This window comes from Hypomesus nipponensis, chromosome 27 (genome assembly GCF_054491055.1).
Source record: "Hypomesus nipponensis isolate SF chromosome 27, ASM5449105v1, whole genome shotgun sequence".
Lineage (NCBI taxonomy): Eukaryota > Metazoa > Chordata > Actinopteri > Osmeriformes > Osmeridae > Hypomesus > Hypomesus nipponensis.
The window spans coordinates 12,629,189-12,756,262 of record NC_140387.1 but is presented as its reverse complement, the minus strand read 5'-3'; the positions used below and the strand labels follow the sequence as shown (position 1 = coordinate 12,756,262).

The following is a 127,074-nucleotide window of genomic DNA, read 5'->3' as shown; positions in this document are numbered from 1 at the left end:
TTTATTGATGAAATGGTTCATTTGTTCATCTGCTCCGACCTTTCGATAACCTAGCTAGCATCGCAGTGCAGCGTCATCTACTGTTCTAGCGGTGAATTGTTTTCAACAGGCAGAGCCAACGGAGTAGTATAAATTCAACCAGTCCGTCCGACTCCGTGCGTGCGTCTGTCCGTTAACGGAGACGCAGAAGTATAAATCGGCCTTTAAAGTATACGGACACGCACACAGCGAACGCCCTCTCCGTCAAGGAACTCCCTGTAGTTCCAAACCCCCCCCCACTGCTGTCAACTTTTTTGAATGGTTTTCAATGGAACTGGCCAACGGAAGTCGCTTTCTCAGGCAAATGACGAATGAAACAGGCTCGGATGAAGAAATCCGATATTCTGGCTATCTTCAGCTGACTCGTATCTACTTAAGGCAGTCCTCCCTGACGTTTTTGGTGTAAAATGGAGTGAACTACAACATTGTGAACACTCACTGCCAGTGAAACGCAGGAAAAAAATCTAGAGCTTTTTTGTCAAGTGGTTCTGGTAGCTCGCTGTAGTTAAAAAAAACCCCCACTGCTGTCAACCTGTTTGAATGGTTTTCGGCGGGACAGACAGTAGCACCATCTAATTTCACGGATATTTTCGGGATATTAACACAATGTCAATTGGTTACTGGTGTGTTGTGTCATATATGTCTGCTACTTTATTAACATGTATGTATAACATTAATTTATAATACATAACGCAATATTGTCAAACAGAGCTAGAAATGGCTATGCTAGCTACCATACTGTACATACCAAACAGTAGCCTAACGAGGACTATATTGTTCCACATAACGTTTAACCTTCGACTGTTAAAGTAAATGGGACTTTTTTTTTTTTCATCGGCCCACTTACAATTTACCACAAACACTTATATTTGTAGTACTTGATGCAAGTTGAATCAAACCATGATCACCAGCAATAGATAAAAATAGAAAATAGAAAAAAATAGAACAGAATATACAAGGCAACCAACTGCAATTCGATAAAACATTTTATTGTTTACTGTACAATATGTCCAGTGTTCTTCCGCTCCTTTTGTTTGTAGTGATCCGGTGATCTAAATGTCTGTTGTTCACAAACCTCAGCCTAGGCACACACACAAACACACACAATCATTATAGTGGTTGAAATGCAGTATAAAATGTCAAATTAATGAGCTCCTGCACTTCATTTGATCCTAGAAAACAAGGAGATTATGGTTGGCTGTGCAGCATTTGGATGCTCCAATCGGTCTGAGAAATTGATCGGGATGTATGGTCTTCCAAAAGACACAAACAGGAGAAAAAAATGGATGGCCCAAGTTGGCAGAAGGCACCTGACTGTCACAAGGAAATTCAATAATAGAAAACTGTGTGGTGTGAGTTTAAGTTGTCTTTATACATTTCATTTGTGGATCAAGGACCAATGTGTTTACTGTCATATGCATATGACTATAATGAAATTGGGGTTGATTATTATGAGTCTGTAATGCATGTGGAAATTAAATTCACGCCATTGTGCCAATATCATCGCAGGCACATTTTGAGGGAGACCAATTCACAAAAACAAAAAAAGGCCAACTGAAATTGAAGGCTGATGCTGTTCCCAGCATATTTTTGCATCGTCCTGAGCCCAAGAGGAGGAAGGGTACTAGTGAGAGAACAACCAAAAAGCTTCCATTACATGTGTATTCAGTGGCCAGTGACCACACCTACTGTCACATGATGAACTTTGGTATGAACAATGTGAACTTAAAATGAATCTAACATTTATTATTGCACACCCTGCCCACCCCATAACACTAACAATGCCATGCCATCATTTCAGATACTGAGGGAAGTCAGAGAAGGGAAAGTGAGGGAAGAGAGGCTATTGAAGATTTAGACTGTGAGGAAATTGAGAGGGGCATACCAGCAACCAGTGAGCCAGTCCAGTGCCTCAGTGAGCCAGGTTCCAGTGCCCAGTGAGCCAGGATCCTGTGCCCAGTGTCCAAGTGAGCCAGGGTACAGTGATAGTACTCCCTAAGAAGACCTGAGGGAGGAGTTAACAAAACAAATAGATCAGACAAGAAGGTTACAGGCAGCCCTAAATTTTCAAAAAAGAATGAATGAATTATTTTTCATTCATTATTATTGAAAAAATAATAATGGAAAATAAATTTTGAACAATGTTATCGAAAGATCAGATCAAAGCGAGCGGTCTGAAGAGTAAGACAAGCATATCATGGGGAAATGACATCCTTAAAAAGGCTATTCAAATCCGTTTAGCTACTGGCTCAACAGGCTACAAACTTCTACAGGACATGTCGATTCCTCTCCCCAACATCAGAACCCTGCAAAGAAGAATACAGCACATTAAAATGGAACCAGGAGTACTAGGGGAGGTGTTTGACATGCTGAAGCTGAAGGTAGATGGCCTGACAGAGATGGAGAGGGAGTGTGTACTTACTGTGGATGAGATGTCAATCACACCAAGCGTGGAGCTGCACCTTGGAACAGGGAAACTTTACGGGGATGTGACATTACCTGGCCACACAGGAGGACGACAAGGTGGAAACAAGTAGTGGCTTACCACTACAGTGGCAATTCCACCAATTACAAACCTTTTGTCTTGGACATTATTCACAGAGCAGATTCCATTGGGCTACATGTGATTAACGTCACCACTGACATGGGCAGCCCTAATCGGGCAACGTGGAAGGCCTTTGGAGTGGACCACAACAAAATGTCTGTCCCACATCCCACAAGACCAGACAGGAGGCTACACTTCATGCCAGATGTCCCACACCTGGTGAAGAACTTGAAGATTGCCCTGGTCCGCGGACAGAGGTTCACAATCCCACCGGATACGGTAGAGAGGGAGAACCTCTCCTCCAATGAAGCTTCAGTCGGTCCACTGAAAGATTTGGTTCATTTTCAAGAGGGGATGGCTTTGAAAATTGCCCCAAATGTGTCAATGAAAATCCTTCAGCCCAGTCATTTTGACAAGATGAAGGTAGGCCCTGCACTTAATGTTTTCAGCAAGGCAACAAGTGCTGGCCTGAAATATATGGTTGAGAAGGAACAACGACCCACCTCTTACCGGACAACAGCATGGCTCCTGGAGCAGGTAGACCACTGGTTCGACCTTATGTCCTCTCGCCACCCAGTAATGGCACTGAGCAGGCACAAGATGGAGGAGTACCAAAAGGCCATCAAGTTCCTCGAGGACACGATCCAACTGTTCCGTGGGCTGAAGATTGGACAGCCGAGTAGCTGGAAGCCTGTACAAACAGGGATTGTGATGGCAACATCTACAATACTGTCCATCCAGGAAGACATGCTGTCCCAGGGACACTTGTTTGTGTTGACCAGCAGGTTTACCCAAGACTGTCTGGAAAACCTATTTGGCTGCATCCGACAGTGGAATCCAGTCCCAACTGCTGTGGAGTTTCACCAAGCGCTGAAGTCAATTTCTGTTAGGCAGTTTTTAACAACAATTAAATCAGGAAGCTATCAGGAAGATGAGAACAGCATTTTGGCTGACTTTCTGGATGCAAAGGAGATTTACCCAGTCCTGCCCTGCGAGTGGAGGAGCTGATGGAGCGTAGTCCTGCACCTGACCTCACAACAACAGAGACCTGTGCTCTCTACCATCTAACAGGATACATAGTTAATCAAGTGAACAAATACTACAACATTTGTAATGAATGCAAAAAAGCAATTAATCACAATGCTGACAAACCTGAAGGAGAGCACAGTACTTTACTGAAGCTGAAGGAATTCAAACTTGGTGCGCTTTGTCGGCCTTCGCAAGAGGCCTTTGACCTAGTCCGGCAAATTGAGGAGCTGTTCCGAACCAGGACCAGTGCCTCCCTCATGGATCTCCAAAATGCCATGGATGTGCTGGAGAAGGAAGCTATGGTGATCGACGGCAGGCTTCCCTCATGTCATGATGTACAAAAAAAACTTACCAACAGATACATCAGGCTGAGGTTGAGAATCGCAGCAAAGCACATACGGGCTGAAAGGAAAAAGGGGCTCTTAAAAGACGGTCATCTTGGAAGCAAAAGCCAGACAAAAAGAGCAAAGAAGAACCAGCAAAGCCAAGCAACATCTAGGCCTACAACAACCAGGCCACCATCAAACACTTTTATCGTTGCCATGGAGGTGCTCGGTCTGACTTTTGCACCAACAAATGTCCCACAACCTACCTTGACTTCAGCTTCTATAGGTATGTGGATCCCCAGGACCAAGGTCAACATATCTGCTTCATCTACTTCAGAAATGCAAAATTATGTTTGTTTGTGGTAACTGTCAATTTACATACTAATATCAGATATCATTCTTTCCTAATCTTACAGCCTCACCATCATTAGCCCCACTAACCAGCTCCGTCATCACTCCGCCGCTTACAGGAATGGCAAGCACCACCAGCCTCTCCTTTGCTCCACCAGCTGCATCACTCCACTAGCCTCACCATCACTCCTACACAAACAGTCAGTTCATATGATTTGTTTAATGTAAAAATTGTACAAACGTGTGCTACATAACTGAAACTATTTATTTAAAAAATCTGTAATTTGGGAGAATTTATATTCCATACAATTGTTTATTACAGCCTCTCCAACTCTCCACCAGTCCCACTTACCAGCAGTGTCAATGCAACATCAACCTGGTAATCTCTCCACCAGCCTGACAATACCTTGTTGCTGTTTCGATAATAATCATTAAAGTTATCGTCTCCATGCAGTTATACTTTCTTTTTACTCTCATCATCCACACTAGTGCTGATGATCTTATCACAAGGTAATTTATCCTTTTGATTGAAGCAGTAGTAGATGCATCTAGTTGAGCTACCTAGCTAGTGAGTGGACTTGAAATTCCTGCCGAGCGTTAAAAACTAGCTGGACGATAGGGGACCCCTTAATATGCAATTCATTGTTGCTAGCTCTAATCTGATATACTAACGAGGCTAATAAGAGAAGACTAACTTTGTATGCCAACGAACACCGATAGCTAGAACTAATTTGAAAGACTATAAACCAACGCACTTCTGGTTATGATACACGTGTTGTTTGGCTAGCTACAGGAGCAAGTGTTGCTTAGCTCTACGTTAGACACTAGACTTACAGTCTAGTTCTAACTGCATTTAGAATCTAACAAGCTATAATCTTACAATAAATTTGATCTAAAGCTGGCTATAAGAAATACTACTAATAACAATGGATATGTGGTGGTTGAAATATGAAAAAATGCAGGATTTTCATCAATTTACCAGCAAACTTGCTTCGGAGACACTGAAAATGAATGGGGTTCAACGGTGGAAAATACAATGTTTGGAACTATAGGTCGCATGAGACACGCTTTACTTCCGCATTCCTCAATAACAGTGGGAGTCTATGGAAGTGTCGCAACTCTCTTTTTCTATGGCTCTGCCGTGACCAACAAGATGAACAGAATCCTTTGACTGCCATTGGTTTAAGTTTAAAATTCATAAATTCATATTTCAGCTAAACAGTACATGTAAATCAGCATCTGAATTAATATTTGACGAGAAATGGGCAGTGTAGTTGCTGAAAATGTGCTTATTTTATTGATGAAATGGCTAATTTGTAAATTCGCTCCGACTTTTTGATCCCTTATCTAGCATCGCAGTGCAGCGCCATCTACTGTTCTGGCGCAGAGCCGTCGGAGTAGTATAAATTCAACCAATCCGTCCGACTCCGCGTGCGTCTGTTCGTAACGGAGTCGGAGAGGTATAATTCGGCCTTAAAGGAAATATGCTTCTGCGTCTCCGTTTAAGGATGGGCGGGCGCACGGATACGGACGGATAGACTGCGTTTATGGTTCTCCGTAGGCTGTGGGTGCTGAAAACAATTCACCATCAGAAGAGTAATTAAATAAGTAAGTGAGACTTTATTTATATTGCACTTTTCATTAGTGCTGTCAGTTTAACGCGTTTTTAACGGCGTTAACGCAAACCCAAATTAACGGCGTACATTTTTTATCGCACGATTAACGCTCTTTTTGGCCAAGCAAACTTTGTAGTTTTTTTCACATGCTGTTGCAACAACTACCGACGTTAGAAAAACTACAACACCACACCAGATCTAGCTAGACCGGAAACAAAACAACAGGCACGCCACACACACTTGTTTGGCTTGCGAGCCGGCTAAAGAGTAGTAGCAGAGCCCGTTTACGGATGTTAGACATTCTCTGGTAGTAGGCTAACGTTACGTTTTGAGTGGATGGCGAGCGCGAGACGCCGAAATGGATGCCAATAAGATTCTGAATGGTTTACTTTTAAAAAGTTGCCAAATGGTTCCATTGACAAGACCAAAGTGATCTGTGTGTTTTGTCGTTGTAAACTTAGCTATCATCGCAGCACCTCCAGTCTGAAATACAACTTGATGGCCAAGCAAACAGCTGATGCGTATCTCCGCCCCCTCGTCAAAGCCTTGCAATGTTGTTTTCAAAAAAAAAAAATTTGCACGAAGCAATCCGAACCACTTTTCCATGTTGATAAGAGCATTAAAATTTAAAAAAAGAATGGGACCAAAAGAAATTAAGGGACACTTAGAATAAATAAAAATGTGCGATTAATTGTGATTAATTGCGAGTTAACTATGACATTAATGCGATTAAATATTTTAATCGTTTTACAGCACTACTTTTCATACAAGAATTGAAGCTCAAAGTGCTTTACATAAAATCAACAAAAAAAAAATACAAGTGTTGATCTAACTAGCCGCACTCTATCTGCGGTCTCTCGAATCCGTCTTAGATCCGAGCTGCCACTTGCAGTTTCTAATACACAAACATGACAAGGGGGTAGACAGGACGGGAATAGATTTTCAGCATAACATGAGGAGAGAGAGGAGAAAAACAGGCAACCCCCAGACTATGCTCCTAGAGGAGTACAGTGGGGGAACAGGCAAAAAACACCTCAGCACATACATTGTACAACATTACAGAACCACATGACTTGCAACGGGGAGGGGGGGAGGGGTATGGACAAACAGCATCTGGACCTGCAGCCATACTAGGCGCTGGTCACAGACCCGCCTGCCACACCGGGGGAACAAGCAGGCGAAGGCGTTGGATGGGGGAAGGGGTGTGTATGAGTGTGCTTGGGTTGGCGTCTTCGCCAAGGCCACAATCAGTCAGATTCTCAGTTCGCAGATAGTATTGCCATGGAGACATCCTTGGTCATTACCCAAAACTGAGACGCAATCCACAGGTTAGTGTATGAGTAGGCCTGGGTTGTCACCATCGCCTAGGCCACAATTAGACAGTTCTCAGTTTGCAGATTGTATTGCCATGGAGTCAGCCTTAATCAGGTCCCAGACAGAGACAACAATCCTAAGGTGTCTGTTGGAAGGGGGTAGGGAATGCAAGAGAAGTCTCACTGCAGGGCTCTTCAGGGGAGTTGTTATTCCAGCAACGGCCTTGGCCAAGGCCTGTGCTGGTTAGGGTGCCGAAAGCAGATAAGATTGGGGTTGTTTGGTCCAGTAGCCACATTCCAATTTGCACGTCTACTCCTTTTTCCACCGGTCTCCGTCGGTCCAATCATGTCGGCCAGCCTTCTGTTTTTTTTTTACAGCTGTAGCCGTTTCCTTAATTTTGCGATATTCCAGGGCAGCGCCTAATCCAATCAGCAAAAGCCTGTAATCGTGGATCCAAATAGGTAGATGTCTTCAATGTCCTCCACGGAAAGCACCGCTGGACACCTGACGCATCCATCGAGTAGCCAGCTGCGAATGTCCCATCAGGACAGTCAGGTTCCCCCGAACCCAAGATGGTGTCAATTGCATTAACAGACCAGCTGATCAAATCCATGATTTTTAGTTCGGAGAGCGGTGCGGAGAGAGTCTCTCAGTATAAGACACAAGACATGGGACTAGACAATACGATAGAAGCCAAGCAGGGAAGGTCAGGGGAGGAGAGGGAGAAAATGCGACGCCTTTGTCGAGAGCCAAAGAAGAGTAGAGAGTAGATGGCGCAACGGTTTTTGTTTAGACGTTGTCGAGTGTTTATTTACCTAGGTTACCGAGAAGTCGGAGCAAATTTACAAATTAGCCGTTTCATCAATAAAATACGCACATTTACAGCAACTACACTGCCATTTCTCGTCACATTTTAATTCAAATGCTGATTTACATGTACTGTTTACCTGAAATATGAATTGTAAAAACTTAACAAGCAATGGCGGTCAAAGGATTCTGTTCGTCCTGCTATCACGGCAATCCCGCCCCTGCCCCTGACGCAAGTGGTTCTTACAGTGCGTGTCCACTGCAGCGACACAAATCACTTGCCATTGCTCGCCTTCCCACAGTTCACCACGCTCGGGGGCGTTTCAAGCAGATGAATGTAGAATGTAGTTCTCTAAAGTCACTGTTGTAGTTGTCATAGCCAAGTGTGCAGACTTGGGTTTACGTAGTTGCAACATCGATCAAAATGCAACTTGTATACAAAATACAAAACTGTTTAATAGACATACACATTGACATGTGTAAAAAACGTTTTACTATATTCCTCAGTCTCTGCTTATCTGTCGATACCTTAGGGAGTTCCGGCCGGAGTAGCTAGCTAGTTATCATAGAACGAAGTTACGTAATTTGACTGAACTGAATTTGAAAGTACAAGCACCAACTTCGGCAAACCTTGCGCCATGAATTGTTTTTTTGTATTAACATCTCTGTACAAATACAGCTATGTATCGTACAGAACTGGGTAAGCAGCCACACAAACGATTAGTTTATCCTCCACCTTGAAACCAAAAAGCTAGAAATGTTTGCCATGGTTGCTATGTTACGAGAAACAAGAAAACACTCCGATTGGCCATTGCTAGCGAAAATCGCTCCTCATTTGCATAAAGTTGAGAAAATCTCAACTCTGTCGCGTCGCGTCGCTACCCACAATGCACCACGCAAGCGATTCGCCTGGCTCCATAGAAAATGAATGGAAACATGTTGCCACTCGCATCGCGTCGCTGCTGTGGACAGCACTGTTATACTGACCAATCACAGCCAAGGGGTATCCGTAAAATTACGGACTGATGGACGGATAGTCAGGAAAATCAGGAGGTGCACGTAGAGCTCTCTGAGGGGTTCGGAGAGGGAGTTCCTTAACTAAGAGGGTGTTCCCTGTGTGCTTGTCCGTAAAAACGCATTAGTATAAATTGGCCTTAAGCGTTTCAGTGCACTCTAGGCTTTCACGTACACACCCATGTAAATCTCAGAAACGGTTTGAAAAACTCATGAAACACAATCAGTGATATTGAAAAAAGTTGAATAAATATCAAAAGCTGAATTATTTGAAAATAGTTTAGGGTTTTGTCAACATTTTAACGTTTAAATGGTGGCTCTAGCTGAAAGATTAAGGAAGAAGGAGGATTTGGAAGTTGAAGAAGTTTTAAGAAGTTTGAGAGGATTTGAAAGAAAACTCCATTGGAAAACCATGTAAAAAGTATTATGAATATTGATTTATATTAATTCACGCACAAGAGGTACAAAGCTGAAAAGATATAGCAGTCATAGCCTGAAACTGCTGAATGTTTTGATAGCTGAACGGTTTTAATAGCTGAAGATTTGAAGGCCAGAGTTACCCCTCTACTCAAAAAACCCTCCCTTAGCCCTGCGGTCCTCCAGAATGACAGACCGGTATCATTGTTGCCCTTCTAATCAAAAACAATTGAATGTGCTGTATCTAACCAACTGTCAAACTTTCTCTCTCAGAACAACCTGCTTGACCCCAACCAATCGGACTTCAAGACTGGCCACTCCACAGAGGCTGCCCTCCTGTCAGTCACCACTGCCCTCCAGTCTGCCAGAGCGGCTTCCAGGTCATCATTCTGGTGCTTGTGTAAATATAAGGCGCTGAAAGGTGTCACGGAAGAAATAAAAGAAGAGCAAAAATGTACTCTAAAGGCCGATTTATACTTCTGTCATGCCCGGCTCACAGGCACGTGACCTCTTTCTCTCCCTGGATCTTCCATGGAATCCGTGGGCGGTGCTCTTATGGTAGCGGACCCAGGTGTTCCCAATCACCAATGAGCTGGCCACACCTGCGGGACATCCGTAGTACAAAGACCAGTAGCTCACCCAGCCACCAGTAGAGGCGGGGTCGTCACCCCCCTCCCCCCCATAAGAACGGGGACCTAACAGGAACCCCGACCAGCAATAACCCCCCTTCAAACCAACATACCACCTGCACTCCCCCTCCACCAGGATCCTGCCAGTATCCTGCACACAGAAAAGGACAAGTCAATACACCACAGGTCATCACATCACAGGAGCACGGGACAATGCATCCGCCACCACATTGTCAGACCCCTTGATGTGGCGTATGTCCAAACAGTAGGACTGCAGCATCAACGACCACCTAATCAACCGCTGGTTAGGACATTTCAGGGAGTTCAGAAATGTCAGGGGATTGTGGTCAGTGAAGACCACCACATACACAACAAAGTGACCCAAAGCCCAAACCAAAGCCAACAACTCCTTTTCGATCACAGAGTAGTTAAGCTGATGTTTATTAAATTTCTTAGAGAAAAAGCTCACAGGCCTATCAAGCCCCTCATCGTCAGACTGCATCAGTACGGCCCCTGTTCCCACGTGACTGGCGTCCACCTGTAACTTGAACGGCTTCCCCACACAGGGAGCGGCCAGCACTGGGGCGCTACACAACAGAGCCTTCACATTCTGGAAGGCCTGTGACCACACGTAATCGACCTTTCCCCTCAACAAATCAGTGAGGGAAGAGGCAACAGAGGAAAAATTCCTGCAGAAGCTACGGTAGTATCCTACCATCCCCAGAAACCGCATCAGCTCCTTTTTTGTGGTTGGCACTGGAAACTGTTCCACCACCAGCACCTTGGCCTGCACCGGCCGCACATGGCCCTGGCCAACAACATGGCCCAGGTACGTCACGGTAGCACGGGCGAACTCGCACTTTGCCAGGTTCACCGTCAGTCTCGCCAAAGCCAGCCGTTCGAATAGGGCTCGAATGCGTTGTACATGCCTCTCCCAACTGTCACTGTAAACCACCACTACATCATCTAAGTACACTCCACACCCTGCCAAATCACCCACCACCCTATTCATCAGCCGTTGGAACGTGGCTGGCGCATTCCGCAAACCAGAAGGCATCACTTTATAGGAGTACAGGCCAGATGGGGTGATAAAGGCAGGAATCTCCTGCGCTCTCCTAATCAGTGGTATCTGCCAATAACCTTTAAGCAGATCAAACTTGCTTACAAATTTTGCCGACCCAACCTGGTCAATGCAATCATCCATCCGTGGCAGCGGAAATGCATCCGGTTTGGTGACACTGTTAACTTTACTGGAGTCCGAGCAAAACCTAGGAGTGTTATCCGACTAAGGAACCAGTAAACATGGGGATGCCCAGCTAGAGAAGGACGGTTCTGCAACGCCATTTTCCAGCATATACTTGATCTCAGCATCTAAGTGTCGGCGCTTATCCTCAGACACCCGGTAGAAGCGCTATCTAATGGGTTTTGCCTCCCCCACCCCTATGTCATGCTCCACAAGGTGTGTTTGTGAGGGGGTATCCCCGAATAGGCTCGGGAACCTGCAAATTAACTCAGCCAACTCCACCCGTTTCGGCTGTTGCAAATGACCTAACAGGGTATCCAAGTTGGCAAGCGTTTGGTGGCCCCCCCACACGAGAGTAGTATGGCTTCAACAGGTTGACATGGCAAAGCTGCTACTTCTTCCTCCGTTCTGGGGTGGAGATTATATAGTTAACCTCTGAGGTCTGCTTCACCACTGTGTGAGGACCTGTGAACTTAGCCTGGAAGGGGGACCCAACCATTGGCAACAGACTCATCACCTGATCGCCAGGGCTGAATTGAAATTTAGCTGGGGCTAAAATTTGGACCCCCACTCCAAACCCACCACAAGGCACCCACCTTCTCACCAACAGACCGTTATCCAGGCGATAGCCATGTGCCTGATCCTTCACCTCCGCAACAGGGATCACAGTCTCCAAGAGCCCCTTGATGGAGGGATCTGACTGCTGCTCCGCTACCAACTCTGCCCATGAGAGTGACAAGGGAAAATCAGACAAGTGTACAAGCGGTTCTTCCATCACATTCACCCCATCAGGTTCTCTGGCAATCCAAGCCCCAGCCCATGTCACTGCACAGGCCGCAAACACCTCTGGGAAGTCCCGCTCACTCTCATCGGGTACACTATTAACTACAGGAACTGGACCAACAACTGGATGTGGAGGGACAACGGGCCAGACGTGCCCCCCAGCTAAACCATTCCCAAGGATGATCTGGACTCCTTCCACTGGCAATGCCGGGCGCACCGCGATGCACACCTCTCCCATCACCAACTCCGAAAACAGATGCAGTCTGTGCACCGGAGCAGACAAAACGGACAATCCCATACCCCGAACTAAGGTCGCATTGCCAGTATCAGACTCCCCCGAAAAAGGGAGCACCGACGCGAGGACAAACGAGCCTAATGCCCCTGTATCCCTTAACATTTTAACAGGCACCCTCTCCCCGCCCTTTTCCAAGGAAACAAACCCATCTGATATGAAAGGCAAATAAGCCTCATCACAAAGAACTCGACCACCCACTGGCACAGCCAATGCAGCAGGCTTTACATTCAGATGTTGGTCCCGGTTTTTCAGAGCATAACAATCCACCTTCAAATGCCCCTTTCTACGACAGAAGTAACATACCCTCTCTGGGTCCCGCCACTCCGCCAGATTCCCTTCAGGCCTGCCCGAACGATCAGGAAAAAACCCACGCCCGACAGGGCCCTCCCTAGGCCCACTACGGTCGTCCACCCAATCACGGCGGTGTGTCACAACGTACTGGTCTGCTAAAGCGGCTGCATGCCCCACTGTTTTAACCTGTTGCTTGGCTATGTATGTGGCAATACGCGAGGGAACTGAGTCTTTAAACTGCTCCAGCAGAATCAGATCGCACAACTCCGCAAAATCCCCTGCACCAGAAGCTGTACGCCAACAATTAAAAGCAATCACTAGCTCTCGTGCAAACTCCAGGTAGGACTGCTGATCCTCTTTCCTACCCTCCCTGAACCGCAGACGATAGGCCTCCAGCACCATCTCATAGACCTTTAGCACCGTATCCTTCACCGATTCATAACTCAGACTATCCATTACCGACAACGCTGAATATGCCTCCTGCGCCTTCCCGGTCAGAACGCACTGTAACATAACCGTGCGATCCGCACCAGGCCAACCCCTAGCGTCCGCCACTCGTTCAAACAGCGAAAAAAATACCTCAGGGTCCTTCTCATTAAACTGTGGAACAAGCCTCAAGTTCCCCACCAGATCAAAATGCGGCACCCGGCCATGTGCGGAAACCCTCTCTCCACACACGCTTGGACAGCTTCCATGCTCAGCCTACCATCGCGGAACAAACTCAACTTGTCCCGCTCCAAACTGATCCTAGCCTGCTCAGCCTCGCACTTAATTTTGTCGTGCGCCATCTCCAACAATAGCAACTCCTTCTGTTGATCAAAAGAACCACCAGGAACGTCCACCCCAACGCCTCCCGGTTTACCCGGCAACACTTTCCGCTCCTGCAAATTCGCCTTCAATATCGATTTCACCGTATCTTTCAGCCTCTTGTCACTGATGACTATCTCATAATAGTCCGCAATTTTTAATAGCTGGTCTTTAGTGCAATCCTCTAAAAACAACTCAGACGGAGCCTCAAAAAAGTCCTCAAGCCGAGACATTCCTTAACTCCTGAGCCACAGAACGCAGCAGTGGACGCGCTCCACTATAAAACTACTTCTCCGACTCCGTTACGGACAGAAGCACGCACGGAGTCGGACGGATTGGTTGAATTTATACTACTCCGACGGCTCTGCGTGCTGAAAGCAATTCACCGCCAAAACAGTAGATAGCACGGCATGGGATGCTAGCTAGGTTATCGAAAAGTCGGAGCAAATTTACAAATAAGCCGTTTCATCAATAAAATAAGCACATTTTCAGCAACTACACTGCCCATTTCTCGTCACATTTTAATTCAGATGCTGATTAACATGTACTGTTTAGCTGAAATATGAATTGTAAAAACTTACAGCAATGGCGGTCAAAGGATTCTGTTCATCCTGTTTATCACGGTAACCCCGCCCCCGACGCAAGCAGTTCTTAATACTGACCAATCACAGCCAAGGTGGTCTTTTTTTACGACGGATAGTTAGAAAATTCAGGAGGTGCACGTCAAGCTCTCCGAGGCTTTCCGAGGGCTGACGGAGAGCTCGTAGAGGGCGTTCCACGGAGACGAGGGCGTTCCCACGTCTCAGTTTTTTGAAAAACGCAGAAGCATATATCGGCCTTTAAGCGTTTCAGTCAGCACTCTAGGCTTTCACGTACACACCCATGTAAATCTCAGAAACGGTTTGAAAAACTTCTGACGAGCTTCACTCGTGGCGCCCCCCCACACACACACACAAAAAAAGTTTAAAACGACTTTGCACAAAAACGGAATTGCAACTTACAAATGCTATTTTGCCCTGCAAGACTGCATTTCTTTCAAATAAACATAGCAACAATCACTACGATGAACAAACATTAAATAAAAAACACAATCCCTGATTAAATGTCAAGTCTGTGCTGAACTACGCACCGGCCACGCCCCCCGGTGCACACGCGGTGCACGGTCACATTCACTCCCTCATCGCCTGCAAATAATGTTTTTTTAGTATTCTGTTCTGTTGATGGCTGGCAAACAACAATCTTAGAAGGTCTAGGTCACGCACATATTCACTCATTTTAAGCAATCAATCTACCTGAACAAAATTAGACAAAACGGAATTCACCAAAATTTCATGACACATCGAAAATGATGCAAATTGCGGTACAGCTGAACTTGAACTGATGTTTCGACTGAATGGTAATAACAAGGAACGTCAGAAGTCACTGGCTAGCTATCGTTAGCTAACTAGCTAGCAAGATTACATACAATCCATTCGCTAAAGTTGACAATACAAACACTTGGATTTTTACCTGTATTCCTAACTTTTTGACAAATTGCTGTGTTTGTTTTCCTTAATGCCTAATGCAACAACACTACAAATATCTTTCTTATCTGGAATTTATTATAGGCTAAGACCAGAATTTAAGGATTTACCTTTCGCCTTTGCACATTTCTCTTATTCTTCCTTTCTTTTCTTCTTAAATTTCGCCCCGGATAGCTTTTGCCTCTTAATTTTTTGTTCTTCAAAGTTCTTGAACACACACACTTTAACCAAACGCCTGACTGTGCTAGCATATTCTGATAACACCAAGGAGGTACATACCCCTTCCTTTTTTAAGGGGTACGTATACGTGGCTCATTTTACCCTAATGTTAGATTTATTGTTTGAATGTCAAAATATTGATTGGAGATATAGAAGGGGGCTGCCCAATAAAAAATCTTTTTTTTGTTGTTTTTGCTGGGTGCATTTTTTTGCTGAGTGGCGCCCTAGGTGACCGCCTATACCGGCTATACCGCCTGTAGGAAAGACCGCCCCTGATTCTACACCAGAAACGTCTGGGAGGACTGCTTATTGTAGATACGAGCCTGCTAGCCAGCATTTCGGATTTCTTTAACCACACCTGTTTCATTCATCATTTGCCTGAGAAAGCGACCTCCGTTAGCCAGGCTAGTTTTGCCCGAGCCAGCCTAGTTTTGCCCGTTTACTCCATTCTACCCCAAAAACGTCAGGGAGGACTGCCTGCTGAAGATAGCCAGCATCTCGGATTTCTTTAACCGAGCCTGTTTCATTCGTCATTTGCCTGAGAAAGCGACCTCCGTTAGCCAGGCTAGTTTTGCCCGATCACTAGGTCAGGCTATTTAAAGGTATTGGGGTCAAGTGACTTTTCTGCATTGACAAATGAAACGTAAATGTACTTGTCCAAAGGACAACTGTCACGCTCAATGCGTGACACAATGCGTGACACTTGTCCTTGCCTCAAAAAGTTAATGTCAAGCCCTGCAATCCAGTGGCCAGAGAAATATGATGACCTGATCAACACTCCAAGTGTAATAGACCCGGGAGAAGTTTGTCTTTTGCAACCGACATGCGCAGTTGAGCTTGCTTGACAGTTTGTGACGTAGGGTGATAATTGGTCTATAGCTTGTCTTGTGTCTCCAATAATCAGCTTATACCAATCACCTGTGTAAGAAACTGAGTGGTCCTTGTTTGTGCGGTTGCCACGGTGATTGTGCAGCTATGAATGCTAACGCGCTGACGGCAGAGAATAACAGAAATGTAGCTAGAATCTACACCTCAAACAAGTTACCTAAACGCACCTAACTATACGTCCAATCCAAAAAATAATATAAAAATATATATATATTCTAAGACCCAAGACTTTGCCAAAACCAGAGATGTCCTTTATATGTCTGTGCGGTAAGAAATACGACACTACCGGCAGTTTCTAAATCGTGTTATTTTTGGTTTCTCTGACCATTTTGTCACCAGATTTGCATTGGACTCTATGGGGCGAGAGTTGGACTTTGTCTCGCTTTTGTGGGGCTCTGAACAAATGCAAGGCTCTCAAGTGTCACGCATTGAGCGTGACAGTCACTCATTTCGGTCTTTTGTCACACCCTCGCACCACAGGTTGTATTTCTCAGCAGAAAAAAAATATTTATAATATATTTAATATTGCGCAGCAGCCCACCAAAATTCCTCTGGCCCCGCCACTCTAACTATGGAACAGGCAGGAGTCAAGCGCGTCTCCCCTGGAGTTCTTAGTCGAGCTTGCCACTTATCAGCCAATCAAAAAAAAGAAAGGGTCTACACACAATAGCCAATTGGAAAATAGCACCATTGTATCTGGTTAAAATTTAATGCAACAACCAATGGAAAAAAAGCATATCCTGTAATTTCTCACGTGATTCTACTACAGCGTCTTCCGAAAGTTTCGTTCAACTACAGAGCAAACAACTGGAGCTCGAGCATCACTGAGCAGTCATGGTCTCCTGTTTTTATGTTACAACAAATATTCACAACTTGTTTGACACAAACAATGACAACTTGACTGCTGTTAGAAAACGTTTCCCAGATAATAAAAAAAAAAATCATGAGTGTCTGTAACTTAACCAACAGTTTTACAGCCTGTTCACTGACAACACCTGCTCGGAACAAGTAGTTCATAGATGTAGCCGGTGTGTATCGGTGAAACCCACTCCTCAGGTACGTAAAAAGCTACCCGCGTCAACATATTGCTAGCTTTTCGTTGGCGTAGTTGGTAGTGGTGGCGGTTCGGATGTCAGAGGTGGCAGGTTTGTACCCAATGCGGGACGACATACGCCCGATACCTCAGACAGAGCTTGTGTCGCGCCTAGCAGCACGCTCAAGCACAGATCCTCCCAGGTCACAGACAATACCCAGAAACAGAGTATGTTTATACAAGTTTATTTTTACAAAAAGGCAGGACTGTGGCACAGAACAGTTGTATCTGGGACCCCACTAGGTGCTGGACATAGACCCCCCCCTTACTGGCCAACTATGCTATGACCGGCGAGCCCCCCCACAGAACAATATCACCCCACAGCAAGGTACTTAAGGACCCACAACAAAGCCACAGCAGAGCACAGCAAAGTCACCACAAAATCACCGCAAAGTCACTACCAAGAGGGGACTAGTGTTAGGCTGGGCAATAGCCGGCCATGGTGGGCCCTGCTCCCACGCCTAACAGTCCCTCGTCCTCTCCAACAGCCTGCAGTACTGACAAATATAAATTGGTACTGTTCGGTCGGTCGGTCCCTACCGACCAGTATTAAAAACAATTAAACAGGCAGTCTATGCAGTAGCCTTGCGCTGAATACAGTCGGTGAAGCGTGCAGTCCCCGTCCAGTACGGCCGACACACCCCTTCGCCTGCTCCAGCGCTGTCCCTGATCTGCGCACCGCTGTCTGTTCCGAAAGCCTCTGTAATGGTGCTGGTGACGCGCTGCTCCACCTGGAGGACTCCCCTCAAGCTGCAGAGATTGAAAGTGCAGGACAGGACTGCTTAGGCAAACTCACACCCCTGAACCAGACCGAGATAGTGAAACAGAAGCACAGTGAGGTGGAGTAACGGACTTCCCTTCGCAAGGCTAACGTAGAGCAGATTGACCGTCAGCCTCGACCTCAGACCAGGCACCGCGTCCGGAGCCTCCCCAGGGTCCCTTCTCACTCCGTTGTTGCCAGAGATTTCGAATTGCTTGCGCTCCCGTCCGTCGTGTCGATCTCTGCCCCACGTTCATCCAATGTCCTCTCTTATACAGGGAACGGACCTATCCCCACATACCACACCACTCCCTTCCCATCAAGCCAATTGTAGGGTAATTGGCAATTAGCTTTGCAGCAGCCTTTGTAGGCCATAGCAATGCCCCCAATACAGACACATTCAACAGATAAGTCCAGCACATAATACACATGGCATTTACACTAAAACATTACAGTACACTTGACACTTGCAATATCACGTCTGTTACATACAATAGGCCTAATCATATTTTTGTTATCACACGATGACACAATGATGTGACATATTGTCACATTATAAACATCTCTTTCCAAATAGGCTTAATAATTGTATTATCACTAAATACATTTAAGTGTTTTGCATAGTCGATGTTAGAGGTCACTTTTAAAATAATGTCATTATTTTAGGGGGGGAGAATGTCACTCTTGCCTGTCTTCAAAACTTGAGAGCCCTGCAAATGTGTAAGTCTGTTGGATTCCATAGACAACTGTCTACGACCAGCACAAAATTAGCTATCTATTGATCCAAAAACGAAGCATGAAGAGTGAAAATTGTGGCAATGCTGGCAAACTAGAAATATTTTTTCAACGACATCCGAAGCTCCCCTCCGCTCTAAGCGTTTCAGTCTGCACTCTCGGCTTTCATGTACACACCCATGTAAATCTCAGAAACGGTTTGAAAAAGTCCTGGAACATAATCAGTGATACTGAAAAAAGTTGAACAGATATCAAAAAGCTGAATTATTTAAAAAAGTTAAGGGTTTTGTCAACATTTTAAAGTTTAAATGCTGGCTCTAGCTGAAAGATTGAATAGAAGAAGGATTTGGAAGTTGAAGAAGTTTTAAGATGGATTAAACTTTTTAAGAGGATTTGAAAGAAAACTCCATTGGAAACCCATGTTAAAAATATTATGAATATTGACTTATATTAATTCAAACATAAGAGGTACAAAGCTGAAAATTCATAGCACCCATGGCCTGAACTTTTGATAGCTGAACGGTTTTAATAGCTGAAAATTTGAAGGTGCTAAAAGGTGTCACGGAAGAAATAGAATAAGAATATGAAGAAGTTTAATAAAGATTTAAAGAACAATACTTGGAATGCTGAAGCAGCATTCCAACAATAAAGAGAAACAGGAAAACAATGCTTAACAGCATTCTCACAATTAAAAAACAATCCGGGGGCCCCTGCATACGTGGGGCCCCTAGGTTGCAGCCTAGGCAAGCCTGTGCAATAATCCGCGCCTGAATGCAGCACTAGACGACTCCAACCCACCCTCCCCACTGCACTGACTGAGACTGAGGTGAAATCAGTTCAACAGACATTCATATTCGTACCTCCGTTCAGGCTCTGTGTCATATTTAGGGACCAGGGTAAAAGAGTAGACAGCCCGAATGCCGAAAAACCTAGCAGCCATTTGAATAGACATTGATTCCAAATAAACATTGATTAATATGACTGAGGTGAAACTCACTCCTCAAGTATATAGCAGGCCACCCATGTCAATGAAGAGCTAGCTTTTCGTTGGCGAAGCTGGTAATGGTCGCGTTTGGCAGGTCATAGGTGGTGTGTTCGAGCCCAGCGAGTGGCGAACAACGGCCCGTATACCTCTGACGGAGTGTGGCCACGTCTGTTACATTGGGACCAGAGTGAAGGGGCTAGGATGAATTCCCATGATGCCCGTGGTGGCACATGAAAGATGGGGATTGGTTATAAAAGTGATGAAATGCAGATCCGAACAATGTAAATTGCTGCACTACACTCCGCTGGACTATAAACAGACAGCTGCTAAATTTATTGTGCTCTTTCTAATCGGAAAACTCCTGAAAAACTATATTCACTAAACTCTTTCATCACAGTGATTCCCCAATCAAAAGAAATACAGTGAGGTAAAAACTTTATTTGATCCCCTGCTGATTTTGTTTATTTGCCCACTGACAAAGAAATGATCAGTATCATTTTAATGGTAGGTTCATTTGAACAGTGAGAGAAATAATAACAACAAAGTCCAGAGAAACGCATGTCAAAATTGTTATGAATTGATTTGCATTTTAATGAGTTAAATAAGTATTTGACAACCCTCTCAATCAGAAAGATTTCTGACTCCCAGGTGTCTTTTATACAGGTAACAAAATGAGATTAGGAGCACACTCTTGGAATCAATCAGATTCCAAACTCCCACCATGGCCAAGACCAACGAGCTGTCCAAGGATGTATTTGACAAGATTGGAGACCTACACAAGGCTGGAATGGGCTACAACACCATCGCCAAGCAGCTTGGTGAGAAGGTGACAACAATTGGTACGATTATTCGCAAATGGAAGAAAAACAAAAGAATTGTCAATCTCCCTTGGTCTGGGACTCCATGCAAGATCTCACCTCGTGGAGTTAAAACGATCATGAGAATGGTGAGGAATCAGCCCAGAACTACACAGGAGGATCTTGTCAATGATCTCAAGGCCGCTGGGACCATGGTCACCAAGAAAACTGGTAAAAGAAAATTGGTAAAACACTACGCTGTGAAGACCTGAAATCCTGCAGCGCCCGCAAGGTCCCCCTACTCAAGAAACCACATGCACAGGCCCGTCTGAAGTTTGCCATCTGAATGATTCAGAGGACAACTGGGTGAAAGTGTTGTGGTCAGATGAGACCAAAATCTAGCTCTTTGGCATCAACTCAACTCACCGTGTTTGGAGGAGGAGGAATGCTTCCTATGACCCTAAAAACACCATTACCGAAACATTATTCTTTCGGGGTGTATTTCTGCTAAGGGGACAGGACAAGTTCACCACATCAAAGGGACGATGGACGGGGCCATGTACCATCAAATCTCAGGTGAGAACAGTGGCGATTTTAGATCCTTTTTAGGGGTGTTCAAGCACACATAAATGTAATCTTAGCACCCCTAAAAATAATAATAATTTAAAAAATTAAATTATTATTATTTATTATAATTTGATGCTGGCAGTTCATAAAGAAAGGGACATCCTTAGTTTATTCATTCATTCATTCAATATTTTTGCATTATAATACATACATGTATTAATTGTTATTCAGTGAAATTAGGGATTTATATTAGCAAGGGGGTTTAGCACTTTTGCAAACCGCTGTATTCATGTCACATTGTCATTGGGGGCTGAGCACCCCTAAAGGTCTGATCCTAAAATCGCCCCTGGGTGAGAACCTCCTTCCCTCAGCCAGGGCATTGAAAATGGGTCATGGATGGGTATTCCAGCATGACAATGACCCCAAAACACACAGCCAAGGCAACAAAGTAGTGGCTCAATAAGAAGAACATTAAGGTCTCCAGACCTTAAATATCTGCCGGGTATGAGTCTTTGGATCATTTGCATGTGACCTGCATATAGGCTCAGTACTGCCTAGCAAGAGGAAACAGAAATGATCAGTTAATTTTGACTGGGTCTTCGGGTACGAGTCATTGGATAATTTTTCACGTGACTTGCATAGGCTCAGAAGAGGAAACAGAGTATTTGTTTACTTCATTCACTTTTGCGTGACGAGGTTTAATAAGAAGTGAATGATATTCGTTCACAAGTGATAATTATAGGTGTTATTTTAACTTTTTTTTTCTCGGCCACGAGAAAATGAACGAATCGCTCTCTGAGATTACTCGTTACTCCCGAGTCATACTAATGATTCGTTAGAAATTAACGAATCGTTAACGAACAACACATCACTAGCAACCCTATTGAAATAACATATCCCAAGTCAATCATTTTTTGCGTAGTAATTGTGTTTCGAGGACCATGAGAAATTTGGTCCCAAACTCAAGTCCTGCTGTTGTAGCCTACATCACAGCAGCATTGTGCAGTTCATTTTCCATCTCTCTACTACCGTTGGTTTAGTCAATCGACAAAATAAATTAGTATCTGTTACGTTTCCCGTCTGGCCGCACTCAAGCTGCTACTGATCTGAAACATAACTAAAAGTCAATGATGACGCCCCATCTTAACACCATTGGTTCAGACAGCCAAAAGTGCGTGAAGGGATTGGATACTCTGCTTTTCCATCACAAAGGGGGCTCTGTAGGATGGGCATGGCGTGCAGCTGCTGAGCATTTGAGCAAGAAATGGAAATACGTGCAACAGAAGGAACTGGCCCGGGCATCGCAGGGAAAACAGTTTTGCCCATGAAGAAATTATTAAATTAACCTATCGTTAAGATTTTAATACCGAGATGTTGCGTCTCACGCGGAAACGTTGGACTATTTGCACTATTAGCATCCTTCTGATTTTCTACAAGACAAAAGAAATAACTAGAAGTGAAGAACACCAGGAAGCTCCGCTCAATGGGTACGATACGTTCTTTTGCCATTATACGGCCAATAGAACACACACAGGTAGCCTATTATTCCACCATGCGGCAGTGCCTCTCTAGTCTACCATAGACATGTCGAAGACAGCCAATTTACTGTTTTTGTTTTTAAGAATTACTTTGTATTTATGTAATGTCTTGCTTGTAATGTCTTACTTTGACTTTTCTGCTATGGTCCAGCAAGTACATGGCAATTGTATTGAGATGGGTGCTTATTTTCCTTTGTTTGGACTTAACAGGCAATCACTGTCACAATGATATTTTGTCGCAATTGGCGGTATTCATAGTTATTTTTTTACCAGGTGCGTGTTAGCTACATAATCACACATTAAATGTTGGTATGTGCATTTTTGTCGGCGAGTTTCGAAATGATCTCCCTATCTGAATGTGCTTCTATGTCAATGAGACCTTGTCTCCTTCAAGAGCCGCCAGGCAAACAAACTGGGGCTATATCTTAGTCAAAACCACATGGAAAAATTGGTCTCAGCGTACTATTTTCTACATACACAGGCCTACTAGCTATATACACTTTAAGAGACAGTACTTAAAGTTCAATAGTCAAGTAATCACAAATTCTAAATAGCTTATTTGTTAAAATAGTTTGTAGCTACAATTAGAACACGTGAGATCCAAAGACTAGAATTTCTGTCCCGTGCCACACTTTCAAGGAACATCTAAAAGAGATCTTGAACAAGTTGAATGAGATCCTCCAGAACATTCAAACTGATGTTCCAGTTGAGAGGTTCCCATGAATTAAATGCAGTATCAGTGTAAAAAGTTAGATTTTTTGCATTAGGTGCCAGTTGTGATGGTGACAATTGCTCAGACATTTGGTTGTTTTTGCACTAGGGGATGAAAGACAGGAAGGTGTTGAGGCGTGTGTCAATGTATCTGTCTGGTAACAGTCAAAGTAGCATTTTGAGATTTAAGGTGGTTTGGTTGTGGTTTCCCCTTTAGCACTCTAAAGCATTTTAGCAAAGTGGGTAAAACAAACAGGAAGAAATCATTTTTAAGCAGAGTAGTTTTGGCTTGCATTATCTAGACATATGAAATTGTTCCATTACAATAATATAAATATATTTCACTTAAAGTAGTCCGTAAAATGTTAATGTTTTTATCTAGAAGACAGTTTTATTCTGTCAGACGTTTAGCAAGTTTAATAAAGCAGAACAAGACCTCCAGTATTTGTGTTGTTCAGACAATGGGGTATTTCCTCTCATGAACTGTACACATCTGCTGAAGAACTTCACAAGAGATTTTTACCTAAAAATAATTATTGCTCACCAAATGTCTTCTGACATTTGCTATCAAGCTGCAGAAGCTATGGATCACATGTTTAATCTTTGTGATAACATTTAGAACAGACAGGCAAAGGCAGAGGCAAAGCATTGGTTGGCATGTTGGGACAAGGATGAGGAGTTGACGAAAAACACAAAAGTTAGGTTAATGGTGTCCAACTCCAACCACCAGATACATATGTTAAAACGTTTTTGTTATACTGGGTGACTGTAAGGAATTGAATTCCCCTCTCCAGAAAGTTCATGTGAAAATCAAGCACTTGAATTACAACTGAGCATGCCAAGACTCCAAGTGTAGCTCAAACAAGGACAATAGACTGCAAGACACCAGTGTCAGTCTTTTAAAGAATACACAAAAACATTTAAATGATGAAGCAGGATGAAAGATTCCACAGACCCAGTTCTGACATAGAAAGAGGGTACTACTCATTTGATGCTAGTAAATTGTTATAACCAATACCTTAATAACGATCGTCAATCCATAAAAATGAATGGAATTAGTTTGTGTGAGAAGTGCTTATTTTAGCACTGGTTCTTCCCTTTGGCACTTATTTTTTAGTTGTTCACAATGTGTGCTTCTTGTTTTGGCTACCCGCAATGCTTGGTGCTATCCTGTTCTTAGTGACCCATGCACTTTGTAAAGCTCTCTCTTGGAAGTCGCTTTGGATTAAAGCATCTGCTAAATGAATAAATGTAAATGTACTACTGCATGTAAAATTGCATACAAAAAGACTGTTATTGTTGAAAATAAGCTGTGTTGAATTTACCTCAAGTTGTATGGGACTGGACCGTTTATGTAATTTGTATTGAGTACACTTAAAAACTGTTTATATTTCAAAAAGGTCAAAGTGTTTCAGATAAGGTTTTGCTAAATGACACAGACTTGACAACTCTTCTTTTCTCCTCTCACAATTCTCAGGGAGAGTGAATTTAGCACTTTCAGACTGATGGTTAACGGCTCAGAGAAAGGCTTCAACAGGAGAGTGCCTTCCTTTCCCCAGCACTCCGTTGAAGGATGGCGAGTCAATTCATCGCTAGTCGTCATGATAAGGTGAGTATGTCCCTTTGGTGTCATTGATGTTGGATTCGAGTGGGTTGCATGGGCAAAGTTAAATGCCTTTTGTAGCAGGTTGGAGAGCAGTGTGTTGGGACATGGGCCTAAAATAACCCACCTCATTCATTAACCCTGTCTAAAGCAATACTTGTCATAAACTGTACATAGCCGGGATCTCTTGAGGTGAGTGGGGTGACACATTGCCAGGGTCAATTTAATACTTTATTGCATTCATATACACCATATTCTGTAGATTAGGCACTGAATCAAAGTACAAATCTACAACCTTGACTAAATTTAGGCTTATTTGTTACATGTAATAATACATATATCGAGACAAGCCAATGGGCTTGATTTAAAAAATCATGGGGGGTCTCACAAGCCTATAAGCCATATGTTATCAGTGTGGAGAATGAGTACCATTTGGTGTAAATCACAAATGGAAAGTCACACTGGCATACTCCACAATACTTCTATATAAAAGTGCAATTCATCATTTTCACTTCAGCCCAGATAGGTATAGTTTCTCTCAATCTTGTCCAATTACACAGACAAGTGTCTGTCTCTGGTGAGGTCACTCCACTGACCTCTATCAGGGACACACCTAATAGGGTCTTGACATTACAGCTCATACTGGTGTGCCTCATTTTGTGGTGAGGAGACTTCATTTTTTGTTGAGAAAATGTGCTCTGTATGCTAAGAATAGCAACCTGCCCCTTCGTTCCTCTCTTATCTAGGGAATTTTCTAAGTAGGGCTGCATATAATACTCCTTGGAGAAAGATGTCAGAAGGCTCAAACAGCAAAACGTCATTACACAAACCTTTTGCAAATTTTTTTCCAGATTAATGGTGAAGCACTGATACAGCATTTATTCTGTTTCAAATACCATGGCGACAGGTTCTTTTAATAATCAGTGTAATCTATCTTTAGACTTCTGCTTAGCATTGATGCTGCAAATGTTGGTTTTCTCTGCATATTTGAATGTTTTAACAAGAGAGTTTGAATGAAAGTAATTGTAACATGTAAAATGTGACTGGAGATTTAGAATCCAATGTGTTAGGATTTTGAGAAATTATAGTTTTTTTTTCAATCCCGCATCAAAAAGACTTTCAAAGCCTCTTCTTAAATTGAGCACTAGAAACGGTTGCCTCTACTTTCCTTTTAAAAGTTCCCAGGGCTCAAAAATGAACAAATACCAAAGGGATTTTACACTAAACAAGCTACAAAACTTTATGTGCCCCTATATTTTTTATTTTGTTATTGTAAACAAAATGTATTATATCTGTTTGTTTATTTTTTTCTCTAATTAAGACACACCTCATAATGATGACTTAAATATGTTTTAATCTGTAAATATAAAATGTATGTAAGTATTCGAACCCTTTTGTCAGTACTTTGTAAAAGCACAAGCACTATGCCTCTTCCACCTGCACATTTGGTTTGGGGAAGTTTCAGTTCCTGAATCAAGATTGCATAGGGGACCATTGCTTAACTCCGATCTTCAGGTCTTGTCACAGACTTTCTGTGGGCTGTAGTGATGTCATAGTGATGTCATTCATCACTACACCATCCACGCGGAGCGGCTTCTGGGGCTTCAGCCCTGAGGGCCTCATTTATTAACAGGATTGTGCCCATTGTAGGCGTGAAATAGCGATTTGTCCCGTCTTTTAACGGCGCGCTAATTAACACTAAAGGGCGGAGTAAAGCGCTGATTGCCCGACGAGTATCTGGTTTGATAAATACCACTTAAAATGCGGAAATACACCGTGCGCTATTTACGGTTGGGCAAAGGCGCAGATTAAACTGCGGTCGCAATGTTTGTAAATGAGGCCCTGAATGTTTTCTCAAAAGCCCCAGAATCTTTTAGGTGAAAATTAGCATTGTCATTTTCAGAAAATATAAAACTGTGTCCAAAGTAACGCTTGGCTTTCATGCCAGTGAGTGCCACATGTGGACGTTTCCTTTGAAACGTGCACGTTCATCTTTGAAATATCTCTAGGACAAGTAACTGAGCTCAAATGGAGTGTCATAGCAAAGGGTCTGAATACCTAGTATAAATGTTACAAAACAAATAACCTCTGAAGCTTTTTTTTTTACGTGCTGTTATAAGGTATTGTATGTAGATTGATCTAAATATTCAAATATAAATTAGATTTACCACAAACTAAATGTGAAAAACAAGACTTGAATAGCCTACTTTAAGGGTATAATGTTCAGTTTAGCTGTTAAATGTGGAATATGCCTTTTGTTAAGATATGCATTGCAGGGTTTCCCACAGCACTTTGCAGTCAAGGCGGCCGCTTTGACAAAACACATTTCCTTCTCTGCAGAACTTTTTTGACCCAAACTACCCCCCCCCCCCCCCCCTCGGTCCGCCAGCAAACCTCATACTATCACCTTGACTAACACATTTTCTGCGGGAAACCCAGCATTGGTAAAACATAAAGATCAAAAGATCTAGAAGATAACACGGCTCACTAATCTGCTTTTTTTGCAATTTTTACAGGAAGGATATTCTTCGTTTCCTGGATGCAGAAAGGGATGTTTCTGTAGTGAAGAGCAGTTTCAAACCTGGGGACACCATACATTATGTCCTTGACAGACGTCGGACGCTGAACGTCTCACAAACACTGCACAGCTTGCTACCTGAAGTCTCACCGCTCAAAAACAAGCGATTTAATACTTGTGCCGTGGTGGGCAACTCTGGTGTTCTTCTCAACAGCAGTTGCGGGAAGGAAATTGACAGCCATGATTTTGTCATACGGTACTTCTTTTTCAACTACTACTGTATTTACTTGCTGTATTTACGTTTAGTGATTTATCAGACTCTTTTATTCAGACCAACATAAAAATAGAGCAGATAGAAATTACGGCAGAAAATCAAGGTTCAGAAGTGCATAGCTCTCAAAGTATTTTGGTGTTCAGAGTCGAGGATTGATATCCAGGCACAGTTCAAAGTAACTACGTCACAGCTACCAGGCGTTGTGCAACAATAATAATAATATCTTAAATACAATATAACATAGTTCAGTGCAGAATTGGTTTGGTTGTAATCTGAAGTGCAACACTACACAATTTTATGGGTGCTGTCTCTTACAAGGGTGTTACAACAGGATCTCAAACATAAATGTCAAGAAAAGATATATATACAGGTATTACAGAAGTAATGCAGTGCTAAGATGCTTTTGTAATAGTAAGTCTAGGTGGAGCTTGAAGAAATGTGTTGAGACCTTGTTGGAAGAATGGTAGAAATTGGTAGATTTTTCCACCACTGTGGAGCACGGAAGGTGAAGCACCACATGGTAGGTGTGAGGACCCCTCTTTCTCTGCACAGGGGTAATGAGACCACGTCACAGAGCAAAGCCCTGAGTCGGTGTGTACGGCTGGATGAATGCATGTTACAGTAGCCACAACGTAGGTAAGGGTCGGGGTCGGGCCCTTTTTGCTTTAATGGGATAGAATACAGTGAAGAGAGACAAATGTAAGGGAGAGAAAAAAGGGGGGGAGATGCAGGAAATGGCCTGGGCTGAATTCTAACCCAGGCTCTTGCTGCAATGCCTTAACCTCTGCGACTGGCAGTGGAGCTAACTCAGCAGGGGAGTTGTGTAAGTACTTGAGATGCTTGAAAATGAGCCAGGCAGATGCCTTTAGTCTTAGTTAGTTAGTCAAGACTACATTTTACATTTAGTCATTTTAGCAGACGCAAAGTACAGTAGGTAGTAAGTACAAGTATGGGGAAGTGCCTTGTCCAGGGACACAACGTCTCTGGAACGGCCGGCAATCGAACTGGCAACCTTCTGATTTGTCGCCCGATTCCCTAACCGCTCAGCCATCTGACCCCCTTACTGACTAGTACTTCCTGACAACGTCCTTTAGTTTTAGTTTTTTTTACATTCCACAGGAATCGGTTTGGCTCGGATTGAGCAATGGAAGGAATGTAATTTTTCAAGGTGTTGTGTAACACCTGCATTCATTTAAAGGGGTGATTGACTGGGGTTTGGGGGTATTTCACTCTTCCTTAACCTGTTAATTAGTAGCATCACACATGTGATCGTTCGAAAGCGGGCCCCACAGAGTACCTTCACAAGTGTGATTCTGAACATTCCAACCGACTATTTTCCGATAGACAAAAACAATATGACAAACGCTATAGTATGGCTTCTAAATTTACAATTAGGAGGCTGACAAGTAACACTAGCAGGTAGTAGCATTGCTACGAGTATTATGCTAGGTAATGGAAGCTAACTAAAGCTAGCTAGCTTCCGTTTAAAAAAAATAACTCACTCTGGTGGAAGTGTCGGTAATATATAGAACTCAATAAAAGGTCTCCGAATAGGGTATGTAACATTGGTTGGGATGAAAATGGCCAGGGTGCTGTTCTATGCCCCCTGATGCTTCCTGTGAATTTGTTGAAAAAAACGCTAGGTTTTCTCCTTTTATGGTATGATCATGAATATATTGATGGGCTGCACGCTGATTGGTTGGTTTACAACGAGTGAAGCTGCGAAGCAAAGACGCAACAATGCAAACAGCACTCACTGAAACAAGTAGGAGACTTGAAGTAAAAACGTACAAATAAATTATTGTGTCTACACAACACTGTTTTCAACAGATTGACTAGATATCGACTTCTGTTTCCACTTCTGTTGTCGAAGCAAACAGGATCAATTTAGGTGGGTAATGTTAGCACTACAGCTTAGCAAACAAACTATCGTGATTCAACTGAGCTTCAGTTAGCTCTAGATATCTCGCTGAAAAAGAGATCTGGACAAACATGCATCTTGAATTGTAGATTTACATGACAACACAGGTTATTTATTTGAAAGAAACATAGTCAGAAACATTGCCAATAAATTAAATCATCACACATTCTACCGATGCTAGATACAGGCAGGATATGTTAGCATTGCTAATAACTGTTAGCAACAACATCATACTACAGCTTGCGGTTGTGATGAACATACACTACAACACTACATTTACCACCGTAGTCCATTTTCAATATGCTAGAAAAACTTTCTTCTTTGTAATTCTGTGGAAGTACACAGCAGTGCGCAGCAAATTTTGGGGCGTGTCAAAGGTACAAACTAGAGCCAAAAAAGGTGGAGCCACCGAACTGACGTCAGTTCGGTGGCTTTTTCAAAACCTACCATTTTACAGCTATATATATATTTTTTTTTTTGAGATTTGCATAGGAAAGATGTGTCAATGGACTTTGAGGTTCACTGTATGTCCATTGAACTGAACTGTCCACCCACTGAACTGTCATTATAGAACTGTGACAAGGTAAATTCGGTTCTGCAATCAAAGACCCCTTTAAAACAAGCCACAGTAATGGTAAGATTAGCAGTTATTTCCAATGACTGTCTGGCAGATATTGGGTCAGCACTTAAATAAAAATGGATTGTGTCCAGAAGCTGGGTTCAAATGATTCCCCCATATGCCTTAACAAGTTGTCTTGAGTTCTATATGCCGTTTCAGCATGCATTCAATTGTGAAATGCTGTCAAGTGCGCCTATACTGTACATACTCCTGTACATTCAAGATGGCGCCGATGATGGCTGCCTTGATTGCTAGGTGCGCTCTGTTTTGTCTTGTTTTGTCTCTTAATTTAGTGTTTTACCAAGATTTCTGGGGTTCTCTAACAAGAGAAGTACTTCTAAATATCAGAACTACAACTCCTGTTATTTCCCACATTTCTGCTTCCAGTGGCTGATTTAGTGGGAATTCTATCCAGTGCCGCGCTAGGCTTTGCCCATGCAGTGAAACGCCGAAGAAGGGGAAAGCGAGTGGTAGCTCTAGTTTGGCTAAGCAGACGTGGAATCCGAACACTGCTTCCAAGTTTTTTACTCTCCAACGTACGTTCACTGTGCAATAAAATGGATGAACTTCAGCTACTGATGGTGAAAAACAGAGACTTTCTTCCATCTTCGGTTTTCTGCTTCACGGAGACATGGCTATGCAATTTGATCCCGGACACCGCATTACATCTGGCAGGCTTTCAACTCGTGAGGGCTGACAGGGACACTGCACTCTCCGGCAAAACCAAAGGTGGTGGTGTTTGTTTCTACATTAGTGGCTGGTGTGTAGATGTGACAGTGATTCTGCAACATTGTTCTCCGGATCTGGAATCATTTTATAAACTGTAAACCTTTTTACTCGCCACGAGAATTTGCGTCACTCATTTTGGTCAGAGTTTACATGGCACTGGGTCCACAGGTCAAAGAGGCCCAACGCACGCTCGCCGACCAGATTCTGAGTGTGGAGCGAGCAAACCCGGATTCCCTTGTTATCGTACTCTGCGACTTTAACAAAGGTAATCTCAGCCACAAACTCCCTAAATACAGACAATTCATCAAATGCCCAACCAGAGAAGAGAACGCTCTGGATCACTGCTACACTACAGTCAGTAAAGCCTACCACGCCGTCCCTCGTGCAGCACTGGGTCACTCTGACCATACCATGGTCCACCTGATTCCTGCATACAGGCAGAAATTAAAGCTCTGTAAATCTGTTGTGAGGACATCAAAACAGTGGACCAGTGAGGCTATGAAGGATTTGCGACGTGCTTGGACTGTACTGACTGGGATGTGTTCACGACTGCTACCAATAGTCTGGATGAACTCACAGAGGCTGTGACATCATACATCAGCTTCTGTGAGGACTGCTGTATTTCAACACACACCAGGGTGAACTCCAACAATGACAAGCCCTGGTTCTCAGCAGAGCTCAGAAGGTTGAGGTCAGAGAATGAAGAAGCATTTAGGAGTGGGGATGGAGACCAATTCAAGGAGTTGAAGAACAGGTTTAGCAAGGCGGTGAGAATGGCTAAACGACTGTACTCAGAGACTGAAGTGCCAGTTCTCTGCTAACGACTCGGCTTCTGTCTGGAGAGGGCTCAGGCAGATCACCAACTACAAGCCCAGAGCCCCCCACTCCACTTATGACTCCTGCCTGGCCAACGAACTGAACGAGTTCTGCTGTAGATTTGAAAGACAATTGGACTGTCCTGATCTACCCCCTCCCACCCATGTGGCCTCCCCTCCCCCCTCTACAGTGACGACTCTCTCCATTCAGGAGGGTGAAGTTAACAGACCTTTCAAGAGTCCTTTCCCCCCTGCTCTTCTCCATGTACACCAACTGCTGAACCTCCAGTCATCAGTCTGTAAAACTTCTGAAGTTTGCAGATGACACCACCCTCATTGGGCTCATATCTGGTGGGGATTAGTCTGACTATAGGTGGGAAGCTGACAACCTGGTGACCTGGTGCAGCCAGAACAACTTGGAGCTCAATGCGCTTAAGACAGTGGAGATGGTTGTGGAAGAATCCAGCCCCACTCAGACCCATCACCAGGACTCGGCATTAAAGTGGAACTGAACTGCGATTAGACACACTGATATTATAATAGTATATACTTCTAATGACTTAAAAAAATATATAACATAAAAAAATATATAACATACAACTGTATGCCATATTCTATAAATAATCGAAATCTCTAGTGTTTAAATTATGTACTTAAAAAGAACTGGGCGCCGCCATGTTTAAATGACGTACACATTTGACGTCACGAGAATGGTTGCTCTCAATTTCAACCCGTCAAACTGCATTAAAAATTGAAGAAAATCAACCCATCATACCTATCCCTGTTCATTCTATGGCGTATGCTTCCGAACCAATACGTAATTATGTACCCGCAGGACCGCAGTTGTCCCATATGTTGCAGAATATGTGTTTTTGTCGGAAGATTAATATAGTTAGCTAACACTGACAAGTTGAACAACACCGAGTGGTGTATAGCTAGCTACTTGTCGTAACTGCAGACAATGCCAACAGACAGAATAGATCTGATCAAAGCGGCAGACCTGCATAACCTGGGTGTTAGTGGTCCACCAAAATGATCGTTCATCATTGAGCACAGGTTCTTTCCCATGCTGTGTGAGGAGAAAGACCTTTTATGTTAGCTTATCATATGTGTAACCTATGCTGGGTCTGACCCTCTGTTGCTCTGTGCATCTGACAATAAGTTTGAAGCGCCCTACGCATAGCTGGTTGCCTAAGTTTCAGTTACTAGTAGCCCCTTCAAGTTGTGTGAAACATGCTCACTGGTTGAGTTGATAACTTGTTCGCTGCGAGGTTAAACAAACTACAGTGTAGGAAACGTTACGTAACAGAGCTAGCTTTGGCTACAATCAGATGTGAATTTATAGGAGCTAATGTAGAGCTAGCAAGCGTAGCTATGTCAAAAACGCCAGGGTGTGTATTAACGTTAGCGTATTTAACAGGTTTATAAATATAAACCACTTCTGTAAAGTGATCCCTGCAAACGCTGAATCCGGGGGCAACTGGCGGGCTTTGGTGCTGTATAGCCATTTTCGTAAAACTGGTTGCCGCTTGGGTAGGACATGATAGTGAATGCCTTCTGTCTTGTAAAATGTGTTTGTACAACCAGCCAGTAAGATCCTACTTTCCACCTTGTTTTAGCTGGTTCGTTTAAGCCATTTATACCTCTGTTCTACCAGAAAATCTACCAATGTCTATCTTGATGACTGCTAGCAGCCGGCAGTCACAGTACCTAACCATTCTCGTGACGTCACAGACATGACGATTCAAAGATGGCCGCGCCCATTAGTTAAATAGTAAAGTTTAAAACGTTTTTATTAACAAATGGAACATTTTACTGTTTTAGTTGTCAGAAGTTTTGTGATTTTATTTTAATAATTATATGAGCCATACTTCATTAAGCAGTTCAGTTCCACTTTAAGGCTTGTCTGGGACAAGTGGATTTTTTTGTAGGGCAAGTGGAAGACAAATTTACTTGCCCCACTGGACAAGTTAAAACTCAAACAAAATAAAATGCCATGTTACTTCACGTTATGTGCCACTCATTCGGTCTATTTGACCAAATTCTGCATTACCAAAACACAAAGTGGCTTTGTACCAAGATCTCTAAACACCGTGCAGCTAATTTAATGCTCAACACTTGATTTTGCTGAACACTTAATTGAGAAATTATTTACTGTGTCGTCTCAGTTGCACTATCAGGGCTTGGAAATACTGTGACTTGCTAAAGTAGGCAAATAGCTAGTAGAACATAACATTTCAAAATTTCAGTAAATTAAACAGCTGCAAGACCCAGTGAAATGTTTTATACAGCTAGCAAACTAACATTAGCTAGCATCACTAACGACATTGGCTAACTCAACTTCGGTAGGCTATCCTCAGTATTTGCAAGCTGGCTAAACTTATAATATATCAAAAATAATTTTGTAGACATAACAATGGATTTTGCCACTAAATGTTGGTGTTTTTTTCTATAATTTCACTTTGTACCCGGCAGAGGCTAATTTACCAAGGGATCCTTAAAAGGTGTGTACTTAAGTTGAATATTAGCTGATATTTAACTACGTACATTTAACCGATACAAATGCTGCTAATGCTTGCTTGGGACACAGCTGCCGATGCTAGCTAGCTAACGTCAACACCAAAACATTTTTTATAATAGGATAAATCTTTACCCAGACAAGTGACTTTTGTGCATGGACAAGTGAAACATTTATGTACCTCAAAAAGTCAATGTCGAGCCCTGCCATTTACCCAGTCAACACTGTGGAGTCCTTCCGCTTCCTGGGCACTACCCTCTCCCAGGACCTCAAGTGGGAACTGAACATTGGCTCCCTCATCAAGAAAGCACAACAGAGGATGTACTTCCTGCGGCAGCTGAAGAAATTAAACCTGCCAAAGACAATGATGGTGCACTTCTACACAGCCATCACTGAGCCCATATTCACCTCCTCCATCTCCATCTGGTACGCTGCTGCCACTGTTGAAAAGGTAATCGTCTGAAATCTTAATTCCCTCGAGGACCTGTACATTTCTAGGACCCTGAGGCGAGCAAGGAAGATTGTATGTCCGACTCCTCCAACCCTGGACACACTGTTCAAGCCACTCCCCTCCGGCAGGAGGCTGCAGTCCATTAGGACCAAAACTTCACGCCATAAAAACAGTTTCTTCCCATCCGCAACTGGCCTCATCAACAAGGCTAAGGACTCCCCCTGTCATTAACCCTTTAATTTATATTTATCCATCAACAGTCATATTGCACTGTCTTATAACATGACTTATTACATGGCAAATAAAGCTAATTCTGATTCTGTCATGTCTTTTTCAGAGGATTTAAGATGTGAGGGATTCATAAAGAGATCACGTTTTGCTATGCAGCTTGGGACATATTGTTGGAAAACTATCTGGAGAACAACTGTCGGGTACACACTCAGTGTTTCCACCTTATCTCCCCATTATTTAGACAAGTGCCTTTGCGCCTAAAATAGGTATGTGCGAACTTGAAAAATAATTCACGAGCACAGTGTGCGAGTGACAGGCTGTTGTCAATAGACCAATTATTTGTTTGTGCGCGCATCCCGAATGTTTACAATGTGGTTGCAGAAAACCGGGAAAGGATAGCATTTTAAACGGCAAAAGGACCACACGGATCATACAAATAGTTAGATTTAAAAAGGCCAAAAAGGTTGAGGAGGACAGCCTTTAAGAGAGAAAGCGATTCCCCATTGATCAGTCACATTAGAATTTTTATTTGGATCATCAAAGTATTTTTTCTATTTACCAGTCGATCTACGTTCCTACCCTCACCTATGGTCACAAACTATGGGTAGTGACCGAAAGAACGAGATCGCAAATACAAGCAGCCAAAATGAGCTTTCTCCGCAGGGTGTCCTGGCTCTCCCTTAGAGATAGGGTGAGAAGCTCGGTCATCCGGGAGGGGCTCAGAGTAGAACCGCTGCTCCTCCGCGTTGAGAGGAGCCAGCTGAGGTGGCTCCGGCATCTGATCAGGATGCCTCCTGGACGCCTCCCTGGTGAGGTGTTCTGGGCACGTCCCACTGGGAAGAGGCCCCGGGGAAGACCCAGGACACGCTGAAGGGACTATGTCTCTCGGCTGGCCTTGGAACGCCTCGGGGTCCCCCAGGAAGAGGTGGTGGAAGTGGCCGGGGAGAGGGAAGTCTGGGCCTTCCTGCTTAGGTTGCTGACCCCGCGACCCGACCCCCGGACAAGCGGTAGATGATGACATGACATGATGACGAAAGTCTTGAAATTCAAGTGAGAATGTCGCCCGGTAGACCGCATAGTTGGGCGTCAGCAATGTCTTCACGTCATGTCACAAAGTTCATAATTTTACAGTTTTACAGTCAATTCAACATTTAAAATGTCGAGCAGGGCAGCTTTCAAGAGATATGGGAATTCTGCTTTCAGCCAGCTGGTCCTATTTTATTTTTGTGATTTGTTTAAAACTGGCAATCTGAGAGTGATTGTGTCCCCATTTTGACATTAGCCACAGTCAGACTCGGGTCGCTCACTGGCAGTGTGCATAATGTTGTATTTCACTCCATTCTACACCAGAAACGTCTGGGAGGACTGCCTATTCTAGATACGAGCCTGCTAGCCAGCATCTCTGATTTTTTTAACCAAACCTGTTTCATTCATCATTTGCCTGAGAAAGCGACCTCCGTTAGCCAGGCTAGTTTTGCCCGATCACTTGGTCAGGTTATTTAAAGGTATCTGGGGTCAAGTGGCTTTTGAGCATAGACAAGTGAAACGTAAATGTACTTGTCCAAAGGACAAGTGCCTCAAAAAGTTAATGTCAAGCCCCGCAATCCAGTGGTCAGAGATATATGATGACTTGATCGACACTCCAAGTGTAATAGACCCGGGAGAAGTTCATCTTTTGCAACCGACATGCGCAGTTGAGCCTGCTTGACAGTCGTGTGAAGTAAGGTATGATAATCTAGCTATCTATCTATATCAATCTGTACACACGGAACAACAGCGCGATGAAGTGAAGCATACCATTGATTTCACATGGAAAGGAAGTGACGGAGTCGCGGCTGCACAATGTGAACATAGCATAATGACGCGCGAACGACGATTCGCAACCAATGGGCCAGAGCCATATAAAAAGAGGGCTACGACACTTTGATCTCGCCGACACGTGATCACTTGGTTCAAGTAGCTCGCAAAAAAACACTGCTGGCAACCTGTTTGAATGGTTTTCAACGGGACAGACAGCAGCAGCATCTTGATTTACTGACATTTTCGGTATAGCCTACACATAATATCAATTGGTTACTGGTGTGTTGTATTATGTACAGTATATGTCTGATACTTTATTAACATTTATGTATTACATTAACTCATAACACTAGGCAGACATATTGTGAAGCGGAGCTAGAAATGGCTTTGCTAGCTACCATAATGTAGCTCACACCAGCTCAATTGAAGACAAGAAAGGAGTTTGGTAAATAGAACAGAATATACAAGGCAACCAATTGCAATCAATAAAACATTTTATTATGCAATATGCAGGGCTCTCAAGTTTTGAAGACAGGCAAGAGTGACATTCTCCCCCCTGTCAGTGGGTCCAAATTAATTACATTATTTTAAAAGTGACCTTTAACATCGACTATGCAAAACACTTATGTATTTAGTGCTAATACAATTATTAAGCCTATTTGGAGAAGAGATGTTTATAATGTGACAATATGTCAGTCATCGAGTGATAACGAAAATATGATTAGGACTATGTAACAGACGTGATATTGCAAGCTCCGTCTGAGGTATCGGGCCTAAGTTGGTCCTGCACTGGAACTACAAACCTGCACTACAAACCTGCCACCTCTGACATACGAACCGCCACCACTACCAACTGCGCCAACAAAACGCTAGCAATATGTTGACGCGGGTAGTTTTTTACGTACCTGAGGAGTGGGTTTCACCGATACACACCGGCTACATCTATGAACTACTTGTTCCGAGCAAACTGTTTAAGAAAACTGTTTAAGTTACAGACACGCATGAAAAAATGATGTTATTTATCTGGGAAACGTTTTTCTAACAGCAGTCAAGTTGTCATTGTTTGTGTCCGTTCGATCATATTTCCCGGTCAACTATAACTCAATGACCTTTCGATCATATTTCCCGGTCAATTATAATTCAATGACTTTTTAATCATTGTTCCCGGTCAACTAGCTCTATAATCAGTTTTCAGTTACCAGTCAACTATAATTCAATGACTTTAACAATGTTGCTGTTTACCCGGTCAACTACAAATCGATGTTTAATCAATTAATCAGGACAACTATAAATCAATGTTGTTCCAATGTACACTGTGTTTCCTCGATATTGGAATAGTGATTTAACGTTTATTTAGCATTGAGATTTCAATCTCAACCATTCTGATGATTTAGATGGAAAATCAACATGAATTCAATGTCCTCTTGCTATCTGGGGTATTGTGCCATGGTGTAGCAGCATTATACATTTAAGCATTATACATTTAGGGAGTCAGGTGGCTGAGCGGTGAGGTAATCGGGCTAGTAATCTGAAGGCTGCCAGATCGATTCCCGGCCGTGCCAAATGATGTTGTGTCCTTGGGCAAGGCACTTCACCCTACTTGCCTCGGGGGAATGTCCCTGTACTTACTGTAAGTCGCTCTGGATAAGAGCGTCTGCTAAACGACTAAATGTAAGCAATTCAAGACTTGCATGTACAGTAGGTAATGTCACATAATTAAGTTAAAAAATGTATTTAAACTCAAGCTTGTGTGGTGCGTCACTGTCTTCAATGCCACAGCCTAAAATGTATGTCAAAAGAAACGTTTTAAATTTCCAGCGCATTCAAACAGTCCCCTCAGTGTAGTTTGGTTAGCAACAGCAGCTAGGCTAGCTTGCTCGTAGCACAATTCAGCTTCCCCACTCAGGGCTCTAGACTGACTGAGACCAAAAAGTCGCATTTAGGGGCATATTTTCAGTTGGCAGATGGTAGCTACTGTTTGAATCGCGATTCCATCTGACAATTACTGCCGTTGGTGACAACGTTAAAATAGCTTGACTCAAAGGGTTTCAGCTTGTTTCATAAATGAACCCATTTGCAACCGACACAAGCAAGCACACTCTACCCTCTATAGTTTTGTTAAATGTTGTTAAGATAAGGGAGAGGGGAGGGGGGCCTCCCTCCACATCCACCACCGGATGCCACTTTAGAGCAGACTAATGACACCGCAAATACGGACGTTTATCATCATTATTATTATTTTGTATTATTATTAAGAGGCCCCTGATTGGTTGAGGCGGTAAGCGTGCATTAAGACGCCACTGATCATGACTGCTCAAAGTGATGCTCGAGCTCCAGTGGTTTGCACTGTAGTAGAACGAAACTTTCGGGAGACGCTGTAGCAGTGTCACGTGAAAAATTACAGGATGTGCTTTTTTTCCATCGGTTGTTGCATTTAATCTTACCCAGAAACAATGGTGCAATTGGATTGGCTGATAAGTGGCAAGCTCGACTAAGAACACCAGGGGAGACGCGCTTGACTCCTGCCTGTTCCATAGTTAGAGTGGCGGGGCCAGAAGAATTTTGGTTGGCTGCTGCACAATATTAAATATATTATAAATATTTTTTTTCTGCGTGAGAAATACAATGTGTGGCGGAAGGGGGTGACAAAAGACTGAAATGATTGACTGTCACGCTCAATGCGTGACACTTGAGAGCCCTGTGTGTCCAGTGAGAGGGTCAAGTTTGTTTTTAGTGAGTGGACCTGAAATTCCTGCCGAGCATCAACAGCTAGCTGGACGATAGGGGACCCCTTAATCTGCAATTCATTGTTGCTAGCTCTAATCGGATGTGCATTTAGAATCTAACAAGCTATATCTTACAATAAACTTTAAGTAAAGCTGGTTATAAAAAATGTGGATGACCAGACGTCCTCTTTTACCTTGACATGTCCTCTTTTCGAGACCTAAAAAATGCGTTCCGGCAGGGATTCCAAAATTGTCTGTGATTTTGCCGCGTCTGAAATTTGTGTTTCTCTGGGTCTTTCACAAACTATTATGCCATTCATGTTCAGTGTTACGAAGCAAGTTGCTGGTAAATTGATCAAATTACTACATTACTTTTAAAAATATTTTCAAAACAGCTAACTTGATTCGTAACACTAAACATGAATGGGGTTGAACGTTGCAAAATACAATGTTTGGGACTATAGGTCGCAAATGACACGCTTACTTCTGCCTTCTTCGATTACAATGGTAGTCTATGGAAGTGTCCCAACTCTCTTCTTATATGGCTCTGGGTCTACTTAGCTTGGACTACCAAGCCTTTTAATCTGTGGCGTGCCTACATAGTCTATAATATCCCAGTATTTTAAGAAAATATGAACTAACTATATACATGTTTCTTAAACTATTTGTTCTAGTTCTATCAGAGTGAAAGTTGCTGTCTAGCATTAACTGTTAAGTCAGTGGCATTGTTAGACATAAAACTGTACTGGGGCAAAGGCCCCTATTCATATCCCTTCTTCCAAGCGTGTTACGCACAATGCACAAGTAGGCTATAGAAACTCCCCTTGCTTAACCCACTATATAACAGTTCAAGGATGCAAGTTTGATATCAGTTTTGGCAGGGACATCTATAGTTAATGCAAGCTTTGTGTTTTTGGTTAAACTGCTTTGATTTTACAAGCGTTGATTTGAAATATTCTGTATATTTTTTCGGGATTATCAACCTTAATTAATGCACTGACTAATAAAGTAAATTGTTAAAACTCTAACTTAAGATTTTACGAGGGCACAGCAGATTTATACTGGGCATGTGCCCCTGTCAAAAGGGTCTAACGACGCCCCTGTGTTAAGTTATGTTTAATAAACGAATACAAAAAAAAAACACTGATCCTAAATTTCTTTGTGTGCTCCGAAATGTTTTCATTTAGGAGCACATGTATTCCTTGGTGACAACATTATCGTAGAGCCCTTAAGTGTAGTCTGCAGCATCACAAAGAGCATGTGCATAAACTGAAAATTGCACGCGCACAGGCACTCTCGTTTGCTCTCCTTTGTCACATAAGGACCTCTACATGAATTGTTCCAAATTTGCACTGCACATTTTGTACTTTGTAACAATAGCTGTTCTACCTAAATAGTTTTCGTTGTTTTCTAATGGGGGGCAAATAAAACCTTGTGTTATCTTTGGGTCACAATGACCCAAAGGTTCACAACGACCCATCGTTGTGCTGCGACAACTTTACGCAATAAAAAAACAATAAAAAGCATTTTCTTTTAACCTTCGTGCAGTGGGGCGTGTGAGACAGCCCGACGGTTAAAGAAAATGCTTCACTTTATTTTTGTATGAGGTAAAGTTGTCACAACACGTGGGGGGGTCACAATGACTGAAGGGTCACAATGACCCGAAGATGACACAAGGGTTCATTACAATTGCAAACATATCGAGATATATATCGAATATCGTACATTTTTAGATTATCAAGATATCTTTATATCTTTATAAAGATTTTTTTTATATATCGCCAAGCCTTATCTGAGATGGCTTCTCCTGAGTCGACTTAAGATTTGTTCTAAATGAACGAATCATTCATGAACAACATATCACTACTGCATGAGCAAAACTCCACTCCTGAAGCAGAATTTCACTACACACGCAGTTAACCTATGAGAGCGTGTCGCTTGCTCGCAGTTGTCTGTACAACTCTTGGTTGTTGAATTTGTGCTTATATTTTGCGAGTGAAAAGTTCAAATGAGTTAATATCTCTGCATGTGAAATGATCTACGTTCTCAATTTATGATATAAATCTGACGCCATAATGTTTATTCATTGAACAAATGTAAAGCAGAGTCACAACTGTTATGAACCACAAACCAAAGTCAGTGGCAGGAAGTTTGAGTTCAAGTCTTTTATTGTCAGATGCACAGAACAACACAAGGTCAGACTGGGGACTGAAATTCTTAGGACAAGACATCGCAAAGCAACTGGCCATAACATGACATATAGGTACTCAGAAAATAGGTTACACCTATGATGAGCTAAAATATAATATAATAGACCTCCTAAATGTACAAAATAATATATAATACAATATACTCAACCTCTAATACACATAATAACCTATACTAACCTAAAGACAAGTAGGGTACAATTAGTGCAATATATAGTGCTGATAGTGCAACCAGTAGCTGAAAGTGACTAGTGTGAGTGTCGACAGTGTATCAATGTCCATATCAATGTCCCATTCAGAAGCCTGATGGCCCTTGGAAAGGAACTGGTAGTCTTTTGCGTGTTCGAGACCAAAAGGAAGGAAAGCAATGGATAATTGTAGATTTAATGGGTTAATCGGATAAAAAAGACGTTCTTTGTGTATGCAATTTAACTATATTTATGTTGAAGTAACTTTGTAGACTCACTGTAAATTTTGCTTACTTGCTATGAGATGCAGCAAAGGTTTTAAGATGATGCTGTACACCCTAGTAATTGGCAGCTATTTGCTTTCTTGCCATTTCCCTATAATCCTTTTCATCTATCTCTTCTGCCTGCTCAACTGGCTTTAGATGCAACCTTGCGCCGTTGACTGAGTATGCTGACGACGTGGGCGTGAGGTCTGATTTCACCACTATGAATCCATCGGTCATCCAGCGGGCCTATGGTGGCCTGAAGAATGTCAGTGACGCGGAACGCTTCGTCCAGCGCCTGCGGATGCTTAACAACAGTGTTCTCTGGATTCCTGCCTTCATGGTGAAGGGCGGTGAGAAGCATGTGGAGTGCGTCAATGAGCTTATCGTCAAGCGCAAGCTGAGGGTGAAGACGGCATACCCGTCCCTCAGACTGGTACATGCAGTCCGAGGGTGAGTTCTGAGGTGTGCATGTTACTACACAGAGTACTGTGTACAAGTATGAAAAATCCTATGGATTTGAAAACATACATACACTATCGATACCCAAACAAGGTTGGTTCTAGAGCACAGTATAAAAGTGGCCTAAAGACTTTCTAAACAGCATTTATATCAAGTTGAAAAACTATACAAAGATTACCTCTGTTTTGTTCATGAAATAGAAAATGTAGTACAACCCTGCAAATAAAGTATGAACACTCAAAGGGAGTGTTATGGAGAGTCAAACCAATGTGCATACATATTGAATTTGGGGTAGCCAGGGGAGAAGGTTATTGCACTCTAATCAAATGGGTAGGAGTTTGTGCGTGGAGGGTCTCTAGCTACCTGCTGTGTTCCTGCACAATGGCACCAGCCCAGCATGTGAGAGAGGACAACCCTGTGATTATATCTCCCGCATTTAGCCAGCTGTTCCTCGTGCTTGCCCAATGTGCACCATTTCTGTTGGAGTACGCTCACAAGTTTAGCAGTATACATTAAGTATACAAAATTCCTCTGAAGAAGCTAGAATGAAAATATAAAATAACGTTATGAGATGGTAATGTCTTTCAAATGAGTTTATACGTACAGAATGTATCAGCTGTATGAATTAGATTATATGGGGGGGCGAGGGCTGGTCCTAGCACTTGTGCTGTGATACTCCAAGTCATCAAAGACCCTGACTTTGAATAGCTGTCATGATTGTACTGAACACAGATTGAGCATGATGGCATGATCATTTTGGAGGTCGCTTCTGATATAGCCTACATTTAGCTCAAGAATTGTATTGATTGATTAGTTTATTTTCATTAGCTAATCTTTAGCCCAGCTATGGCACCCTTGGGCCCTGGTCTGTCTTTCCCGGGCACCTTCAGTGTCCTTGTTGGTTGCCATAGCAGCCAATCACCATGCTCTTTCAATAACATCTAACTGCCTCCCAGCCACAGTGCTAAATATAGTTTGGTTGAAGTGTGATACGGCTTGCCGGTTCACAGTCACTATATATACACATATCTTAATTTCCCCATTTCTTGGGATTTCCCATTACATAAATAAATGTTCTTTCATTGTAACGTGCACAGGAAAAAAGTGTATTCCATGTTGGTGTAAGTCCCCCTCAACTAGTCTCGTCACCATCTCAATACTATGGATCGTTCTTTAATTAATGAATTGCTATGAGGCTCACAAAAAACTGTCAATCCATTAAATTGCCAGTATGATTTTCTGTTCCATCCCAAAATAAGACCCTCCGTATTATCCACATATGATTTAACAGTTTTATTGCCACTACAAATCAGGGGTGTTGGTTTCATTGTACATTCACTTCATTTAACATTCACTTTTTGAAAATGGCAAATCTATTCCCCCACTTTTACTTAAATTTTAGTTTATGGCTGCATCCTCAGTTATTAGAAAAAAGCAACAAACAAAAAAACCTACGCCCCGCAACTAGTAAGTTTATGGTTTAATGTACCACGTACATACTGTGTATGATAGTGTGCATGTGTGTATCCCTTTTGTATTGTTGAGCATATTTGTAAAACCTCTGCAAAGCATAATTATTCGTTCTTGTTTTCTAGGTACTGGTTGACTAATAAGATCAATATAAAACGACCCAGTACTGGACTGTTGATGTACACTCTGGCCACTCGCTTCTGCAATGAGATTCACCTATACGGATTTTGGCCTTTTCCAAGGGACGCAAATGGAAATCTGGTGAAGTACCACTACTACGATATGCTGAAATATCGATACTTCTCCAATGCAGGTCCTCACAGGATGCCTCTTGAGTTCAAAACACTGAAAATGCTACACAGCAAAGGCGCCCTGAAGTTAACAACTTCTAAGTGCACACCTTAAAGTGCTCACAGACTATGTTAAAAAGAGCTGTGTGACATTCACCAACTAAGGAAATGCAGTGTTTTAAGAATGGTGTGTTTTTGTGGGCGTTTTTTTTACAATTGCAAATATTACGACTAAAAGTGAGTGTGCCTTTTTAATGAACAATGCTAAGGTACTTAACAGAATGTAATTGGGTTTGTTCAGAATGTGTGAATGTCTGGTTTGGCATTATAAGCTTTAAATCAGGGAACCAACCACTTAAATTAGGTTATTAAATTGATCACACCTATTACTTCATGGGTCATTTCAGTAGTTGTCTAAGAGACAGCATATGACTAGGTTTGTTCAGTTTTACCTTTTGGATTTGGGGAGGAAAAAAACGTGTCCACAAATTTGATTCCAAAGATGGATTGCATTGTTCTTCTTGAACTGGAAACATAGGATTTAGAAATATCAGGGCAATTGGATACAGTTTGTAAGTCATGACTCTTTCACATGTGTAATTGCCTGGACACACCTTTTCTAAAAACTCCCATGTTAAACTTAACTGAATGTATATTTGCCCAAACCTTTGGGATGAATTGTCATATGTAGCAATTGCAAATCATAAAGTTAAACCTTATTAGGAAAATAATACATATCTGAAACATACCGTATTTCTTACACTTTAGCTTTCAAACAGAAATCTGTGCAGAAAGCACTCACCAACAGCAACAGATCTGTAGCAGGCGAACTTGGGGTTGACGAAAGGCGAATTCGCGAGTGGCAAATGAAATTTTATATTGTACAATTGTGATTTACTTGTGTAATAAATAGGCTACTGTGTTTTAATTTAACCAATTAAATAACCGTTTTCTGATTTAAAAAAATTGGTGCAGTGATTAATCAAGGGCGGTGTTTATTACATGTTCATTTTTGGTGCTGCATTTATTCGAGGTAGGCGTTTATTTGAGGGCGGCGTGGAAGAAATACGGTACTTCCATGTCAGTCATATTTCACATAGAAGCACTCATTAAGGGTTTGATACAATGTGTTGGACTACTGTATGCTCATGTTACCAATTAAATGCAGTGTGTGTGTAAGACATTTGCAGATTTCTTGAACCGGCTTGAATGTAATGCATTTGTCCTCCTAACGTTGATGAGGTCATTCAAATTAATGTTCGATAGCCTATGTTCTCTTGAAGAGCTGAATATGCTCTTGAATTGTTATTGCCTGCCGAGTTTTAACAGATTCAGGAATATAATTAATTTGACAAATCTGGTTGCTAGCACCTGAGATGATTGTGTCCGGGCCCTAGTGCATTATGAAGGCAGTGCAATTCTGCTAAGTAATGGCAAGAATTTATGAAAATAAAGTTAGTTTAACAATCTGTACATTTGATCTAATTGGATATATGTCTAGATTTGTTAAATTGTTATATAGGCCATAGAATGTGAAAATGTAAATACATGGTATTGAATATGAAATCCAATATGAATGTTGATTAATTACTGTAGGCTATTACAACTATGTGGCCTATATTTGATTTGAATACATTCTCTCATTGAACAGCGGCTCTTGTCTCTAACTTCTTAATTTATTGAATCACCAAGGGTCACAGAGTGACATAAAAGCCTTATTTATTTTTCCTGTAAGAAATAAGGAGGTCTGTTTTCATATTCTTCAATTGTTTTTAACTGTTCAAACGTTTGTGTTTTATACACTGGCGATCTTTTAAAATGTAAGCTCTGTCCTTTTGAGTCAGTCGTTTCAGATGTTGAATGTGGTGTTTTCATAATTTTTTTTTATACCAATTTGCAAACTTGACAGATTATTGTTTTCACGTTCTTCTTTTACATCGTAAAATTTCTTTTTGTGCAAGGTTGTTTTAGAAAAACATAATAAAGTTTTTATATTGTAAACTTTTCTGATCAAACTGTGTTTGCGAAAAGAACATATGCCTGTGAAATAATAACATAGTGACGCGCAATTTCTTGCTCAACAACGGTTGGTAACTGACTGCTAGCTAGCTAGTGTAAAGTAGCAATTTGAAAGTGGGTTACAGTTGCATCTTAAATTAACTAAAGTGCCAATGAGCTAACAATTTAACTTGCGAAGCTTCATCCCTGCATGTGAGTATGTTAAGCCGATTTGAATGGTTGACTATTTTGCTAGAGCTGCTAACCTTCCAGCACTAGCTACAGTAGCATACTGAATTGGGCACTAACTGGTAGATAGCTAACCTACAGTAACGTTCTACTGTAAGTACTGGGGCGGCCGTGGCTCAGGGGGTAGAAAGGGTCGCAAGGTAATATAAAAGCTGTCCATTTACCCATTTACTGTACTGCTGTAGTAGCCTAGTTCATTTGAGATTAGATTTGGGCTGGCTAGTTTACATTTTACATTATTTACTCATTTAGCTTTTATCCAAAGCGGCTTCCAAGAGAGAGCTTTACAAAAGTGCGTAGGTCACTGATCATAACAACGATATATCCCCAAACAGTGCGGGTAGCCAAAACATGACGCATACATTGTGAAAAAACAAATACTTGCCAAAGGGAAGAACCATAAGAGCATTTTCAACACTAAACCTAGCGAAGTGGTATAGCCAGAAATGAAAAGCCTATCTACAAACAGTCACAGTGCACAGATACAGACAGCTATCTGGCTACTCTACTCTTTTTTCCCCATCAGGTGCTGTTTTGACACTCTTGGGTTGTTAACTGTATAATCTGGCAGTGAATATTCCTAGTTACATCTAGAGCATCCTGTATTGTTTCTGTCTTGAAAGGTCACCATGAGACTGCTCCTGTCCTCTGGCTTTTGTGGCATGTCCCCTCTTCAGGGCTCCATAGCAGGAGGATCATACTTCCTTATTGAGGGCTTAATGCAAGTTGTCTTCGAGTTTGGCCATCTCCGTGCAGCCAAGGAGGACATGAACACAACAGTTTTGCTACACCTTCCTGAGAGATGTCCTCCATACTACTACTTTCTGCTGGTTATGGAAATCCTCACCCTCTTTCTGTGCTTGTGTCTGTGGGGATCTATATGGGCCCAGAAGCCCATGGGTATACTAGGATTTGCAGTGTGGTTGACACTGTTTGATGTACTCCTGGTGGTAGTCACTTCCTTACTGCAGGTAGAGAAATTGGCAAAGGGGCTGGTTCCACTGAGTTCGCTGTCTTGGTTTGGGATAACGTGCAGGTTTGTGGGAGACTCCTTCTGGCTGTCCTTTGTAATAACACATGGACTGGAAACGTATATTGAGAAGCGGATTCCTGGGGCTCGATGGTGCAATTCGCTGACAGAAGATGAGATAGCACCCCATCTGAAATTAAAATCCTTTGATGGTGGTGTATAAAATGGTGAGCTGAAAAAATATATATGAATACCAACACAGAACACAATGAAAAATGACTTGTTACAGTGGTTACAAATGTTACTGTACTCGTCAGCCTTAATTACATTTTATTTTATTCTGACAGGTGTCCTCATTCATGGAAATAGGATCCTCATAACAGCATACTTACTCAAAGATTGTAATCTAAAAAAAAAATCTGGAGTATCCTTCATCTGTCATAATAAACTTCTCATTGGAAAACTCATTCAGTAACTTTTTTTGTACGATTTTAATAAAGATTAAATGTAGGTGTCTTATCACGAGCTATATGATTTCGTGCTCGTAACATATGAATCTACTAATACAGTAAGAGTTATGAATTTTGAATTTAGCCTAATACTGTCTAGTCAAGTTAAGTACTGATTGCAAAGATTTTGCATTGGTTGGGCATATGTTTAGCAACTGCATAGTAGTACACTGAATATCAGTAACACACTATTGGTTTGATTGCTTCTACATCACTTGTGACATATTCAGAAGGGTGATGATCCTAAAAGTTGCAACAACAAAAAATGCCACAGATTTCTGAAAAGGTGTGAGAGCCTTTATTAGCCCTGTGGCTACCTCTCCTTAACCGGACATTTATCAACTCTGACCCAAGTTCAACACTGGATTTTGGTGTGTCAACACCTTTTGACACTTCCCTGTTGTATTACTATGTAATATCTGGAGGAGGGGATCCCTCACTGAATAGCTCTTCTGAAGGTTTCTTCCACTTTTTCTCCTCTAGTAAGTTTTTCTGTGAGTTTTTCCTTGAGGGTTTAGGTTGGTTGAGGGTCAGTTCTGTGGGCGTATGTTAAGCCCTCTGTGACATTGCTTGTAAAAAGGGCTATACAAATACATTTTGATTTGATGATTTGAGCCTTGTGTTTTGAACACATTGTATGTTTAATTGAGTTGCAACAGTCAAATTAGTGAATCTATAACACAATCAAAGCAAGGCACAGTATTTTATGGTATAGGAATATAAATGTCTTAAGATTTTGTTTGTATACATGTATATTCATAGCCTGACGTTGTCATACTCCTAATTCTAGTCAGAATATGAGTCTGAGAACTCTTCGTTGGGCTTTGACTACGGGGCGTGTTTCAAACGAGCCTGGAAAACAAATGCCTCTTCGCTCAATTGGATAGACCTACAACCAATCAGAGCAACGTAATATGTTGTTTGTTCAAAACGAATTCAACTTAAGCGCTCTTTTGTGACGTGGGTGATTACGTTACTGTTGATCATCTGTCCATCATCGTATAAAGCCCGCCCTGGCAATTTCATTGGTACGCCCAGATTCTGGTTTTCTGTAGTTGTTTCCCAATACGAGACCCTCCAGACCCAACTTCCCGACCAAATTTTTTTGTGGGCGGGGAGAAGTTGGGCTGGCAACCAGGCTAGTATATTCAGTGCTAATTAATGTAAATGTATTCATATACTATACTGTAAGTGCATATGTATAAGTATATGCATAGTAATATGTTTCATTTGGTTGTTTTGTCGGTGTCTTGTGGACCCCAGGAAGAGTAGCTGATCTGGGTCAGTGTTCTGGACCCTAATGGGCATCTTAATAAAATCCTAAATGAGTGTGAACTTGAATATTGATATACTGAAGCCAGTCAGGATTCAAGTCAACACATTAAAGTTATTCATGCTAAATTGACTTTCTAAGATTTCCCCAAGAGGGCAATAGACAAAAGCTGCTTCAGACATTCAACCCGAGTAGCTGAGGGAGTCGAAATCTAGGTCATGTCATGTGACTTGTTTGAATAACAATAGTGTATGGAGGCCCGAAGACAACAAGCCTCACAGTTGTGCAGATCACCTTTGTTCGACTTTTCCTTAATGATTTTCTTTACCATCAGACCCAAATTGGGTTGGACAGACGTTTGGCTGAACCTTTTGCTTTACAAAAGCACAGTAACACTAGTTGTACCACCTGTGTCAAGGGTTTCTGTTATGTGGACAATTACAAATCTGAAATATTTTGTCATACACCTCTTGCATATGTTTGGATGTTTTGAAAGCAATACAGTTTAGTGTGTTAACAATGTACATTGCATTGCAAGTTTACTGGTATTAAAAAGTTACACACAAGCAAAATCCAGAAACGTGTTGAGGGGTAGTTACTTTTTGTGTCTAGGCACCTGAAAATAATTTAAAAACCTCTCCGAGCTGAATGTCAGATGTAAATACTTTACATCGACAGCTTTCAATAAAATTCAAAAGTGTGATTGCAGGCTTTGCCTACATTACATTTGCCTTTACCTTACATCTGTGCACATGTCCTGTTAAAAAAATATATATGTCAAATTGTTTATGTAGTTTTAGAGGGAGACTGGGAAGCATCTCTGTTACGTCACTACCCGGGGTTTCCACACTCGAAATCACTAGTGTGAGCTCGACGGCGTCATGGCGGAGGCCGGTTGTTGTAGGACCCTCAGCTGAAATGCTGTCACTCCGCATTCGCAGGTGAATAAACAGCACTTTCTGTCGTATATTGGCTGAAAATTAAAGAAGGAAAACTATTTTGCACACCTGGAGGAAGAATTCAAGAAACTTGGCACAAATTCAAGCAAGATCGGCCGGGGCTGCTCTCCCCGGGAGCCAGCCAGCTAGGCTAACTGGCTAGCCTATATAGTTAGCTCCTAGCCACAGAAAATAAGAAAAGGCAGTACCAGTTTGCCGTGGCTATTCAGGTAAACACAAAAGCTCAACAAAACCTGTTGGATTTTTTTCATTTGGAAAACAGCTAACTGTTATAAGTACATTTGCATGGGGGAAGTAGTGGTAGGACGTGCCTAGTAGTATATGATCGTGAATACAACGCTTGAAGTTAAATACAGGAGCCATCGTTGCGATTACATAGCTAAAACATTAGCAACGAGGTACTTGGCTAGACTTTGGTTTTGGAGTGCGGGAAAAGGGTAATTGCAAAGCATGTGTAGTTGGCTATCTGGATTTGTTTAAGGTAATGTAAATGATGATATACGTGAACACACGCAAGATGTAAGATTGGAATAATAGTTTAACCATAGAAATATTTTAATTTGGCTGGATTAGCCAAGCTAAACTAAACTGCAAATGCGTCTGCTAAATTCGCTAGGCTATCTTCGTAGCAAGTGTAACTAGTTGGTTTTGGTAACCATTTTAACAGAGTTATGTAGGTCTAACTATTAAGCATTGTTCACTTGTACAATATTCTAGTAACAATATCCCCCCCCCCCCCTCAAACACTACAAATGTAGCTTGCGAGTTTGAAGCTACTAGCTTGCTAGCTAGCAAACTATATACTTAGCTCTCCATCGCTAAAGTGATACCACTTTAGCCTAGCTAGTATATTTGCCTGTATAATTTATTGGCTACTGGCTAAGATACCAGCATCAGTGGCACATCGGATTGATGTCAGAACAACTTCGGAGTCAGAAGCGTATCTACTAGATAGTTGAACATGCTGTATTGATTCAATCAGCCGTTCACAGTTAAAGCTAACGTCTTGACTACTACAACCGCGCAAATATGAAACGTCAAAGCGGCTTGTATGACTACTGTAACGAAAGCTAGCTAGCAACATGAGTTCCCAAATAGTTATATGTAGATCTAGCCGCTTTCTCGTAGTAGACTGACTGCGAATTGATGTGTTTTACTACTTCTGTGCTACTATGGGGAGAAGGGAGGAGAATACATGTGTAGGCGTGGTGCCATTGCTCAAGCCTCCCACAGAAAGCGCTCTGTGTGCGGAGCATTGTCCAAGACAGTGCGCGTGAAAAACACATGCTGTGCAGGCCTCACAACAGGCCTATGCAGTCATGATTGCGCCGCTTCTGTACCAGCTAGCAAGCTTGACATGCTAACGTGAAAAAGCACTGTCCTTTGGTTGGAGAGGGCTACCTAGCGAACAACTTGGCAAGCAATACATAATGCTTGTTTTTTTTGTGTTGTTCTCCCCCCAAAAACATTGTACTTTTTTGTTTGATGAATTACGTAGATTTTGTACCTCAACCGCCTCTACCGAGCCATCTCAGGCTGGCATGGTTCATCCTCTGTCTGTACATTATACAAGTTTAACAATACAGGAGCCTCAATCTAAAGCTAGTTTTACTGAAGATCTGTCAAAAATGTCATACAGAATTGTGTGTGGAATTGCTTTCCTCGGCCTATTATACTCTGCTGGTCCTCTGACCCTATAAACTTATTCTCAACATCTGATCACAATAGCTATATTCATTTATTATATCTTAATTATTATATTTTAAATCATAGCAACAGTGAATGACTTGTTAACTAAGTTAAATTGTACCTTTTTTTTTTCAAGGAACATGTGCATCTTAACTTCCTGAGTAATTAACACCAGTACTAACTGTAGCAATGCATTCCTTATTGTTGTACAGGGGAGCTGCATTCACCATTAAATAAAGACTGAAGTTGGATTATTGGATTTTCCAGAAGACTTTCTCATTCTGACCTGAACATGGCTGGACGAAGTGACGATGAAAGTGTGAGCAACAGCAGTGGAGAATCAAGGTAAGGTTTTATCTGTTTGACAATAAGAAACAGTGCTATTATTCTAGAAGTGCCCATGATTGATGTGTAAGTGCCAACTAAGTGAAACTGAACCCCGGCAAGTGATGCTATAGTTTGTAGATTAACTTCTTTGAGTTTGTATGCCTTGACTGTTCTGAACAGTGAGGACAGTGGTTACATCAATTATTGCTGTTTGAATTGTCATTTCTTTTACTTAGATCTAAGTTGTGAAGCTGACTCATAGGTTTTGTTATTTCACTGACACTGGGTGATTTGTTGTTTTTTGGGGGCGCAGTTCTTCCTGATGAATTCAGACTAAACAATGTGATTAAGGGAAAGTGTCTGAATACGACTGAAAAAAGGTCTAGCTTGTTGCATCTTGTAAAGGACTGACCAGTGTTTTTTTATAGCTTTATTGTTTGCTTGAGTGGGAGGTCTGAACAGATACTGTTGTACATTTTCTACATTTTATATGTAAAACTCTGTTTACCAAATGTACCATAGTAAATTCCATGTTTGTGCAAACTTACTTGGTGAATAAAGCTGATTCAGATTTGGAGGCATTTTGGTGTTTTATGAAGCCACTTGAAGTAAAACAATCTAAAATAGCAGCAACAGCCATGTGTGTTCATGCCAAAGCCATCAAATACACAAAATCACAAATGCTTAGCCTAGACATGGTGGCAGTATTTCAGCCTCCAGTCCTTATGTAGTAGTAGTAGTAGTAGTAGTAGTAGTAGTTGTAGAAACAGTTTATCGTTTATTCATCCCAAGGGTAAATTGCGGTGGTGCAAAATAAAGAGAAGAAATAGAAAATCCAAAACAGGTTACCACTACAAGTTACCTGTATGTAATATTTATCTTTAATATTTTGTGTAGTGCTGTTCTTTTGATTTGTCTGCCCCATTCAAAAGTCTGTGTAAAACAATGTCCTTCAAGAGACTAGGAGAAAGTCTCAATGGGCGATCCGGTATTTGAATGAAATGGGTGTGTTGTTTGTTTTACAGTAACTCTGATGATGAATCGGGGTCTGGATCAGGGTCTGGTTCTGGCTCAGGCTCCAGTTCCAGTTCCAGCAGCAGCAGTAGCCAATCAGGGAGCAGCGACTCAGGAAGTGGCTCAGATTCCGGCAGCCAGTCAGATTCTGACTCTGAAAAATCAAAGGAGAAGAATGAACCACAAAACAAGGCCAACATTGATGGGGCGGAGGTATGGATAAAAAAAAAAATATATATATACAGTACCAGTCAAAAGTTAGGACACATTTTCCCATTCTTGACTGGTACTGTATATTTATTTTTACCATTTAAAGATGGTGTAGCATGTAACATGCACTTTAATTTGTGCTAAAACCTTTATTATTCAGTTTTGGAAGTCCAACCCCAGCATCCTAGCAGTGCAACGGTCAGCCATGCTCAGGAAACAGCAACTCCAGCAGCAGCAGCAACAACAACAGAGCTCCTCAAACAGTGGATCAGATGAGGTGGGTTGACATTTCACCTTCTTCAATATGCTAAATTTGCAGTATACTACAGTGTTTCCCATACATTGATATATTTGTGGAAAAAAATTTACTGCCACAAATAGATTTTTTTTTCTTAACTTTAATTGTTTACAAATATTTCATTGTAGAGCTGTGTGCAGCACCATTGATTCGCTCAGCCCCTTCTTGCCCCGCCTGTGTTCTCTCTCACTACAACGGACCTGTCTGTGAATAGCCCCCTCTCTCCGTGCATGCTCTGAATCAATGCGCGGGACACTGCTTTTTTCCCTCAGTTAGGAGAATCAATTTGGAGTTTACGAACGGTTAGGCCCAATCCCAATGTCCACCCTCGCAGACTCACAGACTTTGAGGTGCGTTCTCGTTAAGTCTGTAAGGGCTTAGGACTGTCCCACAGTCAAATTGTCAGGTGCGCAAGGGGTCTTTCGCAGACATTTTGAGCCCTTTATACACACTTTTTGTAAGTCCGCATTTTTGCAGACTTTGGGTAAGGAAATTGGCCTCAATTCACAGCGTTGTGACGTGAAACACGAGGGTTACCAGGGAAAGCCTGCTAGTGAGAGAAAAGTCACAGCAAACCCGCCTCATAAAACAAGGAAGAAGAACGGTAAGCAAACATGCATGGAAGGAGCAACCAACTCTCACCATAAACATACTTAGAAATAAAAGTTAACATGTACATTTAAACACAAAGCTCACTGATGGTTAATATTGCCAGAACTGTGTGTAGTTTGTCCTTTTGATGATAAATTTCAAATATGCTTTCAACAGATTTGATCCAACAACAACTGTTTCCTAATAATGCAGCAAAGTGCTGTCCCATTCCAAGTTAAAGTATTTTGAGCCCTTGCAGCCTCTTGTATTCAATCACATACTAGGTGATGTAAAGTAAGTCTGAGGGGTTTAGGGTTGAGGAGGGACATTGGGATTGGGCCTTAGTATCATAATTCTCTGCACAAATGTGTCCACAACTGATACAGTCACGTTAAATATAATAATATTCATAGTTTAATACATTCGGCAAATATTACAATACGAGTCTAACAAAATGTCTATAATACATACATAAAAATAAAATGCGCTCTGCACTAGGGCTGTCCCCGACTAAGATTTTCTTTGGTTGACCAAGACCTGACTAAAACGTCTAAAAAAATAAAACGCACAAACATTTTCGCGATCTGACTCAATGGCTGCTGGACATTGCTTGATTCAGCCACTAAAAGCCTACTAATAATAAGACTCGCATCACCAGTCCTGTTGTAACCGAATGCTGATGGTATTTAGTATCCCAGCGCGTTAGCATGAGCGAAGTAGGGCTAGGCCAACTTACGTTTTTCCGGTGGTAGACTATCATATTCGACGTTGAACTAAGAAAAATAAACCGTTGTTGGCAGATTTTGCATTCAATGTTTTTCGAGTCACCCGGTACTTTGTAAATGTACTTGAAATGAAATGCTGCCATACCACAGGTTTCTTTGCCATTTTTATTAATAACACTGACAAAGTAGGCTATGGGAGAGTTTGTAGTTCTGCAGCCAATTGTGCTTGTGCCCTGTGCAAAATGCAAACCAAAACAAAGCGCAGATTAACGAAAGGGAAAACAGTGACACCTTTTCTTTTCAATTATATATTTTTTGAGTTGGTTTATTTGTCTTAAATGATATAATCTATTTCTGTTGAACATTTCGTTAACTCAGGAGTGATGACACAAGCGGGGATCAGATCTCACGCTGCTATATGGCAGCTCGACTAAAAAAATCTTAGTTGACCAAGAGCATATCGACCAGAAAATCGACTAGTCGACTAAGTGGGGACAGCCCTACTCTGCACTTTGCAGTACTTGTTGAAGTCTATGTACACACACATCAAACCAATACTTGGACCTAGGTTTCGGTTAAGCCCCCAATGTTTACAATGTCTGGCTCCGCCCCTGACCACCACAAATATAATCGAATTCTGTGTGAAACACTGTACTAAACTTCATAATTAAAGTCATAATTGTATTAACTTAAGGCTAGCCATTGATTATCATTTTTGTGTTGTGTAAACATTGCTTTACATTTTAAGTGGTTTTCATGGATGTTGGGAAGGATGACATGCACATAACAATGTCATTCTCGTCTAATCCAATAATACCTTGGTGGATTCAAAGGATTCGTCCAGCAGTGATGATTCTGATGACTCGAGTGGATCCAGAAAGAAAAGAAAGTGAGTTCACACTTGTTCTGCACCTCGGCATCACACAAAAATATGCACTATACACATTCTGGGCACATTTATTGATGCAACCTTTTCCTTGATTTCCAGATCAGAATCTAGTTCAGATTCTGAATCCGTGTCTGGGAGTGGTTCCGGGTCAGACTCGTCCGTACAGGAAGAGGAGCGCAGTGATGAGACAGTGTCCGACTACGAGCCCAGCCACAAAGTCAAAAGCAGAAAGCCACTGACGAAGTAAGTGTTTCTGTTGCCCCTTAGAGCTTCTGTCTCTATACAGTCCCTCAAGTACACACGTCTCCCATTTATGTATGTTCTCTGTCCACCCTGAAGCCACAGATGTAATTTATTTACTAATAGAGGAGAATGGCCAAAGTTGAGAGTTTTCCCCCCCCAGAAATTGCAAGGCTTAAGCCTCTTAACAATCCTGTAAAATTGGTCTAAAACCCCTAAACAAGGCATAGCCAAAGTAAATTGAAAGCTTGAACAATTTGTAGTACATGCATGGTTGTGGTCTCTTTTGAAAGGTGACACCCTGAAGTTCTTTACACTAATTCCTGGTTTTGGGTAATAGACACAAACAAATGGAAAGTTTTTATTTCCACCTGAATTTTGTTTTGCATACAGATGCCTGAGTCATCAGTATTTATTTCTGATACTGATATATATTTTTTTGCATTTATTTGTATAATTTATTTCTGCTTTGTATTTTCCAAAGTACTGCTTGGTTTGTTATTTGAGATTAACTAGTAATAATAATAAATAAAAGCACAAGTCTGGGATTTTTTTTTCATTTTTCCGAGTGCAGTCCTAGTCCGTTTTGCCATGATTCGAGATCCAAAGGTGTCAACAATTACCAAAACTATCTTAACCTTTTAACCTTACGTTAACCTTTTACGCATGTACACACAAAACTTGTGGCAATAGAGAGCAAGCTATACACAAACCTTTAAGTTGAAGGTTCAAAACGTTCCCCTACACCTATTCCACTGTTGTTCAACCAATTGGAGCTGGCTCAATCTTCACACAAAGAAAGGGGGGGAAGTGTATGGCGCACCACTTTCGATGAGGCACTTGTTGGCTATTGAAGGCTATGGACAGAACATGTAAGCTCCTATTGGGTCAAGTGAGGTGTCAATCGAAAGCTCAGTGCAGTGGCCATTTTGAAAGAGATTTTAGGAATATTTACATCTGAACTCAGGGCTCAACATTAACATTTTTGGCCAGTGGGTTTGAAACTTACTGGCCCCCAAGACAATTTTTACTGCACCCCAAAAGTTGGAATCAGAATTAGAATGGGGTTTAATTCGCCATGAAGGGTTGCACAGACAAGGAATTTGCTTTGGTCGGAAGGTGCATACATGAAACATATAGGAATCTTAAATTTAAAGTGTAACTGAACTGATTTATGAAGTACGGCTCATATAGTTATTAAAATAAAATCACAAAACTTTATCTGACAACTAAAAGAGCAAAATGTTCCATTTGTTAATAAAACATTTTTAACTTTACTATTTAACTACTGGGCGCGGCCGTCTTTGAATCGTCATGTCTGTGACGTCACGAGAATGGTTAGGTACTGTGACTGCCAGCTGCTAGCAGTCATCAAGATAGACATTGGTAGATTTTCAGGGAGAACAGAGGTATAAATGGCTTTAAACGATCCAGCTAAAACAAGGTGCAATGTCGGATCTTACTGGCTGGTTGTACAAACACATTTTACAAGACAGAAGGTATTCACTATCATGTCCTTCCCAAGCGGCAACCGGTTTTACGAAAATGGCTTGCAGCTATAAAAGCCCGCCAGTTGCCCCCGGCCAAAGCCCGCCAGTTGCCCCCGGATTCAGAGTTTGCAGGGATCACTTTACAGAAGTGGATTATATTTATAAACCTGTTAAATACGCTCACGTAAAACACACACTGGCGTTTTTGACATAGCTGCGCTAGCTAGCTCTAGCTCCTAAATTCACATCTGATGGTAGCCAAAGCTAGCTCCGTTACGTAACGTTTCCTACACAGTAGTTTGTTTAACCTAGCAGCGAACAAGTTATCAACTCAACCAGTGAGGATGTTTCACGTAACTTAAAGGGGCTACTAGTAATTGAAACTTAGGCTACCAGCTATGTGTAGGGCGCTCCAAACTTATTGTCAGATGCACAGAATAACATAGGGCTAACATCAGACTGAGCATAGGTTACACCTATAATAAGTTAACATAAAAGGTCTTTCTCCTCACACAGCATGGGAAAGAGCCTGTGCTCAATGATTGAACGATCATTTTGGTGGACCACCAACACCCAGGTCATGCAGGTCTGCCTCTTTGATCAGATCGATTCTGTCTGTTGGTATTGTCTGCAGTTACGACAAGTAGCTAGCTACAAGTACACCACTCGGTGTTGTTCAACTTGTTAACTTTATTTATATCTTCGACAAAAACACATATTCTGCATCATATGGGACAACTGCAGTCCTGCGGGTATATAATTACATATTGGTTTGAAATCATACGCCATAGGATGAACAGGGATAGGTATGACGGGTCGATTTTTTTTTTCTCCATTTTTAATGCAGTTTGACGGTTAGTCAATAGTTAGTCCTCATATTTAAAGTGGAACTGAACTGCGATTAGACACAGTGATATTATAATAGTATATACATTTAATGACTTAAAAAAATATATAACATACAACTATATGCCATGTTCTATAAATAATCAAAATGTTTAAATGACGTACACATCTGACGTCACAAGAATGGTTGCACTCAATTTCAACCATTCTCGTGACGTCAGATGTGTACGTCATTTAAACATTGCGGCGCCCAGTTCTTTTTAAGTACATAATTTACACACTAGAGATTTCGATTATGTATAGAAATCCATTCAACGTCAGGAGGACTGCCTATTGTAGATATGAGCTTGCTGACAGCCAGCATCTCGGATTTCTTTAACCAAGCCTGTTTCATTCATCATTTGCCTGAGAAAGCGACCTCCGTTAACCAGGCTAGTTTTGGCCGATCACTTGGTCAGGTTATTTAAAGGTATCGGGGTCAAGTGCATTGGCAAGTGAAACGTAAATGTACTTGTCCAAGTGCCTCAAAAAGTTAATGTCAAGCCCTGTAATCCAGTGGACAGAGATATATATGATGACCTAATCGACACTCCAAGTGTATTATACCCGGGAGAAGTTCGTCTTTTGCAACCGACATGCGCAGTTGAGCCTGCTTGACAGTCGTGTGACAGGGTGCAAATTGGTCTATTGGTGTTGGTACGTACGCGGTGATAAAACTACAGATCCTGTGCTAACTGCAATACCTGCATGCGAAATACGTCTGCGTTTCCTCAGTTTGTTAAAATTTGGCTACGTGTGGAAAATGGGAAAGTGTACTTTCAACGAGACATGAGTTGCGTTCGACATGGACTGACTTCATGCAGCGCTGCAGACGACGCCGGCGCTGCTTGAAGTCGAACGCACCCATGGCTAGATCACAGTGATTTCCGCAGTTGGTTACAAGCAGTACCCAGCTCCAGGTATGAGGCTCGCTGCAAACTTTGCCCCAAAAATATTCAATTCGGTTACTAATGTGATTGCTTTATCTGTAAATTAAATGTATGCTTTTTTAATTTAAATGAATTCCATTCATAGAAATTAGATATTTTTTTCAGAATGTCTTTTGATTTAAATATTTTTTCGGTAATGCATTGTGTAGGTCTTCAATTTCAATCTTTATGGTCTTAAAATGTCTTAAAAAGGTCTTAAATTTGACTAACTGAAACCTACAAGAACCCTGGAATCAGGTGGACCATGGCGTGGTCTGAGTGACCCAGCGCTGCTCGGGGAACCGCATGATATGCTTTACTGGTTGTAGAGTAGCAGTGATCCAAAGTGTTCCTTCTCTGGTAGGGCATTTGATGAATTGTCTGTATTTGGGGAGTTCTTGAGTGAGATTGCCTTTGTTAAAGTCGCCTAGCACAATAACCAAGGAATCCGGATTTTCATGCTCCACACTCAATATCTGGCTGCCGAGAACACGGTGAGCCTCGTTGGCGCTAGCCTGGGGAGGGCTTGTAGACGCCGACCAGTATGAATGAAGCAAACTCAGGTGGCGAGTATAAAGGTTTCACCGCCTTTCGTTTCGCCAGAAAGCAAGGAGTCACAATCCACTCTCAGCAGTTTGAAACCCGCTAGCTGTAGCGCAGAGTCCGGGATCAGTTCCCTCAGCCATGTCTCCGTAAAGCACAAAAGGGAAGATGAACAAAAGTCAATTTCCACACCAGTAGCTGAAGTTCGTCCAGTTTGTTGCTCCGCGAACGCACGTTGGAGAGAAATATCCCCTGTAACGATGTGCGTGCTCCGCGCCGACGAAGTCGCACCAAAGCACCGGCCCGTTTACTTCTCCTACGACGCTTCGGTGCTAGGACAAAGCCGAGAGTGGCATTGACTATAATTCCCACTAAATCTGCCGCTGGAAGCAGAAAAGTGGTAAATAAATCCAAAGGAGTTGTAGTCCTGATGCTTAGAAGTGCTTCTCTTGTTAGAGAACCCCGGATATCTTGGCAGAACACTGAATTGAAAGACAAGACGGTACAAAACAGGGCGCACCTAGCAACCGAGGCAGCCATCATTGGCGCCATCTTAGATCGACACTATAATATCTAATTGTTATTACAAAACCAAAGACTTATAAGTTATGTTATTCTGTTAACATGTTTAACCATTCATTAAACACATCCTGGATATAAAAGAACTAAAATACAATTTCCAGTGATAAAATATAAAGCTTCCATAGCATTTCATCAGTATGATACTGAGTACCCAAGTCGACACCATTCATCTGCAGCAGTTCAATAGCCCAGGGGAACAAGGCGAACAGCTGGTCCGTCTTAATTATGTGATATGCCGTTGTTATAAGTTGTGCAATAACACGATGGGCATCTGATTTTAAATCCGGCCCGGAAGATGGATTCTCAACTACCTGCTTAGCTGTCACGCAAACCAGGTGTTGTCTGCTATTAGCATGGCTGGTCAGGGATTGTTTTCGAAAATTGTCGGTGCCTTTGTAAAAAGACACTTCTATCTGCTTTAAGACGTGAACATACAACAGACTGTATCTTAGTTCCATAAAAAGTTGCTTCCGTTTGAGCTTGTAGCTCTACTTTGCTGCCATCTTCACTTGTGTCTCGCGCCAGTCTCGCACCAGTTGTTAAAAAATGTATTGAGATTAGAGAATTACAATTTGACAACCACTCGTCACTCGATACTCAACTCTTGATTGGCCAATGGTGTGCCCCACGAGCTGCAAAGTAATTTAGCAGATTGCAAAACATGCAGGTTTTACAAAGCAATTCTTTTTTTTTTTTTTTTTTAATCAATGCTTTTCAGTGGCCCGATCGGGACAGTGAGTTGCTAGTTTAACTGTCCCTGGGCCATAGTTATTGTCGAGCCCTGGAACTGAAGTTAGAACATAGTTTATGTGAATGACTGAACAAGTCAGTCTGCAAATTTAGAATGATGCAACAAGAGTCCAATGCTATCTTTCAGGGGTGCAACAATTCAACAAGCCCACGGTTCGGTTTGTATTGCGGTTTATGGGTCACGGTTTCAGTTTCGGTGTTCTCTGTATTTTCTCTGCTTGAATAACATTGTCTTACATCCAGAGATTTGATAACATATGAAATCAACGTTATTATATATTTTATTAATGTTACTCAGGCTATTTAAAGCAAACATAAAATTATTCAATCTTCATTTTTCCTTTTGTTAACCTTTTGCCTCCACATGCCATCTCCATTCTCCACATTCTTATCTTGCCTAGCTTCTTATACTGACAGTTCATTGGACAGGTACTCTTCAGGAAAGGGGAAGGACAAAGGGTGTTACATTGCGTTTTCTCGTAGACCCCAAAAAACGCAGCTTACATGTAAAAACCGGGCCGTGGTTTGGGTGTTGAACAATTCTTTTTTTTTTTTTTGCGGTTCAGTTTTGCACCCCTACTTTTTATAGATGTAATACATTGTTTTGGAAAAAATATTTTACTTGATTGGATTGTTTGGACCTTTGACAACGTAACAACCGTTTTTTTTATGTATAAATGGACTACTGTGAGGCTTGATAGATGTCATCTTCGTTTTGTTACTGTTTTTATGTTGATGGTCTGACAAAGACGTTGATTGTATCTGCTTTTGCGACTCAGAACTTGACGTGGTTTACATCAATAGAATTCTAAGAATCATAGCTTTCCGACGATATACGGCCATGTATGTGTACCAATGCAAATACAATAGTTTTGTGCATCACATTTCTTATTACTCACCAATCCTATGGCCTGGTGGCGGCAGGCCAGCTAAGAGATCAATTGTTTGTCATACAATGTTCCCGTTCAGTTACATGCTACATTTAGACCATCAAGGTCTTCACAAGGCACAGTAACTCACTCTTAATGACTTCTTTCCCTTCCTCCCTCTGAAGGGCGAATGCCAGAAATGGGAAGAAGAGCAGCGTTCAGAAGAAGAAGCCCCACCAGGGCGGTTCATCCTCAGAGGGTGACTACGACAAGAAGGCAGTGCCAGGGGGGCCCAGACGACAGGCCACGGTCAATGTAAGCTACAAGGAGGACGACGAACTAAAGACTGACTCAGACGACCTGGTGGAGGTAGTGGGTGAGGATGTGCCCCAGCCCGAGGAGGACGAGTTTGAGACCCTGGAAAAAGTGATGGAGTCACGGATAGGGAGGAAAGGAGGTAAGCTTGGGAACCGATTACCGTATATTTTGGAAATAAAGCCTCGGCCTGTACCCCGATTTAACAGTTGAGGCGGCTTATAACCCTGTTTTAGAACAAAAAAGTGGCTTTGTCCTAAGATCTCTACAGAACGTGCACCTAATTTAATGATCAACACTTGAACGGGGGCTTATTTTTTGAAAGAGGAATTATTTACTGTTTCATCTCAGTTAAACTATCAGGGCTTGTAAATACAGTGACTTGCTAAAGTAGGCAAATGGCTAGTAGAACATAAGATTTAATCATAATTTCAATAAATCAAACAGCTGCAAGACCCAGTAAAATGTTATATAGGCAGCTAGCAAACTATGGTTAGCTAGCATTGCTAACGACATTGGCTAATTCAACTTCGGTAGTGTAACCAAGCTCTTTGTAGGTTCGTTTAAGATATCATTTGATATGGCCTTGTGGACAATAAGTCATGGACGCGGTCTCTTCACAATTTGTATTTTCACACTTGTCTAATTGATGTCGCCATTTGAACAGCCCTCACTGACTCCACAAAATGCTAATGTCAGCATCATGCCTACGGCAACTCCCGAGGGACAAAACACCCTTTTTCGTTGAACATAGCCTACACTAGCAGACCTTTCTATCCTCAGGATTTTATTTTTTATAGCGATATATAAAACTCCAGTCTCCCTTCATTAGGCTAACCCCCCCGGTATACCGGTATGAATGCGAATACCGGTATGACGTGCCATGATATGGATTTTGCCATATCATGGATATCACAATATTGATAAATGTATTAAGTGTTTCTGTTTGGTATAACCAGTGTTGGGGGAAGTTACTCAAAAAAGTAATTTATTAGTTATTACTTAATACTAGCGCTGTCAATTTAACGCGTTATTAACGGCGTTAACACTAACCCATTTTAACGGCGTCTATTTTTTTATTGCGTGATTAACATTATTTTTCGCCAAACAAACTTTGTAGTTTTTTTCACATACCGTTTCAGCAGCACTGACGTTACGTTTTGAGTGGATGGCGAGCGCAAGACGCCGAAATGGATGCCAACAAAATTCTGAATGGATAATGTACTTTTAAAAAGTTGCCAAATGGTTCCATTGACAAGACCAAAGTGTTCTGTGTGTTTTGTTGTTGTGAACTGAGCTATCATCGCAGCACGTCCAGTTTGAAATACCACTTGATGGCTAGGCACACAGCTGATGTGAATTCTCCGCCCCCTCGTCAAAGCTTTATACAAAAACTTTATACTTAGCATTCCCATTCCGATCCATGATAAGAGCATTAAAATGAGAAAAAATAATGGGACAAAAAGAAATCAATGGACAGAGTAGATAAAAATGTGCAATTAAGTGTAAGTGTGAGTGTTTAGGCAACAATCTGTATTTATAAGGATTTTAAGTCATGTTGAATTACTGTAGTAACTTGGACAAGTAACTTGTTACTTAAATAAGTAACTGTAATAATATAACTCTGTCAAAAAGTAACGTGTTATATTACTTTGTTACTCACTTATGTAATATAATGTGTTACATTATATTATTACATAAAGCGTTACCCCCAACACTGGGTATAACATATAAGTCCAAGTGGAAGCAAGCATTAATGATGTGAAAATATTAACGCCAGTGGTGTTGATTTGTGGGACGAAGATTAATTGGTAAAAAATAAGGCCTCTTCTGTCGTTTGGAAATGGTTTGGTTTCAAGTTATCTGACATCGACCCACAAACAGTACCCAACTCGGTAAGTTGTGTCGTCGAATTGTGCTAGCCAAATGTGAATTATAATATTAGTTTATAGTTAACTCACTACAAATATTTAAGTTTTCTTCTGATCCCATAAACGTAGGCTACTGTTGAACGCTCAAGTCGCTCTTCCGTGGCAAAGCACTGCAAAAGTTAGAAAATTCAATTCATGCAACCTGCAAAGTTACCCAATCCAAATCTGCCGACTGCAGTAGATTTGCCGCTACGGTGCGGATGGCATTGTCATGATATTTTAAGGATAACTAAAATATTGTGATATATACCGCTACCGTCAGTACTTAAGAATTATACTGTGATAAACATTATAGGCCATACCGCCCAGCCTCTTTGTCAGGAAGCAACATGTCCCTCTCAGTGACACTCTTAGAGACAACTTAACAGCTTAGAGCTTAACAAATATACATTTCCTGTAAAAAAGCAATATAAAAAAGGCGATAGTTAAAATCAGTTAACCCCTTAAATTTTCCTAGAATTTCTGAGAAAAAAAAATAGAAGTGCACCTCAAGATAATAAAAAGTTGACTTCATATCTTTACATATCTATATGGATAATGCCAATGCCACTTTTAGAGATGAGTAGAGGTTAAAAAGCTTAATTCTTAAGCATCATTGGCAGGTTTTTTATTTATAAATACAAGCATCTCTGCATGTGTGCCAGACATCTTGTTCCTCTTCTCATCTACAATATACCCTGCTGTGCTAAATAGTCACTCGCTATCTACACTAGGTAGGCTCGTGCTGCTTTTGTCAGAGCGGCAAATCAGCTTTTATTGTCCTGCCAAAAAACAAGTGGCAGTCTGCCCCATGGGATAACTGGCTCCGATAGGTAGAGGTTCATCTGCAATAATGTTGAGCAGCTGATGTCACCGCCACCATGTTCCCCATCTTCATCTCAGCATACATAACCTGCAAGGAGCCAGTTCGTGGAACCTTGTCTGGGGGCTCAGAGCCGCTCGCTTCTGAACTCGCCTCACCATTCTGCTGCTCCAGTCCAGCCTGGACATCAGAAAGCATCCCATGTATCTTGGGCTTGAGTGTGTTGGGGAAATATCTGCCATTATATCTTTTTATTAACAAGACAAACAAAACATTATTCATAGCAACAACAAAAAAATGAATCAGAAATTCTTTATTGATCCCAGAGGAGAAACTTGGTTCAGTTACTGTTGTCACATTCTAGAAAATAAATGTCAAAGATTTAATGACAAATTATAAGAAATGTTCTATTCATGCATTTTGTAGGTTATGCTTGGCTCTTGTTTTGATTAGTCATAGTATTGGCCTCACAATCTTCCCAATTTACAGCACATTTAGACAAATTAAATTATTTGCCCTATTTATCAATATCACTGAGGCCTACATGTAAATATTCAGGTGTCGCTGCCATTGTTCCATCCACTGTCCGGTGTAGTATCCTGTATTCACTTTGTGCCATTTATGCATTCACACGGTCATGGTGCATAGATGCATGAGTTCTGAATATTTCCAATGCTCCCACCCATAGACATAGGATATATGTCTATGCTCCCACCAGAGTGAGTTATTTTTCCAAAACGGAAGCTAGCCAGCTTTAGTTAGCTTCCGTTACCTAGCAACCTAGCGTTGCTTGTTTGGTCTACATCAGAGCCATAGAAAACTTTTTCTATTTTTTTCTCTGGTCTACATGTGTGTGGAATGAATCATGGGTAACGTAGTGCAAAGTTAAGTTAGTTGGTTTAGGTTAGGCTACACAGCGAACATTTTACGGGCACTGAGCAATGACACGGTGCAAGCATTCGTTTTAGACAGCGTCTCTCCTTACGAGAAGGAAACCATTCCGTAACGTTTAAGCTAGACCTCAGATAATATGAACGTGTTCACCGTTCAATTCATTATTTGTCATTAAGTTTTGTTTGTTTATCGTTCTCATAAAAATGAAAGTGTTCAATGAACGCGCAACACTGCCTATATTATCACTGTGCTTCCTGTAACGGAAGCTGTCATGGTACAAGGATGTTGCTGTGGTAGTGGTCGCGTTGAAAGCGACAAATCATAAGGGTGTCAGTGCCTCCATAGGTTTCCGCCCTCAAACTGTTAAAAGTAATTTAGACTCGCTTAAGCAGAAATTCACTGCAAGCAAAATTCCGCTACGCGAGCAGAACCTAAATTCTGTGCTTGCAGAATTTCACTGCGCAAGCAGATTTAACCAATGAGAGGGTGCCAGGCGCTCGCTCGCAGCTACCTGTGCAACTCTGTTGTTGAATTTCTGCGCAAGTACTAATTTATAGTGAGTCCAAAGTCAGTATCTGTGCATGTGAAAGAAAGAGAAAATTACCCAATGGATCTGCAAGTCCATCGAGATGGATATCCTACCCTTAAGTATTGTTGAGGGCAATGGTTTTCATGAAGCTTTGTTAATTAGCCGGAAAAAAACGAGGGTCAATTGTGCTTGAGCACTGGCTTCTAGCTGTTGGCTCGGTTGCTAGGAGTACAGAAAGAGTTGTTCTTTTTGTAAAACAGATCTCAATGCGGAAACACGCTGTTTTTTCTATTTCATTGCATTTTAATATAGCCTATAAATACTGAATTTTAATATAACATTTTTAATGATTAATCAAAAATCGATCGTTAATTCTCTAGACGATCGATTAAGACAGTTTATTCGAATGCCCATCCCTAATCAATACTGTTATTAGTATCTAATCCAATACAAATTCCTAATGTTGATTAGGATCCGAGAATTAATTTTTTTGACAACCCGAATGAGCTAGGAGGCATACTTAAGTTATTTTTTCTCTTGGAGCAACGGGTGGCACCACAACAGTGTACGCGGTGGAGGCTGACGGGGACCCCAACGGGAATTTCAATCCAAACAAGGAGGCCGGGGAGACGCAATACCTGATCAAGTGGAAGAACTGGTCACACATCCACAACACCTGGGAGACGGAAGACACGCTCAAACTGCAGAATGTTAAGGGCATGAAGAAGCTGGACAACTTCAAGAAGAAGGATCAGGAGAAGAAGAAATGGTAAGTGTGTGTGGCAGTGGGATTATGAACTTAAACTGAAAATGTCTACTTAAGTTCTCTGTTTAGATAACAGTAAGAGCTTTCTTGGGAGATGTTAACTATCATCACCAACATTGCAAAGCTTTTGACATGATGGTATACTGTTTTCTTTCAGGCTCAAGGCGGCTTCGCCAGAAGATGTGGAGTACTTCAATTGCCAAGAGGAGCTCATGGATGACTTGCATTCACAGTATCAGCTAGTAGAGAGAATCATTGGTAAATGAAAAAATATAGAAATAATGTATCTTATGTTTGATTCAGTATAGAAAAAAAATGGTATACCCAACTGACAGATAAACAACAACTACACATGTCCACAGTCAAATTACTTCAAAAACCTATTTTGTTGTCCACACAGGTCATTCCAATCAGAAGTCAGCAGCAGGCTACCCAGACTACTTGTGCAAGTGGCAGGGTCTGCCCTACTCAGAGTGCAGCTGGGAAGATGGAGCCCTTATAGGCAGAAAGTTCCAGAAGTGCATTGACGACTACATGAGCCGGAACCAGTCCAAGACCATTCCCTACAGAGATTGCAAGGTATATTGCTTGTTGGATTACTGTCATTGGGGTATGTTATGGTTTTACTGACAGGAAATGGAGGGTTGGAAGTAATGTTTTGGTGTCATTTTAGGACTAAATAAGTATTTTATTAGTATTTAATAGTGCTGGCAAACGATTACAATATTTAATCGCATGAATGTCATAGTTAACCCGCGATTAATTGCAACAAATCGCACATTTTTGTCTAGTCTATTCTAAATGTTCCTTGATTTCTTTTGGACCCATTCTTTTTTCAAATTTTAATGCTCTTATCAAAATGGAAAAGTGGTTTGGATTGCTTTGTGCAATTTTTTTAATTTTTTTTTTTATTGAAAACAACATTTCAATCGCCTGGCTTTGACGAGGGGGCGGAGAATTCTCATCAGCTATGTGCTTGGCCATCAAGTGGTATTTCAGACTGGACGTGCTGCGATGATAGCTCAGTTCACAACGACAAAACACACAGGCAACTTTTCAAAGTAAACTTTCAATTCAGAATCTTATTGGCATCCATTTCGGCGTCTCGGGTTTGCCATCCACTCAGAACGTGTCGTTAGCCTACTATTCTTTAGCAGGCTCGCAAGCCTGAACACGTGTGTGCGGCGCTATGGTGCGGCGGGCCTGTTGTTTTGTTTCCGGTCTAGATAGATCCGGTGTGGTGCTGTAGTTTTTCTAACGTCAGTAGTTGTTGCAACAATGTGAAAAAAACTACAAAGTTTGCTAGGCCAAAAAGAGCGTTAATCACACGATAAAAAAATTGATGCTGTTAATTTGGGTTTGTGTTAACGCCGATAATAACACGCTTAACTGACGGCACTAGTATTTATTTAGAATATTATTATAAGGACTGTGGTAACAAAGTTAGACAGACCTGTGTGCATACAGTTAGGTCCTTAAATATTTGCACACAAGTTTTGCAATTTTGGCTTATTACCAAAATATATATTTAAGTTACAGTTAAATAATGAATATGGGTTTAAAGTGCAGTTTCTCTAGCCTGGTCCTAACCAGACTGTAGTACAATTCATTCGTACACAGAGTCTGGCCTCACTCCATTGACAAGCGTTGACTTCCTTGTAGGTGGGTACTCTGTTGAAGTTTAAAAGTTTTAAAACTATTGGATCTACCCAGAGCCACTCTGATCTGCCATAACCAATCGCTAGCGTTCGCCCTAGCCATTTCCTTCACCACTACTGTAACAGGGGTAGCTGCCGTAGCTGGAAAATCAAACTGTTCCCAATCCCAGTGGGGAGGAGGGCCACAACATCATGGCCTCCAACAAAACTCAGCAAAACTTGTTCTTGCTCCAGCTTTAGCTTATGGATATTTGGCAGCGTTGCTACAACGGACCGAATGGCTTCGCTCGCATCTATCTCAGCCGCCATTACGGAACTACAACACAACTAGCGCCACTCCCTCTGTTGGCTGATTGGCCGGTAGAAAATTAACCGGAGACATCTGACTTGCGTACCTCATGGCCAGTCGCAGTACAGAGGCAAAATCAAAATTGAGTAGAAGTACGTAGGAGGGCAGAGCCAGGCTACAGTTTCTCAGCTTCAATTTCAGGGTATTCACATCCAAATAGACGGGGGGTTTAAGAATTACAGCTCCTTAATATGTAGCGCCTTAAAAAAAAAAAAGTATTTTACAAGGGACCAAAAGTAATTGGACAATTGACTCAAAAGCTGTTTTATGGACAGGTGTGGGCTTTTCATTATTTATTCATAAATTAAGCAGGTAAAAGGTCTGGAGTTGATTCTAGGTGTGGAATTTGCATTTGGATGCTTTTGCTGTGAACCCACAACATGCGTTCGAAGGTGCTCTCAATGCAAGTAAAACAGGCCATCATTAGGCTGCAAAAAATAAACTCCATTAGAGAAATAGGACAAACAAGTGGCCAAATCAACAGTGAGAAAAAAAAACTGGTGAACTCGGCAACATAAAAAGGCCTGGACGTCCAAGGAAAAAAACATTGGTGATGATCGCAGGATCTTTTTCTTTGTGAAGAAAAACCCCTTCACAACATCCAGAAAGAACACTCCATGAGGTTGTCATATCATTATCCAAATCTAACATAAACACCTGAGAAAAGCAAGAGCAAATACAGAGGGTTCACCACAAGGTGCAAACCATTTATAAGTCTCCAGAATTAAAAGGCCAGGTCAAAAACATGTCAAAAAACATTTTTTAAAAGCCATCCCAGTTTTGGAACAGCATTCTTAGTTTCGACAGATGAAACTAAGATCAACCTGTACCAGAATGATGGGAAGAAAAAGTAAGGAGAAGGCTTGGAAGTGCTCATGATCCGAAGCATTCTACATCTGTAAAACACAGGGTCTGTTTGATGTAAAGCGAGACCGATTTATCGGCGAGCCAATATTATTGGCTGATGTAAGCCAAACTATCGGTATCATCATTTATAATGGACAATATTTTTTTTATTTATGTATTATGCCTTCGCAATACAAAAAAATATAACAAATTAAAATTGTATTTATGATTATGTTAATTTGTCAAATTCCATGTGAGCCCCTGGAATAATGAGACTGTATAAAAATGGTTGCAATTCCAAAATGTTTTACACAATATTTGTGTTCAACCCCCTAAATTAAAGCTGAAAGTCTGCACTTCAATTGCATCTCAGTTGTTTAATTTCCAAACCAATAGGGTGTTGTACAGAGCCAAAATGATAATTGTGTCACAACCAAATATTTCCGGACCGATCAGTATGGTATCCATATCAAACATTTATTATTTTAAACTTGGAAAATGTTTTTAGTGTCATGTGATTCCCTGTCATCTGTCCTTTCCACAGGTGCTGAAGCAGAGACCCAGGTTTGTACCCATGAAGAAGCAGCCGTCTTACATTGGAGGTGATGGACTGGAGCTCCGAGATTACCAGCTAGACAGCTTAAATTGGATGGCCCACTCCTGGTGCAAGTACGTCCTCTCCTCCTTATTCTTCCTTTCCTTTGTATAGTATAACTTCTAAATATCTATCTTTTCAATTTATTAAACATCCCATTTTAAAGCTTAAAAAAGGTTTATAGAAGTTTGTATTCCTGTTCTCTTCCTCCAGAGGGAACAGCTGTATCCTGGCTGACGAGATGGGCCTGGGCAAGACCATCCAGACCATCAGCTTTCTTAACTACCTGTTTCATGAGCACCAACTATATGGGCCGTTTCTGCTGGTGGTGCCTCTGTCCACTCTCACGTCCTGGCAGAGAGAGGTGCAGCTCTGGGCCCCCCTCATGAACATTGTTGTCTACCTGGGTGACATTCGCAGCAGAGGCATGGTATGGAACAACCCTCGTGTTTCATTTATTTTTGTGTTTGCTAGTAATTGTTTTGTTTGAGTATTTTTTCCTTTTGTCGTGTATAATTGGTGGTCACCTTCAGGGAGCTTGATAATGGAACTTGAGAAGTGCAGACACTATACCTGTTCTGTTTCACACCCTATTAGATCAGAACACATGAATGGATGCACGTCCAGAACAAGAGACTGAAGCTAAACATCCTTCTCACAACGTATGAAATTCTCTTGAAAGACAAGGTAAGGTCATGTTTCCCACAGAATGTGATTATATTTGTGGCGTTAGGCAGGGGCGAAGCCAGTATTGGTCAAAATGACGTGCTCAGTCATAGTAATATCCTACTATCAGTTAGATGTGTAGATAAGGTTTTTCAAAAAGTAATAGAAGCGTGCAAAAAAGCTGTTCGTCCCTCGCATTGATTCACAGACGGGTCCGTTGTGAGAGAGACAGAAAGCAAGCGGGACAAGAAGGGGCTGAGCGCATCTACAATTAAATACTTTTTTTGCCATGTTAAATAGTAAAAAAAAAAAAAATTGTGGCTGTAAATATTTAATTGTGGCGGGCCGCCAAAAATAAATCCATGTACGGGAAACACTGGTATGGTTTTCACCTCCATCAATGCCCATGCTTGTATAGACATAGTTGTTGTCTCTTATCTGGATGTCTCTTAACGTTTACCAAGTGAATACCCACCAAATGTTTTTATCATATGCATGATATATGGGTTGGGTTTCATTTGGGTCTTTACGATACAGGTAGAAAATCGATACTTTTAAAATGGTTTTGGAACCACAAAACAACGGTGGATGATATGAAATAACATTTATTTATTTGAAAGAAATTTCACTGTTGTCTGCCATGTTATTCAACTTTACGTTTTGTTGTTCCGACATGCATTCATGTGAATTTTCTCAGTCTGGAATTTGACAATACATGAATGCAGTATAATTTAACTATCTATCATGTGCGGTAATGATGCTTCTGACATCCGTTTCGGAGCACCTGAGGGCAAATATTTCAATCGACAGCTCAGGTATCTAAGTGACATCAAAATGAGGTACTGAAATCTGCATTCTGATCGGGTCCTGTACATCCTGGTCATATAGGTACCGGTGCCATATTAGCACCGGATTCCGGTACCCAACCCTAATGCATGGTGGATTGAGGGAATGTATTTTAAGTGAGCTCTCGTTTTAATAATTGAGCTTCTTTTGTATGCTACTGGTTGCACTATCAGTAACATTGTACTACTGTACCTCACTGTACCTCGCCACCAGGCTCCTGTATGGTCATCGACATAGTCACTGATCTGCTATTTTGCACTATTGTACTGTATTCCACTTAGGTTAGAATAGATTATAGGGTTGAAATAGGTTTTATTTGCATTTAGGGTTAGTATAGTGTATTATTTATTGTTATCTGTAATTTAGGAAGTTTTATTATTAGGGTTAGTATACTCGATTATTTATTGCTATCTGTATATTTAGGAAGCTTCACTTATTTAAGCTTAGCCTATATGTAAATTATGTTCTGTGTACTTATATGTTATGTTATGCCAGGTGCTTGCGTTGTCTTGTCTTAAGAATTTGAGTGCCCAGTCTGACCTTGTGTTGTTTTGTGTACCTGACAAATAAAAGACTTGAACTTGTATGTAAAAGTTTTGATATAACTTTAGTTACTTAATGTAATACAAATGTAATCCATCTGTAGTGTCACGCATGTATATTCTCAAAATATATTCCGGTTTACACTGCCTAATATAATATTTATTTGTTTGCCTACAGTCATTCCTGGGTAACGTGAACTGGGCTTTTATTGGAGTGGACGAGGCCCACCGTTTAAAGAACGATGACTCTCTCCTCTACAAGACCATGATTGACTTCAAGTCCAACCACAGGCTTCTGATCACAGGAACACCACTGCAGAACTCTCTCAAAGAGCTCTGGTCCTTGCTGCACTTCATCATGCCAGAGAAGTAGGTCATGTGTTTTTGTGCATGTGTGTTTGAGGGGCATGCCATATTTATAGTCTTATCTTGCTGCTCAGTTTAGTGGGCTGTCCCTGTTCCTAAGTAGGTTTCTGATCCTCTTCATAATCGTTTCTTCATGTGTGTGCCCAGGTTCCACTCATGGGAGCTGTTTGAGGAAGAGCATGGGAAAGGCAGGGACTCGGGCTACACCAGTCTGCATAAGGAGCTTGAGCCCTTCTTGCTGCGACGAGTCAAGAAGGATGTGGAGAAGTCTCTCCCTGCTAAGGTGGAGCAGATCCTCCGAGTGGAAATGAGCGCCATCCAGAAACAATACTACAAGTAAGAATGACACTGCTAAATAAAAAACACTATTGATCTAGAAACTATGGAACGCTGAAGTAAACACTAAACACAATAAACTGCTCTACTGAGCAGATAGGCACAGTTTTGATGGGAACAAAGACCTGAATGGACTCTGTTCTTTAACATTTACAAATAACATTGTTGCTTATCTACTAAATGGAAAAAACACATTTTCCTTATCTTCACTTCTAACCTGGTTTTGTTTGTGTGTGTCCTACCAGGTGGATCTTGACGAGGAACTACAAGGCCCTCAGTAAAGGCACCAAGGGCAGCACTTCTGGCTTTCTCAACATCATGATGGAACTTAAGAAGTGCTGCAATCACTGCTACCTCATCAAGCCCCCAGAGGACAATGAGTGCTACAACAAAGCTGAGGCCTTACAGGTGTGTGTAATGCGTGCGATGATACTGGTACCGTACTGAAATACTGGCTTTTTAGAAAGAGTACTATACTGACAAGAAAAACAGGTACCGTATTTTTTCAGACTCTAACAGTGCGTGTCCACTGCAGCGACGCGATGCAAGCGACAACATGTTTTCCATTAATTTTCTATGGAGCCAGGCGAATCGTTTGCGTGGTGCATTGTGGGTAGCGACGTGACGCAACAGAGTTGAGATTTTCCAACTTTATGCAAATGAGGAGCTATTTTCGCTAGTGATGGCCAATCTGAGTGTTTTCTTGTTTCTTGTAACGTAGCAACCATGGCAAACATTTCTAGCTTTCTAGGTTTAAAGGTGGAGGAGTAACTAATCGTTTGTGTGGCTGCTTACCCAGTCCTGTACGATACATAGCTACAAAGCTGTATTTGTACAGAGATGTTAATAATAAAAAAAAACAATGCATGGCGCAAGGTTGCTGAAGTAGTTGTTGCTTGTACTTTCTAATTCAGTCTAGTGACATTACGTAAATTTGTTCTGTAGTAGCTAGCTAGCTAGCCCAGCTGGAACTCACTATCGTATCGACAGATTAGCAGAGACTGAGGAATATAGTAAAATGTTTTTTACACATGTCAACGTGTATGTCTATTACGCAGTTTTGTAAACCCAAGTCTGCACACTTGGCCATGACAACTACAACAGTGATTTTAGAGAACTACATTCTACATTCATCCGTTTGAAACGCCCCCGAGCATGGTGAACTGTGGGAAGGCGAGCGATGGCAAGCGATTTGCGTCGCTGCAGTGGACACGCACTGTAAATCGTTCCGGATTATAGACCAATTATTTGTTTGTAAACATTCGGGATGCGCGCGCAATGTGGTTGCAGAAAACCGGGAAAGGATAGCATTTTAAATGGCAAAAGGACCACACGGATAATACAAATAGTTAGATTTAAAAAGACCAAAAAGGTTGAGGAGGACAGCCTTTAAGAGAGAAAGCGATTACCCATTGATCTGTCACATCAGAATTTTGATTTGGGTCACGAAAGTCTGAAATTTGAGTGAGAATGTCGCCCGGTACAGACCGCATAGTTGAGTGGCAACCATGTCTTCACATCATGTCACAAAGTTCATAATTTTATAGATTTACAGTCAATTCTACATCTAAAGTCTAGCAGGGTAGTTTTTAAGAGATGTGGGAATTTCTGCTTTTAGCCAGCTGGTCCGATTATTTGTTTAAACTGGCAATCTGAGTGAGACTGCGTCCCCGTTACACTGTTTTGACGTTAGTCAGACTCGCTCACTGGCAGTGTGCACAATGTTGTTTTTCACTCCATTCTTCACCAGAAACGTCAGGGAGGACTGCCTAATGTAGATACGAGCCTGATGAAGATAGCCAGCTTCTCGGATTTCTTTAACCGAGCCTGTTTCTTTCGTCAATTGCTTGAGAAAGCGACCTCCGTTCGCCAGGCTAGTTTTGCCTGATCACTTTGTCAGGCTATTTAAGAGTATCGGGGTCAAGTGACTTTTGTGCATAGACAAATGAAACGTAAATGTATTTGTCCAAAGGCCAAGAGCCTCAAAAAGTTAATCGCAAGCCCTGCAATCCAGTGGCCAGAGAAATATGATGACCTGATCGACACTCCAAGTGTAATAGTCCGGGGAGAAGTTCGTCTTTTGCAACCGACATGCGCAGTTGAGCCTGCTTGACAGTTGTGTGACGTAGGGTGATAATTGGGCTATAAGTCCCATTAGTCAAAAAATGCGTCATGAAGAGGAAAAAAAACATTTAAGTTGCACTGGACTATAAGTCGCATTTATTTCGAAATGTATTTAAAAGTCCAAGGGCCAAGAACAGACATTTAATCTGGAAAGGCAAGTCATTTTACTACACAATAGCATAAAGAACATACCTGAGACGCTGAATAGGCTAAATTAACATAACAAGCAAGCAAGTCCAACAAGCAATTTACCGGTAAGCTAGTTCACCAAGCTCCCGATCTCATTCCACATCACTGAATCCGTTGAACTTGTTGGTTCATGTCAGTCAGAATGAATTAACATTTAAAAACATGTTAAATTATATATATTTTGCTATAGAAGTTGCAGGACCTGCCAAACTATGAAAAAAAGTCTGTCTTATAGTCCAGAAAATACGGTACTTTTATGCGCCAAAACTGTTGAACCTCAGCGATAAAAACTGTAGGCTACTGTGTCTTCAAGAAAAGCAGACATGCGTGTGATGTCACGCCTGTGCCCTGCGGCATGCGGCCGGTGTTTGGAGAATTCAGTTCCCCCTTCCGCGTGAGTGCGTGAAACCATGTTTTTCCTGTCGCTAGGTTGAGCTGTATTTGATTTATGTAATTTTATACAATTTTATTTATGTTTACATTTCGATAGGCCATTGTCAAATTTCTCAATTTCAATTAAATAATTAGTATTGTTTCAGTATCGAGTACCGGATACTACATTTGGTATTAGTATCAAAGTAAATATTTTGGTATCGTGACAACACTAGTACAGACGTTGTAGTAGGCAAGTTGGCAACGGCTTCTTCTCTTTCTCACGAGTCAGTGTACAGACATGCTCAAATTTGTTGATACCCCTCCCAGGGCTCCAGACTAACTTTTATTTTACCAGGAGCACTGTAGCCCCTAACTGAACAGGTAAAAGATTTAGGGGCGCACACCTTAAAGTGACCTGCAACAAAATTGTTCACATTTTCCCCATTTTAAATGTATTACTGATAATGTGCCATTTAATTTTAATTCACAGTAGGGCTTGTGCGATAAGACCAAAATCTTCTTTCATATCCCGATAACTATACACATCACGATATGGCACATTTTCTTTCAATTCAATGAATGAATAGTAGTGCTGTCAAACGATTAAAATATTTAATCGCGATTAATCGCACATTTTGATCTATTCTAAATGTCCCTGATTTCTTTTTGTCCCAATCTTTTTTCAAATTTTAATGCTCTTATCAACATAGAAAAGTGGTTCGGATTGCTTTGTGCAAATATTTTTTTTATTGAAAACAACATTGCAATTGCCTGGCTTTGACGAGGGGGCAGAGAATTCGCATCAGCTGTGTGCTTGGCCATCAAGTGGTATTTCAGACTGGACGTGCTGCGATGATAGCTCAGTTTACAACGACAAAACACACAGATGACTTGTCTTGTCAATAGAACCATTTGGCAACTTTTTAAAAGCAAACTTTCCATTCATAATCTTATTGGCATCCATTTCGGCATCTCGCGCTCGTCCTCCACTCAAAACGTAACGGTAGCCTACTACCAGAGAATGTCTAATATCCGTAAACGGGCTCTGCTACTACTCTTTAGCCAGCTCGCAAGCCAAACGAGTGTTTGGCGTGCCTGTTGTTTTGTTTCCGGTCTAGCTAGATCCGATGTGGTGTTGTAGTTTTTCTAACGTCGGTAGTTGTTGCAAAAGCATGTGAAAAAAACTACAAAGTTTGCTAGGCCAAAAAGAGCGTTAATCGCGCGATAAAATAATTGACGCCGTTAATTTGGGTTTGCGTTAACGCCGTTAATAACGCGTTAAACTGACAGCACTAATAAATAGTTTATATAAAATGACCACATGGAGAGGCCAATTTCTTAAAACGAAAATGATCACATACTCGACATAGAAAAGTCTTACTCGTATTAGTTTTTTTTTTTTTTTTTTAAGGCTCAAAATTGTGACCATTTTGGTCGCATATGCTACAGAAATGTTATCTGTGCGACCTTTAAATATATTATTTGGGATTGTAGCAGATTACTTGTACATAATTCCCTGGACAGCTTCTTGTGGACACTGCACCTTTAAGGGCGCAGTTAGGTCTGGGCTACGTCGTTGTGGGTAGCTAGCTACGTTTTCTGTTCAAAAAGTATTGTCTTTGTATGCCTACTTGAATAAACAATGCACAAAGCTGTGTGCCAAAAGGGAGAAGTTTGCCAACCTCCCGTCTTTCCAACTCCTTACAGAAGCATTTGTGCGAGTGCAAACAACTGCTATGGCTGACACATTTTTAAATTTTTCTGCAAAATGCTAGCTAATTGCACAGTAGTATGTGCCTGTTAGCTGATGCATTGACCGGTCCACAGTTCTATCCAACGCTACATTCCTGAGTTAAAGTTAATATTAGCCATCAATCACTCCCTTTGCGAGACACCCAAGCAAAATGCACAAGTATAGATGATGTTACCCAAGCAGTTGAATAATCACTCACGGATCTTCCCCCCCACATGTTGGCCAACTCTGGCAGACTCACTCCCTCCTTGTTTTTCAACATAGATTTTTGTTGTCAACTTTGCAGATTGCACATATGCGAGTAGTTGTAAAAGATGCTTGCACAGTCTCCAAAAATGATTGCGAAATGCAACCATTGAGTCGCAGTCTAGAGCCCTGAATCTTCCACAAAAAACATGAATTTCGTCTGAGTTAACTTGAAAATAACTAAAGTAATTGGCAATCACCATTGTTTATTCTATATTTAATGGAAATCAAACTCTGCTTTTGATTTTGTTTTCCAACATAATATTGTCAGTAATAAAACAAATGAAAGTGGTATGGACAAAAATGATGGGACCCTCAATCTAATATGTAGTTGCACAACCTTTTAGAGGCAATCACTGCAATAAAAACTTTTCTGTAGCTCTCAATGAGACTTCTGCACCTGTTAACAGGTAGTTTGGCCCACTCTCCCGGATCAAACTGCTCCAGTTGTTTCAGGTTTTATGGGTGCCTTCTCCAGACTGCAAGTTTCAGGTCTTTCTATAGATGTTTGATAGGATTCAAATCAGGACTCAAAGGGCCACTTAAGAAACTGTCACATTTTTGGTTCTTATCTATTCTTGGGTGCTTTTAAGCTGTGTGTTTTGGGTCATTATCATGGCCTTTGACTGAGACCAATCTTTCTGAAGGCCGATTTAGGGTCCTCCATTTTCCCAAAAACGGACACATGTGAACTAGGGATGGGCATAATTAATCGACGATTGATTAGCGATCATTGAGAATTTTGTCGATGACCTTATTTATTCATCGTTAAAACGAATGTGTGTTCTGTTGTGTAGTGCGAGTTGCTGAAAATATGCGTATTTTATTGATGAAACTTTGTAAATTTGCTCCGACTTCTAGATAACCTAGGTAAATAAACACTCAACGACGTCGATTTCCAAACAGACGGTTTCCCTAAGGTTTTCAGTTGTTTTCAGCACCCAGAGCTTACGGAGAACCATAAACGAAGCCCGCCCATCCGTAAACGGAGTCAGAGTAGCATATTTCGTCCTTGACACTGGGCAGTACATTCATCTCCATTATGCCTGATATGTAATCTGCCTGATATTTATGTCTGATATCGATAGTCTTAAGATTTTTTTTGTGGCCTGCACAATGATTCACTGCTGATGTGACTGCCCAAAAAGCTCCAGTTTTGACTCAGGCTGGATTGTCAACAAATGTTTTCTACCAGCTACCAGCATCAAATGTTAATAAAGAATTATATATTTATATTTATATACATATATTTTTATATTTAGGGGTGCTTGAGCAAAAAGGGGGTTAAATCACCACTGGTGTATAGCCTACTTTACAGTTGAATATTAGCTGATATTTAACTATGTACATTTAACCAATACAAATGCTGCTAACGCTTGCGAGGTACATGACTGCCGACGCTAGCTAACTGGAAACGTCAGCACAATCATTATTTTTTTATAAAATGATAAATCTTTACCCGGACAAGTGACTTTTGTGTATGGACATGTGAAACGTTAATGTACTTGTCCAAAGGACAAGTGCCTCAAAAAGTTAATGTCGAGCCCTGCCGTATGCTATCCAATAGAAGACTCAACACAGTGCTTATGAGAATGTTGGAGTGCAAACAAAGCCGAACTAGCAGTGTGGGAAAGTTTTACAAAACGTGAAACTCAATGTCATCACCAGGAACTCTCTTGATACATGTGATTTGACAGGAATACTTGGTAATCTTTCTTTCCTCTTAAATCCCCTTCATTCTGTTCTACTCTAACTCTTTCCTTCTATCTCACCCCTCTTGCCATTGACACTTTCTCTCCCGCTTTCAAACTATCTTCCCTTGCTATCCCTCCTTTACAGCACCTCATCCGAAGCAGCGGGAAGTTGCTGCTGCTGGACAAGCTGCTGCTGCGTCTGAGAGAGCGTGGCCACCGCGTCCTCATCTTCTCCCAGATGGTCCGGATGCTGGACATCCTGGCCGAATACCTGAAGAGCCGCCAGTTCCTCTTCCAGGTCATTGTCCACACTACACTACCCACAATTCCACAGGAAGACTCCAATACCCACCCTCTCTGAAATGTTATGTCAAATTACGCTTATTATCTCAATCTAGTTTCTTAACTTACGATGCACATGTATTTATTTAAACTGTTTCCGGTCCAATCCCGCCCGCGCGACAGAACCGAGCCCACCCCCTGCCCAAGTTACTGCGCTCTCACTACTAAAACATTTTTAGACTGCTACACATGCCATACATCATTGGAAAACGATTCTCGTGCTTGCATTGCTGTAATCCATTTCAAGATCAAGTCGCAACAGCAAGCATAGTCAACGTCTTTGTCCAGTCACAAATATGTAAACAAAGCTAAAGCAAACGACTACTACTCACCGTGGTCCAGGTACACAAATAAATCCCTGGTTACATTCCCAAAGGTCCAAACTATCTAACAATGTTGAGTAGTTTGTCCAAACAAATTATATCCACACATAGCCACGTTCTTGTTGCTTCATTCTGCCTTCGCCAATTCAATTTGTTTGCTGTCTCTCACGCACTATCGCTCACATAAAAAGTGATTTGGCTATTTATGATTTGAGTGAAAAGAAGCCTGCTACACTCTGCCCTTTCGATTGACACCTTGTTTGACCCAATAGGAGCTTCCATGCCCTGTTGACAGCCCTCTAAAGCCAACTAGGTCTGTGCGTCCTGCCCCCTCCACACTTGTTCTAAACACATTTCTCAAACCCGCTTTGACTGGCTCTGAAATTAGCTTGTTAGTCTTGTAGCTAAGGAAATGCTGAAAAATGCTAATACCCAACATGCTAGGTATCTGTGGAGCCTTCAAAAGAAAAGTCTGGGGCGTAATAAAGATAGACACAAGCTGTGTTTCTTGTGCATCAATCCTGGGAATCAGATAAAGCACTCCAATGTGTTCATGCTTCAGTTTTTGTGTTTCAGTAATACTAATGGGGGATTTAGCTATTATATATGATAGTTCTAAGTACCACCTTTCATTAGAGATAACAATTATGAAAAATAAGACTTTTTTTATCCTAAGTATTTGACCGAGGTTACAAAGGGTCATTTTGGAGTCTCCAAAAGACCCTTTTAGAAAACGCCTGGATGTACTCTTATTAAAACATGTGTCAAATATGTATATATTGTGGTATTAAGTTAGACTTTTAACTTGAATTGGGTAAGGCTTCAAGCTGTGGTCCAATTCTGTCTTCCAGCTAATACCTACCACCTCGGCCTCTTCAGGCTTCTGTTTTCAAAACAAAATCTAGGCCAAAATAGAAACTTTCACTTTCCTTGTGTTCAAGCGTCTATTACTCAACACCAGTAGGACTAACAGGGGTCCTGACAACAGGGGAAATAACTTTGGAGTGTCACCTTTCAAAAGAGACCATTTATATGCATATACCATTTATATGCACATACTAACAAATGGTTCAAGAACTGCTTTCAATTTACTTAGGGTATGCTGTTAAGGCGTTTTCAGGCAAATCTAATAGGATTCTTAAGTCATATGTTACTTCTATCAACATTGGTAAGTTTATTGGACCTTGGAATGTTTTTATTTATTTAGTTATGACTGTATTTTACTGTGGTGTAGAGATTGGACGGCTCCATCAAGGGAGAAATGAGAAAGCAGGCTCTGGACCATTTCAATGCAGAAGGCTCTGAGGTAGGTGTTAGCTGCATGTTTTAAATCCCTCAGTGGACCAATGGTTGAATCATGAAACAAAAACATAATTAACCACCCTACTTCGTCTTTAAGGACTTCTGCTTCCTGTTGTCAACTCGAGCGGGAGGCCTTGGCATCAACTTGGCATCTGCTGACACTGTAGTTATTTTTGATTCTGACTGGAACCCCCAGAACGATCTGCAGGCACAGGCCAGGGCTCACAGGATTGGCCAGAAGAGACAGGTAATATGACCACTTACCCAGTTATGTTTTTACTATGGCTGTCAAAGTTAATAACGCAACATCACTTTAACGCGACAAAAACAAATTGTGCCGTTAACGCAGGTTTCTTTTTGACCCTGAGAATCACCTGACGTCACATGATTTCAACTGCCGACGGTAGCTGAATGATGGAGAGAGGGATTTTAGATGGAAGCTCCATTTCAAAAAGTTGCGGTTGACAAAACTAACGCTGTGTGTACTGATTGTCAGGCTCAGTTTAGTTATCACCAGAGTACCTCCAGCCTAAACTATCACATGCAAGTAAAGCACACAGCTGTTAGTAGTGGTAGCAGCAGCAGCAGCAGCGTTCGCTTCGGGAATATATGGCAGACAACACTCGCAAAAGAAGCGAGCAGCTGACTGGGTTCAACAAGATAGAACTAAATTGTTCAATATTAAGGTAAATCTGTGGTTGCTTAAGTATATGAAGTATGTTTGAGTGAGATTTGAATATTATGGAGCAGGATATCGTAGTAGGCTATGAGACAACATGTCTTTAATGTATTTTATATTCCAGAATAAATCTAATTTTGTGGATGTTTATTATACAGCAGTATAGTTTGTGAGTGAATAAAACTCCCTCACAATTTAAGTTGTGTTCCATTTGAACTTATTATATGGACATTATCACCCAGTTAGGCCTATCTGAAGTTAAATACACCCTTTTAATGTTATTTCCAGAAAAAGATCATTTATCAGGGTAAAATTAACAGATTGAATAATTTTGCGCTTAATCATATGAAATAATGCGATTAATTGCAATTAAATATTTTAATCGCTTGACAGCCCTAGTTTTTACATATTCACATCATGTGACTGCAAAGTCAAAAGTATTGCACCCAAAATAGTTAAAAGATTTGGAAGTTTAATCAAATTTTCCATAACCATTGAAAGCTACTTTTCAAATGTAATCTCTCCAGCAAAAATCCATTCTCATGAACTGATAACTTATCTCCTAACACTAGAAGCGCGGTTAGGGGTCAAACAGCGATGTTGTTACTGACACGAAATGGTCTCTAGATGGCGCTTCTTGCATGGAGCAAAGGCACTGTCTGAAAATGAACCTGCCTTTTTTAATCCGTCATTTATTTCCGTGTTGATAGACGGTGATTAGTTAATTACAGCGTTTGTTGTCTAGCTCAGGCATGCAAACTCCTCACCTTTAGGTGAAACCGAAATGGGTAACCTATGTGATTTGTGCAGATCCAATGAGAAAATATTTGGGGGTGGGGGGCCAACACAGCATTTTACCCGTGCTTAGCAACTTCACAACTGGCTCTGGAACCAATCGTCACTCCTAATGCCTAAACCTCACAGCAAATCAGAGGCAGAGTGGGGAGAGGTTTTTTTTCAAAGTCTGCAACACTGAGCAGTCCGTCGACAACTGAACCGAACTGAAGTTGAACACAGCCAAACTGCAGAACGAAATTCCCGTCGGAAAACAAGCTTAAGGTTTTGCTCTCAAAGTGCACCAGATACACTTCCTTCCAGGGGAGGATGCCCCCAGACCCCCCTAGAGGGTCGGGGGTTTGCCGTATCCTTCTCACCTGTTTTACCCCTGACATGATGCATGTGTCAGAAATATTAATCTATCAAGCATTGCACAGTCAGTCGATGAACAAGTTTAAGAAAGTTTATTACTTGCGGCCGGCCCACAAGGAGACAAAAACATCACACACCATTGTGCTACAAGTTTGTCTGCTAGCATGTTGCGCTACCTAGCTATTTAAGCAGAACCGCTCTTTACAGTCATTGGTTAAGACAAAGGCATGCAAATGTTCCATGGCTCTTCTTCATTGGCTCCCTTGCATAGACCTGGCGCGGGCATGTGTGCGTGCGTGTTAGAGTGCGAGCGTGTTTACGACATTAACCCTGATTGAAACACAACAACAACCGGATCTCCTGATGTCGTAAAAGCTCCTTCACAAAAGGTGTCAAGCAGATGGTCTCCAGACCTTGCGTCTCCACCTTGGTCCTTGTCACACAGCATCTCATTAAAACCAACAAACCCCCAACATCTTCTAGTCTTCAGCCCCAAGATAAGGGTCTTGAATGTTTACTCACAGCTCAGATTTGGGGTTAGGCCTTTCTTTGCACCCAAGTAATACTGAACACAGAATCATTCTTATACAGGATAAATATGTTACATATTCAATTTTTCCAACAGCATGCCTGCTAGCTCTAATGTAATTTATAGGCTAAAAGATGTCAAATGCATTGCGGGATTGACTGCAGTTGGTCGATAGTAGCCCAACATTATCAAAATGTTATAGTTGACAACAAGATCACGTTGTTGTCCCGTCAAAAGTATAAACGCACCTGGGACATCATAAACATTCAATGGTCTAATTAGATCCAGTTATACTGGCAAAACGAGTAATGTTCTTTATTTATTTTCTGGACACGGTCCAAGTATTACAAAAATGAATGTAATTTTTTTGGAAATTTTAGGCTATAGACTTATTTAATGTTAGGTTATGATGCTTAGCCTAATTTAACAACTTTCAAAATGACAAGACAGGCAGTGTAGCCTTAAACAGGCAGTGGATAATATCATACTGGTTGAGAATGTGTATTTTGGTTTTATGTAGGCTATTACTGTAACATTTGGGACTCAAGTGTGGATGGCGGGCAAAGGCAGTAGCACATATAAAACGAAAGTTGCATTTGATAAATCAAGTAGGTGGCCGATCTACTACAACTAGCCTAACAGACAATTTGGAATAGCCTACGTTTTGTTCCCTTTACATCTAATGACGAAATGTAAAATAGAATAAACAGACTAATCTCAGGTATTGCATTGTGCACAGGATATCTGTAAAGGCATCTTTCAGGTTGTTTGAAAGGTACGATATCCCATCCCCCCCCTCTAATGATCGATCGAATAGTGTATCAACGGATTTGGTCTCAACAGGTTTTTCCAATGTTGTCTAGCTTACTCAAATCCAGTTACCCAACATTCCAAGCATTCCATTCTGATAGGCCTACTTACAGCTCAAGAATAAATGTAATTTAGCTTATTGTATTATTCACGTACTTTGTACAAAACATGGGCATTATTGCAACCAGATGTAAGAGGTTGTAAAATGTTCACTCACGCATTTATACCTCTTGATATTTCAGAAATGCTATTGTAAAATATTTTATTTAGTGGGCTGTAATAATGTTAGGCGGGAATTTGAAAAGGGGGACTTCTATTGTGAAGGAGGAAGTCGTGTGCAAAGCGAGTGGAGACAATGTGTGAATGGCCGAATCGAGGAGTCACGGAGCCCTGTAGTCTATCCGTGTCTCAAATTATTATAAATTATAAGCCTTCAAGAACACTTCAAGCCTTCATGTTACATTATTGTTGATCATATGAATAGTAACAGCTCTCGCCCATGCTGTCATATCCTTTTATTAGGCCTACATTATTATATTAATAAATGGTTTAGCTTACCATATAGAAAAATAGTTGAAAATGATCAGTCATATAATTTGATTTGTTTCGCTTATGTCTGAATTTTCAAAATGCATTTATTAGTTGTGTTTATCCGCTTTACAAAACACACTTGCATTTTACGATCACTAAAATTATTGTTCCTGCTATGTCATGACATAAGAATTGTGCTTACCAGTCAACATACAAACGCCCATGTGAATCTAATGCACTTCATAGAATTCACATACATTTGTCATAATTTTGCAATTTATAGACTATATAAACTATGAATATTTTTCTAGACATACCTTATTTAGGCTATATAACCTTTCTCTGAATGACAGAATTGTGCAAGGAAACCCTTTTGACATCTGCTGATAAAGGCAAATTGCATCCGTGAATGGCAGGGAAAAAGATTGCAGAATGCACAATTAAAACAAAACATGAGCAAAATAGCCTTAAATGAGATTTTCCCGGTGTGATTTTGAAAATGTAAAAATATTAAGTAATGAAACACACATCTAGGAAAACTCGAGAAAGCATGGTCCTGGAATTTGGGTGCAAAGAGAATTTTTTTTTTCAAATGACCCCTGCTTGTCACAGTGTGGTATCCTTCAGAGTTTAACTTGGTTTTGCATGTGTGCACATGTGCGGGCTCCAGGTGAATATCTATCGTCTGGTGACAAAGAGCTCGGTGGAGGAGGAGATCATAGAGAGGGCCAAAAAAAAAATGGTGCTGGACCACCTGGTCATCCAGAGGATGGACACTACTGGAAAGACTGTCCTTCACACTGGCGCAGCACCTTCAAGGTAAGACAGTGCATGCATGCACTGTCATTAATCCTCCCTTTTCACTCTTTAACCAATACAAACATACATTAATTTGTTCAATAAGCGCTGTTTACACGTACACACTTTTTTACAAACAGACTCATCATCTAACCGTTGGCATTTTCCCTCCTGTAGTTCCACTCCATTTAACAAGGAAGAGCTGTCTGCCATCTTAAAGTTTGGTGCTGAAGAGCTTTTCAAAGAGCAAGAAGGAGAGGAGCAGGAACCTCAGGTTTGTGAGATCAATGTACACATCTCTTTAGCATTTGTGTTATTTGACAATACATGTTTAACTCATTGCTCGTATCTACCCATCCACCTACAGGAGATGGACATCGACGAGATTCTAAAAAGAGCAGAGACTCGAGAGAATGACCCAGGCCCCTCTACAGTGGGCGAAGAGCTGCTCTCTCAGTTCAAGGTTCCCATCTCCATCTCTCTACAATCTCTTCCTCCATTCTTAAAATGTGTAAAAGGAGATATTTGTCCAGACCAACAATGCCCTGTGTATGACCTAAATTAAAGCCTTATCTTATTCACCTCTGTATCTCTTTCTCACAAACACTTTCTCAGGTTGCTAACTTCACTGTAATGGAGGAGGATGGAATCGAGATGGACTCTGATCGAAATCCTCGGGGCTGGGATGACATCATCCCAGAGGAACAGCGGAGGAGGATGGAGGAGGAGGAGAGGCAGAAGGAGCTGCAGGAGATCTACCTGCTGCCACGCATGAGGAACTGTGCCAAACAGGTAAGGGAATGATGTGTCTTTACTCATAAACTCTGGAAATGTGTACATACACACACACACAAAAAAACAGTGGTCCAGTGTTTCAAGAGCTGAATTAAAAGATCCCCCCAAAAAAACCTTTAAGTGTTTTTTTCCTTTTCAATAGTCATGAATCTCATTTAATTTCCTTGACTGCCCCATGTTAACTATTTCAAAGAAATGTACCTATAAAAGCCCCCCCCCCCCTGAAATAAGTCTCGGTTGATTATTTTGTTACTCTGTGGTCACAGATCAGCTTTAACGGCAACGAAGGTCGGAGGAGCAGGAACCGGAGGTACTCTGGGTCGGACAGCGATTCTGTGTCAGACCGCAAGAGGCCCAAAAAGAGAGGGCGACCACGGACTATCCCGCGGGAGAACATCAAGGGGTTCAGCGATGCGGAAATCCGAAGGTTACCTCCACACATCAGTTTTTTCTCTACAGAAAGAGAGACGGGGGGGGGGGGGGGTCATTTGTAATGAGTAATTTGTCAATGCACACATTCTTTTTACAGATTTATCAAGAGCTACAAGAAGTTTGGTGGACCATTGGAAAGGTAAGGAATTACAAAAATGTCCTGAATGGAAATGGATTGAATGTGTCAGCTCCTCTAAATGGTCTCCCCCTTTCTTCTCTCAGGCTGGATGCTATTGCCCGAGATGCAGAGTTGGTAGACAAGTCGGAGTATGACCTGAAGCGCCTGGCGGAGACTGTTCATAATGGCTGTCTGAAGACCCTCAAGGAGAACCCTTGTGGACCGGAGAAAACCTCAGGTAGGACACAAGTCTTCATCCTCTACTAACTAGTAGTATCAGTACTACTCACCCATTTATACATTCTCCAGACAGCCATGAAAATACACATCTTCAGCCAGCAGCTCCTTACTGCTGTTTCAAGAGTGAGAGACTGCTTACTAATGCTATAATTAGATATCAGTAGGTAAAACCCCTATGCTATTCTCTGTTCTTGCCACCAGGGGGTAGGAGAGGCAAAGTGAAAGGACCCACGTTCCGAATTTCCGGCGTCCAGGTGAACGCCAAGCTGGTCATCTCCCATGAGGAGGAGCTGGCGCCGCTCCACAAGGCCATTCCCGCTGACCCAGAGGAGAGGAAAAGGTAGGGCCATTAGCTGGTTTGTTGCAAATGCTCCTTTCACCGCTCTTTCTTGTCTGTTTTCTCGGGATTGTGTCATGTACAGTTCACAATTAAAATGTTATGTGACAAAATACAAAACCTTTTAGAGGCTGTATTTTTGTCCAACTCACCAGCCTACATAATCAAGGTTCCCACGGATCCTGGAAAACAGTTGACACATTTTCTAGTAATTGAAAACACATGGAAAAAGTAAAATGTCCCATAATTCTTTTTCAGCATTCTCCTGTTTTCCCAAAATGGATAACTTGGCTATCTGAAAAGGCTTATATGTTCAGGATCATATTAACGTTCACATGGTAGTTTATGGATGAAAGTATTTTGAAAAGGCTGCTCTTGGTTATGTTGTGGAAACATTGTGAACAAGTCATGTCACATGGTTGCCCAATAGTAGCACAAAGATTAATTTGTCATAGTTTGTAAGCATGTAAGAAGAAATGATTTCATAGATCAGTTATAGCCACAGACAGCACATCTTCTGAATCAAATTTTCACAATTAGACGATCCTGGAAAAGGATCTCTAGAAAACAAGTGATAACCTTGATAATTATCACTATATATTATCACTCAGTATAGCCAGCTGGTAGAATGTGATATAAACTGCCTATTTATTTGACAAACCTTTCTCGCCACAGATATACAATTCCATGCCACTCAAAGGCAGCGCACTTTGACATAGATTGGGGGAAAGACGACGACTCAAGCCTCCTTATTGGAATCTACGAGTACGGTTATGGCAGCTGGGAAATGATCAAGATGGACCCCGACCTCAACCTCACACACAAGGTCCGTCCAAATTATTGTTCCTTTGTCTTACTTAGTTTTTCTATAAAGGAGAACATGAGATTATTGGGGAAAGATTTCTTGTTGTGGGTGCTAGTTTATTTGGCGTATTCGTGTCAATCAGCTTTTACCAGACGACCCAGATAAGAAGCCTCAGGCCAAACAACTGCAGACAAGAGCCGACTACCTCATCAAATTACTGAGCAAAGACTTGGCCAAAAAAGAGGCGCAGAGGCAAGCGGGGACGGTGAGTTTGGCTGTTGGATATGTAGACTACACTTACACATTCAAAAACAACATGATTGCAAATCTGAATTTGCAAACCACTTTTATTTAGGTAGTGTACTTTTTTGTGCTTTTGGACAAAAGACTGCAGTTGAAAAGTTTACACCTGCAAAGTAACACTTTACCCTCGCAAAATAAACACTGTCACACATTTGTCTGGTTGTGAACGATGCCATGCTCTACCTTTTTGAAGTTAGATTAGCAGAGTTTACATAGCTGTAATACCTACTTTTGTTGTATTATGGTGATTTAGCAAAATAATTATTTCTACACAAACCTCTTTCAGAAATCTTAATTTGACGTAGCCTGGACATTTACAATCCAGTAGCTCTGTTCTATTGGCTTTAAGCAAAAGAAAGACAATTCAATCCAGAAGTTTCTGAAATTGTTTGTATTGCAGGCAAACTCGCGGAAGAGGAAACCCAGGAATAAGAAAAACAAAGCTGTGAAACCGGCCAAGGTGGACCAAGTGGTGAAGAGCCCATCCTCAGAACCCCCTACGGACAAGACCTCTGAGGACGAGGAGATAGAGGAGAAGGTATTTGAAAACTTTAAAACATGTTGCCTGCCTCTTCAATGAATACAACAAAATGGAACCTATACAGACCTGTGTCCTTTACACCTACGTTGTTTTCTCTTCCTGAATCCTATGCATGTTGAATGCTAGTAGGTCTGCAGCTGTGTGTTTAGCAAGTCGCAGTATTTCCAAGCCCTGATAGTGTAACTGAACCGATGCAGTAGATACAACGTGCATATATGTGCTAGGCTGGATAGAACTAGCACTATATGGGATAGACTGTTGCACAGTAGCTTAAGTACTATCTATTGTGCTGTGGCGTACTGGCTGGCAGCATCATGCATTTAAGCAATTCAAGACTTGCATGTGCAGTAAGTAATGTCCCATTAAATAATGTATTTAAACTCAAATTTGTGTGGTGCGTCGCTGTCTTCAATGCCACAGGCTAAACTGTCAAAAGAAACGTTTTTCATTTCCGGCACATTCAGTGAAGTTCGGCTAGCAGTATCAGGTAGGCTAGCTGGCTTCTAGGTTCTTCATGCAGCTTTTCCATGCAGGGCTCTTGACTGAGATCAAATGGTTGGCTTTTTTTACTGACAATGAATGCTTCCAGCAAACTTCTTTTGAATTAGCCATTTCCCCTAAATAAATATCAAGCTTATTTACGTGTTTGGGGGCATATTTTCAGTTAGCAGATGGTACTGTTTGAATCGCGATTCCATCTGAAAAATCACGTTCCATCTGAAAAACAACGTTGTCACTGCTGGCGACAACGTTGTTAGAATAGCTAGTTTCAAAGGGGGTTTGGCTTGTTTCATAATAAACGGACCCATCTGCAACCAATGCAGGTCTGTAAAATGGATATATGAATGTTTTAATATTTTATTTTCTTCTGTCCCATCCTAGGAGGTGGTCCCTGTAAAGCCACCACCTCGAAGGGGCAGGGCCGAACGAGTGGTGGTGAAGCAGGAAGAGGAGCCCGAGGCAGAGGACGCACCTTCACCGCTAGAGGAGAAAGAGCCCAAAGAAAGGGAGAACAAGAAAGAGGTGAAAAAGGAGAAAAAAGAGGAGAACCGGGATGTAAAAGAGAAAAAGGAGTTCAAAGAGAAAAAAGATATCAAGCCTGTGGAGACTGTAAATATACAGGAAGAGGTCAGTGAAAAGGGGAGATGGTTGAGAAATGTTTACAGATGGTCACTTTTTATCCGGGTTTAAATACTTTTTTCTATTTAAACCATGTCCATTTAGCTGTTCTTATGTAATCTTTCCTGTGCCTTTCCTTGCAGCTGAGTGAGGTAAAAGCGGAGGTACGAGAGAAGGCCAAGAAATCCTCAGACACTCCTGTCCACATCACTCCTGGGGGGGGGGAGACCGTGCTCATCACAGAGGAATCTGAGGAACTTGACCAGAAGACCTTCAGTGTGGTAGGTCTTTCAAAGGTTCTCAGTTGGCCTCTAATCCTTGAACATTTGTCTTTGCATTGACACTGAAAAGCTTGTTGTTGCTGATGATTAGTTTAATGGATGAAAGTATTAAACAGTGACTGGAGTCACTTAGTGGCAGTTTGTTTAAAATGAAAAATTGCTTGTATGATCTGCATAAGTAACTAAATGATGATATCGGGAAACGCAGCCCTGGTCATTAGGCTTTCTCAACCCTACCCCACTCTCCATATTCAAAACCTTTGTAGTTGTAATGAGATTACGGTTTCCAGGCACAGTATAATGTCACACATTTAATCCCGGAAAAGACTGTTTATCTCAGATGCAGACCCATTTCTGACAGTGTTCCTTCTCCTAGTGCAAGGAAAGGATGAGGCCAGTGAAGGCAGCGCTGAAACAGCTGGACAGGCCAGAGAAGGGCCTGTCGGAACGTGAGCAGCTGGAGCACACACGCCAGTGCCTCATCAAGATAGGCGACCACATCACTGAGTGTCTCAAAGAGTACTCCAACCCAGAGCAGATCAAACAGTGGAGGAAGTAAGTATCTGTCCCCACTTGACTTTTTATTACAAGGCATATATTCTCCTCTTTGATTCAACTAGATTAGGGTAACATCACTAAGGGGAAAGTATGAGTCTTGTGTGGGGGTGACCAGAATGCATCGGTGTCAATTAAGATAACTGTATTTGAGTAACTTTTACTCTCCTACACAAATTCTTGCACATTTAATTTGTCAGGTACAGAAGTAAACAGGGTTCGTACAAGGTGCTTAAAGTACTTGAAGTTGGCTTTTTGAAATTGAAGTCCTGAAAAACCCTTGAAAACAGTCATATAAATGATGAGGTACTTGGAAAGTGCTTGAATTATTTAGACAATATATATGAATTTACAAAGTAATTTTGACGTGTTCATTCTTTTTCTATAAAACATAAATACAGTCTTTTAGCTCAAAATTGCCTCAGCCCATCCCGCTAATTGTGTGATATGTGCGTCGGGTCTTAAAGAGACTGCCGTCTAATAAACCCACTGCTGTCCGTCTCATTAATGTCAATCAAAGAACAAAAGAAAAAGAGAATCACTCGCTGCTTTTGATTGAATAGCATTTGTAGCTTTAATAATAATTAATTTAAAGTAAATAAAGTATATGTATGATAAATTAGATTTCTTATTGTAGTCCTTGAAAACCTCAAAAATAGTGCTTGGAAAGTCCTTGAAAGTCCTGGAATTTCATTATACAGTATCTGTACGAACCCTTAGTAAAAGTATGTTTTCAAGTGTGTTGGACATGTTTAGGTGAAATTGTGTCACTAAATGTTACATTTCTTTACAGAAACCTTTGGATATTTGTTTCAAAATTCACGGAATTCGATGCAAGGAAATTACATAAATTGTATAAACACGCTATCAAGAAGAGGCAAGAAAATGCGCAGGTATGGGAAACTCCCTTTTTTTATAATCAAGTTATAAACAATGTTCTTGATATGTCTCTAAGAGGTTATGGTTGTTGTGGTTTCTGACAAAATACTATTTTGTAGGCAGCTGACCAGAACACTAGCACTGTAAATACCCACGGCTTTAAACATTCAGGTAAGTTTCCGTCACTTTGTGTACGACTAGTTTGTTTGCCAGCTCACTCCTTTTTTTGTGTGTATGGCCATGACTGTTAAAGATAATAATTCTAAACCCCCAAGTCTTCATGTACATCTCACCTGCTCTTGTCCTTCCTCTTCGTTGCCTCAAGACATTGAGAGGCTTAAGGACAACTCTCACCATGACGACAGCAGCAGAGACAGCTACAGCTCAGAGAGGCACCACCCCCCATCACGCTACCATGAGCGTGAACACAGCAGCAGCAAGGACCGACACACACCATCTGACCCCTACAGGAAGTCAGAGTCTAGGAAGAGGCCCTACTCCTCCTTCAGCAACGGTAAAGACCACAGAGACAGAGACCACTACAGGAGCGACCGACAGGATAGCAGGTGAGAGAGAAGACTAGTAATATAAACCCATTTTTTGTGAATACTGTATGCATTATGGTATCGTTAGGTTTAGGACAGTTGGTTTTAAGACTTGAAGACCTTTTTAATACTACGCAGAATGAAATTTTAGACCAGTTTAGTTGTAAAATGTTTGTAAAGAGCACACAATACCACCCATTAACATCCGTATGAACATTGTTTATTGATATATACAAAAATAAATTGCAACATAAGTCTTTGAGCAACTGACTAAACATTAGGCAGGGACTGCACTGAAAGCTATGATCCCAATTAATCAGTTTTAAAATGTTCTTACAGAATTGACACCGGAACTTGGGCTAGGCCTATGCAACCAGTTTTCATTAAATTGGCACTTCCCCCATGGTTAAAGCGCAAACTTTTCTCCATGTAGGGCCCCTAAACCCTCACAGATTTACTTGACGTTGCCAAGTGAGTGACTGAGTGCAAGAGGCTGCAAGGGCTTTAAAATGCTATAAATTGGAATGGTACAGCACTTGGCTGCATTATCTGCAAAATGGTAATGTTGTAGGATCAAATCTGATGAAAGCATATTTGGAATTTATCAAAGGACAAACTACTCACAGTTCTAGCTATATTAACCATTAGTGAACTTTAATGTAAACTTTTATTTCTAACTTTGTTTATGTCAGAGTTTGTTGCTGCTTCCATGCATGCTTGTTTGTTTACTTCTTGTCTTATGAAGCGGGTTTGCTGGTATTTTTTTAAACCCTGCTACTAAGGGTTACTTCTGGTAACCCTTGTGTTTCGTGTCACAACGCTATGAATTGTGGGCATTTCCCTTAGCTTAAGTCTACAAAAATGCAGACTAATGAAAAGCCTGCATAAAGGGCTCAAAATGTCTGTGAAAGTCCTCGTGGACTTGACGATTTGACACTGGGACAGCCCTAAGCCCTCACAGGCGAACGTACCTCAAAGTCCGTGAGTCTGTGAGGGTGGACATTGGGATTGGGCCTAACCATTCGTAAAATGGTGCCAGGGGGTTCAGGTGGCTGAGCGGTTAGGGAATCGGGCTAGCTATCAGAAGGTTGCCGGATCGATTCCCGGCTGTGTCAAATGTCGTTGTGTCCTTGGGCAAGGCACTTCACCCTACTTGCCTCGGGGGAATGTCCCTAGACTTACCAGGGCTCTAGAGTGCGACCAATTTGTTCGCATATGTGACCAAAATTTGTTCGGGTGTGACTACAATTTTTCCTAGGTTGCACGGGTGCACCTAACCTCCTCGCATCCGCTGCCTCTCCAGGAACTAAGCGTTTGTTTCTTCTTTGACGGAACTCACACTCATGGTCGGATCATATCGTGGTCTGAACTAATCAGAGACAGAGATGGGGAGGGTCTTTGCCTCTGATTGGCTGTGGTCCAGATATTCCTGTAGGCCTACACTGCTCCGTGTTGTGTGATTGAAATTACGACCTGAGGACCAGAGAATCAGTTAAGGCAGACCTGGGCATTGTACGGCCCGCGGGCCACAACCGTCCCACAGGCTGTCCTAATCCGGCCCGCGTGAGGTAAATAAAAAATGAAAAATAAATAAATGTGTTGAGTGGTAGTAAATATGTAGTCCAGGCTTGAAAGACTAGTGATCAGGCAATTTACAAATGTGCGCTTGTGCAACCTCATCGACAGGAGAGTTAGCTGTTGGTGTGCCCTCGAAAATGAAAAACTAAAGGTTGATGCAGAATGTAGAGTTTTTAACAAGACATGGACTTCTAAGTATCTGTTTACTGAGGTCAAAGTCAAAGCTGTGTTCTTAGTTTTGGAGAACAGGTCGCTGTGTTGAAGGATTACAATTTGCTTCGGCACTAAGGGACTAAAGAAAAAAAACTATCGCGGACATAATAAGAACTTGACTGATTCAGTGGGCGCTGGCTGATGGTTTGCTAGTTAAATTGCAGACCTTTATCATCACTTGTCGGCTGTCCTTCGCATATCCACCTCAAGTTATTGCTGATGCGGCCCTCCAACACATTTCAGGTTTCTCATGTGGCACCTTGTCAAAATTAATTGCCCACCCCTGAGTTACGGAGCTGGGCCATGGAGCTAACCCATGAAGCTGGGATTTTGATGTTAGGGAGAGTGTGGCAAGCTGGTTTAGCCAAGGCCAAAGGGCAAGAAAGCCTAATAACAGGTGTCGGCCATCTGAAGCGACAGCAAAGGGGGGACCCGCTATAAGACTTTGAGCCATGAAATGTTAGGTCTCAGTTCAGGGAAGCACTTTTAAACAGTAGCACTTTCTATTTTGAAATGTTTTATTTTGCTTGCAATGTTTTAGTTTGGCAGCTCAGTGAAGCACTTAAAATATTTTTATTTGTATATACAGTTTAATTGTGCCTCAAATAAAACCAATATTTACCAACACCTTATTCTTGTTTAAGGTAATTTACATAATATATATCAATGTATATGGAGCGTGATAAAAAGGTGACCTTGAAATTGTGGCGACGCAAGGAAAAATTTGGGTGCACTTAAGTTTTGTGCTGGTGCACCTAAGTAAAAAAGTTAGGTGCACCAGTGCAACCAAGGGAAAAAGTTAGTCTGGAGCCCTGCTTACTGTAAGTCGCTCTGGATAACAGCATCTGCTAAATGTAATGTAAATGTAAACTCCGGATTGATTCTCCCGCCGTCTATTCTGAGGGGAAAAGGCCATTCGTCCTGCGCATACTGTATTCTTAAAAATAACTTGTGCTTTGGGGACCGTCTGAAATATTTAGAACTGACACGTCTAGAGGTAAATATTAGTTAATTCCCGGGCAATAGAAAACATACATTACGCACTTACTTACTTTCATTTTCGAAGAGTGTTGCACAACGGCATGCTGTACTGCCTTATAAACCAATTATCACCCTACGTCACACAACTGTCAAGCAGGCTCAACTGCGCATGTCGGTTGCAAAAGACGAATTTCTGCCCAGTCTATTACACTTGGAGTGTCGATCAGGTCATCATATATCTCTGGCCACTGGATTGCGGGGCTTGATATTAACTTTTTGAGGCTCTTGGCCTTTGGACAAATACCTGCCAATCATTTTCGATCCTGCGCGGCTGGATATGGGTGGTGGGATAGATGGAACATTAAGACGGAATAAGGCCATGTATCATCAGAGCTGCCGCCTCCTTTTCATCAACACAAAGCTTGACCGGGCCAAAAAAAGGAGAGCACAGAATAGTAATTAAGGTGATTGCCAAACAAAGATGTGCAGAGCTCATGAAGGTCAGAAGTCTACCCTAGCTTGCTTTCTCTGTAATACAGAAGCTCCAGCATCCGAGCTTAGACAAGTAATGACGATGCAACTTAACCAGAGACTAAATGAATGTGCCAAAGCACTTAATGATGGAAAACTTCTGGCAGCACTGACTGGTGGAGATGTCATTGCCCAAGAGCTGAAATACCACGTCACATGCTTGACTAATCTCTACAATAGAGATAGAGCATCCCTCAGAACCATCAAGAGACAAGCACGTGAACAGACACGAGGATCTGTCTGTCTTCCGGCTTCTAGATCTAGTTAACCTGTATCAGCAACGGCTAGAACAGCTGGGTGTGGAAAAACCTGTTAATGCCACCAGACTTAAAGACCGATTGCTGGCTGTAAGTACCGGAGCTGGCTCATAAGCAAGGAATAAATGTACTCCTCGCCTTCAAAAGTGATGTCGGATCAGCTCCATCCCAAGCCTGTGAGTATGATGATGCCATGATCCTTGGTAAATATCATTAGCCATGATCTGTTTTCACTTGACACCAAGGATATTGCCAACCCAAGTGTCGCTGTGTTCATACCCACTTTGAGAGAGGTAGAGCCCGTTTCAAAGAGTTCACGAAAGGGTTAGAGGAAAAAGAGCCCAGGCTTTATGAGCCAATCAAGAAGAACTACACAAACTTCTTCCATCATGGCTCACCCTCAGTCAATTGCTCAAAAGAGAAAGTGCTGAAGGAGGACTGCCAGCTTTTCTCCAAGCTTTTTATCTCATGTCAGAGCAGAGAATGTGATCTCAAATAATTTTTTTAACATGAGAATCAGCCATTCCCTGCTGCCTTGAGTGATGGTGGGAGGCTGCACACTGTTCAAAAAGCTCAGTTGGCAGCCATACTTGAGTCTCTTATCAAAATATATGATACCGAACCAGAAGTAGAAACCATTATCATTGATGGCTCTGCACTCAACAGTTTGCCCCCAGGGAGCTCAAAGACATTTGACGACTATGCATCATTTGAGTTTCTCCCAAAGGTACAGGCATGCGCTGTGAAATACAAGAGAACAGACATAGTCTTTGACGTGTACCAGCAATCAAGTCTGAAAGCAGAGACCAGGTCTAAGAGAGGACATGGAGCCAGAAGGAAAGTGAACAGCAATGGCAAAATACCAACTAACTGGCAGAACTTTCTTAGAAATTACGACAATAAAACAGAGTTGTTCCACTTCCTTGCTCAACCTAGATGAAGTCAGTTCATGCCCACATGAGGAAGCGGACACCAGGATCTTTGTCCATGCCAATCATGCAGTCAAAAATGGCAGCAAAAACATCATGGTCAAAGCCAGCGATACAGACATCCTTGTTATATTAGTCATTGCTTTGCCAGTTCTTCAAGCAGCAGGTCTAAAACAATTATGGATTGCTTTTGGTCAAGGAGTTAACTTGAGGTGGATCCCTGTACATGACCTCTGTCAGTGTATAGGAAGAGAGAGGACCAAAGGAATCTTTTTCTTCCATGCCTTTACAGGCTGTGATGTTGTTTCAGCCTTCCGTGGCAAAGGGAAGAAGACTGCTTGGCAAATGTGGGCTGCGTTTGATGAAGCCTCTGAAGTCTTCACCAAACTCAGCCAATATCCGCCAAGAATAGATGACAGTGACCTGAAGACTTTGGAAAGGTTTGTGGTCATGATGTATGACAAATCCAGTGAAGCAGCAGGAGTGGATGATGCCAAGTTAGACTTGTTTGCCAGAAAACAACGGACATACAAAGCCATTCCTCCGACTAAAGCAGCATTGCTCCAGCATGTTAAGCGTGCAGCCTACCAGGCAGCCTGCATTTGGAGTCAGGAAACAACATGTCAACCAGAACCAGTGAGTCCTTTTGAGTGGGGATGGACCAAGAAAGATGATGAATGGCTGGTCCTCTGGACAGAGCTAATCACCAATTGCAGAGAGTTGCCAGTAGCTGACCAAATGCGTATGCGAGGTAGAATGCAAAGGAAGATACAAATGTTACCAGTTTGGTCTTACCTGTACAGCTCTGTGCAGCTGTAGGTTTCTGGACTAGAAAGAACTGCAATGAACTTTCAAACATTTTAAATGTCCTATAAAAACTAAATCGATCTAACCTCAATAACATGATACATTCTGTCAATTAAACATTCTTTATATTATATAATTTTTCTGTCTTTTTCCATGTTATTTACTAGAGATGGCACAAAAAAACCCTCAATCCTTAAGATTTTGTACAATATTGATGTTCCCATGGCAAATAATAGAGGATTTAATGGTAAAAATATAAAAATGTCCCATGGGTACAATTCTGTGGCAGAATATGTCTGTCAAGCAGCAACATTGGCGGCCATCTTGGAAAATGGCGGCCATCTTGGAAATGTAAGTGGCTAACGTTCTTTATTTAATTAATGACCCCAGAGGGATGCATATACCAAATTTGGTGCTTGTATCCACTTTTGAACGATTGTTACAGTTATCTGCCCCACTACGTTTCACTTGTCTATGCACAAAAGTCACTTGACACGATACTCTTAAATAGCCTGACAAAGTGATCAGGCAAAACGAGCCTGGCTAACGGAGGTCGCTTTCTCAGGCAAATGACGAATGAAACAGGCTTTGTTAACCCTTGTGCTGCCTTCGGGTCACATGACCAAAAGGTTCATAACAGACCATCGTTGTGTTTACCCAATTTTACACAATACAAAAGCAAATAAAAATAATTTTATTTTAATCTTCGTAATGTGGGGGGTCTGAGACAGCCCAACGGTTAAAAGAAAATGCTTCATTTTGTTTTTGTATGCGGTAAAGTTGTTGCAAACGACGGTGGGTCACAATGACTGATGGGTTAGAATGACCCGAAGAGAACACAATGGTTAAAGAAATCCGAGATGCTGGCTATCTTCATCAGGCTTGTATCTACATTTGGCAGTCCTCCCTGACGTTTCTGGTGTAGAATGGAGTGAAATACATAATTGTGCACACTGACAGTGAGCGAGTCTGACTGAGGCTAACGTCAAAACAGTGTAACGGGGACGCAGTCTCACTCAGATTGCCAGTTTAAACAAACCAGAAAAATAATCGGACCAGCTGGCTAAAAGCAGAATTCCCATATCTCTTGAAAGCTGCCCTGCTTGACTGTAGATGTAGAATTTACTTAACTGTAAAATGATGAACTTTGTGACATGAGGTGAAGACATGGCTGCCGCTCGACTATGCGGTCTGTACCGGGCGACATTCTCACTCAAAAAAAAAAGACTTTCGTGACCCAAAATTCTGATGCGACAGATCAATGGGTAATCACTTTCTCTCTTAAAGGCTGTCCTCGTTCTTTTTGGTCTTTTTAAATCTAACTATTTGTATTATGCATGTGGTCCTTTTGCCATTTAAAATGCTATCCTTTCCCGGTTTTCACTTTTTCCATCTATTTGCACTTCCGTTGTATTGGCACTTAATAAGGCTGTCGAAGTTAACGCGATAATACAGTGTTAAGGCAATGTCACTAACGCAGGTTTCTTTTTGACCCTGTTGTCACATGACTTCAACAGCCGATGGTAGCTGAATGATGGAGAGAGGGCTTTTACATTTACATTACATTGAGTAATTCAGCAGACGCTCTCATCCAGAGTGACTTACAGTAAGTACAGGGACATTCCCCCGAGGCAAGTAGGGAGAAGTGCCTTTCCCAAGGACACGTCATTTGGCACAGCCAGGAATCTAACCAGCAACCTTCGGATTAATAGCCCAATTCCCTAACCGCTCAGCCATCTGACTCCTTTTAGATGGGAAGTTCATTTCAAAAAGTTGCCAAATGGCTCGGTTGACAAAACCAAGACTGTGTGTACTGATTTTCAGGCTGAGTTTAGTTATCACCGGAGTAGGCCTACTCCCAGCCTAAAATATCACATGCAAACAAAGCACACAGCTAGCGGCGGCGGTAGCTCCTGCAATATACGGCAGACAACACTCGACAATGTTAAATTTGAGTAAGTATATAGCAATTAGTGCTGTCAGTTTAATGCGTTATTAACGGCGTTAACACAAACCCATTTTAACTGCGTACATTTTTTTATTGCGCGATTAACGTTCTTTTTGGCCGAGCAAACGTTGTAGTTTTTTTTCACGTGCTGTTGCAACAGCTAATGACATTACAAAAACTACAACACCACACCGGATCTAACTTGACCGGAAACAAAACAACAGCCATGCTTCACACACTTGTTTGGGCTTGTGCGCCAGCTAACGAGTAGTAGGCTAACGTTACGTTTTGAGTGGATGGCGAACACGAGACGCTAAAATGGATACCAGTAAGATTCTGAATGTAAAGTTTACTTTAAAAAAGTTGCCAAATTGTTCCATTGACAAGACCAAAGTGATCTGTGTGTTTTGTCGTTGTGAACTGAGCCATCATCGCAGCACGTCCAGTCTGAAATACCACTTGATGGCCAAGCACACAGCTGATGCAAATCATCCAACCCCTCGTCAAAGCCAGGCGATTGCAAGGTTGTTTTCAAAAAACAAAACAAAATCATTTACACCAAGCAAACCGATCCACTTTTCCATGTTGATAAGAGCATTAAAATGAGAAAAAATAATTGGACAAAAGTAACTCAAGGGACATGTAGAATAGATAAAAATGTGTGATTAATCACAAGTTAACTATGACATTGTGAGTAATTGCGATTAAATATTTTAATCAATTTCCTCTTATCCTCCAGTTATTTGAGTTAAGTACACCATTTTAATGTTATTTCAAAAAGAAATCTTTCATTGGGGTAAAATTTGAACATATTTTTTTAAATTATACATTTGCGATTAATCCGAATTAACTATATGTAATAATGCAATTAATTGCAATTAAATATTTTGATCGCTTGACAGCCCTATCTTTTATACAAATTCAGCTGTGAACCAAATTGTTCCTAATTAATGTTGGGCAGTACGGAATGATGACATATCAACTAAGGTTACATACTATCATCAAGAGATGCAAGTTCACTCTTGGGATTATACATCCAAAACAATTTAATGGATCAGTGTTATGAACAGTCAAAAGGCCTCAGTGTTCTGACTGTGTTCCTCCCAATCCCCGACAGATACTACAGTGACAGCAAACACAGGAAGATGGACGAGCACCGCTCCAGCAGAGAGCACCGGATGGACAGCAAAGAGCGTTCTCACTCGGACCACCGCTCCCATTCTGACCACCGTTCGGGCTCAGACTACCACAAGTCGTCGTCACGGGACTCCTACCGCTACCACTCAGACTGGCAGTCAGAGCACCGGGCGTCGGCCAGTGGGCCCCGTTCACCCAGAGACCAGCGTTCCCCTTACGACTCACGGTCACCCATGGGCCACCGGTCACCCTTCGAGTACTCGTCCGACCACAAGAGCACGCCGGAGCAGATCTGGAGCAGCCGCAAGACATAACGGGAGGCTGGGCTACCCTAGTCTGGCCTAACATGGACTGGCCTGGTTAAGACTAGTCTAGCCTAGACCTGAGGCAAGGGTATCAGCCATAGACTCACAATGAACACAGGAAATGCCTTATAGGGGACTGGATAAAACTATAAAAGCTGTACTACGCACTGTTCATCTGATTTCTCAGTGCAACTGTGGTCTCCACTCCCCAAAGGTGCACCACATATCCCAGGAACTATTGGTGAGGAGGGAGTGCATACAAATGACATATTTTTGTATTTAAGAGTTAAAAGCTGCATTGTACCATAGGTGGAGCAGCATAGGTTTTGATTATTTTTATAAAAATCTTTTCCTTTTTTTTTTTTTTTTTTTTTTTTTTTACTGAATTGGACCCAGAATGACTTCGAGTGCTGCCCTGTGTTTTCACTAACTGACCCATGACACTGGATCCAACTATTGACTGTTGTCTCTCCATCGCTCTCACAAGCTTACTGAGGTCCTCAAATGTATTTAAGTGTTAAATCAAGAAGAAAAGTAACATGTTAGTGTTTTGTCTCGTGATCATGTAATAAGAGTGGACATTATAAAAGGGTCTTGTCTAAAGCAGTCTGAAGGTCTTGGGCTCACCTTCCAAAGTACCTCGTTTACAGTGTTTCCCATGGCCATCTTCATGGCCATGTTTCTTTTCTTCTACAATTTTCTTTTTTGCATCATGCTTGAATTATTTAATTTCTGTCCCAGCTGTAAAATAACCTGGACATTTGAGAGCAACTGAAAATGTATTGTTTTCACATATTACTACTGTAAATTATTGTAAAATAGTAAATGAATGGGCTTTTCTTCTCAGGCTTTGTTGGGTTTGCTATATTGTGAATCTACCTTTCCCCATCAACTCAGGCTTTTTTTTGTCAGTGGTATAAATGAATTCGTTTTCATACAACAGTATCTTAATTAACAAATGCTATTCAGAATGTAACTTTTGGTATACTTGGGGGGGGGGGGGGGGGGAGAATGATAATTCCATTTGTCTATTCCTCTAGCAGGACTTGTAGTACTTTGATTTCTGTCTCTTTCTTAATTTTGGGTAAGTGGGGGATGTCACAAACCACTCACATTACTACATCATGAAGTAGACATGAGAAAGGTCTATACAATAGAGCCGCCTGATAGATGTCTAATAAACAAGTCTTTTACAGAAATCTTTTTTATTATTATTCTTGTTTCAATGTAGGCAATAATGTCAAATCTTCTATGCAGCCAAGTGTATGTCTAGCAAACAGCCCAAGTAAGTGATGATGCTGTTACAGTTCACACTGTTGTACATAAATTTCCTCTATATTTCAAAATGAATTTACACTGAAAATGCATGGATTTTTAAATAATTGTTTTATATAGTTGTTTATAAAGTCATTAAACTCAATCACTGTACTCACTTGTAACTGGTCTACATTTTTAGGTAAGTTTGCTTTCAAGGAAAAGCTCAAATGTTGTATAAAGAACTTTCCAAGGTAATTGTAAATGTGGCCTTACACTTTAACAATGAAGTAACTGATGACCCAGAATGCACAACGTCCTTATATCTGCAGGTTTTTATTATGGCTGCATACCTATCTTTATATATACACCGATCAGCCATAACATTATGACCACCTGACTTGTGTAGGTTCCCTTCTTACCATCAAAACATCCCTGACCTGTCGAGATATGGACTCCACCACACCTCTAAAAGTGTGCTGTGGTATCTGGCACCAAGATGTTAGCAGCAGATCCTTGAAGTCCTGTAAATTGTGAGGTGGAGCCTCCATGGATTTGACTTGTTTGTCCAGCACATCCCACAGAAGCTCGATTGGATTGGGGAATTTGGAGGCCAAGTCAAAACCTTGAACTTGTGTTCCTCATACCATTCCTGAACAATTTTTTCTTTGTGGAAGGGTATATTAGCTTGCTGAAAGATGCCACTGCCATTAGGGATGACAGTTTCCATGAAAAGGGTGTACATGGTCTGCAACAAAGCTTAAGTAGGTGGTACATCAAAGTAACATCCACATGAATGGCAGGGCTAAAGGTTTCCCAGCAAAACATTGCCATCACTGCCTCTGCTGGCTTGCCTTCTTACCATGTAAGCGACATACCAAATTATCCACATGATGTAAAAGAAAATGTGATTCCTCGGACATGGCTACCTTCCATTGCTCCATGGTCCAGTTCTGATGCTCACATGCCCATTGGTAGGTGCTTTTGAAAGTGTAGAAATGTGGCTTGTATATTGTATATTTATGTTCAATCTACAAAACCTAATTTACATGTTCTTTGGGTAGGCTCGATGAAACGGATATAACAATTGATAAGTTAAATTAATATAAGCTCGCAAAGAGTGTCCCAACATAAGCTTTTCTCCTGTCTGGCCCCCCAGTGGTGGAATCGACTCCCCACCTCCATCAGAGACACTGACCGTCTCCCCACCTTCAAGAAAAGGCTCAAGACACACTTCTTAGAAACTTGTTGCTCTTGTTGGTTAGCTGTAACTGATTTAAAACTCTTGCTTGCTTTTCTACAGGTATACTTCTGCACTTGGTTTTTGAGGTTCATGTTGTTTAATTGTAACTTGTTTAACTACATGCTCTTATGGTTCTTCCCTTTGGCACTTATTTTTGGTTTTTCACAATGTATGGTTCATGTTTGGCTACCCGCAATGATTGTGGATATCTCGGTGTTATGATCAGTGACCTATGCACTTTTGTAAAGATCTATCTAGTTGCTTTGGAAAAAAGTAAATGAATAAATGTAATGTATGGATATTTTATTTGAGCACAAATGGGGTGCTAGTTTAACCATTTAGGAGTAGTTTCAAACTCAATCAAATTTTGAAAAGCTAGTAGTTTGAGCCAGGTTTGAGAGCAGAACAAAAAAATTGGGGAAGATAATTTTAGATATTTTGTACAACAGCATATTAGCCTATAGGGCCATCAGAGAGAGGCTCCAGCAATTTGTAGTAATGTGGGCCATGCCAAATTACTGGTGGGCAAGAGGGGAAGGGTTCTTTATTAATTATGATAATCTGCATTTTTTGGGGGGGGGGACAATTAAAGCTATGTTAAACTAAAAAAGCTTATGTGTCTGTAATTAGCACAAGGGCCACAATACATATTCATATAAGAATGTATATTTGTTGTATTTTGGCATGGTTAGAGTGATATATTGTGGACAAAGGTATAGGTTTGATTTCAGCTTTGATAGGAACAATACTAGTTAGTGAGCATGCAAGCAATTTTCTTTTTTTACATTGAATTGAGGAATATAAAAAAAGTATAATTACGGAGCCGGGGGAGGGGGCTAATATTCTGAGTAAAAATCGTAAATTTGCAAGAATTTGGGGGTGATATTCTCAGAGATTATAAAGTCTCATACTTGTGAGAATAAAGTCAGATCTTTTTCTAACCTACAATGGACTTATAATACGGCATTGTAATTTTGAGTGTAATTAATAGAATAATATCGCCTGAACAAGTTGGGGACCTTATGGGAAATGCAATACCACCAGGGCCTTAGCCTCAATTTGAGGGGCTACGGATGGGGGCTTGGCCCAATCTGAGGCCAAAATATAAGTTTATAATATAGCTATCAGCTCACACCTTAAAGGCAGGGTAGGTAATGTTGCTGAGATTACCTTTTGTCATATTTGCTTAAATTAACTTCACATCCAAATAACAACCAATAACTCAAAGGGTTTCCCAGTCAAATGAAATAAATCCGTTATCTATTGGCAATCATTTAGTTCGGACCGAAATTAAGGATTGTGCGACATTCAGACCGAATGAAATAATTAGACAGGCTGTCTCCCGTTTTGACAGGAGGATATTTTGGTTTGAATCCTTTCCAACTCAAGTTAAAATTGCTAGGTTCGCAAAATTTACCAACCTTGCCTTTGAAGGAACTACAGAAAGAATGTCACCAAATTTTCACAATACCTTTGCGGTACATCCTACCAAGGATGGACATGAACAATGACAAGATAACAGCACATTTCTTTATTTGGTTATATAAAGCATTGCAGGGAGGGAACACATTGCAGGCTTCGATTAGATCAGGGGTTCCCAATCCTGGTCCTCGGGCCTCCCTGCCCTGCATGTTTTACATGTTTCCCTGCTCCAACACACCTGATTCCAATGAATGGGTTGTTATCTAGTTATGCAGAAACCTGCTAACGACCATTCATTTGAAACAGGTGTGTTGGAACAGGGAAACATCTAAAACATGCAGGGCAGGGCAGGGAGGCCCAAGGACCAGGATTGGGAACCCCTGGATTAGATTAAAGGTACTTGAAGTTAAAGGCTTTTCAGTTGTGTCAGGAAAATGGCATAGTTCACTTGAGAATAGCATAACCGTTGATTTCAGCTTTTACAGACAAAGTGTGCAAGATCAATATACTTCCGTTCTAATATAATTTATAAAATAATTAAAAAAAATCCAAGGCAACATTTATTCGGTTGTTTCACAGTCCACTTCAGAGATGGTGCTGTTGAAAGATTACTTTTATCCTTCGGTTGGATCTAGGAGCTCTTTTTCTCCTCAAAAATGATGTTTGCTGTAGCTTTCTTTGCTGTAGGGCAAAAATATAACACTTAGATGCTACAGGCCAACCTAACCATGAATTTAAATTTATTTAAACAGTTTTGTTGGTAGAACACTTCTTTCCCGATTTGACAGGACATACTGTATGTATGTATCAAAACCTTCCTGGTATATCTTACATACTTGGAGTAATAAGCTCCAACATTATGCAAATGTCATCTAGTTTGTGAGAGAAGATACAGCATATTTATTAATACCTTTTAAGGTTAAGCAAAGAACAAGATCAGCTTCTTCCTTTCTATATCTGACAGAATGCTGAATATATTGTGTGAAGATTGCTTTTCCCCCTCCAAAAAGGTTATGTTTGTATGTAATTCAAAGGTACTCAAAAACATTTGTATAGAAGTTTGGTCTATGAGACTCATCAAAACATATGCTGGCAGTTGGTCTTACCTTCATCTTTGAACTTATCAGCTGCCTCTGATGCCTTGTCCTTGAGGTCCTTCACCACGTTGTCAATCTTGGCCTCATTCTTGAGGAAGACAGGGCGTATGATCCGTGTGTAGATCTGAATGGACCCATTGGAGGGAGTGGGGGCCATACACCAAACCAGGAAAGCGCTCTAGGCAAGGGAACCAAAAACCAGTAAAACAACCTTTCCAGAAATGCAGTTAAGCATAAGACTGTGAGAGCTCCATTTAATTATTTAACGTGGCTGATTAAGGAGATGCTGATATTTACATTTATGCATTTAGCAGACGCTTTTATCCAAAGCGACTTCCAAGAGAGCTTTTCACAAGTGCATAGGTCACTGATCATAACAACGAGATAGCCCCGAACATTGCGAGCAGCCAAAACATGAAGCATACATTGTGAAAACCAAATAAGTGCTAAAGGGAAGAACCATAAGAGCATGCAGTTAAACAGGTTACAATTAAACAACATGTGATGATGATATGCCAACACAAGATATGAAACAAGGTGACTGATATATTCTTGGAACTCTGTAAAGCTGTGATTGCTTTATGTATGCTTCTACTATAAGTACTGGAACATGATTCTTTATTTATATATTTTCTTCAGAGGCCATCTACAATTCAAGCAAAGTCAGCTTTATAATTCTTCGGCAGAATGTTATATAAAGGGCGGAAAAGTAGCTTTATAGACAGCAACAGGTACTTTCCTCTACAAATTACTCATGCTGACCTCATCTCCAAGTTTTTTCAACACCTACATTACCTTTCCAATGTAATAGAATGGGAACCAGGACAGGAAGATGTCAGCAAAAAACTCTGCCACACTGAAGACTCCATACACCACCCAGTAAGTCAGCCATTTTGTGTCGTCCTCTTTGGTTGCACTCTCGATGGCTTTGATCCTGAAATATAAAAGAGTCTGTCACAATTACACAGAAAACCACATGCTTTATAAGCGTGTCACACATCATCTTCAGTTTGAACCACAAGCAAAACACGCATTTATTTCACTATTGAACTACTACAGTTATGTTACAAAGAATTTCCACATTCCATTACCAACCAAGCAAAAGGAAATCTGTGGAAATGTTGGTGCAAAGTGCCAATGTTTTGAAGGTAAAATAACAGTAATTAGAATGTCCTCAAAAAGTCCATTGTTTAACAATAGTACCACTAGAAGTCCATGACTAAACTCGTCAAAAACTGAATTAATTTGATGAATTAAGTCATAGCAGAACTTCTCCACAATTCAAATTAAAATAAGTCACTTAAGGTTTTGTGGTTAGGCATGGGTAGACTATGGTCCATCTCAGCATTTTCTTATCTGTGCTCAGTTTCTTATAACAGACACTGCAAGAGTAGTTTCAAGTTGAAACATCCATTCATACAAGTTTCAAATCAATATATAAGCACTCTTATCTGCAGAGCTGTAACTGTTATGTGTCGGTAGACACTTGGGGAAATTAGAGAGGGTAATTTGATATCCTCAATATGTGACACTGTTTTAACTTGGGCAGTGAAGCTAGAACACTCCACACGCAAGCCATGACTCATAACAGGATCACATGATTAACCCCAGTCAAATGCTCCGTTTGTCAGTATTTATCGCCATGGTAACATGCTGTGACATGAGTGACTTTCTCATATTCTGGATAATGTAGCCTAGGCCTACTAGGTTGACTGACGTGTCTCGTCTCGCAGCTCACCAGTCTTCCCAATCTTCCCCCTCACTAGCCTACTCGATCCCAATACCTCCAACTCACAAGAACGACTAGCTTACACTATAGTTACATAAAAAAAACTTTTACCTTTTAATTCCTTTTGCAATATAACATGAAATGTAGCCCTATACAAACCTGACAGTGCATCATACCAAAACTGCTTAGAAATGTGTAATAAAATTGATTAATATCTAGGCTATAATGTTACAAATAGCCTAAGTAATTGTAATAAATAACTATACTGGATGATGAAGAGAAGCTGTGGGTTGGGATGACGTAGGCTACGTCTTTGTTGATTGCTCCGATATTGGATTTAGAAAAAAAGTATACGCTAGGCCCCTACAACACGATAGCTTCACAAGAATATAGACCCACTCACGATATGTAGGCTGGATAGACGAATCCAATAAGGTTGCACAATAGGGAGGCTCCATAGCCAACAACCAGATAAAGTGCGATGATGGCAATGATAACTGCAAGTAAGAAGCCTATAGATTAATGTTTTCAAATCAAAAGAGTCACAGATCACGATCACTTCGAATCACATTTGTTCAGACAGATCCAATTAAACACATGTAGCCTATAGACTTTTAACTTTTTAATTGAGATCAAACGTTCAATACCACTGGCCGAAACTGGCTGTTAACACCTTTCCGTCAGCATTCTCAATAAAAAAACGACCCTTGTGCGTTCATAGTTTTTCCAATGGACAAACACATTCTTACCAATTGCGATATACGACCTGTTTACTCCGGTTTTTACCTCGATCTTTGCCAAGGTATCTGTCAGAAGATTCTTTTCATGCAAAAACGTATCAAATCTTTCTTTCAATCCATGTGCCATGGTTGCTGTTTCGTCCTATGTAATTCTATTTAACTATGAAGTTGACAACGGAACTGCGACACCCATTCAACTCCAAGCTTAGAAGACTAAAGATGGAGCAGATTGTCAGAAACACGTTGAACCGTACGTCACTGCAAAATGTCTGCAGCCACACCCTAACTTGCGTTGATGACAGTGCGAAATGAAATGTTGTCTTCTTCAACTCATATTACGTTTCTGTGACACACATATTTACCCTATATTGTTGTTGGTAAATCTAAACATTAATAATGTAGGCCTATGATTATTTGTTTTTATTTTTTAGTCTAATGCTAGTATTGTAATAGGCAGAGCCGGCCCAAGGCATAAGCAAACTAAGCCCTTGGCCCCAAGAGCACATGAAATTGTAGCTTAACTCAAATTATATATATTATGTTAATGGTAATTATACAAATCAATTTTGCTTAAGGCCCCATAAAGGCCTGGGCCGGCCCTGGTAATAGGCCTAGGCTAAATGTATTTTCTTGTGTATTGCTATTCACTATAATAATGACAGGTATCTGTGTGTGTGTGTGTGTGTGTGTACAAATTAGAATGGGTTTAGTTTCCCATGATCATAAAAATAGCCAGGCAGTATGCAAAAGTCATATTCTGCATATGTCCACTTTATAATCCAGAGTGCAGTGCCACGATTGACGATGTTGGATAAGCATTTTGACATCAAATAATGATACAAAAAAAAAAGAAATTCACACCCAGTTTGGCTTGCTCTCTTCCGTCCCAGCCCCTTCACTCTGATTGGTCCTCGAGAACGGGGCACTCTGCAAAGTTAAAGGGGTAATTAATTGCAGAACTGAATTAACCTTGTCACAGTTGAATAATGACAGTTCAGTGGGTAAAATGGACATACAGTGAACCTCAAAGGCCATTGACACCTCTTTCCTATGCAAATCTCACAATAAAAAAATGTAGCTGTAAAACGGTCGGTTTGGAAAAAGCCACTAAACCAACATCAGTTCGGTGGCTCCACCTTTTTTGGCTCTGGTCTGTACCTTTGTCACGCCCCAAAATTTGCTGCGCGCTGCTGTGTACATCCACAAAGAAGAACGTTTTTCAAGGATATTGAAAATGGACTACGGTCGTAAATACAGTGGTCTAGGCTGTACAGGCAATGCTGACACTTTTCAGAGTTTTCCCAAGAAACCAAACACTCTGAAGGGCTGTGATGTTTGTCTATAAGAAGATCCCTGTGCGGGTCGATCCTCAATGCTAACGTATCCTGCCTGTATCTAGCATTGGTAGAATGTGTGATGATTTGGTTTATTGGCAATATTCAAATGATATCTAGTCAATCTGTTGAAAACAGTGTTGTATACACACAATAGATTTATTTGCACGTTTTTATTTCAAGTCTCCACCTTCGATGTTTCAATGAGTGCTGTTGGTCAACTTGCGTCTTTGCTCCGCAGCTTCACTCGTTGTAAACCAACCAATCAGCTTGTAGCTCATCTATATATTCATGACCATACCATAAAAAGTAGAAAACCTCTCGTTTCATTCTGGGGTTATTTCGCAGGATGCATCAAGGCTCATAGAACAGCACCCGGGCCATTTTCAGCCCAACCAATGTTACATACCCTATTCTGAGTTCTAAGGAAGTCAATTTCTTTTTTCAAAAACCCAGTCAATAACCCCTTTAATATTTTGCAGGTGTCCTTTTTATCATTATAAAAATAATTATAAGCGAATTCGCTTTTACAACCAATATTCAGCTGATTTCAAAGGGGCTGGCTAGCTAACAGAATTACAATATAAAGTGTATATACTTTCAGTATAGATCAGTACATTTTGTTACATAAATGAATGTGTTTACTGATGTCAAAACTGCCTAAGTAACCTACCGCAATTAAACTAATGCTATTAACAAAGGTATTTGCAATGAAATTAAACTAAGCTTAGTAAGGGAAATAGGAAAATTCTGTTTTGCTATTTAGAATTGAATTTGCATTTACAACCGATAATCAGCTTCTTTCAAAGGGGCTGGCTAGCACAGAACGACAATATAAAGTGGATATACTTTCAGTATAGATCAGTACATTTTGTTACATAAATGTATGTGTTTACTGATGTCAAAACTGCCTGCACATTGCAAATGTACAAGCACTGTATTGTGAATTAGGCCTACAATTATGTAGCAACTGGCTCAACCATTGTGCATGTAATGACAATTTAACAGAGGACAAAAATGTAACATTTTGATCAACATAACATAAGCAATTTCTAACATAGGAAACAGCAGATAAATGAAGGCTACATAATCATTTGCATAAATGTAGGCTACCGCAGCATTGGCAATTTGACCAGAAGAGATGTGGAGGTTGAACAAATACTTCCGAGATCACAGATAATTTCAATTGTGACCTGAGAAATATAGGTACTTAAAACACTTAGAAGAACTGTCATCACCGGCTGCATCTCAGGCTCTGCACTTTTATTCCAGGAATCAGTGTGCCACCAATTTGATCATGGGCACTGTGCACTATCTATAGTTCAAGGAATCTGTATATGTGTGTTTCACTGACATATTAATCACTGGCTGCATCTCGGGCACTGTGCAATAGTTGGTGTAAAAGATGGGTAGCCTACACATTATTATATGTTATGTATGGATATGGGGTAATACCCCATAAAATAAGAACATTTTAGGAGGCCAGTATGGAAGTTTTCGTCCTTCAAATGAGAAATGCAATGCTCTAACGATAAATGAAATGATCAAATTATGAATAAATATTGTTGTAGTCCTTTTTCAGTAGTCCTAGTTATACATAAATCGTAGCATGTATGGTCTACATTATTTCCATGACCGAATAGTCGACGCATTATGTCAATTTGAAAAAGAAAAAGTTCAAAGGATAGGCCATATATAAAATGCTTAACAATACTGTTGAGAAAGCATGAGCTCCTGAGTTGGGAAAAACTTGTGCGATACACCGACGCATGTCTTGTATTCAAAATCCTATGTGGCCTAGCTCCCCCTCCACTCAGTATTTTTGTCAAACAGAAAACCCAAACATATGGCAGCAGATCCACAAGGCCTGCCATGACAGGTGACTGTATAGTTCCACCTTTAGTAAATCCGCTTTCTCTGTGAGAGCTTCCCATGTCTGGAATACACTGCCATCAAACACACATAACTTCACCACCTATCACACTTTCACAAAAAACATCAAGACGTGGCTAAAGGTCAATCAGATTTGTGAAAATAATCCCTAGCTGTGTATTGCCGCTTTCCATGTTGTCTGTCCCTTCAAATAATCCACACAACACAACGTATTGTTAGGCTGCTCCTTCTCCTGGTAAGCCTAGGAATGTCCCTTTCCGCTCGCCATATACAGGCCAACTGCACCATCAAATTCCTATCTTTTCGGTGGCGTAGCTGTTAGTGGTCAGACTTGGGATGTCGGCCACGTCTGTTATATGGGTCAGACGTGGCCGACATCCCAAGTCCGACCACTAACAGCTATGCCAACGAAAAGATAGGAATTGTGGATTATTTGAATGGGACTGAATGGGACTGCAAAACTCGAGACTGACGACGACGTGATGGCGAAGGCATGTAAGGAACGTCTACCAGCGGCGACGTTGCTGCGACGCATGTTTGAAAGTATAAAAAAACGTACGCCTACTAAGTACGTCTGAGATAAGTACGTCGCCACTAAGTGGTGTGAGACACGTCGTCGCCAAACACACCTACTAAGTAGCTACGTCGCCGCAGTCACTGACTTGTTTTTTCAAACCTTATTCAGTGAAATTAAGTCGTGCAATAAGGTACTATGGGGTCATTATTGTAGCAAAACTATTCACAAATGCACAGCACAATCTACAAATGCACAGCACGATCCACAAATGCACAGTAAGATTCACAAATGCAGAGCACAATCCACAAATGTGTACAATCCACAAATGCGTACGATCCACAAATGCTTACCGCAATCCACAAATGCGTGAGCCTGGTCCTAACCAGATTTTCATACATTTAATTTGTACTGAGAGTCTGGGCTTGCTCCATTGACAAGTGTTGACTTCCTTGTAGGTGGGTACTCTGTTGAAGTTTAAAACTATTGGATCTGCCTAGAGCCACTCTGATCTGCCATAACCACGGTTAGGATACAATGTAAAAAGCTATCATAATGGATAAATAGTTTGTTTCTAAATAACCTATTCAGGTAAGGAGCTCACCTGATGAAGAGGAGAGGATTTGGCTCCATTTCTCCCTTGCTGCTGTGGTTGGAGTCCAGTAGCTTTTTTGTGGTTGGAGTACAGTAGGATTAAGGTGGTCAGGGGCCCCTGGCTGCTCTTTGTGTGAGCCCCCCCCCCCCTCTCTTAAATATTGTGCTTTACTAGAAATGGTCCACATGCAAATCAGGTGACCTGACATACACACACATTGAGACAGCCAACTCTACAGAGTTTTCTTTACATTCCTACAGTGCTAGAATCAGCCCTAAGGCGTGAGGTCAAAATATTTCCGACGCTTCCACTAGAGTTATTTTTGCAAAACGGAAGCTAGGTAGCTTTAGCAAAGAACGTATATATTCAATACGTATATAAGAGATGTAAGTGGAAAGAATACCAGATATAACCCTTTGCATCCACAGCCTCAAAACAATAACTAGCAGAGCAACAGAATACCTTGCATTCTCAGTTCAACTGCAAGTTGGTAATCGCTTTTAGCTTTATTAACCAAAAGGCACAGCATCTGCATCAGTGCAGAACACCATGTTTTACTGAGGCAAAATCAAAACATCAGAGGTGGAAGAAGTTTTCAGATCCTTAGAAGAGTACTAATACACACTAGTACCAATACCACTAGTTAACTCTCCCAAATTCGCTGAAATATTACCGATGGCTGATGCTAGTTGGCAGTCCTCCTGCTGTGGATCTTGTCTTCGACTGGATGAAGATTCAGCCTTGAAGTATCCATTCAATTTCGGGATTTGTTTCAGGATATCTTGGCCACGTTGTTATTTTAACCTTTGTATTTTGCGTTTTTGTGCTCCACTTTAATGCTTTCTTTTAGTCATTTAATTTTGCCACTATGCCATCTAGCAATAGCAGTGAGTAATGAATATGATGGACATGATTTGACCAGCAGCAGCTGATTGGACAGGTGTGACCCAAGTCACATCTACCCAATCACTTGCTTATTAAAAAAGAAAAAGTTTCTTATGAGCCAATTAGGGTCTTTATTTTGTTCCCGCTGAAGTACATTTAAAATATTAAAAAATAATACGGCAAATCCAGGGACCCCTGCACACGAGGGGCCCCTAGGCTGCAGCCTAGGCAAGCCTGTGCATTAATCTGCGCCTGGATCTGACACCAGATATACCAAAAGTTTAGAGGAAGGTGTGGTATTTTTTCCATTTGCAAAGCCGAAGACTCAAGAGGGAAGGTGCCGGCGGTGGATAAAACAGTGTGGGAGACCCCACTCCCAACTTAATTTAGAGAATATGTCTGCTCCAAGGTAGCTAGTGTTAAGCTGCTAGTGAACGATATCTAGGATGTTAGTTGAGAGAACATCCCCAAACAGTTATGGTTCATGTAAACTAGTATTATTACCACTACTAGCGCACAACTAGTCACTCCAACAAATTTGTTCATTTAAAATCAAAATGTTAACGTCTGTAAAATCGCAAGTTGAGCTAGCCAACGAACGCCAGCAAGTTGCCAGTTGTCATTGTGAGTGACAGACCTGAAAACTGGTCCCTTTTCGGCGACAATCGCCATTTTCTCGGTCAATTGGGTAATTTACGTGAATCAGGTAGAACCAGAGGTTTTGTGTGTGTGTGTGTGTGTGGGGGGGGGGGGGTGGGGGGGGTGTAGGCTAGCCTGGTCCTAACCAGACCCGCGTACATTTCATTCGTACAGAGGTCTGGGATCGCTCCATTGACAAACCTTAACTTCCTTGTAGGTGGGTCCTCTGTTGAAGTTTAAAACTATTGGATCTGCCCAGAGCCACTCTGATTTACCATAACCAATCGCAAGCGTTCGCCTCAGCCAACTCCTTAACCACTACTGTAACAAAGCTAGCTGCCGCAGCTGGAAAATCTAACTTTTCCCGAACCCAAGTCTGCACACTTGGTCATTACAACAGTGACTTTAGATAACTACATTCAGAGCCTGTTTAAGGAGAGCCTTGCCACTCCCTATTAAGCCCCATTGTACCGAATTTGATTGCAGTTCCACCAGAGTTCCACTGGGGGTGGTCGCGAGCGAGTGCATGTTGAATGGGAGTCTATGGAGCTAAACGGCTAAATTAGTCTCTTGCCTGATTGTCGTTGAGAAATCTCCGATTTGATTGTAGTTTTTGCATGTTCAACATGGATTATAGGTCGAAAGTTGAATGAACGAGTACTTATGTCCTTTTGATTTCTTACAGGGTGAGTCGTTGTTGCCTTTAACACGCTAGCATTCTGCTAATGAATGCTGATTGGTTAGTGAAGGACTGATACGACCAGAGCTCTTGCTTGATGGCATCCGAAGCGGAATCAGAATGTCAGAGCATTAGCAACATTAGCAACATCATTAGCAAGCCAAAACTCTTTCTAGCATGTGTATTGACAGGGAGAGCCTAACCTGTCAGCTGTGTTGTCGATGCCCTGAGAGAAAAAAGTAAGTGACCAGAGCTTGCCGTCAAGCAGTAGCTCTGGTCGTACGCTTTTAGAACAGAAAGGCGACTTTAAAAAAATCTAACAGCCAGCAGTATGTTTTTTTTGCCTTCCCTTTCGAATTCAGAATTCAAATTACTAGACAAAAAATTATATCCTGTGAAAAGTTGATTTTGAGGGGTACCGCTCCATAGACCTCCATTCATTCTGCACTCGCTCGTTAGCGCCCTCACATGGAACTTCAACCAGTTCAGAACCCGGAAGTTCCCCGAGAGTGGCAGTTCTCTCTATATTAGACATTTTCTGCTACATTCTAAATGAATCTGTTTGAAACGCCCCCGAGCGTGGAGAACTGTGGGAAGGCGAATGACGGCAAGCGATTCGTGTCGCTGCAGTGTGAACGTAGGGTTAGAATTGCGAAACATTAGGCGGATTCGACTTCATGCAGCGCCGGCGGCGCCGACAGTCGGCTGCCTTGAAGCTGAGAATGCCATTGGCTGCTTCATGTCAGCCGGGCTGCAGGCGGCTGCAGGCCACACCGGCGCTGCATGAAGTCGAACGCACCTACTATTGGATATTTCTTATAATTGACATTTCTCTTGGCCAATTGGAATCTTAGCACTTTTTCTCTTGGCCAATCGGAATCTTAGCACTTGCGTCAGAATCTTTGAGCACACCGCATCAACTGGGTGTGCACTGGGTCTTGCAGCTGTGTGTTTCAGAGCCCGTTCAAGTTTTATTAGACATTCTCTGGTGTGTTTAGCAAGTGGCAGTATTTCCAAGCCCCGATAGTGTAACTGAGACGACGCAGTAGATAAGAGGTGCATATATGTGCTAGGCTGGATATAACTAGCCAGGGTCGGACTGGCCATCGGTAGACTCGGGAGATTTTCCGAACGGCCGATCAAACAAACGGCCGCTACGGCCACGGCACTATTCAAGAAAAAAAAAAAAAACTAATATTTTGGGAACCTTTTTTAAGCAGAGGGCCATTTGGATATTTATAAAATCATTCGGGGGCCGTACAGAATTGTCAACTTAAACATGTGCCTGCTATTTGGTCAAACATTTAATTAACTCACCCCAACTGTGATGGCTGGAAGTGGAACTGCTTCTCTTTGGTGAGGTTTGTGATGTTAGCTGGCACGGATGCAGCCTTTTTTGACTAGGGGTGCATCGAACATTTCATGATTACGGAAAGGGATCGTATTATTAGCTAGTTATATTGCTACCATTTTTTGAGACTGCTTATCGATCCGAGTGTTAATCAGGCGCGGAGCCATAGGCTACCTTGTAAACATTCGAGGCTTAACCCAAACCAACAACGTATTCTGGGTTTGATATGCTAGAAAGGAATTCCACAGTTAATGCTAGCGATTTTTTTTGGTACATTGGTACGCAACGCTGCGCGCCTCCACGGTCCTCCACATATTAAAAGAGTGCTGCTGCCGCCAACCAATAATGCACTTAAGCAATAAGGTACGAGAGGCAGTACTTTATCGGCAATAGGCCCGACGCGCAGCGGAGGGCCGGTGTCAGAAGGTTGTTGTTTTCGACCTGTATGAGTAACCCACCCTACGCACAAGCTAACTGCATTAAAATCGCATGCCTTTGAACCTATACATTAGTATGAAGAGCTATACCATGTGATATACTTTGAACCTGCTACACAAAATACATTTTGTGTAGCAATAATCATGATCATACTGGGGTATATTTCCTCAGAATGCGATGTCGTGGAGCAAGAATGTTGGTTCGCGTTCGTTACTATACCGTTTGAATGACGAATTTTAAGGATTTTGTGTTGAAAATAGCATCTGATATTTACACAGATAACAGACATCCTTCTCCTGAATTCAACAACAAAGACGGTTTAATGTGAGACTTCTGTCTCCCCTTCTTTTGGATGCGATATCAAGACGAAATCCTTCACTCTTTGAATCGCGCGCGATCCCGCGAGGGGGTGCCAATCCAGAGAGTCATGCATCGGGTGATACAACACCGGCAAACCCTGGAACACGTACTTTATTGGCGATAAAGTACTGCCTCTCGTACCTTATTGCTTTTATAATACGGTTGCCAGCGAAATTATGAATAGTAAATAAATAGTAAGCTGCCTTTCAGCACAAAATAGTTATAGACAACAAATATTGTGTATCGCATTTCAGTAGCCGAGAGAAAATAGTCCCTGTAAACGGTGGCTGTTGCTATGCAACGGACAAACAGCATTGTGCACTGCACGTTTGTTAGCCTAGCTACTAGATCTCGCACCATCTCATTCATTCAATGCTCATTTTATAAAAGCTACCTTTAAAATAACAACGACAATGGGACACTTTCAATAAAATAATATTGAATTTAAACACTAGGCCTAAACATTCTAAATCAATCATAAATGTTTCGTAGGCACTGGGTATATGGTAGTTAGCTAGACTACTAACCTACATATGCTGTTAACAAAAGACTCGGGACTCGATAGACGAACATTAGGCTGTTGTTAAGGTTAGCTTATGTTAATTTGGATATCTCCATTAATTGTGCATCCGTGGAAAACGTTGTTTTAAGAAGCCAAGTCCAGGTCATGTAATTGCGTGGCTACGAAGCTCAAATTAAATAAGTGTAGTCTAATTAGCAACTATAGACCTGAGCTTCCGTCCAACGTTTCAGTAGCTAGACCAGCTAGTTAGCACTGATAGCACGGGACAGTGCAATATTATTGCTCAAAAATAACCGAATGTTGCTAGTATAGCTTGCTAACCAATAAATTGCTGCATGCCAGTAGTTACTTGTAGACAGTCTTTTTCTTCGGCAACATTTTAGTTATTTTGAGTGCGCACTAATATGGAATGCTCCCGTTTTAAGGTAAATGTAATAAGGCATACCAGAGCATGCCTTGGGCGTACAGTACTTTATGCTCAATAAAGCACACCCCGTGACTCACTCTCAACCAATCAGAATGCTTGATTTAAACCACCCGTATTATAAAAAAGCAAGAAGGTACTTGAGGCAGTACTTTATCGCCAATAAAGTACGTGTTTCAGGGTTTGCACCCTTGAACACGTACTTTATTGGCGATAAAGTACTGCCTCTCGTACCTTAATGCTTAAATACAACACCTGTTATGTCGGATGTAGCAACAGTAACTAATGGGGCGTGGCCCTGGGGAACGGTCAATTATTTGATAGCTGAACGGTTTTAATAGCTGAAGATTTGAAGGCGCTGAAAGGTGTCACGGAAGAAATAGAATAAGAAGAATATGAAGAAGTTGAATAAAGATTCAAAGAACAATACTTGGAATGCTGAAGCAGCATTCCAACAACAGTGCCTTGCAAAAGTATTAACCCCCCTTAGCATTTTCTCTATTTTGTTGCCTTTTAACCTGGAATTAAAATGGATTTGGGGGGGGGGGGGGGGAGTTGTATTATTTAATGTACATGTCACAGGCCAGGACGAACCCTAGATAATTGTTTATTGGATACACCTGTGGCCAATTTAGATAGGGAGTGTTGGATTGGCTGTGTTCTGATATAATACTGCAATGGTTGTTTGTGAGGGGGGTTCGCCAGGCATGCTGACTGATGTATGTCATTCTTTCCCTGGGGATCGGCACAAGAAAACCTGTCTTCTAAACGCTGCTGGAAAAGGGCCACAGGGAAGTTGGGCCTTCAACCACGCTCTCCGTAACACCTCCCGAGACTGCGAAAGACGGACACCACGCCCAACGTTCTCGACTGTCATCGCCTGTGGACGTAGTTTTGGCCGGCGTTGCTGCTCGGGACTGCGTGCCACTCCGTGGATTGGACGCTTTGGGGAAATCGTTGTTGCTGGTATCGTTGTTGATTAAGGAAAGACTCTATACCTTGTGTTGGGTGGTTGTCATTTGGAAAGTGATTTTTATTGTTTTAGATCTAACTTTTTAATAAAATCATATGTGAGTTGGTCATCCGTGTTGGAGTTGTGTGCTAGAGATTTATAAATCCTGTAGTGGGTGGAGTGGTCAAGGTGTGTCCTATTAATGGGCAGGCACTTGACATTTTTGGCGAAGTCGGCAGGATACTTCTCTTAAGCACACTTCTCCTACACGGTTAACCATGTCAACCTCAGGGGAGGGCTCCAGCGCCTCTGGGGCAGGGCCACCACCTCAGCTAGCAGCAGTAGCTATGCCCTGGTTTATGTGTTCTCCTTGGGTCCCTAAATTCACGGCTGAGAGTAGTGGAGTTAGGTTTGGGGAGAGGCGGGCACAAATGGAGGCTATCCTGCGGGCACAAGGACTGACCGAACGGCAACAAATTGATTTCATTATGGGTGCATTGGATGGTCGTGCAAAGAGAGAAACCATGTTATTTAATCAGGCTCAGAGAAATTCACCTTTATGTTTATGGACTGCATTACAGGACCGGTTTGGAAGCCTTACTCCGCCGCCAACTCTCCGTTCAAGGTTTTTCGATTGTAACCAGGGAAGTGAGGAGTCACTGGGAGATTTCCTCCTACGTACACGGGAATCGTTTGGCCGATGGCTTCAAGCAGAGCCGGATGGTTCCGCTAAGGAAGAATCTACACTGCGGGACCAGTTCATAAAGGGTCTTAAAGAAGGTGCCCTGAAACAGGAGCTGCAAAAGTATGTGCGACGGCAACCAGGAATGACATTTGACCAGGTAATGACCGAAGCAGAGTCACTGGCTAAAGAGATGGAAGGAGGCAACTACCAGGTCTGTCGCACGACTGCGCCTCTTATGGACACTGCCCTAGTCCCCCTTACCACAGCAGACCTGGACCAGTGGAAAGAGAGAATACGTACCGAAATCAGACAAGAAATGAAGGAACAATTGGATTCTATGGCCGAAACCCTTATAAGAGAACTTCGACAACAGGCTACCGCCCCCCAACAATCCAGAGAGGAACCGAGGGGATATGTGACCGGCGGTCAATACGTCCCCCTTTCCAGTAGCAGACGGCCTGCATTTCAGTGGGATCGACAAGGCAGACCGATCTGTTCATGGCCTGGTCATGTTCAACGTTTCTGCCCAACCCAGCAAGAGGAGCATGCCCCTTTTTAAACAGGAGCCCCCGACCACTGTAGGGCAGGTGGTCGGGGATGCAGGCGCCAGGACAGAGGTATGCCCTGAGAAGTCTGTTGTAGGGAACTGCCCTCTGGTGGAAGTTGAGGTTAGTGGGATAAAGCTGCCCTGCTTATTAGACACAGGGTCACAAGTAACAATGTTTAGCCTTAGTTTCTTCAAAAAATGGCTGGGACACCTACCTATGCAGGATACTGCAGAACTCAGCTGGTTAACACTAAAGGCTGCTAATGGGTTAGGCATTCCCTATGTGGGCTACGCTCTTATTGACTTTTCAGTGGGAGGGGTTAAAGTCCCAGGGAAGGGGGTAGTTATAGTCAAGGATGATTGTCTAGGGTCAGTCCAGGGAATTTTGGGAATGAACGTTATTACCCATTGTTGGAAGGAACTGTTCCAAGGTGTCACCCAGAGCACCTCAGCGTTTAGCGTAATGGTGGGGGCAGCTGCTGGGAAGGAGTGGCAGAAGGCTTTTGCTGTGTGCAGGAAAGTGATGCAGAACGATGACCCAGAACAGGAACCCGGCACCGCACGCCTGACCAAGAGTGATCCAAACAGAGTCCCAGCTAGCTGTGAGAAATTACTATGGGCTCGAGTCGTCGGCTGTGGCCCCTCCCGAGACTACTATGCCCTGGTGGAGGATCCAGGAAAGGGAACGGCTTGGCAGGTTGCTCGCTCTTGTGAGGGTCCAAGGGGGAAAGTTGCCCCTATGACTGCTAAACCTAAATCCTTATCCCCTTGACCTTCCTAGGCGTCGTCCGCTCGCCACAGTAACCTTCTTGGAGCCTACTCAGATTTGTGGAGAGAAAGATCTTGTTCTACATGCCACGCCCCAAGGGGAGGTAGAGGTGGATGTACAGACAATCCAGTTACAGCCAGATGGACACCCCCTGGTGGACCTTCCTCCAGTAGAGGGTCTGGAGTCAGAACAACAGCTAAGGTTAGAAACTCTACTCACCCACTGGTCATGTGTATTCTCTGCTCATGAGGAGGATTTTGGTAAGAGTGCCGCTGTTTTGCACCATATTCCTACGGGCACTGCCCCTCCAAGTCGAACGATATAGACCAATTCCACCTAGCCTTTATGTAGAGCTCAGAGGACTGCTGGCTGGCATGTTGGAGTCTGGAGTCATACAGGACAGTTCCAGCCCCTGGGCTGCACCAGTAGTTCTGGTAAAGAAAAAGGATGGGACCTGGAGGTTCTGTGTGGACTATCGCCGGCTCAATGCCTTGACCCACAAGGATGCATATCCACTCCCTCGCATCGAGGAATCCCTTACCTGCCTCAAAGAAGCCGCCTGGTACTCGACTCTCGATCTGGCCAGCGGCTACTGGCAGGTAGAAGTGAATCCTCTCGACAGGGAAAAGACTGCATTCACCACGCCGGTGGGGCTTTTTGAGTTCAATTGAATGCCTTTTGGACTCTGTAATGCCCCCGCCACATTCCAGCGACTCATGCAAAAGTGTTTGGGAGATAAGGTAAATGACTTCTTGTTGATTTATTTAGATGATGTCATTATTTATTCACCTGACTTTGAAACCCATATTGGACATCTTGAGAAAGTGTTTCAGAGACTTGCCAAACATGGACTAAAATTGCAACCCAAGAAGTGCCGGTTCCTTCAAAGGGAGGTAAATTATTTGGGCCATGTGGTGAGTAGAGCAGGGGTGTCCACAGATCCTGGGAAAATAGCAGCAGTACGTGACTGGCCACAACCAGAAACCACTACACAGGTGCGTTCATTTCTTGGATTTGCTGGCTACTACCGACGTTTCATTCCCTCCTTCTCCAGGATTGCTGGCCCCCTTAATAGCTTGCTGGCTGGGACTGCGACCCTGGGGAAGAAGAGTCGTTCAGTGGTTTGGACCCCGGAATGTCAACAAGCGTTTGACCAACTAAAGACTGCCCTGTTAAGTGCTCCGATCCTGGCATACGCAGACTTTAGTAAGCCATTTGTTGTTTACACCGATGCCAGCCTGGGGGGTCTAGGGGCAGTCCTGTCCCAAGTTCAAGATGATAAGGAGAGGGTTATAGCCTATGCGAGCCGGAGCCTCTCGCCTACTGAGAAGAATGACCAGAATCACAGTTCTTTTAAACTCGAGCTGCTTGCCCTTTATTGGGCGGTAACAGAGAAGTTTCGAGATTACTTGTGGGGGGCAGACTTTATAGTATATACCGATAACAACCCCCTGGTCCACCTCCACACTGCAAAGCTTGGGGCAGTGGAGCAACGATGGGTGGCCCAACTCGCTAACTTTCAATTCCAAGTCAAGTACCGCCCTGGTCGCACAAATCAGAATGCAGATCTTCTCTCCCGGCTACCTAGCACAGAGGGACAGGTTTGTCTGAGCCAAACGATGCCTGAAGGGGTGCCACCGGCAGAATTAACCGACATGTAGCCTAATTGGGGGCAGATTCAACAACAGGATCCACACCTTCGATCGTTGTCCCAGAAAGTCAGTCAAGGGGAGAGGCCCAAAGTAGGGATTCAGCAAGGTGTTCATCCGGAGGAAAAACGATGGTGGAAGGAATGGGACCGTATAACTAACAGGAATGGGACCCTTTGTCGTAAGGTCTGGGATAAAGTTGAAGGCGCCTGGAGGTGGCAGATCCTGGTGCCCAACACTGCTACCAAAGGTTTGTGGGAGAAGTATCATGTTTCGCTCGGACATCTGGGTGCTGGACGCACCGAAGCTGCCTTGCGGCGAGGATTCTATTGGCCTCGTCTGGGGAGCGATGTGCGAGACTGGATCAGTGAATGCACCCAATGTGTGCAGAGCAAATCGGGACCAGAGGTAAGGGCACCCCTGGTGCCGATCACTACTGGCTATCCGTTGGAAGTGTTGGCCATTGACTACCTATGTCTGGGTCGGCCTGGTGACTCTTACCCTTACCTGCTTGTCATGACAGATCTATTTTCTAGATATGGCTGGGCTGTCCCCACCAAGGATCAGACTGCAGAGACTACTGTAAAAGCTATCTGGTCCGCGGTAGTACAACACTGGGGTTGTCCAGAGCGGATTCTGTCTGATCGGGGGGCAACATTTGAGTCTGCACTGGTAGCTCAGTTTTGTCAGCTCTATGGTTGTGCAAAGATTCGTACTACCCCATATCGGCCACAGGGGAATGGCGCCTGTGAGCGTTTCAACCAGACCTTGATCTCTCTCCTTGGGTCCCTAGAACAGGAACAGCAAAGGTCCTGGCCTGAGCAGTTGCCTATGCTGCTTCAGGCATATAATAATACTGAACATAATAGCACTAGGCTTACACCAATTCATATGTGTGGCAGGCATGCCCGTCTTCCTGTGGATGTGATTTCAGGTGTAGAGGTCCCTGCACTACGAATGGACCTGGATGGCTGGGTGAGGCATCACCACGACCAACTACGCAGAGCCTATAGTCTGGTTGGGGAAAGGGCCAGTCATCAACAGGAACGGGACAAGCGGAGGTATGATAAGCGAGCAAGGGACCTTCCATTGTTGTCAGGTGAGCGAGTTCTCCTGCGCAACTTCAGACGACGCGACCAGGGTAAACTTGCTCCGAGATGGCAGCCTCAACCTTATGTCGTCTTGGGGCCATTGCGCCCTGGATGTCCAGTCCTGCGTATCCGGCCTGAAGGGGGAGGGCTGGTTCGCACAATTCATCGGAATCATTTACGACCATGTCCATATAAAGTCCACAGACCTCAACCAGTTGAAGACCCAACAACCTCCTGCCCACCTGCAACTGAACTGCCCGAGCCTATCCTGGAACCGGATTGGGAGAATTACACTTGGTACCCACCCTGCCTTCCTATCATGCCTCCCGTCAGACTAGAGCCCGCTGCTCCCCTAAGGTTGGTAGATGGGGAAGGGGTGGGGCCAGTTCTTAGGTCAAACAGGGAGAACAGACAGCGCCCACTGCGATTGAGAGACCATGCGTGGGTGGTTGGGTAGTAGGTATAGTCGGGACGACTATAGATAAAGGGGGGGGGGAGTGTCACAGGCCAGGACGAACCCTAGATAATTGTTTATTGGATACACCTGTGGCCAATTTAGATAGGGAGTGTTGGATTGGCTGTGTTCTGATATAATACTGCAATGGTTGTTTGTGAGGGGGGTTCGCCAGGCATGCTGACTGATGTATGTCATTCTTTCCCTGGGGATCGGCACGAGAAAACCTGTCTTCTAAACGCTGCTGGAAAAGGGCCACAGGGAAGTTGGGCCTTCTACCACGCTCTCCGTAACACCTCCCGAGACTGCGAAAGACGGACACCACGCCCAACGTTCTCGACTGCCAGCTGTCATCGCCTGTGGACGTAGCTTTGGCCGGCGTTGCTGCTCGGGACTGCGTGCCACTCCGTGGATTGGACGCTTTGGGGAAATCGTTGTTGCTGGTATCGTTGTTGATTAAGGAAAGACTCTATACCTTGTGTTGGGTGGTTGTCATTTGGAAAGTGATTTTTATTGTTTTAGATCTAACTTTGTAATAAAATCATATGTGAGTTGGTCATCCGTGTTGGAGTTGTGTGCTAGAGATTTATAAATCCTGGAGTGGTCAAGGTGTGTCCTATTAATGGGCAGGCACTTGACATACACAACATGCCTACCACTTTGAAGATGCAAAATATTTTTTATTGTGAAACAAACAAGAAATACGACAAAAAAAAGAAGAGAACTTGAGCGTGCATAACTATTGAGGGAAGAACATTTCTCGTAATATTTATATATTTTGTTTTCCTCACACACGTTTTTTTCATTCAATTTCATGATTATCATGAAGATTACATCCAGCAGTGTTATTTGCGCTTGTACTGAGTGATTCTTGTTCCCTAAAAACACTTTGTACAATCCAACTCAAATTTTAAATAAAAATTCAGCGCTTCCTCATCAGATTGTCCACTACGGGAGTTCAGGATGGGGAGATTCCCCGACTGCATGGAATACAGGATAACATCACATATCCTACCTTTGGTGATCTACCGGCCACCAAATTTACAGAGTTTTCGGGCTCCACCAATAGGCTAACAGTGTCTGAGAAGTTGTCATGCGCTATGATTCATTAGATCTGTGTGGTACTGTAAAATTAGTCAAAACAGGGGTGCCACCTTTCCAATCCACACCATGATCTGGAAGTAAACTCTTTGGCAGTGGTATTTGGTTGAGGACTCAGTTGGAGGCAGATGTTCTGGGGTAACAAATTATTTGGTGGTGAATCTGTACTCTTTCCGCCAAACAACACTACCATTGCCTTGGTCCCATGGTCCTCTATGACATTCCTTGCTTGATGTTTGAGCAGAAACACATTTGCACGCACAGGACTGGATGGTTGATTCACCATTCACAAGTTTCTGGAATGCTGTCTGTTTGCCAAGTTGTATCAGACGTGAAACAGCAACTGGGAACACAAATCACTACCCAGGATGTGTTTCATCTCACTGATG

General features: G+C 41.9%; 3 protein-coding genes and 1 long non-coding RNA gene across 29 annotated transcripts; 2 read left to right on the top strand and 2 right to left on the bottom strand.

Annotated features, from left to right (window-relative positions):
* Positions 1-1,007: 1,007 nt before the first annotated feature.
* LOC146220836 (uncharacterized) lies at positions 1,008-6,569 on the bottom strand. Of its 24 annotated transcripts, none has more exons than XR_014750932.1 (7): positions 4,362-6,569; positions 4,206-4,267; positions 3,088-4,015; positions 2,801-2,908; positions 2,462-2,538; positions 1,925-2,345; positions 1,008-1,120 (listed from the first exon to the last, which is right to left on the bottom strand). It is a non-coding gene; the product is annotated as an uncharacterized LOC146220836 (long non-coding RNA). The 24 variants fall into 24 exon arrangements; XR_014750935.1 differs by having other exon boundaries at positions 1,925-2,908; positions 3,088-3,467; positions 3,563-3,648; positions 3,737-4,015; XR_014750931.1 differs by having other exon boundaries at positions 1,925-2,908; positions 3,088-3,275; positions 3,376-3,467; positions 3,563-4,015; positions 4,362-6,567.
* A 15,743-nt stretch (positions 6,570-22,312) lies between these two features.
* On the top strand, positions 22,313-46,365 carry st8sia4 (ST8 alpha-N-acetyl-neuraminide alpha-2,8-sialyltransferase 4). The gene is made up of 5 exons (XM_084694060.1): positions 22,313-22,560; positions 24,800-24,931; positions 27,442-27,699; positions 42,345-42,638; positions 44,243-46,365. Exons 1-5 carry the CDS (start codon positions 22,445-22,447, stop codon positions 44,520-44,522), a joined length of 1,080 nt encoding a protein of 359 aa, XP_084550186.1. The 5' UTR covers positions 22,313-22,444; the 3' UTR covers positions 44,523-46,365.
* Positions 46,366-50,259: 3,894 nt separating this feature from the next.
* chd1 (chromodomain helicase DNA binding protein 1) lies at positions 50,260-103,745 on the top strand. Of its 3 annotated transcripts, XR_014750912.1 has the most exons (38): positions 50,260-50,574; positions 52,267-52,399; positions 53,407-53,608; positions 53,766-53,882; positions 56,053-56,108; positions 56,208-56,351; positions 62,582-62,853; positions 67,411-67,636; positions 67,791-67,891; positions 68,034-68,212; positions 71,031-71,155; positions 71,295-71,511; positions 71,679-71,768; positions 73,314-73,504; positions 73,649-73,837; positions 74,083-74,245; positions 80,364-80,516; positions 82,118-82,189; positions 82,283-82,432; positions 86,554-86,702; positions 86,859-86,955; positions 87,049-87,144; positions 87,297-87,473; positions 87,743-87,903; positions 88,006-88,047; positions 88,131-88,264; positions 88,468-88,606; positions 89,279-89,429; positions 89,551-89,673; positions 90,112-90,249; positions 91,135-91,380; positions 91,515-91,652; positions 92,029-92,207; positions 93,001-93,100; positions 93,206-93,257; positions 93,412-93,652; positions 101,993-102,558; positions 102,714-103,745. XR_014750912.1 is itself a non-coding variant. In XM_084694043.1 (37 exons), the coding sequence occupies exons 2-37, from the start codon at positions 52,347-52,349 to the stop codon at positions 102,324-102,326; spliced, it is 5,397 nt and encodes a 1,798-aa protein (XP_084550169.1). In that variant the 5' UTR covers positions 50,260-50,574; positions 52,267-52,346; the 3' UTR covers positions 102,327-103,745. The 3 variants fall into 3 exon arrangements, 2 of the variants coding, with proteins under 2 accessions (XP_084550169.1, XP_084550170.1); XM_084694043.1 differs by having other exon boundaries at positions 101,993-103,745; XM_084694044.1 differs by having other exon boundaries at positions 50,270-50,347; positions 101,993-103,745.
* A 2,585-nt stretch (positions 103,746-106,330) lies between these two features.
* reep5 (receptor accessory protein 5) lies at positions 106,331-110,035 on the bottom strand. Its single transcript, XM_084694063.1, has 5 exons — positions 109,812-110,035; positions 109,466-109,559; positions 108,129-108,267; positions 107,343-107,511; positions 106,331-106,917 (listed from the first exon to the last, which is right to left on the bottom strand). The coding sequence occupies exons 1-5, from the start codon at positions 109,927-109,929 to the stop codon at positions 106,868-106,870; spliced, it is 570 nt and encodes a 189-aa protein (XP_084550189.1). The 5' UTR covers positions 109,930-110,035; the 3' UTR covers positions 106,331-106,867.
* Positions 110,036-127,074: the final 17,039 nt, after the last annotated feature.

Bases quoted from the DNA above. Each gene is read 5' to 3' on its own strand.
- st8sia4 (XM_084694060.1), top strand. From the start codon at position 22,445: ATGTTGCGTCTCACGCGGAAACGTTGGACTATTTGCACTATTAGCATC. The intron at 24,932-27,441 runs GTGAGTATGTCC...CAATTTTTACAG, and splicing joins TCGCTAGTCGTCATGATAAG to GAAGGATATTCTTCGTTTCC. The intron at 27,700-42,344 runs GTACTTCTTTTT...AACTGGCTTTAG, and splicing joins AGCCATGATTTTGTCATACG to ATGCAACCTTGCGCCGTTGA.
- chd1 (XM_084694043.1), top strand. From the start codon at position 52,347: ATGGCTGGACGAAGTGACGATGAAAGTGTGAGCAACAGCAGTGGAGAA. The intron at 80,517-82,117 runs GTCATTGTCCAC...ACTGTGGTGTAG, and splicing joins GCCGCCAGTTCCTCTTCCAG to AGATTGGACGGCTCCATCAA. The intron at 87,145-87,296 runs GTTCCCATCTCC...ACACTTTCTCAG, and splicing joins AGCTGCTCTCTCAGTTCAAG to GTTGCTAACTTCACTGTAAT.
- reep5 (XM_084694063.1), bottom strand. From the start codon at position 109,929: ATGGCACATGGATTGAAAGAAAGATTTGATACGTTTTTGCATGAAAAG. The intron at 109,560-109,811 runs GTAAGAATGTGT...TCTTACTTGCAG, and splicing joins CAGGTCGTATATCGCAATTG to TTATCATTGCCATCATCGCA. The intron at 106,918-107,342 runs GTAAGACCAACT...TTTGCCCTACAG, and splicing joins TGATAAGTTCAAAGATGAAG to CAAAGAAAGCTACAGCAAAC.